Source organism: Microtus oregoni, unplaced genomic scaffold (assembly GCF_018167655.1).
Source record: "Microtus oregoni isolate MIOR12 unplaced genomic scaffold, Mior012 000012F_ref0000307, whole genome shotgun sequence".
In the NCBI taxonomy this organism is placed as follows: domain Eukaryota; kingdom Metazoa; phylum Chordata; class Mammalia; order Rodentia; family Cricetidae; genus Microtus; species Microtus oregoni.
This window is the reverse complement of record NW_024543071.1, coordinates 26,157,704-26,301,882: the sequence shown is the minus strand read 5'-3', so window position 1 is coordinate 26,301,882 and position 144,179 is coordinate 26,157,704. Positions and strand designations below refer to the sequence as shown.

Genomic DNA, 144,179 nt, shown 5'->3' with positions numbered 1-144,179 from the left:
ATAAAGAGACCAGCTACCCCAGGATGTGACCAGCACCCAGCTTTCTCAGGTTCCCCTCAAGATGATGCCCACAAATAAGCAGAAAGCAGTCTTGAGAATCTGCTGTCCCAACACCTTTAACCTGTTGTGCCTAACTTCCCTTCTTTTTATTATAAGAAAGAGATGTGAATGTTATTATCTACTGACCTGTCCTGCCACCTGGGTACTTGTCCCTTTAAGAGACAAGCCCCACCCACTTCCAATCCCCCCTTCTGCCTAGACAAGGGGATCTCCTGCCTCCTTCAGCCTGTACTCTCTTTCTCTCCCCATCTTCTCTTTTAAAGGGATAAGTTCTGTCTTTCTTATCCCCCTTCTCTCTTCTCCTCCCTTTCTCTCCTCTCTCTCTTTTCCCTCTCTCTCTTTTCTTCTCTCTTTCCCTCCCTCTCTCCCTTCCCTTCTGTAACCCACTAAATAAACTCTGTACCCAAACTCTCTCTGCATGTCATATCTATCTGTCTCTCACCCACTGTGTTCTGCTACTAGCCACTGCCCTGCCGAGGTATCCCGCTGAGACCTGGGATGACCTGCTGTGGCCCTTCATGGCCCGCTGCTGCCCCTTAGAAGACCATCACCCTTCATGGGACCAGCCTTTCAAAAAGAATAACAGCTACTGAAATCTGACAGAGTCAACAGATTCTTGAGCCCTAACAAGAATCAAAAGGATGGGCAACAGAGTCAGAGGAGAGGGAGATGGTCATTGCTGGAACAGAGTTTCATCGAGTTTCTTTCTCTTAGAATACTCACAGATGCAAAACAATTTTATTGATTGACAGCTGTTGCTATTATTCGAGGACAATGCTGGCATTAATTCTTCTTTGTCATTCCAGAAATAAAGACTGTAGTGTATTCCTCAATGTTTGTTTTACAGTGAAGACATTCTACCTCAGAAGGCGCTGCCAAAGGCTCACATGGCAATGCCTATGCTAGGACAGAATCGGGGCTTTGTAATGTGTCAATCTGATTAGTCTGAATGGTTCCCCAGAATTTCCTTCTCAGTCAGGGTGAATCAGCAGACACTTTTACATTCTATTTGGAGAATGAAGAAGCAGCAGCCATATTTACCTTTACACTTGGTAGCAGAAAACAGGTATTTTTGCAGTTCCTAATACAATGCATTCATCTCTTGACTCAACTGCATGATGCACCAGACCTACAACTGCCTCTCATTCCTCTGGGTCCTTTTAACAATTCTACACTCTGGGCTAGGTTTGTGCTTAGTTCCATGGCAGAGGTTCAGATTTGCAGAAGTGAGAACTGACCTAGATTCTGGTTTAGAGAGACATTGATCTGTCCTTGCTCACCCTTACTGCCTACTTTGTGGACTTCAATGTTGTTGACATAGAGACCAAAGCAAGAGCCTCACAAAGACTCCTACAAACACAGAACACAAGAACTCCCTTTCAGTTCTGTTTCTCTTTCCAAACTGTGGCTCATACAGAGAAGTGCTGGAGAAAGTTGGGAAATAGAAAGTTAGCAATCTAGTTTCATTTCTGCCGATTCTGACTACTACTTTATGGGAATTATTTCTGTAACTCTTGAGGTCTTTAAAGTAGAGGAGTTTTCCCAAATGTTTCTTTTCTTTTTTCTTTCAGCTCCAAGGCTACTGTTGACTTGATTTTATGCTAGGTATATCAGATGCTTCATAAAGACCACCACAGTTCAAAGTATGAGCTTTTGATTCCATCCTGTTATCCTGTATGAAGGTTGTACTGAGGTGGCTTAAACTAAAAAGAATTTTTAAATATGGAGGTCCGGGACAGCCTAAAATTACCCCATAATAATTGTAAGGAAGGAAAGGTGCTTTCAGTACATTTTTAAAAATTATCTTATATGATGAGTGCTTTATCTTAACATATATCTATGTCTGCTGCCCTCAGGGGGCAGAAAAATATCAGTCCCAGATCCCCTGGGATTGGAGTTATAGACAGTTGTAAACTGCCATATAGGGTCTAAGAATTGAACCTGGATCCTTTGGAGGAGCGGTCAGTGCTTCAGTCATGAAGCCATTACTCCAACCCCTTCAGGTACATTTAAGGAGGTTCTTATTCTTGGACTGGTATAAGTTTGGGGTCAGCATTTGTGCCACTCTGCAAATATGTATCCCTAAATGTATCAGGGTTTCTGCTTTGCTTTTTTTTTTTTTTTTTTTTTTTGTAACTTGATCATGTAGTTCTGGGGTATGAGCTTTGTAGACGACAAGTCATGTTGACAATTGGACCCACCTGTTTGCCCTCACTCTGATCTACCAGAAGCAGACGACCAGAAGCAAAGGTCCTCGACTTACAATGGTACAGCCTTATACAAGACCCTTATCCCTTTGTAATCTATTCCTGGGCATCTAAAGAAGTGGTAACGACTACATACATCAGAGATTAAACATAACAGATGTAAGATGCAAAATAGTTCTAGGCTCATAGGTAGGGAATAATTTTAAAAGATTGTCAAGGAGTTTAAAAGAGGTAAAAAAAAAAACAGCTGTAGCTCAGAAGCACTGAGTCAAAGAACACTGGATAATATCCTACAAGGCCAGGTCATGGAAGGGATATATCTATATCTATACAGATATAAATATCCAATATTTATGTTTTTTTGGGGGGATAATTTACTGTCTGGGAAGAAATTCTAAATTACCAACCTATTATCACTGGTTAGCATTTTAGGCAAAAGCAAGCAAGCAAACAGTGAGGAAAAATACCTAAATGGAGAAAGGATTTTTTTTAAAAGATTTATTTATTTATTATGTATATAACATTCTGCCTTCATGTATGCCCACACGCCAGAGGAGGACGCCAGATCTCAGTACAGATGGTTGTGAGCCACCATGTGGTTGCTGGGAATTGAACTCAGGACCTTTGGAAGAGCAGTCAGTGCTCCCAACCTCTAAGCCATCTCTCCAGCCCGAGAAAGGATTTTTTTAAAATTTTTTTTAAAAAAATGCTTCAAGATCCCTGGTGGCAGTAGGCAGCAGAAACGCTGTAGGTCCCAAATGGTGGTAGCGGGCCATGTGGTGGCAGACAGCAGGCTCTGGGAGCAGCCAGTCCCAGGCAGAGATGGCGCCAGTCCCCGAGCAGTGGCTGGTCCCCAAGTAGTAGCTGGTCCCAGGCAGGGAGACACATGGCAGGCGGGCAGAAGATGAGACATCAATAGACACAACTTGCAGAGTGAGGTTGAATATTTATTTAGAGGGTTATGAAGGGTGAAGGGAGAATGGGGGGGAGAGAGAGAGAGAGAGAGAGAGAGAGAAGGTGAAAGAGATGGGGGAGTGGAGAAGTGGGGAGAGAGGCAGAAGCAAAGCTGCCTCTCTGAGAGGAAGATGGGAAGAGAGCAAGCTCAGGCCAGATGGGGGAGGTAGTGGCTGTGGCTTGTCTCTTAAAGGGATCAGGGACCAAAACCATAACAGGATTCACTTTGTTCATGACTGCAGAGATTCTAATCCATTGTTGCCTGGTATCATTGCATTTAAGTTTGTGACAAGAAAGAAATGTCACAGAAGAAAGGCATGACAAGGGAAAACTGCTCATGTGGTGGCCTTCAGGAAACAGAAAAAGGAAAAGAAGGGGACAGGAACAAGATTCCATCTCCAGAAACCCATTTCCTCTAAGGATGCCCCTAGTTTCCACCCATTGAAATAATTCTATTAAGTTATAAGTCCATCAGTGGATTAATCTATTACTTAGGCAAGAGCCCTCATGACTTCAATTACTTTTTTATTTTGTTCAAAGAAAAACCCCAAGCACCCCTATAAGGGCAGGCTCATTGACAGCCTGGGCTCAGCTCAAGCTAGACCAGTGGTTTTCAACCTCATGGTCACAATATATCTGATATGTCAAATATCTTGCATATCAAATATTTACATTAAGATTCATAATATTAGCAAAATTACATGAAGCAGCAACAAATATAATTTTATGGCTTTGGGGGGATCACCACACATGAGAAAGTCCCAGCAGAAGAAGGTTTGAAAACCACTGAGGCTAATTGAAAAGTTTTTGTGTCCCAATAAATCTCTCCACAGACACAATAATTCAAACCAGACCAAATCAAATCCAATTAGAAAACGCTCAGGTTTAAAGGTTCCTAATGCTCCCGGGTGGCTGAAAAAGAAAGACCAGGAAAATACATGTTTATTCTCTGGAGGGCAGTTTAAATACTGGAGGGAGTGGTCTTGAGCTTCTCTGGGGAGGGGTCATTGTTAAATATTTTCTTAAATGAACTTTCTCTGCTGATGCAAATAATCCCAATCAGTCCGAATTAAAGATGCCCATGTTTAATGTAATGCTCCTGGGAAGCCACAGGAAAGCATGGAGAGGGAAAGAGAGGAAAGGGGAGATCACATGTTCATTCTCTGTGGGGCAGTTTAAATAGCCTGTGGGAGGGATCTTGAACTTCCCTGGGGAGGGGTCACCGTTTGGCGGGCTTTCTCGGAGGCGGAGCTTAGACTGAGACAACTCCCAAGGGAGAGGACTTATGCCAGGAGCTGTGGTGAAGCCCCCAGGCAACAATCCAGAATTTTTTGTATAAAGGGCTTTTGTGGAGCTGAGGTGATGCTTTAGATCAAACAGTCCTAGTTTGGAGGGCTTTCCCAGAGGTGAAGTCTGGACTGAGGCAACTCCCAGGGGAGGGGGCTTGGAATGGAACTTTCTACCCAAACATTCCATACTCTTTGGGTCTATGGATACCAGGGGCTGGGGTGAACCCAAACACTACCCTCTGGCAGGGAGAGAAGGAAACAAGGACTGCTGATGGCTAGATTAGAGTTGCTCACAGAGACCCATGAAGAGTGTTTCTTTCTGCCAGGAAGATCCACTTCCCTGTTTCCCTTTGCCTCAGGCTGATGAGGCATCTGGATTCCCATTGACATACGTGTGATGGACACCAAAAACAGGGTTCTTCTAGTCCCCTTCCCCACTATTGCAATTTTTCGGCTGTTCCAGGCCAGCGGGCTTCCCAGCCCTCCCCAGACCCATCCCCCTTATCGGTTTCTCTTTATAACCAACATTTGTGGTTTTGTTGTAGTTGTTGTTTGCCTGCTCTTGATTCTCCTGCTACCCCTCACATGCGACCCCTGAGATCGCTTTGGCAGTTTGAATTCACTGTTCTTTCTCACTGAAGAGAGTTCAGTTTGATGTTATCACTGCGCCCTCGCTTACACTTTTAAGGATTAGCTTCCCCAGTTGGAAGTCAAACTTCAATACCAAGGCTTTGGAGGACAATGTACACCCTACACCAATCAGTTATGATGCTATTCCTGGGTGAAAGATATGGAAGGCCTGAGAACACTGACTTTCTTTGTTTACACACATCTGTTGGTTTGTGGTCTGACCTTTCGTGGGTAAAAGTTCATCTTGTCCTTATCTCCCAACTGCCCCCTAGAAATATTTGGCCTTAATTACATCATTTTCTTTCACAAGATTAGTAAGTGCTTCCTGTTTTTATTTGTACTTCAGTTTGCGGTGGTTCTCAAACCTTCCGCCCCATCCTCAGTAGGGGATGAGTGTGGAGGGTGTGTTTCCCTTGTCTGTGTCCTGGAGATTTTCAGCCTCACAGCTAAACTAGGGAGGTGATTTGGAAGCATTGTGTATGAGGCCTGGGGGGGGGGGGGGGGAGAAGTATGAAGTGCAAGAGATGCTATGTTGCCATGCTAAGTAAGACCCTTTTTCACAATCCTGGCTGTTAAGTTTCCTTTTCCTTTGTGGGTGAAAATGATACTTAAAGTGGAGGAAGGGCCACAGTGAGAGCAGCCAGGGGTCATGTTAGAGCCTGAGAGAAGGATTCTTGCCTGAAATGACTTTCCTTCAGGAAATATTCACAAGGTTGGTTTCGGTTTCTCGGTTCTGACTGACAGTCTTAAACTGAAAAAGAAGTCACAAGATTTGTCTTTTGCATAGCTGACCTGCCCTGATGGTAAGTTTAGCTGTCTCCCTGAAGATTTGTAAACAAGCTTGCAGATCAGGTCTAGGCCTCAGGGACCACTGAGGGACACCCTACTCACAAGCTTGCAATTTGCCAGTCACTACCCTCTGCTTTCTCCTTTGAATCTGAAGTCATCCATACAATAAGAGTGACAGGAAGCAGAGGCAGAGAGAACAAGGACACACAGAAGTAGGTCTATTTTACTTCTGAGCTTGAAGACTTGATAATAGCCCAAAGTGCACAATTACAGAGTAGTAATCCTTTCAAGTAATTCTTTATGCTTTGGAAAACCAAGAAATCTCATAAAATATGAGGAACTTTCAAAAATAATACTTTTAATCTAGAATAAAAACATAACAGAAGTATATGAAATATATACTATATGCACATATGAAATGTCTAATATATTATTTAACATATGATGATCGTATTTTATATATAAAATGTATACTTATAATATTTAACTTCTGTATACTAACATAAATATTCATACTTAAATTTTTCAATGATATTTAAATGAGTCACAATAAGTTTACATTTCTATAAATATTTATTTTACAAACAAAATAATTATATATGAAATTAAAATACAAAATATATAAAATATGTTATAAAATATAAAATGGGAGATTGCTTTTTAAATCTTTATTTTATTTAAAAAATATCTTTTTTCATTTTACATACTAGTCTCTGTTCCTACTCCCTCCTCTCCTCCCATTCCCTTTACCTTTCACCCCAACTCCACCTTTCATCCACTTCTCAGAGAGGGTAAGACACATCATTTTGAGGAAGAACAAAGGCCCTCCCTACTATATCTAGGCTGAGCAAGGTATCCCTCCAAATAGAATGGGTTGCAAAAAAACCAGTACAAGTGGTATGGATAAATCTTAGTGCCACTGCCAGTGGCCCCACAATCTACCCCAGCCATACAACTGTCATCCACATTCCAAGGGCCTAGTTTGGTACTATGCTGGTTCCTTCCCTGTTGGACCAGAGTTGGTGAACTCCCATTAGCTTAGGTAAGCTGCTTCAGTGGCTATCCCCATCATGGTCTTTGTTAAGTAAAAAAATAATAAGAAAGACAGCTCTGCCAGTGCAAGAAATCCAATTAGGTCAAATCAAACCAAATCAAAATGCCCATCATTTTGTTAAGCCAGAAGGTCTCTCGAGTGGCCAGGTACATGGCCGGGAGACAGGACAACAGGGAGCCCATGCAGACTCCAAAAACACGTGTTTCTCCTCTGGGAGCACACTTAAATACCCTGTGAAAATGGTCCTAGCCTCCTCCAGGGAGGAGTCAGGACCTGGCATTCTGGGATTTGGAGTCCAAACCAAAACAACTCCCAGGTTAGGGAGGGTGGGATGGATGCCAGGGGCTGGGGTCTAAGCTCCCAACTTAACAGTCCTGACCTCTTTGCTTGTTGTAATAGGAGCAGCTAGGCTGTGTCCCCGGCACCCAGACACCCGCATGGCTAGCTTATGCCCCAAAATAATTACACGGAAACTGTATTCTTTTAAACACTGGCTGGCCCATTAGTTCCAGCCTCTTATTGGCTAGCTCTTACATATCGATCTAACCCATTTCTAATATCCCTGTAACACCACGAGGTGTCTTACCAGGGAAGATCTTAACCTGCGTCTGCGTCCAGTATTTTCAAAATAAAATAAAATAAAATAAAAATAAAAGGGGGGGATTAACTGGTTTGATGGGATGATTGGTATTTGTGATTTACTGTTTTTAGAAAATTATATTGGTACTGTTTCTTGTATATTAATATATTGAATATTGAATGTTGAGTGTTCCTACCTCTATTTTTGTATAAGAGTATGCTTATATTGTATTGATACATCTACCATATCACAATGTACATTTCTACCTCTGATGCATTTGATATGTAATGACATTGTTTACAGGTGAAGATCATTGTCTTCATATATTGCACAGTTGTTTATTCTCTTTGTCTTCAAGTTAGATAGGTATTGAGAATTATATGTTTGTCATATTTATTTTTAGGTTAATCAGGTCTTTTAGATACATAGAGATTATATTTAGTATAGATAGTATAATCTTCGGCCTCTTCGAAGAGCTGTAGAAAATGGCCTTTAATCTAATCTAGAATTCTGTGCCAATGAGACACAATTACTCCTGGCAATGCCACTCTACTCCCGAGAGAACGTTGAACACCAAAGACACTCCACTGGGAGCTTTTCTTCTTGGCAGAACTGGCCTTTGGGTTAAGAAAAGCCCATACCTCAACTACTGACAAAGATATGAAACAGGATTGTCTTATCTTGTCAAGACAGGGTAGGATAATTCTAAGAAAGTTCCTTGCATTTATTAATGGTATGTCAGTTATGTTAGGCCTTAGCCAAAGTTGGTTGACTCAACATTGCAAACGAGACTTTGGGTGATTGCCCAGGTAGTCAGTTGTCTCTGTCATTTGTTGCACATTTTGGATAGCTCTCATTTGTTAAGTAATATTTATTCCCTTCTCAGATCTTTGACGGAGTTGAAGATTGTATAATTGTAGTTACTCTCTACATTATTTAGACTCCTTGAGAGAGAATGTCTAGCAAAACTTTTGTTCTCAATATTGTTTGTTATATTTATTATTTGTTATTATTGTTTATAGTTGTATTTGGTTTAGTTCTGTCTTATTTAAACAAAAGGGGGAGATGTAGGGTTAAGCCAGCCCCTTAGGGGGCAGGCTTGCCTTGGGCGAATGTTTACTTATAAACCGGGCATGTGGGAGCCGCACGCCCCTTCTGCTTCCTGTTCTCCGCAGGAACCGTGGTACTGTAAGTCTATTTCTTCATTAAAGCTGTATATATTCTTTACAATCTGCCTGCATTCATTTACGCAGCTACATTTGCTCATATTCTCACTCCTCTCACTCTTCAACTGGACATTGGGGGCTCAACCCAGTGCTCTGCTGTGACTCTCTGTCTCTGTTTCCATCAGTTGTTGGATGAAGGTTCTATGGTGATATTTAAGATACTCATCAATCTTGCTACAGGGCAAAGCCAGTTCGGATACCCTCTCCACTGTTGTTTAGGGTCTTAGCTGGTATCATCCTTATGGATTCCTGGGAATTTCTCTAGTGCCAAGTTTTTTTTGACTAGCCCCATAATGGCTCCCATACTCCACATCCTCTCCAGCATAAGCTACCATTGGTGCTTTTCATCTTAGCCATTCTGACAAGTGTAAGATGATATCAAATAATAGTTTTGATTTGCATATCCCTGATGGCTAAGGATGTTGAACATTTCCTTTCAGTCATTTGGGATTCCTCTGTTGAGAATTCTCTGTTTAGATCTATATCCCTTTTTCCCCCTTTGGATTATTAGGTATTTTGATGTCTAATCTCTTGAGTTCTTTATATATTTTGGAGATCAATCCTCTGTCTGATGTGGGGTTGATGAAGATCTTTTCCTATTCACTAGGCTGCCTTTTTGCCTTATTGACGATGTCATTTGCTTTACAGAAGTTTTTCAGTTTCAGTTTCATTTATTTATTTTTGCTCTCAGTGTTGTACAACTGGTCTTATATTTAGGAAGTAGTCTCCTGTGCCCATGCATTGACTTCTACTTCCCACTTTCTCTTCTATCAGGTTCATTATGGTCGGATTTAAATTGAGGTCTTTAATCCATTTGGATTTGAGTTTTGTGCATGGAGATAGATATGAATCTATTTGCAATCATCTACATGTTGATATCCAGTTATGCCAGCACCATTTGTTGAAGATGCTTTTCTTCCCCAATTTTAGCTTTTTTTTTTTTTTTTTTATCAAAAATCAGGTATTCATAGGTGTATGGATTAATATGTGGGTCTTCGACTTGATTCTATTGGTCAACGTGTCTGTTTTATGCCAATACCAGGCTGTTTTCATTACTGTAGCTATATAATGGACCTTGATGTCAGAGATGGTGATCAGCCTCCAGAAGTTTCTTTATTGTACGCAACTGTTTTGGCTATCCTTGCTTGTTTGTTTTTCCATATGAAGTTGAGTATTGTTCTTTTAAGGTCTGTGAAGAATTGTGTTGGGATTTTGATGGGGACTGCATTGAATCTACAGATTGCCATGTTTATTATGCTAATCCTACCTATCCAAGAGCTTCAAAGATCTTTCCATTTCTGATATCTTCTTCAATTTCTTTCTTCAAAGACTTAAAATTCTTGTTGAACAGGTCTTTCACTTCTTTGGTTAGTGTCAACCCAAGATACTTTGTGTTATTTGTGGCTATTGTGAAGGGTGGTGCTTCTCTAATTTCTTTCTCAGCTTTTTTATCATTTATATACAGAAAGGCTACTGACTTTTTTGAGTTGATCTTGTATTCTGCCACATTACTGAAGGATTTATCACTGTAGGAGTTCCCTGGTAGAGTTTTTGGGGTCACTTATTTATACTATCATATCATCTTCAAATAGCTGAAGTTTAACCTTGTCCTTTCCAATTTGATTCCTCTTGATCTCCTTTTCTTATCTTATTGCTCTATCCAGAACTTCAAGAACTACGTTGAAATGAGCTGTGATCTGGATCAGCTGGGGAACTAGCAGAGTGGAAGGGGTGAGAAGGGCCAGGGTGCTTGAGGCTTTGATAGTTAACAACAGGGACATGCTACTAGGGACCAGAGGAGCCTGGAGGTTGATACTTGCTTTGATGTATAACCACAGCTATATGGCAACAGAGTCAGATGTTCATTTTCCAGAGTAAAAGGGAATGAAATAAGCCAATAATGAAAGTGGGTCCTTTTGGTAACAGAAAACCCTATTCAGAGGTTTCAGTGGAATGCTGCCTGTGAGCTTTTATCTCTCAGCCAGCAATAGTCTAGCTCCAGCTGAGTCAAGACTGTCATCTTGGACCAGGTCAGGGAGCCTGCCCTGTTGGGGTGCTTGGGGATTTTCTCTTTGGACCTGACAGTTGTTGTATCTGAACATACCACGGTTTGTCTCTTTCCATTTGCTTTGCCCATTTTTCCCTTTTTTTCCATCCACCTCCTGTCTTCTTTTCTCCTCTTTTTTCTTCTTCCTTTATTTCTTACTTCTTTTCTCCTTTTCCAGCCCATATTTATTTTGTAGCTAATTCAATTTTTGCATTATTTAATTACTAAAAATACTCAGCTTCAGAGTAGCTGGGATAACAGACCTACCTGCTCCATCTGACCCTGTTCTCTACTCTCCAGTCTCCATTCAGTGAAAAACTCACTCAGTGACTCTTCTGTTCCTTATGCCATTACATAATGTGAGCATATTAGTGACCCCTATTTGATGGAGGAAGGTCATTGGCTAATAAAGGCACTGCCCTGGCCCATTTTATTGGTTAGAGGATAGGTGGGAGGAGTAAACAGAACAGAACGCTGGGAGGAAGAGGAAGTGAGCTCAGAGACTCCACAGCTCTGCTCCTCTAGGGAGCAGACGCCCGAGAGAGACGCCATGCCCCGCTCCCGGCATGAAGCTCCGACCCAGGATGGACTAGGCTAGAATCTTCCCGGTAAGACCGGTTCTCACAGATTATTAGAGATGGGTTGATCGGGATGTGAGAATTAGCCTGTAAGTGCTAGAGCTAAAGGGCCAAGCAGTGCTTAAAAGAATACAGTGTCTGTGTAATTATTTTGGGGCATAAGCTAGCTGGGCAGGCGGCTGGGGTGTTGGGGACGCAGCCCCGCCACCGCCCTTATTACTTCACCTATTCTTTTAAATTTTAGCTATTATATATTGATTTCCTAACACAGAGCTTTTCCCAACATACACATATGTACATATATGCATAGATGCACACACATGCATGCACTCACACAAGCACATACACATGTACACACATACTAGATTACTCCAAGATTAATGTTTTCTTGAATAACTGGAAACCATTTTCTAGTCATGTTGAGACAACAGAAAACCAGTACAAGCTGGTCATGATGGTGCATGCTTGTGATCCCAGATCTCCAGGTATTAAGGAAAGGATCATGAGTTCAAAGGAACTCAGGACCATGAGGGGTGCACCCACACACTGAGACAATGGGGATGTTCTACTGGGAACTCACCAAGACCAGCTGGCCTGGGTCTGGAAAAGCCTGGGATAAAACCGGACTCTCTGAACATAACGGACAATGAGGACTACCGAGAACTCAAGAACAATGGCACTGGGTTTCTGATCCTACTGCACGTACTGGCTTTGTGGGAGCCTAGGCAGTTTGGATGCTCAACTTACTAGACCTGGATGGAGGTGGGGGGTTCCTTGGACTTCCCACAGGACAGGGAACCCTGATTGCTTTTCGGGCTGAGGGGGGGGGGGACTTAATTAGGGGAGGGGGAGGGAAATGGGAGGCGGTGGCTGGGAAGAGACAGAAATCTTTAATAAATAAATAAAAAAAAACCAATTTAACTTGCATTACATAGGGAGTTCCTAAAAAAAAGGATCATGTCACATTAAACACAAGCCACACATACACACACACACACACACACACACAGAGAGAGAGAGAGAGAGAGAGAGAGAGAGAGAGAGAGAAAACCTTTGACTGAATATTTGATCTACACATTCCTAAGATTCCATTTTCATGCTAAAAGCCCCTACCCTGTATCACCACAAGGTCTATATCACAAATCCTTCAGACACAGTCTTGTGAAAGTCCCTCATTTGCTACATCCTTGATATCACTGAGTTTTTAGAAAACGTGTCACTACACAGTTTTAAGTAGCACTAAAATATTGTTCACACAATGGGCATTTCCTTGATTATTATGTGTTGTTAGATTTTAAATTTCTTATTCACATTATAATTTTCTTAACCAGTACAGCTTTTTAACTATACAAATGGTTCTTGTCGTGTTTGTTGTGATGACTTTTCTGATTACAGTTTTCCCTTTCAGGTCACTACCTCATCTAATCTCAGTCACTTATAATTAAAAGTCTGTTTCAAACTTAGGTACATTGGTGTTAGGTCCAAAGGAAGCTCCAATTCCCTAAGATTCAAGAGGAACATCATCTATCAAGAAATGAGCTTAACCTAGATTATAGGAGGATTTCTGGTAGCTAGATAAAAGAAATTCCTCAGGAACTTGTGAAACCAGTTCCTATCTGCCAAAAGCAGTCATTTCCCTCACCTGGCAGAAGGGACATATGGCTATCAATGGCACCATCAGCGTATCAAAGCTCATGCTGGTCTCTAAGCTCCATCACTATCACAGTCCCTGATATATATATATTTCAGAGTCCATGTGCTCATCCTAGCCCTTTTCTTCTCTTCTTCTCTTGCCCCTTCCAGCTGACAGGCTTTCCTCCTGACGCTACTCATCCTTCTTAACCTGGCTGTTGACATTATTTTCTGCTCTTCTAATCTCACTATCCTCAGCTATCTGTTTTCAAGAGTAGTAAAGGGTTTATACTATGGGATGTATTAGATGGCCATGCATATTCAGAGCTCGTATAGTCCCAGAGTATCTTTCTGTAGAGAGCCCAGAAAGCCAATGGCTGCTCAGGCCAAGTTGCTGAATGCCTGAGAAAAAAAGGGACCAATGATGACACCCCATTCAAGGACTGAGGCCTGGAAGGCACTTGGATCATTCCTGGTGGAAGTCAGTGTTCAAAGTTTCAAAAACAAAAGTCTTCATGTGAGTCTTCGTGGAATGTTCTTGGGAGAGGGTACGTTACAAACATTCAAGTGGCCAAGTAGGGTTCATCATGGGTGCTCATGCCAGCTTCTCCTCTTCTGCCGTGTTTACTGACATTCAGGTTAGGCCTTCTCCGTCTTGTTTGCTTTCTCATTTGCCAGTGTCTCTGGAAACACTTCCACGGACAGAGGCAGACCTGTGCTTTACCAAGACTAGCAGATGGCCAAGATTAACGAACACAAGCATAAATAAGGAAAAGGCAAGGCCAGCACATTTCTCTTTCATCACAGATGAGAGCTGCTGAACACCTGGGTTTGCACATGCTGCCCCAGAAGGCGGGTCCCAAGGGAGACAGGGGTACATAGAGTGCCCTAAACATGATTTGCCTCCATATTGTTAGTGATCATGACAGATCAAGGAATCTCAAACCATTTTAGTCTCTGGAAAAGCAAATATTCAAAGTTTGCCCCTTTTGGATTCTGGTTAATGATTTTGGTTACTAATTACACTAGTTACTAGGTGCCAAACATGATTCTGGAACATTTCACTCATTCACCCACTTCATCCTCCCATCACCATGGTGATCTGGTAGCAGTATTGTTTCCAGTTCAGAAGAGGAGAAACTAAAGCCTCTAGAGGCAGGGGGTCTCTTCCCTCAGGGAGCCACAACCTAGAAATGCAGGTAGGTGGCTATCAGAATGTGCGTCCATTCATCCAACATCTGCATTTCAAGTCTCCGCCAGGCCACGGAGTGTGCTCTTATCCTTGAAGGAAAGGAGCTTAGTGAATGAAGCAGAGAAAAATCCTTGCTCCTGGGGAACAGAAACTGCTCCCTACAGTGGCCTGTGGGTCATAGGGGTGAGGAGAATGAGGCAATAATGAGGCTGGATGCTGTGTTAAAGGTTTCCTTCTCCAGGTTGATTACCCTCTCTGTTGCAAATCTAAGACATCAATACTTTCTGACTCACAGCACAAAGCTGGTCCCTGAAAGGCTTGGCTTTTTCTTTCTCTCTTTTTTTCTCTTTCTTTCTTTCTCTTTCTTTTCTTTCTTCTTTGTTTTTTTTTGGGTTTTTTTTTTTTCTCTCTTTCAACTCATTTGTGGATTAAAAGTGACATTTGTTTTACTTTCTGGTTTCGATTTCTCTTCTGTGGGGCCAGCTGCAGAGAAACAAGAAAAGAAACCAGCTGCTGGTGATATATAAGGGTCTGTAGCTCTTCTTTAGGAGTCAGAGGACGAGATTGTCTGCAGCTGCCTGCAGCCGCTCTGAGCCCTTCAACACAATTGAGAGGCACAGCAACTATGAGGTATGCCTTCCCTTTCTCTGCTGGTGAGGAGAATGCATTTCTGCATCTCCTTGATGACAGATGCAAATCCTAAGCAGCCAAGGTCCCAAGAGAGGCCAGTCCTGTTTTTACTTTTCACATCTCTGTCTCTACAGCTATCATTATGTCATAGAGATGCCCCGTGGGTTCCTCCAGATCTGCTTATCTGGCAGCTGAGAGCTGACATCACAGAGTTGTTTGATCTAGCAGGGACTTCTTAGAAAGATAGATCTGGGAGAATTGTTCTTGTGAATTTCTCTCTCTCTCTCTCTCTCTCTCTCTCTCTCTCTCTCTCTCTCTCTCTTCCTCTCCCTGTCGCCCAGTTGCAAAATTAAATTGAGAATAAAAATATTATTCAACAGTGGTCTTTTATGATTTCTTTACTTTTAAAAATGTACTTTGATTACTAATGCTGCTTCTCCCTCATCTGAATTTTACTTGCAATTGCTCGATTAATCTCAGAATTGCAGGAGCATTGCTAACTAAAGAGAGCACTGGAAGGAAGGAACTTTTCCCACACACTGCCTCTCAGCTTTGTCTTCTATCTGGTAACTCTATCTCTGGCCCAACAAAAACATGTTTGGTTGCAAGGTGTAAGGCTGAAAAGCCCAAGAGAGGGGCTGAGTACGGTTAGTACGGTTTAGACATGATCTTTGTCACTTTATGTGGCTTTCCAGCTATCAATTGTTCAAGTCAGAAACTGCAATATTACAATACATCGCAGATTTATAAACAGCACGGAAAAACTAAGTGAGAATACACAATATTCCAGAGGCTTCTGTGCTGGGTTAGTTTGTTTCCTGCTTATCTCTTTTTCTGTCTGTGGGTCTAAAGGGAATTTTAAAGGATGAAAAAAATCTTTAAGAGTCACAGTGGTACCCTGAGGGGGAAAAGAAGAGTTCTCTGCTACAGAAAAGGCACTAAATGCCTATAAGCCTCTCCGGCAGCCACACTTCCTATCCCTGACATAAAATTTATAAACCTGAGAGAATAAAATTCGAAGGGAAATTAAAATAATAATGTGAAAGCATGAGTAAGCTATCAAAATGAGACATCACCAATGTAAGAAGTAGAAATGGGGTAGGGGTATGGAGCCTGCATTTTATTGTAAAATAAAGGTTTGAGGCATTGCTAGAATATATAATACAATTAATAAATGAGATATCCCAAAGTTGGTAGAATGGGTAAAAATCAAGAATGATTAAAAATAAGACGTAAGCAGTTAAAATGAGCAGATACCCAAAGTACTTTAATCTTATTACAAATCATCCATGTTTGCTGCGAACAAACATGTTTTTTCTTCACAAGAACAAGGAAATAGACTCCACCTAGATGTCCAACAATGATGAATGAATAATGAGGATGTGGTACATACAATGAATTTTATTCAGTCATTAAAAGAAAAAATTAAAGGACAAGCCTGTCCTAAGGATGAGCTACCTAAGTGGTTACTTAGTGTTCATCCCAAATCCACATACACACAAACAGCAAAGGATGGACTCAGTGGATTGTATTTGTAGATTTGTGACTATATATCCAAAAATATGTAAAAAAAAAAAATCTCAAAGAAAAAGAGGCTGTTAATTTGAGAGATGGGGAGCATGGGAGAAGTTGGAGGAAGGAGACACATGATTTGCTGGAGGGGAAAACAGGGAAAGAGGGAAGTGATGCAGTTATATTTTAATTAATATTGTTATGCCCAGATCACATGTCCCCCCCCAAACCAACTAGGACCCTGAGTCCTGTATGTAAAAGCAAAGAGCTTTTATTCTTACACAAGTTTGCAAATTCCAACTCTCCAAGTGTCCAATATATTGGAGTGATCAGAGAGCCCCGAATTTAGTTGGGGTTGGGTTTTTATAGTAGCAAAGGTAGAGAAGGATTTCTAAGGCTCAGGACCCCTGATTGGCTGACATTTGTCCAGGTGTGTCCTGGCGAAACACAATCCATCTACAATGGTTGGAGTGTTACGAATTTTTTTTGGATGCTCTGCTCCTGGGTGGTGTCATGTTATGGCTTTTCCTGGAACCAGGTACTACCTGCCATGGCAGCTATGCGGCCTGGGCCCCATGTGTGGACAGGCTTCCCTGGGTTCGACAGGGCCTGGGCCCCATAATGTTGTGCCCAGGCTGCCATGCACCCAACAAAAAAAATGCCTTATTAAAGAACAAAATGATATTATGCAATTTGCAGGGAAATGGATGGAACTAGAAAATATTAAGTAAGAAAATCCAGGTTCAGAATGGCAAACATTGCATGTTCTCTCCCGTTTCTCATTTGTAAATCTTAGCTTTACAAATGTGTAATTATATGAATGTGTGTAGATGTCAGGGAACTAGAAATAGAGTCAGGATCAGGAAAAGACAGAAAAGAGGCATTAAAAGAGAGTAGGGAGAGCGAGTGTTCCAGAACACATATGATATAAAAGAGAGGGGAAGGGAGGTACCAGAGCACATGTGATATAAAAGAGAGGGGCAGGGATGTACCAGAGCACATGCGACATAAAGTGAAAGTGGGAACACATCACATGGAGGCTTTGAGACAGGAATGAGGGCAATGAAACAGAGAGAAGAAGGCAGGGGAAGGGCATCCAATGCAAAGTACAAGATGTAAAATAAAAGAATTTAAAACAAAGGTAGTAACTATCTTTTAACAATAAATGGTTAGCAGAGTAATCCAACAGCAGAAGAGAGTAAAAATATTTAAATGAAAGACACAACTAATGTGATAAAATTTCAAGAAGCTAGACTAAATAAAGAAAGCGCATTAAAGGTATATTAAAAATTGGAGTGGGGATGGAGAGACAGATTGGCAATTACAAACAAATACTGCCCTTCTAGAGGAATAGAGATCTGTTCTCTGATCCCATATCAGATGACTGACAACTAACTGTAGTTCCAATTCCAGGGAATACAGTGCCCTCTGCTGGCCTCTGTGGACACCACACTGGCATGCTCATACCCCTACATAGACATAAATACTTTTTAAAAATCTTGTAGATAAAGAAAAGAAACAGATGAGTCCCACAATCCCTACTCTTTGCTTCCTGATTCCCTGGGAAGTGAGGAGGTCCAGTCACATGCTTCTGCTGTCATAGAATCCACCAATCCTTCTCTGTCAAGATGGACAGAACCCTTTTATATCACAAATCAAAATAAATCATTCTTCATTAAATTTTTTTAAAATTTAGAATAATGGGAAATAGAAAACAATTGGCTTTTTTTTTTTTTTTTTTTGGTTTTTCGAGACAGGGTTTCTCTGTGGTTTTGGAGCCTGTCCTGGAACTAGCTCTTGTAGACCAGGCTGGTCTCGAACTCACAGAGATCCGCCTGCCTCTGCCTCCCGAGTGCTGGGATTAAAGGCGTGCGCCACCACCGCCCGGCCAACAATTGGCTTTTAAAAGAGAACTGAAAGAAATAAAGTGGATTTGAGTTTCTAAGATAACAGAGAATTTAAACTCATCTCTGTGAATGTCAATAGAATACAAGCATGTATTTAAGATTTTCAAATTTCAATGGTGGATAAGAAGTTAAGAGTAAAGAAGTGATTTTTTTTAATTTATTTTTTAAATTTCAGTTTACATTCAACCATAGTTTTCTGTTGCACCCCTCCTTCCACCCCTCACCACTCCCCAGCATTCCTCCCAATGGGTAAGGGCTCCCAATGGGAGTCAACGGAGTCTGCTATATTGAGTTGGGGCAAGACCAAGCCCCTCCCCTCTGCATTAAGGCTGAGCATGGCATCCCACCATAGAGAATGGGCTCCAAGAAGCTAGCTCACTCACCAGGGACTGATCCTGGTCCTCCTACTGCCAGGGGCCCCTCTAAGTTTCACCACTGTCTCCCACAATGGAGAGCCTAGTTTGGTCCCAGGGAGGTTCCACAGCTGTCAGTCTAGAGTTCTTGAGTATCCACAAGCTTGGTTCTGCTGTCTCTTTAGATTTCTCCATTATGATCTTGACCTCCCTTGTTCATATATTCCCTCCTTTTTCTCTTTGATTAGATTCCTGGAGCTTGGCTTGGTGCTTGGTTGTAGAAGCCTGGGTCTAGTTCCTACTGGATGAAGGCTCTATGATGATAGTTGACATATTCACCAATCTGATTAGAGAGGAAGACCAGTTTGGGCATTCTCTTGAATGGTATTAGCTGGAAGTATTAGCTAAGGTCATTTTTGTGGATTCTTGGGAATTTCTCTAGCACCAACTTTCTCCCTTACCCCATAGTAGCTCTGTCTATCAAGATCTCTCTTTCATTGCTCTCTCATTCCAACCCTCTCCCCCCTCAACCATCCCTTTCTCTCACGTTCTCATCACCCATCCTTTCCCTGTTACCATATACCCTTGCCTGTAGTTTACCCAGGATTTACTTGTCTACTTCCCCTTCCCAGGGAAATCCATGTGTACCTATTAGGGTCTTTCTTGTTACCTAACCGCTGGAACTGAGGATTGTACTCTGTTATCCTTTGCTTTATGTCACAAATCCACTTACGAGTGAGTACATTGTTTCTCTATCTGAATCTGGGTTACCTCACTAAGAATGTTTTTTTCTAGTTCCATCCTTTTGCCTGTCTAGTTCCATTTCATGATGTCATAGTATTTTACACCTAAGTAATACTCCATTGTGCAAATATACCACATTTTCTTTATCCATTTTTAGGAAGGAGGGGCCCACTTGTTTGTCCCAGCAGCTCAGCTAGCTTACACCTGAAATAACCACATAGAAACTGTATTAAATAAAACACTGCTTGGCCATTAGCTGTAACTTCTTATTGGCTAACTCTTACATATTAATTTAACCGATCTCCATTAATCTGTGTATCGCCACATGGCAGTGGCTTACCAGAGATTCTACCCAGTGTCTATCTTAGGTGGAGGATCCATCGTTTCTCTGACTCTGCCCTTATCCTCCCAGCATTCAGTTCTGTTTTCCCTGTTTACCTAAGTTCTGCCCCATCAAAAGGCCAAGGTAGTTTCTTTATTCATTAACCAATCAAAGCAACGCATGTACAGAAGTATCTCCTATACCCATCCATGCTTCAGTTGAGGGGCATCTAGGTTGTTTCCAGTTTCTGACTATTTTAAATATTGCTACTATGAACATTGTTGAGCAAAAGTCCTTACAGTATGATTGAGTATCCTTTGGGTATATATGCCCAGGAGTGGTATTGCCAGGTGTTGAGGTAGATTGATTCCCAATTTTGTGAAAAACTGCCATACTGATTTCCAAAGTGGCTGTGCAAGTTTGCATTCCCAGTGAAGGAGTGTTCTCCTGACTTCATATCCTCTCCAGCATAAGAAGTCCTCAGTATTTTTGATCTTAGTCATTCTGACAGGTATAAGATTGTATCTCAGAGTCATTTTGATTTGCATTTCCCTGATGATTAAGAATGTTGACCAATTCCTCAAATGTTTTTCGGGCATTTGAGATTCTTCTAATGAGAATTCTGTTTAGCTCTGTACACGATTTTTCAATTGGATTATTTTCTATTTTGATATCTAGTTCTTTCTGATATTCTTTTTTTTAATATTTATTTATTTATTATGTATACAATATTCTGTCTGTGTGTATGCCTGCTGGCCAGAAGAGGGCACCAGACCTCATTACAGATGGTTGTGAGCCACCATGTGGTTGCTGGGAATTGAACTCAGTACCTTTGGAAGAGCAGGCACTGCTCTTAAACTCTGAGCCATCTCTCCAGCCCCCATTTTCTGATATTCTTTATATATTTTAGAGATCAGCCCTCTGTCAGGTGTAGGGTTCCTGAAGATCTTTACCCATTCTGTAAGCTGTCGTACTGTCTTATTTACCATGTTCTTTGCGTTACAGAAGATTTTCCATTTCAGAAAGTCCCATTTATTGACTGTTGTTCTCTGTGTCTGTGATACTGGTGTTTTATTTAGGGAGTAGTCTCCTGTGCCAGTGAGTTCAAGGCTATTCTCCACTTTCTCTTCTATCAGGTTCAGTTTAACTGGATTTATGTAGAGGTTGTTGATCCATTTGGACTTGAGTTTTGCACATGGCGATAGTTATGCATCTATTTGTAATCTAATACATGTTGACATCCAGTTATGCAAGCTCCATTTGTTAAAGATGCTTTCTTTTTTCCACTGTACTATGTTGGTGTCTTTATAAAAAACAAACAAACAAACAAACAAGTGTTTATAGGTGTGTGGATTAATGTCAGGGTCTTTGATTCAATTCCATTGGTCCATGTATGTGTTTTTATATCAATAGAAAGCTATTTTTGTAACTATAGCTCTATAGTAGAGTTTGAAGTCAGGTATGGTGATGCCTCTGGACGACCCATTCTTGTACAGGATTGTCGAAACTACTCTGGGTTTTCTGTTTTCCATATGAAGTTGAGTTTTGTTCTTTCAAGGTCTGTGAAGAATTGTGGTGGAATTTTGTAAGAAGAAATTCAGTTACTATCTCTAAACACAAAGCTCCAGGAATAATACTGAAGCTGTACTGCGGTTCACAGACCCTCCAACACAAAGGCGGGAGCTAGCTAACAGAAACAGTTTTTCTAGGAAACCCAAACACCATCTAGGACTAATTCACTTCCTTCTGTCAGTTTTTCTGCCTAAAATGAGCAAACTCTTGTATCATTATAAGTAATTCAGACATATGACTGTCAGGAGCCAATTTCCTCCTAAAATCATTGCAGGAACCGTCACCCTGGGGAGTCTGCAGAGAACCCCACACCCATAATTGTGTTAGGAATCTTTCTATTGACAGAGCCTACCCCACACCCAAATTGGCTGTTAATGAGAGCTATCTGTTAGTGGAACCCACCCCACATTCCAAACTATCTAAAGAACTAGGTGTGTCATCTCCTAGTTGTGACTTCTTGGCCTAGGTGACCTGACCTAAGGTAACCTCCTGCCTACGTGACCAACTTGGACCACGTGACCAACGTGAACCACACAGCAAGTGCCCAGGCCCCTGTGCCCATCCCCCAACTCTTTTATTTTTCATTTTTTTATTGAGAAAAGGAGAAAAAAAAACAAGTTTCCAGCTCCTCCCAGCCTCCCATTTCCCTCCCCCTCCTCCCACCCTTCTCCCCCTCCTCCCACCCTTCTCCCCCTCCCCCCACTCCTCTCCCCCTCCCTCTCAAGTCCAAAGAGCAGTCAGGATTCCCTGCCCTGTGGTAAGTCCTAGGTCCTCCCCTCTCCGTCCATTTCTAGGAAGGTGAATATCCAAACTGGCTAGGCTCCCACAAAGTCAGCACATTACGTAGGTTCAAAACCCCGTGCCATTGTCCTTGGCTTCTCATCAGCCCTCATTGTTCGCCATGCTCAGAGAGTCCAGTTTTATCCCACGCTTTTTCAGTCACAGTCCAGCTGGCCTTGGTGAGCTCCCAATAGATCAGCTCCACTGTCTCAGTGGGTGGGTGCACCCCTCCTGGTCCCGACTTCTTTGGATGGAAATAGAAAACACTATCCTGAGTGAGGTAACCCAGACCCAAAAAGATGAATATGGGATGTACTCACTCATAATTGGTTTCTAGCCATAAACAAGGGTCACGGAGTCTATAATTGGTGATCCCAAAGAAGCTAAGTAAGAAGGTGAACCCAAGGAAAAACATATAGTTGTCCTCTTGGCTATGGGAAGTAGACAAAATGGCCGGGGAGAAAATTGAGATCTTGGGGGTGGGGTGGGATGGGGGTAAGGGGAGATGGGGAGAGAAAAGGGAGAAGGGGAGAATGGGGGGAACTTGGGGAAAAAGGAGGATTGGGATAAAGGAAGGTTGGATAGGGGAGCACGGAAGCACAATTCTTAGTTAAGGGAGCCACCTTAGAGTTGGCAAGAGACTTGAACCTAGAGTGGCTCCCAGGTGCCCAAGCCAAGGTCCCCAGTTAGTTCCTTGGGCAGCTGAGGATAGGGAACCCCAACTCTTTACTCTATATAAGTTGTCCCCCATCTCTAATAAACGGAGGCTTTGACAAAAAACCCCGCTTAGCCTCCCTCCTGTCTCCTAGCTCATATCTTCCAGGTAGTGCCTCTCTGGGACCCTGGAATAACTGATTGCAGGGTGGGCTACAACCCCTAGACTGAGTAGCCCACCCAAAAGGCAATCAACATATGACAAATACTGAAATAAAAGAAAGGGAAGCGTGTGCCTTGGTTATGTTTGGGTGAACTGTCCTTAGAAGGAAAGGAATATTTGCTGTGATCCCACTCCTTGACAGATGAACGCGTGTTGTCTCCCAAATGACTGTTTCTTTTTTTTTTTTTTTGTCCCATAGCACAACCATACGGAAATCCTTGGAGAGCAGGCTCCAGCAGCTAAAATGCCATTTCACCTGGAACTTGAAAGAGAGAGAGGAGACCGTGGATGAGTTTGAGAACAGGGTGCTTAACAAGGTTGAATTTCAGAACAGTGAGTGTAAAGCCACGATGTGCAACATCCAGGCCTACATCAACCACCTCAGAGGCCAAAACGAGGCAGCGCTGAAGTGTTTAGAGGATGCTGAACGTTTCATCAAGAAACAGTATCCTGACCAAGTAGAAATCAGAAGTCTGGTCACCTGGGGAAACTATGCTTGGGTTTATTATCACATGGGCCAACTCTCAAAAGCACAGGCTTATCTTGACAAGGTGAGAGGGGTCTGTGAGAAGTTTTCCAGTCCCTATAGGATCGAGAGTCCTGAGCTTGACTGTGAGGAAGGATGGGCCCGATTAAAGTGCACCCAGAACCAAAATGAGAGAGTGAAGGTGTGTTTTGAGAAGGCTCTGGAAAAGGACCCGAATAACCCAGAATTCACCTCTGGATGGGCCATGGCATGCTACCGTCTGGACTACTGGCCAGCACGGCAGGACTCTATTGGTTCCTTGAAACAAGCTATTAGATTATCTCCTGACCACCCTTATCTTAAGGTCCTCAGGGCACTGAAGCTTGAGGGAGTGCCTAAAACCCAAGGACAGAAACTAGTTGAAGAAGCCTTAAGGAAAGCTTCAGGTGCAACAGATGTGCTGCTCAGTGCAGCCAAGTTTTATTACAAGACAAATGACAGGGTCAGAGCTATGCAGCTGCTTACAAAGGCTTTAGAATACCTGCCAAACAATGCCTATGTGAATTACTATATTGGGTGCTGCTACAGGTCAAAAGTCCTTGAAATATTTCATAGAAGAGAAACTGCATTTAATGAGAATCAAAAGTTTCAGGAACTAACAAAACAGGCGATTAAATATTTAAGGAAAGCAGAGGAGACCAAGGAGATGCTGAAAAGTTCCTGTAGCTACCTAGCTAGGCTTTATGCCATGGCAAACCAGTATGAAGAAGCCAATTATTACTTCCAGAAGGAATTCAAGAAGGATCTCAGTCCAGGCCTTAAACAGTTGCTCCACCTACAGTATGGCAATTTCCAGTTGTTTCAAATGAAGTGTGAAGAAAAGGCCATCCATCATTTTATGGAGGGTGTAAAAATAAGGCAGAAGACGGAGCCTAAAGGAAAGATGATAAACAAACTTCAAGAAATTGCCCTAAGGCGACTTTCTGAAAATGAATTTGATTCTGAGGCCTTGTACATCTTGGAGTTTCTTCAGGAGTTGAATGAAAAAGGCAAGCAAGCTGCTAAAGAAGCTGAGAGGGTGCTGGATGCTGAGAAGGCTGCTCCTTCAGCATCTTTGCATGAGAATGGGGACGAGTAGGGGTGACAGGGTGCCTGCAGTGCTACTGCTGGCAGGAAACTGAAACCCTTACCAAGTTGCCATTCAACGTAATTAACAACTTCGTGAACAGGAACCCTTCTGAATTGCTGGATCAGAGAGAGCTTTGAGAGAGGAACCAGTTGGAGCCATAGACACAAGAGCCTGGCAAACAGCCTAGATTGCTTTTTATTTCTTAGAAATAGTTCCCATGGTAGCAATTCTTTCATCACCTTCTTTGGATGCTTCCCTTGGGTCTGTTTCTGTATTTATGCAAAGCAGCCAAATTCCTCAAATGGGTGAGTTTTCCATCCTTGAGTTATTTCACCAATTGTACAGTCTTGTTCTATATAGATAACAGTGCCCATCAAAAAACTCAGGAGCTAGGGGCAGTTGCTCAAGACAATAATTCCAGCACTTGGGAGCTGAGACAGGAGGATTACCATGAGTTTGAAGTTAGTCTGAGCATGACCTGGAATGGGTGGTGGAGGGTGGTGAGAATTATCCATGTAAATATTTAATGATTATGTACATTATCTTGTTAGTTTGGATTGTATATGCCTATATAGCCACTATCAGCACACATTTCTAAAGCATGGAAGCTAGGGATTTTGTTTTACTGTATAATTTCAAAGCTCACAAAATAGTGCTCAATATTAGTTGAGCTCAAAATAGAAACTGAATGGTGAGTTCCAGATCTAAAAACAAACAAAAACAACAGAAGCTGATGAACAAAATCCTTCCTCCAATTTACCAGCCAGTCATCAATTAACAGTGTCCTATAAACATGAGTTTGATTGCAACATTAACTCAGATGGCAACCTAATTTGAAAACTGAGGACAGAGAAAGTAAGAAGGGCCGTATCTGTGCAAACCAATAGAGTCAGATGATTACATTGCCAGGCTTGCGGAAGGCACATGGGGAGACTTCTCAACTCTGCTCTCCCTACGAGGGTGGAGCTGCTTGAAAATAAGGGGGGGGTCTGTCTACCATAGTGACAGTTGAAATAAATATTTATTTCAAACTTAAGTGGAAACTTAAGAAGGACACTAGGTGGAAGAATAACTTGGTCACTGAGGCCTGGTGGTAGGAAATGGCATGGGGACTGGAGGGAAAATTCTTTCCTCCATTAGAAATGTTGCAAACCAAGGAATAGAAAAACTTCTTTGAACTCTGAAAAAATACTCAGGAACATCAGGAAATTGATGACTGGCGTTTCCTTGGTAGATCTGCAATGGCCAAAACATTAAAGTTGATGTGCTGCAGCAGAGAGGCGATTGGCCCAACGTGAGGCTGACAACCGCCTCTGGGGTAGAAATGATTCTCTATTGGCATTAGTTTGCTTATAAGTATATATGAACATCTTTCAGCAATCAAAATGTATTTCTTAAAACAATGTTCTAACAGCTGTAACAATGTTCCCTGTTATTTTAAATATTAAAGGGTTTTGTATGCACTTAAGTCCACAAGTAGACAGCATTTGAAATTATTTGTTAATAAATAACACATGATAGAACTTTGAGCAGTGTTCTGGTTGATTAAAAATTTTACTCTACTCTCACTGTCTTAGACTTAAGCACTAATAATAAAGAGTGGCATTAATTATTTTGCAGCCTGAAGTGTCTGTTCTTTTTATATTTGATGTCTGATATCTGCATAGGAACACACTTGATCTTGACTTTTATCCTTTTTCCCTTTCTGTTGCAGGGATAAAACAACTTGAGGGTCTATATAGCTAACAAGTTACAGTCTTTTGCTGAGGGAAGCCCAGATAGGAATTCAAGGGAAGAACCCCGTTAAAGACCCTGGATAGATTATAGGACATAGCTGGACCACATCTTCAGGGAATGGCATTCCTCTCCCTAAGGCTATACGAGGATGTGACAATTTATGAATCAGACATAAAAACCTGTGATGCTGATATTTCTTAAGAGGGGAATGTGGGAAGGAACCCAGAAATACCTGCACTCTTCCTCCATTTCTAGAGAGGAGATAGGTCACATGACATTCCTAGGCCTCAGATACTTCTCCGAAGGAAAATAGCAGCATTGTGCCTTATACAACCTTGAACAGGCTGGACTGTGAGTAAGGCTTCTGTGATGAAATGCAAACTCGTGTCTGTTAGCAAAGAAGCTGTAACGGTGATGTGACTCTAGTAGTGCGGTTGGCACACGTGTGCCCTCCTGCCTTGGTCCCTTGGCTTCCCGTTTCACTCCTTCAGCATCAGTCAAGAGAGGTGATTTGGTCACTTTCTCACATCTTTTCTCATATATTCACCAAGGTAAGTGATAATCCCCAACAAAGCTGCCCTAAGTGCTAACAAGCAAACCTGTAAAATGCTGGCACTCGACCTGCTGTTCATCTTGCTCCAACCCTACATACGAACATTGTTTGACCACAAGCCTGCTTATGTATGTCTCTGATCCCTGCTTGGGTTGTCACTCTGAGTGTCTTGGGTGTGTTTGTGTGAGTGAAGGAGCGAGAAAACGACTGTCATCTCTAGCTTGCTTTCAAGTAATGACTTCCCGTGGTGAAAAGCCCCCTCTCAGCTTCTTCTTCTTGTCCTTTTTCTCTGTCAGGGTCAGAGCCACTGGACTGAGTCGTGACTGCTTTCATTCCCCCCATCCCACCCCAACTCCCTGACACTTCTCCCTGGCTGTGGCAGACACCTGAGAGAAATCATGAAGGAGGGAGGGTGGATTTTGACTGATGGGCTCAGGTTGCAGCTGTGATTTGTTGGCTGTGTATTTTCTGGGATTGTAGCGGCAGAGGGACATGCTCAAGGGAACACTCATGCCGTGGAGTCCAGGAAGGCAGGAGTGAGGCCAAGGATGGCCTGAGACAAGGTCGCATCCCCAAGTACGTGCGTCCAGTGATCTACTTCATCCACAAGTTTCCACCACTCTCCGGTGAGGCCATCATGTTAGGAAACTCAGTGGTTGGAACTCTTGGGAGCCTCCAGACCCGTCGAAGTGGGAGCCTTTCTGGAACATTCCATGTCCAAACCACATCAGTCCATGCCGTTAGACTCACACTATCTTCATCCAGTGAGAGCAGAAACCACAGGAGTGTTTCAGTTCCATTGAGCCTTGTTTTAGTTAGCATGGGTACCATCAGCTCGACACTAACCGGAGAATGGGGGTTCCAACTAAAGACTACATAACCTCTGCCCTCCTTTCTCACAACATTACCCCATCACCTATCTCAGAGAAGAATCTTAGGCTTAGCAAGTAAGAAAATGTTCTCTGATTTACAATGTGGCTGTCTCTTTGCTGGTAATTGCACTTTTGTATGGGGTGGGGCTTCAGAGGAAACTTGACTGAGATTCTTAGATGTACCGAAGTACAGCAGGCATCAGGCATTCTCATTGGTTCACCGCCCCTCCCTTTATATACCTAGTGCAAGGACTTAAGACTGGAAATCAGGATGGGATTTATTAAAGGTTTGTAAAACTAAGTGCCACTTCCGCCTTTCCTCTTCAGGAACTATTGGGCCAGTTTTGCAAAGCAGAGTATGGAGCACGCAAATGCAACACCACCCCAAGGCCGGCATTCCGGCCTCATCTGTTGAAAAAACTAGAGCGTGCCACAGTTTGCATCATTTCTGAACTGGATGAATTTTTTAAGCAGAAATTCTATCCCATCCTGAATCCAGAAGTTCTTGAGATACATGTAGGCTGCTGCATGTTGCGCTCAACTATTTGCACAGATCATAATTTAATCAGGATCTCCTAGAAAGCTTCTCTGATTCCCTTGCAGCAGCCTCTGTCTTTACATTAAATTTAATGGGCTGCAGGAATGATTCGGAAATAAGTGTTTGGTGCCCTTTCAGAGGACCCAGATTGTTTTCAGCACCCATACAGGTGACTCACAACTGCTTGCAATTCCACCTCCAGGGAATCTGATGCCCTTTCTGGCCTCTGGATATTTATACCCATGCACTTGTGGAAACACACACATATAATTAAAAATTAATAAAAGCAAAACTTTAAAAATACAATTCATTTAAATAAAAAAGAGTAAAAACTTAAGTTATGTATCCTTAGACACATAACCCCTCAGTCCCTCACTCCATTGCAACCTGGGTATAACCCTTCAGGTCTTTGATTCCTGAGTTCATTTTTAGGTTCTCCAAATACATGAAATCCTATGATATTTTCTCTGTGTCCAGGCTGTTTTGCTTTCTATTAGAACCTTCAGACATATTCATGTTGCTGGAAATATCAGAATCTTCTTCTTTTAAAGACTGGATAATATTCTAGTGTGTGTGTGTGTGTGTGTGTGTGTGTGTACTTATGCATTCTACTAGTGTGTACATGTTTATGTGCTTGTGCATTTCGTTGTGCGTAAATGTGTGTGCTTCTGCATACCACAGTGTATGTACATGTGTGTATGTGCTTATATATATAACATTACATAAACACTGTATTTTCTTTATTCATATATTGATGGACATTAAGTTGCTTTCAGTCTTTCAGTTAGGACTTTTATTGCTGTGAAAAGACACTGAGATCATGGCAACTGCTATAAAGTAAAACATTTAATTGGGGGTGGATCACTTACAGTTTCAGAGGTTCAGTCATTATCATCACGACAGGGAGTATGACAGTGTGCAGCCAGATGTGGTACTGGAGCCAGGAATGCTACATCTTGCAGACAACAGGAAATTGCAGAATCCTAAGCATAGGAAACCTCAAAGCCTGTCCCCACAGTGACACACTGCCTCCAACAAGGCCATACCCACTTCAACAAAGCCTCACCTCCTAATAGTGTCGCTCCCTAGGAGATTATTGGGGGGGGGACTTCCATTCAAAGTACTACATTTCCATATCCTGACTGTTTTAAATACTGTCACAGTGAACGTGAGAGTACAGAAAGCTCACTCTCCAACATGCCAGTATAACCTCCTTGGCTAGAATGAGTTCCTCCACGCTGGGAAGCCGTGGCTTTGTGCCTACAATCATGAAGATTATCTGAAGGTTATCTTTGGCTCTTGACTTTGTGCTGTGACTCTGTGCATAGAGTGGCAAGGGCCGTAAATGTTGTTTTCCTTCATTAGTATTTAGCTCAGAGAACAGTAGCAAAGACTCATGTTCCTCGGGTGCTTGATTGAGCAAGGTAAGTCTTTATTACACCATGTTACATTATTTATCTGCATAAGATAGGTAATTTGTTGTCTTCTTCAATTGACCAAAGTTATTCTGAAATCAATGCCAGGTGCTTGAAATTGCATTTGCAGATTAACGTTGAAGAAATGAGCCTTCTGTATCAAGACTGAAGAGGTCATGAAAATGCCTAACATATGACGGTGTGTCCTGTGACTCATCTTCTCTTAAACAAACAGATGTGGGTGTAAAATGTGAAGCAACAAGCAAGAACAGCTGCCCGAGGGCTGAGAAGATGCCTAAACTGAGGCACCATTCTCAGAAAGACAGAGTTCTCAGATACCTTTGACTTTAAAGGTTTTGATGAGTTTGAAGACAATCTTTTACTTTTACACACTTCTTAAAGAGGAGGCTCTTATTTTAGTACAAAAAAAGTCAATGTTTTTTTCCACTAATGGGAAAAATGGTTAATGTCAAACAATGTTGTCTAGTTACCACATGCAATTGTTACTAATACATGGCAAAATCCAGTGTACTTCTTGAGCCAGGTACTAGAGTAAAACAAGAACCAAGACTATGAAGAATTCATTCTACAATGGTAGGAAATACTTGTTACGGAAGGTTCTCCGGAAGGCTGGGGAGATGTCTCAGTAGCCAAGAGGACTTAGTGCTCTTACAGAGGATCTGACTTTGATGCTCAGCATCCAAGCTAAGTAGCTCAGACACCTATAACACTGGATCCAGGAGATATAATATCCTCTTTTGGCCTCTGTGCTTGCAAGAGAGAAAGGGGGGGAGAGAGAGAAAAATCAGTCAGTCGATCAACCAACCAACCAACTGATCAATTAGTTAATCAGAACCTCTTATATTCTGAGAAGAGGAAACAACTGAGTCCATGTGCACTTTGCCTGACTTAACCCCTTCTGTTGCTCAGACCTAAACAACATCTCTAAAATTGATATGCTTACAACTTGTAAATATTCTACACATAGTATCCTATTAATCAGAGCAAAGAAAGAAAAGGATATGGGCACTGTTAGAAATATTTCCTAACGCGAGCTCCCTGCTGACACAAAATTCCCAATCAAGCCAAATTAAGAAATATCCAGGTTTAATGGGAGTTCTGCGCTCTCGGGTGGCCCCGAGGGGGAACCGGGAAGCTGTGCAAAAGCACCCACCGGGAGGAAGGAAAAAAGACCACCTGTTCCTCTTTTGGGAACTCATTTAAATACACTGGGGAGGGGTCCTGACCCCATCCCCAGGGAGGGGTCAGGAGCTGGCCTGCTGGGATTTAGAGTCCAGACCAGGCCTGGGATCTATGCTCCCAACTTGACAAGCACATCCTCTTTGGCCTGGTGTTTAAGGTTTCAAGTCCCAGTAGGTCAAAATCAGGCACTGAGTTCTGAATAACAGAATCACATGAGATCTTTGAAAAGGCTATACTTTTAGTGCCTGTGCTAATTGAAGTCTTCCGAAGTACAGACTAAAGGCAAACACAGTGGGTTTAAGAGAAGTGCACTTAACCTCTTATGCCATTAGCAGTAGCAAGTTGCTAAGCAAAACAACCAACCAGAATCCCACAGCCATCTAAGTTCATGTCTGCTTCCTGGAACATAGCAGCACTGTCAGAATTTGAAGTCTGTTACTATTCCCGTATCTGTACTGGCCTGCCCTTGGGGTCCTCACAGGAAACCTCCTCAGCTGTAGCCACTAAGAGCACCTCCTGAGCACATTCACTGTGCTCCCCTTTAAAAGGTGGGCCTTCCCCACTCCCATCCCTTTCTGTCTCTCCTTGTCTCTCTCTCTCTTTCTCTTCCTCTCTTTTCTCTCTGCTTCTCTGCCTGTCTCTGTCGTCCCTCTGTCTCTCTCTCTTTGCCTCTCTCTTCTGCTGTTCCTGTCTCCAGAGATCAGTCATCCCTCTCCCTCCTTTCTCCTATTCCTTTTTCCCCTATAAAAAAAACCTCTTCACGTGAGCCCTGTTGCATGGTGTCTTACTCTCTCAGCGGCTTTTTAAACTGCAACAATAACTATCTCGCGGGACTCTGCTTTCATAAACACCATGTGTCAGCCTAGCTTTACTCTGTGTTGCTTCAGGCTGGGAAACTGGCTGGCTCCCGAAAGTCTCAGGATTCAGTTTCTTTTTCCTCTTCTGGCTGATTTTAAGTCAGTTTCACTTTCCAGTTTCGTCTTCTCTTACACAAACACAAACCCCTAGAAACAGGAGAGCGTCCGTTGGTGAGTTCCTCCCTCCACCAGCCCTTTATATAGTCCTCTCAGTGTCCCCCTGAGGGAGACTGAGATTTCTGAACCTCTCAGCCCACACCCAGCTTTTCCTCAGCAGCAGAGAAGCAGGTCGTCATCATGAGGTCAGTGCAATCTCTGGTTTTCCACAGTAGATGATGCACGGGGCTGCTCTCTGCATGGGAGTTTCTGAAATTGTCTGGTTGCTGATAGATTCAACACACCTGAATTAGCATGGTTTTTGGAGGGCATGTGCAAGACCCTGCCAGTTCTAAAGCTGCTCACTGGATGGCACTAATTCCTGAGCTAGGAGAGGGGCTTTAAAGTATGGTTAGATTCACCCAGTGACAAAATATGACTCAGTGATAGTACTAATGCAATTGTTCTTACTGGACTTTCCTCTTGATGTTATTGAAAGGGATTACGTCACTGAAAGCTCAGTGTATGTGTGTGTGTGTGTGTGTGTGTGTGTGTGTGTGTGTGTGTTTGTGTGTGTGTGTGTGTATGTGTGTATGTGGTCAAAGGAAAACTTCCTTTTCCAGAAAATAGTATGGAGAGTTGGAATTAGTACTGCAAATTCAACTCAAGGTGCTGAAATGTTTGATCACTTCAGGATTGAGGTAGAATAAATGATTCTTAGAGATGAGCAAGGTATTTTAGTATTGTGGGTTCTTTAAAAAATAATTTTTATATGAAACCAAGCCTCAATATTTAGTTATTTTTATGACTATGAAATGCTGAAGGCGATGAAAGGAGACAGAGACAGAGACCCACACGGGAGCACCGGACAGAAATCTCAAGGTCCAAATCAGGAGCAGAAGGAGACGGAGCACGAGCAAGGAACTCAGGACCACGAGGGGTGCACCCACACACTAAGACAATGGGGATGTTCTATTGGGATCTCACCAAGGCCAGCTGGCCTAGGTCTGAAAAAGCATGGGATAAATCCGGACTAGCTGAACATAGCAGACAATGAGGAATACTGAGAATTCAAGAACAATTGCAGTGGGTTTTTGACCCTACTGCACGTACTGGCTTTGTGGGAGCCTAGGCAGTTTGAATGCTCACCTTACGAGACCGGGATAGAGGTGGGCAGTCCTTGGGCTTCCCACAGGTCAGGGAACCCTGATTGCTCTTCGAGCAGATGAGGGAGGGGGACTTGATCGGGGGAGGGGGAGGGAAATGGGAAGCGGTTGTGGGGACGAGGCAGAAATCCTTAATAAATAAATAAATTAAAAAATAAATAAATAAAATAAAATTAGACCCATTCTTTTAGAACCTCTCCTAAAAAAAAAAAAAGAAAGAAATGCTGAAGGACAGGAAAAAATAATTCCCCCTCAAAAATATAAACTCTGCTGAATTTCTAGTTACAGGAAGCAGAACAGTGGTACCTATAGGTGATCGTGATAGAGTATGAAGTCCACACGGGCATCCTATGGGACCTATAAGGGGTCTAGGTGGGTACAAAGATATACACATTTGTTGAGACTCAGCAAATTATCCCCCTAAAGTAAGTGCATTAGATTGTAAGAAAAAAAATCATAGCAAATGTGATTTTCTTAAATGTAACTACACCTGCTGAATTTCTGTCATTGGTAGAGCCTTAGAAAGAATAAAAGAAATGATACCTTTCCCACCAAATACCTATCAGGGAAGGATTGTGGCAATTATGGCCCAGGGAAGGCAGATGCTACTTTGAGGGAAAGAAAAAAGACAGTTATCTCTGCCCTCAGCCCCAAGGATTACAAATATTTAACAAAGTCAGAGTTGTAATTACAATTACAACTACTCTGGGTTACTTCTTCCTATATAATTGGCCTGGGAGAAGACTGGGGTTAGTGGTGAGTATGACTGACCAGAAAGCCAAGATCTCTCCAGAACCTTAGTGGCTAGCCTGTACAAGGGGTCTTACTGTGGTTTGTGTTTGGGAATGTCTAGAGGCACCAATCTAAGCAGGTCTGAGAACTTTAGACTACACTGATCAGAAGTCTGCGTCGTTGAATTCTGTGAGGACAGAGGCAGCTTGAGCTGCTCTTCCCAGCCACGTTTAAAATCACAAAACAGGGTAAATAAATACTTGGAAAAGCACCTGGTACCTTCGTGGTAGGCTTTGCAGGAGGCAAAGTCTCACGAAAAGCTCTTGTTGTATGTTCAGCTTTCCTAGCTGTGGTCTTTCAGTGTCTAGAGATTAAATGTGCATTTGTCCAACTTTCTCATAACCTGTCTCACAATGTGTGCATTATGTCTGTGCCTCTGTATTAGTTACTTGGCTTGGTCCACTGTGACAAAATATCTGATGAAAGCAACTTAAGGGAGAAAGGTTTACTTTTGCTCACAGTGTCAGGGTGCAGGCTTGGCAGAGAAGTCATGGTAGCAACAGCATAAGCTGGTCATACTCTGTTCAATCAGGAAGCAGAGATATGTGAATGCTGGACCCCAGCCTGCTCTTCCTGTGTTTAGGGAGGTGCCTCCCACACATAGGATGAGTTTTCACTGCCCAGTTCAATCTTTCAGGAAAAACCTTCCTAGAGATGCCCAAAGGTGTGTTTCTGTGACAATTATAAATCTCATCCGATTGACAAGGAAAATTAACCATTACAGCATCTTTCTCCTTTATAGTTAGTTCGAGGAAGAACAAGCAGGTGATAGCTGCAGGCAGGGAAGGCCTTGAAGAAGCATAGGTCAAGCCCCTTCAAAAACAATCTGGCCCATGAAATCTGAGACCGAGGAGGCATCTCCTGGGGTTTTTGTTCCACTATATTTTCTTATAGTTAAAAAGAGTAAATCAGAATTGGGGATTGCTGTTTTGTGGTTATCTCCTTATCAGCATCCTGAATCTTCATCAAGTGTGTTCATTATTAATTCTGTAATCTAAAACTCTGGTATGTGATTAGGTCACGTAAAGCTGAATTTACTTTTTTATTTTACTTTATCTTGGAAAAAATTTTTTGAGACAGGGTCTAATTTTGTCACCCTGGCTGGCCTCAGACTCCCAGAGATCAGCCTACTTCTTCCTCCCGAGTGCTGGGATTGAAGATGCGCACGAACACACTCAGCTTGAAAAATCGTTTCATCAAAACAGAGCAACACGTTCTCAGGACCGACCTCTGAGTGACCTGCTAGGCTCCCTCTACCCTGTAAACTTGGAGTAGAGTCAGAGTACTACAACCTCTCAAATTGTACCATGGGCCCTAACAATAATAATTGACTTCTGTAAAATGAAAAGGCAGATTTCCAGGATTTCTAAACTATTGATTGAGCAGATCTGAGATAGTGCTAAGGGGAGAGGGCCAAGAGATGAGGCAATTTAATACAGACCACAGGTTGTGAAAAACGCCTCGTGCATCAGATGTGTGGAACTCTGCACGGGGACAACAGAAAGGAGTGGCAGGCAGGTGGGAAGAGTGGAAAGGGTGCGAACGTGAACAAATCTTGAATGTTTAATGGATGTTTGAGAAACTTGCAACTGCAAAGTATAGCCAGAATGCAAATACAGCCTAGAGCCCATGGTTCACCCTGTACGCTCAGTCCAACAGCCACAAGAAGCTAGTTATTTTTTCAGTCTCCTGGAGGCTCAGTCAAGCTAACAAGTAAAACTAACCATCAAGGGATACATAAGATGTGTGAGTGCCCATCATAGTACCCATGTCTGTTTTCTCCACAGTGAGGACACCAGGAACTCTCTGGAAAAAATCCTTCCACAGCTGAAGTGCCATTTCACCTGGAACTTATTCAGGGAAGGAAGTATCTCAACTCATATGGAAGATAGAGTGCATAACCAGATTGAATTTTTAAACTCTGAGCACAAAGCAACAATGTACAACTTGCTGGCATATATAAAACATCTAGATGGTGAAAATGAGGCAGCCCTGGAGTGCTTAGGGCAGGCTGAAGACTTACTGAAGCCAAACCAGGATGATCAAGCAGAAATGAGATGTCTGGTCACCTGGGGAAACTATGCTTGGGTCTACTATCACATGGGCCGGCTCTCAGAAGCCCAGGCTTATGTTGACAAGGTGAAACATGTGTGCAAGAAGTTTGCAAATCCTTACAGCATGGAATGTCCGGAACTCGAGTGTGAGGAAGGATGGACACGCCTAAAGTGTGGAAGGAATGAAAGAGCCAAAATGTGTTTCGAAAAGGCTCTGGAAGAGAAGCCTAGTGATCCAGAGTGCTCCTCTGGACTTGCAATTGCCATGTACCATCTAGAAGAAAACCCAGAGAAGCAGTTCACTGTTGATGCTCTGAAGAAGGCCATGGAGCTGAATTCTAAGAACCAGTATGTCAAAGCTCTCTTGGCCCTGAAACTGCAGAGGATGGGAGAAGAAGCTGAAGGGGAGCAATTGATTGAAGATGCCCTGAGAAAAGTTCCTAATCAAACAGATGTCCTGCAAAAGGCAGTCCAGTTTTTCAGGAAAAAGGGTAACCTAGACAGAGCTATCAAACTCCTTGTAACAGCATTAAGATCCACTAAACACAACAGTCCCCTCTACTGCTCGGTCATGGCCCATTACAGGATGAAACTGGAGAAATTGAAGAACAGAGGGGATGCTGAAACCAGTGAGAGCAAGGAGATAATGGAGGAACTGAGAAGACTGACGATGGAGTACATGCATCAGGCTCTTCGGAGAAGGCGAAGTCCTCTGAACTCCTACTCAGATCTCATTGATTTCCCGGAAGTAGAACGATACTATCAGTTTGTCTTCCGCAAGGAGAGTCCTCCTGCTGAGGAAGAGCAGCTTTACCAGCGCTATTGCGACCTCCAGGAGGATCACCGGAAGTCTGCAGACCTCGCTGCTCTGAAAGATTTCCTGCAGTCTCAGAGAAATGAAAAATCCATTGAGAAGCAAGAGGTGAAGGAGCAAGCAGAGGCCGCAAATGAAAACTTGCAACAGCAAAACGTACTGGATCTTGGCCTCTCCAGGGAATAAGTCAGAACCCGGGGGTGGGGGGGTGGGGTGGGGACACTCTTTGAGCCACAGACAACCTTTTCTTGACAGCATCTGAGCCCGAGGACAACAGGAAGTGTACCAGAGTGCAGGCGCTCAACTCTGCGCTGTGAGAGAAGTTTGCTGTGGAGTCATTGCTATAAGGTTTGGACATGGAGAAGCCTTTCTGTCAAGTGTTGCTGAGCAGGCTGCTCTGACTTAATTGCTTTAAGGAACACTTTTAAAGAACTGCTTTCTCTTCCTGACTCCCCTGTCCATCCTAGCCATGTAATTTTCCAGGCAACGGGTCTTATCACTAATGGCCCAGAGAAACAGCATTCCAGGCTCACATAACACTTTTGTTTAACACTAGAATATTCTTTGCTCCCTTTTCTTTTGTTCTACCATGCATTTACATGTGTTTCTGATGATGATCCTATGGAAAATATGTATGACAAACTAAAATTCTATAATAAATCTCAAAGTTTCAACTCAGAATACAGATGATTGTGTGCATGGTGGAATAGCAAACTAAGACAGTAATAGTAATTCTCAAAGTTTCTTCTGCGAGGACTGGAGGTGACTTCTGAGTTCTACACCCCTTTCTGAGGAGCAAATGGCAGTTATTTATGAAAAAAAGAGAACAAGAAGTTGGAAGGGAAACATGTTGGGGAGGACTAAAAGTACAGAGAGAAAGGCGGTAGGGATGGGTATGACCAAAATACATTATATACGTATGTGAAATTTTAAAGACATTTTAAAGGGTTCTTTTAATGGAAAATTATGAACACGTAACACACGGTCCAAAACATGGAATATCTTTCTGATCACTGTGCCAATCCAGCTATGATCAGTGGCTCTAGGAACTGACACTCTCCTTCCAGTCCCCAAGATACAGCTGAGGTCTGGGCACAGTTAGCAGCTGATTCTTTGGCCACGTTTTTTGGGGACCCAGAGACAGCTGAGTGCATCCCCTCCCATTGTTGTGTGAGGACACTGGGACTAGTCTTGCTAAAGGACAAGGTCCATCCAGGGTGGCCATGGGTCACTCAAACTTGTCAGCATCTGTCACTGAGGGCTTCATTTCACTCAGCTATCAGAAGAATCTCCTAACTTTTCATCCTCTTCCTTTGCAGACTGGATTGTTGCTGTCGTTTTCAGGTAGGTCTTCCTTTGTAGCACAGGTTGGCCTGAAATTCTTTGTGTCTCAAATTTACAGTTCTCTGGAATCAGCCTCCCTAATTCTGGGATTTCAGGTTTATGGCTCCATGCTCAGTTCTTGAATCTCTTTATCATTCATTTGTAAGTAATTATCTTAAATTGTAACAATATACAAGATATCTTAAGTAGAGGTAGAAACATTCATGCTTTAAATATGACAAAATAACTTTGATTGGGGGAACAATTATTGTAAACAGAAATAGGAGCATATTCAATATAACAAATATAATTTGGATTTGTATCACTATACAAGAATCTCTACCAATGTAAATTGTCTATAAATAATAGCTCACAAGTAGACACACCATCCCACCCATTCTCTGTTTTTTCCCAAAAGAGATCCCTGTGCTTACTGCATTTCTACCCCCAATCCTATATCACTTATAACCAACCCCTAGCAGATGTTCTTAACCTGAGGACAAAGTTTTTTGGGAGAGGGGACGTCGCTTTCTAGAATTACTTCCACCTGTCATGGGGGCGATGTTTCTTCTATAGAATACTATAAAAACTAAAATGTTGGTTAATTTTCAAGATTATTGTCTGGTACAATTGCAGATAGTCTCTGAGTATTTGGTAAGGTTTTTTCTGAAGTTCTTAGCAGACGTTCTGGCCAGAACATTGTAAGAAGGTGCACCATCTCAGCTAGCCAAGTTGGAATCATCTTGAATAGTTTATAACCCAAAACTGATCTTAAAGTGGTGCTATCAGCATAATGGCATCATGCCAACCAGGTGGAATTGTTGTGTGGCCCCATTTTCTTCCTGGAGACTTCAAAGATTACTGGAGGAAATTTAATTGTTCATTGTGGAAAACTTAAACATCATTCATAGTAAAACAGGAAGTTTGAATTTCTGTAGACATATATTCAATGAAAGTTACCATAGAGAAAAAAAATTGATATGGGGAGAAGTAAAATTTTTGAAAGTAGATCTTTTGATAGTCCCTAGATTTTATCTTACTTCTCTCCCATACCAAGTGGCTCCTGATATGAGACAGAAACCCAGGATTTTTTTTTAACAGCATGCTTGAATTTAGAGAAGGAGAGCCACTGTCTAACCTCAAAGCCTGCTTTGACTTTTAATAGTCCACAACTACTATTATATATATACACACACATTTAGGTAGTGAGATCTTACCCTGTGGAAAATATTGGTATCATAAGTCAGATTCTCTTTGCTTGTGATTCTTTCTGGGTAGATATCTTTTCTTCTTTAAGCATCTAGATATCCAAGGTCTCTTGACTTTTTAAAGATGGGTATTTTCCTGCAAAGACAAAGACAGAACCCTGCTCAAAGCCTTAGAAGGTTTCCTTACAACCTGTGGATTTCCTCTCTGTGGATGAACTGTCATTTCTCTTTATCATGAGGTTTCTCTTTTTCAAACCAAATCTTGATTAATTTTGACGGTGTTCAGAGCTTTTCTTCTCCTGGGGAAACAAGAGCAAAACCCCTTCGCCAATGTAGCATATCTCCTGGTTTCTGTTCTAAGGTCAACACATCCTTGAAATATACTGGCATATTTAATTCAGAAAAATTTTTAATTATCCAGTGTCTCTCTGCAGCTGTTGTTCCTTTCTCATTAGCATTCAGAAAATTCATGGTTAATAAAGTATTATGCAATCATTTCTGGGGGTAGTTTTCATCCCTTTCTGTTTCTTTAACTTAGCCTTTATAGTTCAATTTGAGCTTTCTATAACTGCCGACCTGTAGGATTGTGTGGCATACCTGTAATATGTTTTGTAAAATAATAAGTAAAAAACTCTTTCCTTTTCTCAGAAACATATGCTGGGGCATGCCTGTTTTTGTTTGTGCAGGTATACCCATAATGGCCATAACTTCTAGTAAATATGTGATTACTAAATCAGCTTTCTCTAAACTCAAAGCAGTTTCCAATTGAAAACGTAAATAGATATCAATGATGTGATGTACATATTTTTACAGATTTTACAAATTCTACAAAATGGAACATCCATTTGACAGATTCCATTCCTTTGAGAACTCTTTGGGTTACTTACTGCAGGCAATAGTCTTTGGTTGTATAAAGGACAAGTAGGACATTTCCTTACAATTTCCTTATAATGTTGCCATGTAATAGAAAAGTCCTGTTTTTGAACCTTTGATAGTGACATAATATTTTTTATGAAATTCTGAGGTCTTCAGCACATTTCCAATCAATAATTGATCAATTTCTGCATTAACTTGTGCTAGAGGACCTGGCAGACCCTTATGGAATAAGGTGTGTGTTAAGTATTTAAGATGAAGCCTATTCTTGATTATATCTTGAACCTGAATAAATAACAAAGTCATGTAATTTCTAATGGTTTTATTTCTGTTAATTGATGAAGTCTCAAAATTCCTTTTATAATTAATTCAGAGACATTTTTTCACGTAGGATTTTAATTTTTTACTCAGTTTATGCAACAAAAAGATTCATTCTAAGATAATATCTTCCCTATACATCAAAATTCCTGTCGGGAAATAGTTGGTGGGTAATATTACCAGAATGCAGTTAAGATTCAGATCCTCATGATCCACATGTGCCTCTTGTAATTTCTCTTCAATCAAAGTCAATTCTATCTGAACTTCAGCTGATAATTCCCTGGGATTATTTAAATTTTGTTTAAATTAATCATGTCACTAGGTCCTATCCCAATAGTGGGCTGGAGATGGGAAATGTCTCATAGCAATTGTTGGAAATGAACTAATCTCTCCTAATTTTCACTTTTCATGTTCTACTTTTTCAGTAAACTTATTGTATAACCTAGAAAATTGATAGGATGTCCTCTTTGTGTTTTTTTTTCCAGGAGCAATTTGTAATCCCCAGTGAGGCAAAATTTACTTTACTTCTTCAAACATCCTTTCTAAAGTATCTCCATTTGAATCAGATAGCAAAATGTCATCCATGTAATGGTAAACTATAGATTCAGGAAATTGCTTACATATAATTTCCAAGGGCTGACTTACAAAATATTGGCACAAGGTGGGAATATTTAACATTCCTTGTCGAAGAATCTTCCTTTGATATCTTTTGGCTGGCTGAGAATTATTATAAGTAGGCACTGTGCAGACAAATTTTTCTCTTGTTTTTTTCTTGCAAAGTTATAGTGAAGAAACAATCTTTTAACTATAAGAGGCTTTCCTTTAAGCAATAGGGAAGGCCAATTCAGATGTCAAGATTCTGGAGCAATAATAGTCACATCCACAATCATGTCCAATAATTTGTCAATGATAATGTTATTTATTCATACTCTCAGTTTTGGTCTTTGGACATTTATAAAATTCTGTCAAAGAATACATCTCCTATTTTCTACTAGAATTTTTGATTCATCCTCCATGATTATTCTTTCATCCAGAGCAGTATGTTTGTTTGTTTTTTTACAGCAGCCCCTGGATTTTCCAATTTTCCTAGAGAGGTATGTCCTTTATATATAAATGACTGAACCACATTTGACTTGGGGGCCTGTGATAGGGTCCCCCAAATTTTACAGTGGTAACTAGTTGTCTTGTTTGTCTCTTGTTGATCTACATTCATTGTTCCAGTGTCGGGCCATTGCTGTATACTCTACATACTTCAGAAGTTTAAAACCTTTTATTTTGTCATTCCCAGAAGAAACATTATGGCCTATTATATCACAATTAAAACATTTGGTATTTTAATGTCTCTTTATACCATTGGAAATTGCTTCTCCTACCCAAGTCTCAGTATTAGAGCGAAATGACTCAACACTGGCTGTGTGTAGGATCTATTCATCCATTGGTGCTAACCTGACCTTTAAAGGACCAAATATCCTTCACATTCTCAGTTGGCATTTTCAAAAAGCCAGGGATTCAAAAAGTACTCATCTAGCTTTTGGCTCTTTTGCCCTTGTTTGTATATCTACAGTTAATCTTTGTAAAAAGTCACTAAAGGGTTCACTTGGGCCTTGTATGACTTTAATATCAGATTCAGTTCTTCTTTCTGATTCTGTAATCTTGTCCCAAGGCTGCTGTATGACAAAGGAATAAGATGTGTTTATTGTATGTTGCTTGACTATCTGGATCAGCATAATGGCCCTCTCCAAGAATTTGATCTTAAGAAGCCTTAAATCCTCTGACTCTTTCTTACCTTGATGTTTCAGGATTTTAGCGTTGTCTCTCCAATAGCACTTCCGATGCAACTGTAGACCATCTTCTAGGACAGCTGAGACTATTTGAAGTCAATCATGTGGAGTAGCCTTATTTCTTGAAGCCCAGATCTTTACCAACTCCCTAACATATGGTGAATGCATGTCATAAGATACTACTGCTTGCCTAATATCTTTTAGATCTTTCATACATATAGGTTTTTATTTACATTCTGTATATCCTTTTGGGTATTGAGTATTTATTAGCTTTTCATAAATAGTAACAGGATAGGTAGCTAAATCTTTTGATAAGTCATCTCTGACTCTCAGAGTACTGGTGATGGTAAATCTTTACTATTTTCCTTTGCTTGTACCCCCCCCCCCCCCTTGCTTAACAGTTCTGGCAAGTTCCTTCATCAGTATAAATCTTCTTATCACTATCTTTTCTAAGGTTTGAATGTCTTGACCCTTAAATATTTCTAATGATTTCATCAAATCAATTAATTTCTGGTTCTCATTCTGTGCATGTGAGTCCTAAGGTTTTAAATTTTTCTGTTAATCTCGAAAAACCACAAAAAAAAAATTTCTGTTAATGATACCTTCTGATCCTTAGAGATTATATAAGAAATGTTCTATCTGCTATCTTATCATAACTTTTTAACAGATTTTTATTGTCAATTTCAGCAGTATGAATCCTTTCAGATAACCTCTCATTCCCAGTCTGTAATTCATGTATTATTTCTAAAAGTTTCTCATTTTTGATTCTGTTATCAAACCCAAACCCTGTCTCGAAAAAAAAAAGAATATAATATAAAGAACAAAACTAACAACCACTATGGCCACAAAAATATATATACCAGGTAGGTCACATAGTTCTTGCAGAAATCCATCCGTAGTCGAAACAAAAACATTCTTGAGTTTCTGAATGGTAATATTGTTTGCCATTATATTGGGGTTTGTTTCAAATTTTCAAATTTATTTATTTATTTATCAGCCAATCAATCTATTATTTAGTTATCATATTAACTCACAACCATTATAATTTTCAGAAAATTGTTTTAGGTATAATAATCTTGACTGGCCAGCAGGTGTCGCAGTTGTGGCAGTAAGGCAAGTCCTAGATCAAGACCTGAATTTTCTGAGACTTAGCAGAATTGTTAACAATTGGTTAAATTATTAAAAGCAGCACACCCGCACATGGAGAAGTTTGAGTTGGGCAGAAGTTCAAGGGACCCAGAGCTTGTAGGCACTCATGAGCCATGATGTAACTAGCTGATCGTGGGCCAGTGGCACTTGTGGATCCAAGCTGGGAATGCAAACCTGTGTTCCAGGTGCAGGGTTAAGAGTTCCCCGGGGTCAGAGCTTGGTCTGATCAGAGCAAGTCTGGGTGCAGTTGGAACTCAGAAGCAAATCCTCGCTTGGGGCAGTGGGCCACATGGGCCAAGGGCTAGAGAAGCCCCAGAGGAATTGTGGCAGGAATCTGCAGGCAGGTAACTCAGCTGCGCAGTAGGCCCGCACGGTAAGCAGGTATTCAAACCAAGTCATGAAGACATAAGCTGACAGGAAACTGCCAAATCGCATGGCAAGCCAGCCAATCCAAGCTGTGTGCAGCTGCACCAGAGGGGTAGTTCAGCTGCATAGGGTGGGAGAAGGCCATGGCAGGTCTGGGCAGGGCCAGGCAATGGTGTGGACTCAGGCCATGTGAGTGCCAAACTGTAGTATTAACAAAGAGTTCCACAATAGCCCGGAATGGAGTATAACAAAGGTTTAATCATTTGGGGATAAACTCATAGTAAGGGTAGTGATCTGCAGGCTCCTGCATGCACTGGGAACTGGAACCAAATCTGGCAGAAAAAACGGGGCCACACACGCTTTTCATCTGCACTTATACATGACACCTCACTGAAAGTGGACTGGTATCTTAAAGGCTATTGGCTGAAAGAACCACAACACCTTGGCTCTTCTGGGCCCTATGTCCAAAGTGCGTGTTGTATTCAGCAATAAAAATTTATCTCTCACCTTCTGGGGGCAACCAACAGCAGCAGAAATAGCCCTTTAATGTTATCAGAGTCTCTTAGACAACTCCAACAACTTGAAAGGGGGCTTCTCATGTCTGGTATTGGGATTTTTGTTTGTCTATGGCTCTTGGAGGGGAACATTTTGAGCCAAAATGGGAAGTTTTCATTTCAACTCTGTATATATTGACATACAAGTACCATGGACCCTTTAGGTAGATAGCCAATACTATGATTCCTTATGAGTTTTTCAGACATCCTTCTGATACCTTACCTAATCTTTTCCCCCTGTATTCTTTAAGATTCAGTAGAGTCTATATTCCCAGGGTTTTATTGCTTTGTCCCTCCTAACCCTATGTTGGTTGGTTCTGCTGTGTTCTGATTCTATAAAACATAGAATTTGGGTCTTAATGTCACAAACAAAATACTCTCAAAAGTCTGTGATATCAGCAGATTTTATTGAGTGTGGTAGGATTAGAAAAATAACAAGATGTATCACACAACCCTCAAAAATCTAAGCCGTGTCATGAAGCTGTTTATGCCAATTTTAGTGTGCCCATTCCAAAGGGGCCACCCTTTATTCTATATTCCCTGAATACTTTGAAAGTTTCCCTAGTTCTAAATAAATGTCAGTGTATTTGGATCACAAACATCCACCGCAATTGCATGAGATCAGAAACTTCATATAAAAAGTTGTATATAGCCGGGCGGTGGTGGTGCACGCCTTTAATCCCAGCACTCGGGAGGCAGAGGCAGGCGGATCTCTGTGAGTTCGAGACCAGCCTGGTCTACAAGAGCTAGTTCCAGGACAGGCTCCAAAAACCACAGAGAAACCCTGTCTCGAAAAACCAAAAAAAAAAAAAAAAGTTGTATATAAGGTTGAGCTTCTCAACCAGCAGGTTATGACTATCATAGGGCCTGTAGGAATGGAAATATGGACTGGAATACTGTAGGGGAATACTGAATTTCTTCTCTTTTTAATGCTCATCCATGTTCATTTAATTTGCTCTCACATATTGCTGAATGTCTGAGATTCCTGAAGCATGAAAAATAAGCCTTCTTTGGTGAAGTGGCCTCTGTTCAGGGTACTCGAAGGCTGAGGGTGTAGGTCATGGACTCCAAAGGCACACTCATAGTGAAAGTGGTTCTTTGGTCCAGCAGCTCACAGGTGTCTAGAAGAGCAGGAATCAACCATGGTCAGGGAGTGCAGCCAAGTGGGATAGGAAGATGGAAGCGCCTATCACAGACATGGCTCCAAGAAGAAAACAAACCCTACCAACTAAATAAATAAAAACAAACAAAAACAGGCCTGCAGAAAGGCAGAATACAGAGAAGGAATCATCTCCAACTTGCTTCATCTGGTTCTGCGTATTTAAGGCAACAGCTACAAAGAAGAGGAGAATAATGAGCCGTGAGAACACTTAATATGTCACTTCGTGAGCTGTGCTTCAAACCCCGAGTTCAATGCTTCAGTGAGTCTCAGGGCCTTCTCATAGCATCTTTAAAAGACATTAAAATGGGAAACAATGGAAAGGAAACCCATACTGATGAGGTGGGGCAGCATTCATGCGACTCATTAAAGGCACATGAAGGGAAAGCTGTTCCCTCCTAGCCCATGGTAGAAGATCTACCACTAGGTGGAGACCAACCCTGTACCCTCCATTGAGAGCTGTTGTAGTTGAGGAGGTCACAGATGAAGCCAATGATCCATGCTGGAAAGGCATGTTAACTTCCGTCTTGCTGAAGAGATAGGAGGAATATTTATCCCTTTCGTGAGGTGACAAACTTTCTTTCCCAGAATTTCTTCTCCCTGTGGTACAATTCCTAGCAGTTGCCGTGAGTTCAGGCTGGACCAGGAAACCTGTAACTACTCCTGCCATACCTTTGTTTTCTTAATTATCTAAAGCTCCCCTCCCAGCCACAGGGCTGCCTGTATACCACGTGACTGTCCTTCATGAAGATTCAAGGCAATGTGCCCGCATATCCCATCCTCCTTTCTTTCCCATTCTCCTTTTCTCAGCAACTACTGAGATTGACAGCTTCCCTACCCCGAGGCTTTCCAATTAAATTGCAATAAATTATCCTGGAGTTCTGTTTTCAGTCCATTCCTAAATTGGTTAAAATGGGACTAAGTACCCTCAAAGTCCCTTGTTTTCAACTTCTCAGTAAGATGATACAACTACCTAAAGAACCACAGATCCAATGCAATCCCTGTCTGTAGGCACAAGACAGATTTGAAATGAAGGTTATAACCTCCAAACTCTGTGATATCCCTAAGACCTTCCAATAATAAAACAAATTTGAAAACATAGAATTGGACTCAGTATAACCTAAATAATCAACACATTGTGGTTCTAGCATAAGTAGTCTTGTAAGCAAAAAAAAAAAAGGTATATATAACATGGGGGGTAGGGTTACAAAAAGACCCAATAGAAAACACAGATTGCATGACTGAGTCCTGTCTAGGCTGCAAGAGGAAAATCTTATGGGCCCAGTGGCTTACACAACAGAACTTTGTTTTTTGTAACCTAGAAAATTATAAATCTCAGATTAATAATTAATAATTGCCTGCTTATATAGCACCTCACCTTGTAGGTGTTTCTTCCTGACTTGCAGAGGCCATATTTCTGCTCCATCATCAGGTAGTCTTTCCTGTTTGTGCCATGAACTTTGTGTGTGTGTGTGTGGTGTGTATGTGTGTGTGTACACAATTGTAATGATTATGAATGAAGAAGGAAGACATGGATTTTAAACAGAACAGGGAGGTAATAAGTGAGTATTTCAAGGAGGAAAAAGAAAAAGGGGGAGGGAATGGAAAAATGATTTAAATCATAATATCAAAAATCAAAATATTTTGAAGAACATATTAAAGAATAGCAAGGAAAAACAAACAGAAAAGGAAGTCATGTTTATCAATAGTAATTATGTAAAACAGACCTCTTCTAAACTCTCAGTCCTCCTTTTCATGTGGTGCTTAAATTGTGTGTGCATGTGTGCATGAAAGCATAGGTGTGTGTGTGCCTGTGTGTGTGTTTGTGTGTGTGTGTGTGATGCTAATGCCAAAGCATGCATATGAAGGTCAGAGGACAGCATTAGGCATGGTCTTCACCTGCTTGTTTTCTGAGAAGGAGAGACAGTGGTCTGCAACTCTTCTCTCAGTATTAGCACTGAGACTGCCATTCTCACGCTTCCTTGCAAGCCCTTTACCCCCTCAACCATTTCTCCAGCAGCAGTCTCAGTACTCCGAGGGAAACAACTGTGATGCTTCCTCCTCCTGTCACGTGATATTTCAGAGCTTATGGAGAGTGGCATGAAATTGGGGGTCCCAGAGAGAGCAGCATCAGTGACCATAGTTGTTCTTTCTTTTCCTGAGCACTTAGGAATGAAGGAGAGATTTCTGGAGGAAAATTAGTCATGGCCCGGGGACATCAGATTGAATCCTGCTTGAATTTGCTTTCCCTGCCTACAGCAACCCACAGCAGGAATTAGAGATTGTGTCCTCACATTATGGGAAATAAAAACATTGGCAGGGCAGCTAAGAACACTCTGAGAACTGGACACCAGCTATCCAGGGAGGTCTGCTCTGACCGGGAGGCTCACAAGGATCCTTGTGGGGAACTGTGCCACAAGGGGGAGGCATATGCACTTGTACATAAGCACTTGCAGCAGAAAAGCTGAGCAGCACAGAGGCAGCCGCCATTTGTGTGGGCAATGGGGACAATTAGCATCCTTGTTCCCTTCTCAGAGTAGAAAGAGAAGCCAGAGGACAGAGCAAAGAAATACAAGCAGACGCAGGCAAACTTGGCCACAAGCAAATATCTGTGCCCTGGGTTCACTCAAACTGCAGAGCAGGCAAATCCTTACCCATGGCTGCTGTGAAGGTGACTGCAGTTCTTTGGGTTTTCACCAGGACAGGACTCCTTAGAATCCTGTCTTGTCTCTCTGTTGTCTTGTGGACTTTCTTACCAAACAGAATCTCAGATTGTTGGGTCCACAGGGGTCACAGAAAGATGGGGGACAGACCACCAAAGCCTAGTAAACCAGAAGCAAACTTCATTCCAGGAAAAAAAAATAAACATTAAAAAAATAAATCTCCATGTGGCATAAAAATCTTATCAGCTAGCTGAGACCACAGCCAGAGATGAACTTGTAGGGTTGCGGAAAAGGACAGTTTCTGAACTTCCCCTTTTCATAGCAAAAAGCAACAAGCATTAGGCAGTAACAAAGGAATTTTTACAATTTTGAGATAAAACTCAGATACGAATGGCTTTTTTTTTTTTTTACAATTTCCATTAACAGAGTTTTGTAGTTAACTATCCTTTGTATTTAGCCCATTGTCTTCTTCTGGAACTTTCTGATGGTGTTTACCAAAGCTCTACACTCCCCTGATACTGTAGCAGGGAAGAGTATGGGAAAATGCATAATCAAAAATTCAGATACATCCCATCATTAAAAAAAGTTAACTCAGTTCGCATTAATTGCTGGTCATGAGTAGCCAGGTGGTGGTGGGGGGGTGGTTATCTATAAAATGAAACTCAGTTTGCAGACAGAGCTGTGGGTTGTAAAGTCAAATAATCCTGTGTTAATAGTTAATCCTTAAACTGCTGACAGCTGTCTCTCATTCTAGGCTTACAACTTTCTTTCTTTATTTCTCTATTCTTGTTTCTGGAATCCACATTTCTAACTTCTTATTCTTGGACTCTTCAGAACAGGGACTGGGAAATAGCTCTGGAGATTGAAGTGCCTCTTTGGAGCCGGCAGCAGGAAAACGAAACTAAAGCCTGCATTTATTTTCCATGGGGAAACTCAAAGCAAACCCTCTGAACCAATGGGGAGAAGGCTCTGAAACAGACTGACTTGTCAGTCCCAAGGTTCTGTCCAGAGAGAGACATCCCTGGCACCAGGAGATGCTGTCAGACAGGCATTGATGGAAGTGCTGTGGCCATAAACTGCTAAGACGGGACTACTAAGACAGCACAATTGCTTCTTAGTTAAAAGAACTGAAGTCCTGCACTGTCTCCTTGGCAGTGAGCCCATAGTTGTGTGGATTTGATGGGATGGCAAAAGGGAAGTTTAGGGATAGCAGAGTCCATCAGCACGTCGGTTCCCCTGCAGTCTGGAAGTGGTCCATACCATTTGGTTTGCTGTGTGCCTTTCCTTATGAACTTCTACAGATGCCATCATTCATGTCCACCTTGCTCTGCAGAGCTTCTCAGTATACCTGGGGCTTTAGGAGTTAACTCTTCATTAACCAGGCCAATGTTCCAGAGCCTAGAGCCATGGAGCCTTGCTATGTGTTAACTTGTCCTGAGGTGTCTGTTTATAAAGGGTTCTTCCCACTAGTCACAGCCCCATAAAAATGACGCCAAATAGTGCTGTTTTCGCAGCCTTGATGCTATCCCATCCTAAAGGCTAAGAAGAGCAGTCTTGGAAACTGCAGAAGGTGGGGCTCAGACTGGTTCAGGTCTAGGTCAAGTATGTTAGTCTATCATCTTGGTTTCCTTGGTTAATCTGCTTTCTCAGCCTTATTGATGTCTACTTCCTTAGCATGGCCATAGATCCCTGTCTCCTCAAACACAATTGATCCTACCCACCTCCAAACATAAAAAAAAATGACTGAAAAGGACTTAAGTATCTACCTTTCTCTCCCTTTGACATAATTGTATCCTCTCCTGAAAGTTTTTCCTGAACAGGGAGGTTCAGCCTTGAACTTCAATCAGCTGACGCCAATAGGAGAAAGAACTCTTTGGATATTTTCCCAATCAAGTTTAATTATGAAGAACCTAGAGGTGTGAGTCAGCTATATATATGTCACAGAGTTAAAATGCTTGCTATCAATCCTGCCTCCTTCTGGGATCAGTCGCCATAATCCATGGTGGAGGAGAGAATTAAATCCAGAATGTGGTATTGTGATGTTCACACATATGTCATGACTCATTGGTAACCACACACATACACATACAAACACTCACACGTGTCTTATATATGACATTAACTGATACCAATAATATGTTTAGAAAAGGCAGCGTTGAAAGTACCAAGAATTATAAAGCTCTGAGCTCAAATTGGCTTCTTCCTTGCAATGTCAGCTCTCTTTGCACCTTAGCTAAGCCAAACACTGCTATGGTCATCCTGTGACAACTGTCTGCCCAGCCAGGTTTGGGACAATTGAGAGAAACCCAGAGAGCCCACACAGAACACCTCGGAACCAGCACCATCACTGCCTGGCATGTGGTTCCTTGAGACTGACCTTCAATACCCTGGGGTAACATGGGAGTCCATCCAGCCTCTGCCTAGCAGGCAGCATGTGGAGCTCAGATCTTGCTCTACTTACTCTAAGCTACTCCATGTTGTAGGTTTTTCAGACTGTTCATTGCTGAAAGAGACTCCATTTCATAAGCAATTCTAGAGTCCATTTTGAGGGAGACATCACACACACGTTAGCCACTGGATAGAGCCAGAAAGAACACCAACTGAGCTCAGCCCTCATCCAGCCCAGACTGACAAATGGTGTACACCTGGGAGAGGAAGGGAGGCTTCCCTACAAGATCATTGTGGAGAAGTCTGTGCCATACCCCTGTCAGGGCCTATGTCTAAGTCCCAAGCCCTGCTGCACCAGTGATCTGTGTTGCTTGTCTAAGGGCTGAATTATTACCAAAGGCTATGAAGTCTGTGCTGTCACCTGAGGCCATAGTGTCATTTGTGGTCTGGGTGACCTGCAAGGGCCTTGTCTGGGTCCATGGTGCTAAGGCAGTTTGTGCTCTAGCTCAATCTGTGCCCTCAGCATCTATCAAAGGACATGGGGATGTCCTTGGTCTCTGCCAATGCATGAAGCCGTCAATATCTGTAGGCTGTGCTGCTGTAGGGTTCCAGATTGTTGTGGGTGGGCATCTTGATGTCCTTTGACAGGTCAGCCTATGAGAACTGGATCTTGGTTAGTGTTCTTACTGAAGCATAGGCCTGTGTTTGTGATCTATAGTGTCCCCAGAATTAGAGTGGGGCATCACGACCCATGTCCCCACTGAATGGAAAGAGCACAGAGACAACTTTTGGGGTGAAAGTGATATCGATGGCATCACAGGTAGAGTTGAGAGGGGAAGACATGGAAGGCTTTTGTGACAGACATTGGACCTTTCAACCTGTCTTCCTTTAAAACACATAACAGCCCTGGACGGGGAGCCACCAAAGAGAACTCTTAAAAAGTGTCACAAAGTGTGATAGAAGTGTCAATCATTGTAATGTCAGGTACCCTACATCAACTCCCCCCCCCCAATCTTTAAAACCAGAACTCCAGAGACAGAGGCTGGTGGATATCTGAGTCCAAGAACAACCTGGCCTATAGAGTGAGTACCAGAACAGGGAGAGCCACACATAGAATTCAGTCTCAAAAAACCAAAATGTAGGAATGATTAAATAAATATCAAAAAAATTGTGAAAGAGCTGAAGACTAGCGCTCCACAATTCACAGGTCCTGTGCTTCTGGAGAATGTGTAGGAGAGGAAGGACTCAGTTGTATTTCAGGGGCGGGCCGCTATGAATTTGACCATGCCCCAAATACTATATAGATAATACAAAGTGGACTTTGTGTTTTTCTTGTTTGTTTGTTTATTTTACTGCTTTTGTGAGTAAGTTTACAAGGGGAAGTGGACATGGAATGACTGTGAAGATTTGTGTGCTTGATGTTAAAATCCCAGATAATCAAAGAAGAGGGTATGTGGGGAAAAAGATTATTATACAGATTAAAAATGAGGTGAATTAAGGGGCATTTCAAGGAGACTAGGGGCAAGGACTTACCTGGCAAATCAGATATAAGAAGAGGTGTGGCTTCCACACTTGGATATCATCCATAGAGTGACAGTTAGCTGACACTGGGATGTCACAGCCCACACTAACCTACCATCTGATACCTGATGTCTGGGTCAAGGGCTGAGAACCAAGTGCCCAACCTTAGTCCCCTCCTTTGGTGCAGTCTGCTCTACTGAAGGCCCTTTCCCCTGATCACCCACCTAGACCTGGACCTGACTTGCAGCTCTTGCCCTTGACTTGGTTAGGCCTTTTGACACCTAGCTTCATTCTTTATTATTATTATTATTATTTTATTTTTTAAATTTATTTATTTATTAAGGATTTCTGCCTCGTCCCCACAGCCGCTTCCCATTTCCCTCCCCCTCCCCCGATCAAGTCCCCCTCCCTCATCTGCTCGAAGAGCAATCAGGGTTCCCTGACCTGTGGGAAGCCCAAGGACTGCCCACCTCTATCCAGGTCTCGTAAGGTGAGCATTCAAACTGCCTAGGCTCCCACAAAGCCAGTACGTGCAGTAGGATCAAAAACCCACTGCAATTGTTCTTGAATTCTCAGTATTCCTCATTGTCCGCTATGTTCAGCTAGTCCGGGTTTATCCCATGCTTTTTCAGACCTAGGCCAGCTGGCCTTGGTGAGATCCCAATAGAACATCCCCATTGTCTTAGTGTGTGGGTGCACCCCTCGTGGTTCTGAGTTCCTTGCTCATGCTCCGTCTCCTTCTGCTCCTGATTTGGACCTTGAGATTTCTGTCCGGTGCTCCCATGTGGGTCTCTGTCTCTGTCTCCTTTCATCGCCTGATGAAGGTTAATATTCCTGAGGATGCCTATGTGTTTGTCTTTGGATTCACCTTCTTATTTAGCTTCTCTAGGAACATGAATTATAAGCTCAATGTCCTTTATTTATGGCTAGAAACCAAATATGAGTGAGTACATCCCATATTCCTCTTTTTGGGTCTGGCTTACCTCACTCAGGATAGTGTTTTCTATTTCCATCCATTTGTATGCAAAATTCAAGAAGTCCTTGTTTTTTACTGCTGAGTAATACTCTAATATGTATATATTCCATACTTTCTTCATCCATTCTTCCGTTGAAGGGCATCTAGGTTGTTTCCAGGTTCTGGCTATTACAAACAATGCTGCCATGAACATAGTTGAGCGTATACTTTTGTTGTATGATAGGGCCTCTCTTGGGTATATTCCCAAGAGTGGTATTGCTGCAGAGAAGAAGGTATATTCTTTCCTATTTGGGTGGAATGTTCTATAGATGTCTGTTAAGTCCATTTGCTTCATTACCTCCAATAATTCTCTTAATTCTCTATTAGGTTTCTGTCTGATTGACCTGTCCATTGGTGAGAGAGGAGTGTTGAAGTCTCCTACTACTAGTGTGTGTGGTTTGATGTCTGCCTTGAGTTCTAGTAATATTTCTTTTACATAAGTAGGTGCTTTTATATTGGGGGCGTATATATTCAGGATTGAGACGTCCTCCTGATGAATTGTTCCTGTTATGAGTATAAAGTGACTGTCTCGGTCTCTTCTGATTGATTTTAGTTTGAAGTCAGTTTTGTTAGAAATTAGTATGGCCACACCTGCTTTTTTCTTAGGACCATTTGCTTGAAACACCTTTTCCCAACCCTTTACTCTGAGTAGGTGCCTGTCATTGTGGTTGAGATGTGTTTCTTGCAAACAGCAGAATGTTGGATCCTGTTTTCGTATCCAATCTTTTAGCCTGTGCCTTTTTATAGGTGAATTGAGCCCATTAATATTAAGTGATATTAATGACCAGTGGTAGTTTACTCCGGTTATTCTTATTGCTTTTGGTAGTAGAGATTGTGTGTCTCCCTTCTTTGAGATGTGCTCGTGAAGGGTCATTAGATGCCTGGGTTATTGTAGGCAGTGTTGGCAGTGTTGGATTCCTTGGGTTGCGATTTTCCTTCTATTACTTTCTGTAGGGCTGGATTTGTGGCTACGTATTGTTTAAATTTGTTCTTATCCTGGAATGTCTTGTTTTCTCCGTTGATAGTGAACGATAGCTTGGCTGGGTATAGTAGTTTGGGTTTGCATCCATGGTCTCTTAGCTTCTGCAGAACCTCTATCCAGGACCTTCTGGCTTTCATAGTTTCCATCGAGAAGTCAGGTGTAAGTCTGATCGGTTTACCTTTATAAGTTACTTGCCCTTTTTCTTTTGCAGCTCTTAATATTCTTTCTTTAACCTGTATATTTTGTGTTTTGATTATTATATGGCGAGGAGATGTTTTTCTTTGATCCAGTCTGTTTGGTGTTCTGTATGCTTCTTGAATATTTAAGTGAATATCTTTCTTTAAGTTGGGAAAGTTTTCTTCCATAATTTTGTTGAAAATATTTTCTGGGCCTTTGAGCTGTGACTCTTCTCTTTCTTCTATTCCTATTATTCTTAGGTTTGGTTTTTTTATTGTGTCCCATAGTTCCTGAATGTTTTGTGTTGAGAATTTGTTGGCTTTGCTGTTTTCTTTGATCTGTTCGTTTATTTTCTCTATGGTGTCCTCAGCATCTGAGAGTCTTTCTTCTAGCTCTTGTATTCTATTGATTATGCTTGTTTCTGTAGACTCTGCTCGTTGGCCTAGATTTTCCATATCCAGCTGGTCCTCAGTTTGTATTTTCTTCTTTGCCTTCATTTCAGTTTTCAATTCTTGAACTGTTTCCATTACCTGTTTGATGGTTTTTTCTTGGTTTCCCAGGGTATCATGTACGTATTTACACATTTCTTCAAACTTTTTGTTATACTTCTCATCCATTTCTATAAGGGCATTTTTTACATGTTGTTTAAGGGACTCTATTATCTTCATAAAGTCGATTTTTTCCACTTCTTCTGTGTTAGGTTGTTCAAATACTTCTGTTGTAAGATCATTGGGTTCTGATGTCTTCATGTTGTTTTTCGGATTATTGGGTGAATTCTTGCCTTGGCGCCTGCCCATCTCCTCCTATTGATCCTATCCAATGGGTCCTTTAAAAACCGGATCAGGTTTCCCTGCTGGCCAAGGGCTCCGCTTACAAAATGCCCTCACTCTCTTTCGTGGTTCCTGCTGCAGGCCAAGAACCCTCTCACCCCTCCGAAGGATCTTCAGGACAGGACCAGGCTCCCCTTGTGCCAGTGACCTGGCCAACCAAAGGCCTACCTCTTTGATTCAATTGTAGTAGGGCGATCTGCTCTCCTTATTGCACGCCTGTCCCCGCTGCTTGGGTCTGCCGCTGCGCCGGTCCCCGAAAGCCTCTTCCTGTATGCGGTGTTGCTCTGCTGCGTCTGGCCACCGCCGCTCCGCCTCTGTGCGTCTGGCCGCGCCGCCGCTCCGCCTCTGTGCCACCTAGCTTCATTCTTCAGCATCATTCTTGGCCTGATGCTGACAACAACACCAGCAATCAGTACCAGGAGCCCCCTCTTGGCCTTCTACTCATCTATGGCTCTTTCTCATTGGGATCATTCTCACTTCTCTTTTGAACTTCAGTTCATCAAGGAACACTGAGAACAGAACTGGTCACTAAGTACACATAATCTATATTTAGTAAAATATAGTGATGTTATTAGCTACAGCCTGATGCTCTAACCATAAAGCACAGTTGTTTTTCTTATCATTATTAATTTAAATACTTTTCACATTTATTCAGTGTTGTGCGTGTGTGTGTGTGTGTGTGTGTGTGTGTGTGTGTGCCTGCTTGCCTTCACATGAAATTACCCATGATTGTCCCTTGCATAGCTGTGCGGAACAGGCCACAACTTGTTGAAGTTTCATCCTTGCAGTTGTGTCGATGAGAAAAGTCAAAACAGTTATAGAGAGACTACACTATGGGGGAAAAAGAAAGACAAAGAAAACCCAAAGGAGCTGACAGGACAGTTAAACAGCAGGGACAGAGGGAGAGGAGGAGCAGAGGGCAGAGAAGAGCTCCTGAGCATTGGCAGTGTGAATCTGCAGACATAGAGCACAAGGTGCATCCTGGCCCAGTGAGTCGGGGATCTGGGAACTGAAGGCACGTTAATCAATGCAAGAAACTTAAGCATTTCAGTTCTCTACTTTTGACCTATAACTCTCATGAAGTTAAGGGCAGGATACAGGGCTTAGTGATAATAGGACATGCCAGATAGCTGAAGCATCCAGTATCTGACACACATATCATCCCCTGAAATATTTTGTAAATATGTCTCCCCTCAGGCAAAGGTGGAAATGGTTTCCTGGAAGAGACGTGTCTGCCAAATAACCAGATCCTAGCTTGTCAATCAAACTGCATGTCTTCCTGCTGCTGCCCAATCTTTCTTTCTTCCATTCCCTTTTCTTCTCCCATCTCAGTTACTCTTCCTCTCCATTGATGTGGGCTACCAAGGAGCATCTTTATGAATCCTGAGAGCTGACACTATAGTTTTCCATTGCTTGAATTTAATAAACATGTTAATGGTCTTAACATGGAAAAACCTGTAGAAAGTATCAGTTGTACTTTCCCAAGAATCAGGCAAATGAAGTCTAAGCCCATCCCAAGCATCACCTTCCTACTGAGAAATAGCAGCGCTCAGGTACCAGGGTAGCATCAGTCACCCTTACTCTCCGGTATTGTGTAGAATGAAATAACCTTTTTCGTGTTTTCACTTCCCACGTGCTCCTTTCATGTGCACAGCTTTCTCCCCTGCTTGCCCAAGAGACTCCTGGGAGTTGATTCTGCTATCCCATGCCTTCCTAGGGACCGTGAAAGAAGAAGCTTTGGAATACTATCAACAAATTACACTGAAAGAGCTTGTGATTCCAGTAAATTTTAATGGATTTATTTTAATGCAGAGAAAAACATCACACATAACACACTATCAATAGGACAGAAAAAAAATCAGGCAAACTTTTTATGTCATCTTCAGTCTGTAAGGTTCAGCAAGGTTTCCTTGCATTACTGTCCCCACACTCAAGTCTTTCATTAGCTGTGAATGGGTGTCCAGGACTGTGAGAGCGTTCCTGCTTTAAAACTCTCTCCTTTGTTCATCTCTTTTGCTCTGAGGTTGTACTATAGTAAGAGATCCTGATGACCTGAAAGAATCCTAATTGGAGAAGAATTCTTTGTCGGGGACACTGGCAGGCAGACAATGAAGACTTTCTTTCTCATAGCACAGGCGTAAAGGATAAGGTTTGTCACAGGGCTCGAAGGGTCCAGCACAGCAGGAATCAGTCCTGACCATTAAGTGAGCAGGTGTTGTGGGGACAGAAGTTCCTTCTAGATAGGACAATGAGGGTGAGAAAGAGGTGGCAGGAGCCATTGCATTTAGGTACTTGGATTCCAGCAAGAATGCAGTTCTGGGGAAAGCAGTCAGTTAGGAGGGATGGAACCTCAGTGATGAGTACATTATCTTCGTAGAGCTGAGCTGCATTCAGAACTCAGGGTTCATCTCCCCAGTGAGCCTCAGAGCCTGCTCATAGTACATCAGGGACTCTTGCATGTTCCCTCTCAGCTTGTGGACTAACCCAAGGAGGCTGATGCTCTCCACAAGTCGAACATCCTTTTCAATTCTTTTGTCAGCCACTTTCTCCAAAGCTATGAGTAGTTTCCTCCAGGCATAGGACGGTTCTTCTATTTGTAGACCTTTTAAGTAGTGGGTGATCGCCATGTCCTCTGATTTTTGATGAAATAACTGGTAACGGCCATAGCGGAAATGAATATCCTGCTTTATGTGCCCCCTAAGGTTCTGCATGTTCAGCGCTATCTGGAAATTTGCCTCAGCTTCTTCATATTGGCGAATGTCTGCCTGTACTTCAGCCATGCAAACATAAGCCATCTCAAACGTGGGCCTCAGATCCACAGTCTTCTGAAATTCACAGATGGCCAGTTGTGCCTTTTCCTCCATGCTGTCCCGCTCACCAGGCTCAGTCTTCAGTTGGATCATTTGTTGCTTGTAACAGAGCCCTATTTGGAAATGCAGGTAGCCAGAGTCACCTGATGATTCCAAGGCCTGCTTTAGTAGTTGGAGAGCTTGGTCTATGCAGCCTTTATTGCGGTAATACTTGGCTGCATGACGAAAGACATAGGTTCGACAGGACTCGCTACTGAGGGCTTCTTCAATGTGTCTTTCTGCTTCGTCATTTTCTCCTACACTCTGAAGTTTCAGGGCAAGATAAACTTTAATATATGGATCTGCTGGATTTAACCTAACAGCCTTCCTTAGTGGTTCCAGAGATACATTATTGTCATCATTGTCTTCACGATAGGCGGCGACAGCATAGCCAATGCTGTATTCGGGGTTTTCAGGCTCAGTTTTCAGAGCTTTTGCAAAGCAGGCCAGGGCTCGTCTACAATTCCGTCCTCCACACTTCAGCAAGGCCCAGCCTTCCTCACAGTGCATCTCGGCACACTCCATCCTGTAGCGGAAGGGATTTGCAACGTCCTTGCACGCATTCTCCACCTTGTCCAGGTAGCTCTGGGCTTCTGCCAAGCTGCCTATGTGGTAATGCACCCAGGCACAGTTGCCCCAGGTCACCAGCATTTTCTTGCCCAACTGCTCTCTCCTAGCCAAGGCTTCTGCTTCTCTCAGGCTCTGCAGGGCTTCCTCATGCTGGCCTTTCCGGTGTCTCACGTAGGCCAGGAGGTTGTGCATCCTCACTGGGCTCATGATGTCTAGGAACTCGACCTCCTCCGAGATTCTCATTTCCAAATCAGGTATGTCAGCATCTTCAAACAGCAAGCTCCACGTGAAGTGACAGCTCAGCTGAAGGAGATTCTCCTTGACCTGATCAGTACCCGCATTCTCTCTGCAAGAAGGAAGCAGGAAGATTTTTCATGGACAACCTGGCCAGAATCTGACACCATGCAAAGCACATTTTACAACATTCTTGCTTATTTCCAGGAAATCTAACATTTTGCCCATTTAGAATTTCTTGATATCTGTTTTTTACATCAAATCCTCACTTACTAGAACTGTCAGAGTCTCTTTGCACATGCACGTCCATGTACGTGTACTTACCATCTTAGCTTTTGAGTTCATCCATTTCTTCACAAAAAGAAATGGTTACAGAAATACAGGCCCAGCCGCAACCTTGTCAGACTCCTGCCCTGAGATGTGAAACTCGATAAAACTATTACCCCTTCCCCACTGTGTACAAGTAACTGCCACCTCAGCTGACCTAAGTAGGAATTATTTGTCCTTGCAGGTCCTTCCTTTTTTTTCTCAGACACAAACAGCTGGTGTCCTGTCAGAAGTAGCCTGAGTTAGAACAAATGAACATGCTTTCTGCCTTGGGACTGCTTTGTGACACTAGGGATATGATTTTCTCTGGATCTTTTTTCATTGGGCAACATGGGGGGGGGGTGACTCAACTTAGCTGTCCTCTCTAGGATTGCAAAGAATCTCTGCATTTGAAACATGCATCTACACTTCATGTGCTTTCTTGTCTCCCCATGGAGCAGGACAAGCTCTTTTCTAGAGTGTATCACCCATGCCTCGGGATCACAGTGTACACATCTGTGTATTGGGAATATCAGTGTTTCCTGTTTCTGGACTTTGGGGGATTGGTGAGGCTAAACATATAAATATTTTATAAACTCCACAGGAGTTTCCTACTTTTCTATCAGTGTTGAGAGCAAGAGATAGAATTGTGTGACTCGGGTTTGTAGACACCCACAGTAGCACCTTTGAGTATTCCATGGCTAGATGGCAATAGGCCCTTGGTCCTATTGGTAGTTGTCTGCCAGAGGTCAGAGATGCCATAGTGCTTAAATCAGCTGTCTTTTTCCTTGATCTGATCAGATGTCAAGAATAACAGCAGGAGGTGCCATACCTGTTAGGTCTGTCCCATAAAGGAACACTCTAGCTTGGAGTTCTTAAGTGTTGACAAATAGAACATGACAGCCATTTAGAAACCTCATGAATCAGCCAGCTGGACTCAGCAGCCTACCCATCCCCTATGCCTCTACCCTGATAATGTTTTGATCAAATTTCTGATGACTCTGGATACCCCCCCTTTCTGTGTTCAACGTCTACTGTAGGAACTTCATCTTATTTCTTTCAGTAAAGTTCTCATATGTCTGAATTGTGATAACCCCAGTTAAAATCCATGAGCTCCAGTTTTAAATACTACAAGACCAGAATACAGCACCATTGCCTCAAAGGAAGCTTTGTGTGACAGGCCAAAATGCTAGAAAATCTCCAAGATACTCCTGTAATAAAAGTCAGTTTTCATACAATGAATTAAAGTAACTACAAACCTAAAACAATCAAAACACTACGCACTAGCATGAGTATTCATATGAGAGAAAAAGGCATATATATTACGGAGGATGGCATTGCAGAAAGACATGGGTCAGAGCACTGAGTGCATGGTAAAGCCCTTCTACCTACAGGGGGCCTTAGAAAAATTCCATGGGCCCAGTGACTTGCAAAACAGAACTTTGGGGGCTCTATATACCTAAATAATATTTTTTCTTACATAAAAACCTCAGTTCTCCATTCTTCCTTTCCTCCTGCCCCCAACATCCCCTTCTTTTCACCCTCCATCCATTCCTCAGAAGGTAAGGTGTTCTTTGGGGACTCAACAAAGTATGGCAAACCAAGTTGAGTCAGGACCAAGACCATTCCCTCTGTTTCAAGGTTGAGTAAGGTAATCCACCATAAGGAATGTGCTCCAAAACATCAGTTCATTACCTGAAATAGGTCCTGATCCCACTATCAGGGAGCCCCACAATAGATCAAGATACATGACTGTCACCCCACATTCAGAGAATCTATTTCAACACAACTATCAATCCATAGTCTTTGAGTTTCAACTAGCTCTGGTCAGCTGTCTTTATGATTTTCCCACCATGCCCTTCACCCCTCCCCCAGTCTTGTTCATATGATCCCTTCTCCCTCTCTTCAACTGAATGCCAGGAGCTAAGCCCAGTGCTTGGATGTGGGTCACTGCATCTGCTTCCATCAATTACTAGATGTAATTCTGTGATGACAAGTAGTGTAGTCAGCACTAAAAAGCAGTGACTTCTTGAAATTTGCAGACAAACGGATGGAACTAGAAAAAGCTTCCTGACTGAAATAACCCAGTCCCAGAAATACAAACACAGTATGTACTCACTCATAGTGGATATTAGGCATTCTGGCAGCGTTCTGAAAAATTGAGATAGAAGAAAGAGAAGAACACAACACTTCCCTAGCAAATGTAGACTCTTAGAAGTGACAATCTGGAAGCAACTACTCTGAGACAGGTACCTTTGATTTAGAGAAGCACACATCTCAGTAAGGGACTCCATGGATAGATGTCCCTTCCATTTTGGAAATCTTAGAATCTTTTGATTAGTTTTGAATGCCATTTCTCTATGTAAGACCAGAGAAAGAATTCACCTCTAAAATTTTTGAAAATTTCATTGGCTTGAATGACCAAAGATGAGCTGCTCAAAGATGATAACAATGGACAGGAAACATACAGATCAGATAGAAAGAGCCAGTGAGGCCTCATGATACTCAAAGAGCAATGAACAACCAGTACACTGGGGATGGGAGAGCTGGTATCCCCCCGGCTAGGCTGTACAGCACCAGATATCCAATCCTGATACCATACCTAACAAGAAACAGTATAAGGACTGGACAGGTACACACACATATCTATGTTTATATATGTGCATACATTAACAATCAATGAAAACAGGAGGCAACGATTCTGGAGCAGAGTTGGAAGGGTAAATGTGAGGGCCTTGAAATAGGAAAGGAAAAAAAGTAGAAATGTAATTATATATTAATCACAAATATAAACAAAAACCTTGTTTACTTTACATTAAAGTAAATGAAGAACAAGCAAAAACAATTTTTTTAAAGCAGTCATAACTATCAGGAAATGACGTTTTAGGGGCTTCTTCTAAGCCTTGTTCTCTCCATGTTTCTCCTTATCTCACGGAATTTCAATTGTGTTTGTGGAGGGGCTGCAAATGCCAAGGCCCACCTATGAAGGCCGGTGGACAGCATTAGGCGCTGGTCTTCACCTGCTTGTTTTCTGAGAAGGAAAGACAGTGGTCTGCAGCTCTGCTCTCAGTAATTGCACTGAGACTGCCATTCTCCCACTTCCTTGGCAAGCCCTTTACCACTGAGCCATCTCTCCAGCACCAGTCTAGGTCTCCAAGGGAAACAACTGTGAAGCTTCTTCCTCCTGTCACATGATATTTCAGATCTTACAGGGACTTGCATGAGATTGAGGTCCCAGAGAGAGCAGCATCAGTGACCATGATCGAAGCTTGTTGAGTAAAAACACTGACAGCCCTTCCTTCCCTTGGCTTCAAGCAATGGACAGAGGATGCTTAAAATGTCCTTGATGTACCAACCAGCAGAGGTATCACAGCTCTTTGTTCATGCCTTATAAAGGGTCATGAGCTTCATGGACCAGTTCTCTTTGGGCTTATCCCTCATCTCACTTGTCCATTCTAATTTCCACAGCACTGTTTCATAATAAAATATTTCTATTTCTCTTTCTAATTATATACCCCTGGTAGAGTTCTATTGATGATGGGCACAATTATTTGAATATTTGAATAGTGCCTCTGGAAATGGTTGGCAGTTGTCCCTGTACTCAAGTCTTTACTGATAACATTTGGTAAGCCAGGTTAGAAAGAGTTAAATGCAGAAGTTTTTTTTTTATAGTCTCTGTGTCTTCCTGTCTGTCAGTCTCTCTGTCCCCCTCTGTCTCACTCTGTTTCTCTCCTCTTGTTCTGTCTCTGTCTGTTGAGCAGCACAAAGTCCTTGTCCCCTTAGATGAGCACGAATGAAACCAGCAATGATAGACACATAGGATTGTTTCTTCAATAAGAAATATGATAATAATACTGACGAATATCTTGCATATCACCATAGAACCTTCATCTGGTGATGGATGGAGATAGAAACAGAGACCCTTACTGGAGCACTGGACTGAGCTTCCAAGGTCCCAATGAGGAACAGAAGGAGGGAGAACATGAGCAAGGAAGTCAGAACCACGAGGGGTGCACCCACCCACTGAGACAGTGGGGCTGATCTATTGGGAGCTCACCAAGGCCAGCTGGACTGTGACAGAAAAAGCATGGGATAACACCGGAATCTCTGAACATGGCGAACAATGAGGGCTGATGAGAAGCCAAGGACGATGGCACGGGGTTTTGATCCTACTTAATGTTCTGGCTTTGTGGGAGCCTAGCCAGTTTGGATGTTCACTTTCCTAGATATGGATGGAGGGGGGAGGACCTTGGACTTTCCACAGGGCAGGGAACCCTGACTGCTCTTTGGACTGGAGAGGGAGGGGGAGAGGAGTGGGGGGAGGGGGAGAAGGGTGGGAAGAGGGGGAGGGGATTAGGAGGCTGGGAAAAGGCGGAAACTTTTTTTTCCTTTTTTTCAATAAAATAAAATTAAAAATAAAAAAAAGAAATATGGATAAATTGTTTTTCCACCCTGAAGGCTGGGAATAGAGATCATTAAAAGCCTGGTGAATGTGCTCTCTGTAGAGCCAGATATGCAATGTTCTCACATCAGGATCAGAGGTGGTCAATAGCTAGGTGACCTTTGCTTTATCTGTATAGCCAAAGTCTCCTCAAGCTCCCAAATCAGGGAGGGATGTATCTAATGCCCAAAAATAACCTCTATGCTATCTGTATGACTGACACCTCACAGAATCCTTCCCTGAGCCCTTAAGGCAACACATAAAAGCTACCTCTACAACCCATCTTATTAAAAGTACTTGGAATTGAGATCCAGTGCAATTATGCCTCCTTTTGGACAGTGCATTGTATTACACCAAAGAACTTTTTTTTTTTTTTTCAAATTCAATTGGGCTTAATTTAATATTCTCACAACAAACTGTGTGGGGTTCAGACTCCAGTGAAGAGTTCAAGAATAAGAATATTAAAATGTAGATTCCAGAAATATAAATTTAGAAATAAAAAAAAGATTGTAAGTCTAGTAAAATGAGAACAGACTGTCAGCAGCTCTCTCAAGAGTTTGAGGATGAGCTATTAACAAGGGGTTATTTTGCTTTACAACCCATAGCTCTATGTACAAGGCCAAAGCATCTCTCTGCAAACTGAGAGCTAGCCTAAGGAGTCAACTGTTAGGAAGTAGATATACAACCGGTGGGTTAAGCCTTATACCGCTATATGAAATTGACAACATCAAAGGGGACAACACAGGGCTTCAGTAAACACCTCCTGAACATTCCAAGGAAGACAATTGAGATTAAGTATAAACATTGGTTATGGAGTCTGTAAAATAAGGCAATCTGTATCTAAGTTTACTGTAGGAGGTACTTCTGTTTATGTGTTGCTTTCTTTGGTTAATGAATAAAGAAACTGCCTTGGCCTTTGATAGGGCAGAACTTAGGTAGGCAGGAAAAACAGAACTCAACGCTACGAGGAAGACAGCAGAGTCAGAGAGCCACCATGGAGCCGCCAGAGTCAGACATGCTGAATCTTTCCTGGTAAGCCACTGCCACGTGGCAATATACAGATTAATAGAAATGGGTTAAATCAAGATGTTAGAGTTAGCCAAGAAGAAGCTAGAGCAAATGGGCCAAGCAGTGTTTTAATTAATACAATTTCTGTGTGGTTATTTCAGGGCTCAGCTAATAGGGACAAACAAGCCACCTCTCCCTAAAACAACTGCCACTTCAACGTGATCACTAAATCTACATAAAACCTGAGAGGGCTTGAAAAAGGAATTCTAGAAAGAAAAATATACGGGTACATAAAGTTTAACACAGCTTTTTGCTGTTTGCTGGTAGTGTTTAATGGCTCCTTTGAGAGAGATTTTCCTGACTCAGCAGTTGCAGCAGGAAAAAAAAACGGCCTTTTACCTCAGCCTAAATTAATCCATCTCTGCCTGAGGTCTCAGCTAGCTGATAAGCTTTGTGTGCCCAATGGAGATTTTTTACTTTATTTTTTACTGGATTCTTGTTTCTGAAATAAAGATTGTTTCTGGTTTATTAGACTTTGGTTGTCTATCCCTACCTTTGCATGACCCCGCTGGACCCAACATCTAGAAGTGTAAACAACACTGGATGACTAAGGTGTGTTCAACTACATTTCTTTCTTGCCTCATGCAGGGCATTACTCTGCTGGCCATGGCATTTGCAGAGAGTACAGCATCTCTTCTTCTCTGATTCTCTGTCTCTATCTATGAAAGCACTAAATGCATGTTTATTCCTTCTGTTTTTGGGTATGTAAAAATGGTGATCATTTTTCTATAGAAACATTAACATAGTTTAGGGCGATCAAATTCAATCCTGCTTTTCTTTGATTTCCCTGCCTACAGCAACCCACAGCAGGAATTAGAGACTGTGTCCTCACTTTATGAGAAATAAAGACATTGGCATGGTAGCTAAGAACACTTTGAAATCTGGACGCCATCTGTCTATGGAGATCTGCCTTGACTGGGAGGCCCCCAAGGATCCTTGTGGGGAGCTGTGCCCCAAGGGAGAGGCACATGCTCTTGTGGATAAGCACTTGCAGCAGGAAAGCTGAGCTGCACAGAGGCAGCCGCCATTTGTGTGGGCAACGGGGACAGAGAGCAACCTGGATCCCACTGCACACGTGCAATTGGAGTTCTCAGCATCCAGCCTCCCCTGTACACTTGGAGATCTCAGCATCCAGCCTCCCCTGTGCACTTGGAGATCTCCAGCCTTTCACAAACTGCAGGCACTCAATTGCAAAACACAGTCCTAGCAACCTGCTAGAGTCATGGGAAATGTAGCCCCAGGCACAGCTTAATCACTAGACCTATGACCATGACTGTCACCTGACAGCTCTTAATGTCTTCTGCCCCCTTGTTTATTTTATTTCACAATTTTATACCTCTGTGTTTTCTATATTTTTCTTTTCATACAACCGAAGCTCTCAGCCTCCTCCATACTCTCGTTCTGTACATGTTTCTATGTGCAAGAATATAAAATAGTTGCCTTTGAAAGAGATGATCTCTATAGCCCTAGATTTTAAAGAAAACAACTCTACAGACTGACATTTTCAACTCAAAAAGCAGTATCAACATAAAACAAGAGACATTTACATAAAAAGACTTAACATGGAAGCAGTTAGTGGTGTACATGCCTTTAATCCCAGCACTCAGAGGCAGAGTTTACAGATCTCTGTGAGTTTACAATGAGCCTAATCTACAAGAGCTAGATCCATGATAGGCTCCAAAACTACAGAGAAACTCTGACTTGAAAAACAAAACCAAAAATACCCAGAAACCAAAAAAATAAAAAAGACTACACGGTGACTAGTACTTCTTTATATTTTATATATGTGTATGGATATAAAATTACATACATATATGCATAAACTCCTGGTGGTATTTAGTTTCTTGCAGGAAAATAATTAAATATTTCATATCAAATATAATAAAATTTCCTCATTTTGTCTCTTACTAAGGGACAGAAAAAAATGTGTCCTCTCTTGGGTTAACCCAGTCAGGGATGGGCCAAAGGACTTGATCCAGTAACCTTGAACAGCATCTCCAAAGATTCACTGGGTGTCTCTAGGTCCATCCCAAGAGCAATGAAGGTGTGGGGTTAGGAGATTGGATGGAAGATACTCTAAGCAGCTGCTCTCTTTTAGGACTCTAAGTACATAGAGTGGTAACTTATTGTGTTGTAGGAGTTCGCATGTTTATCTCGACTACCCAGAACCAAACTGACCACACAGACACTGTATTAATTAATCACTGCTTAGCCCATTAGCTTTAACTTCTTATTGGCCAACTCTTACATCTTAATTTAACCCATTTCCAGTAATCTGTGTATCACAATATGGCTGTGACTTACTGACAAGATTCTGAACAGAGTCTGTCTCTGGTGGAGTTACATGAGTTCTCTCTGACTCTGCTTTCTTTCTCCCAGCATAAAGTTTGGTTTTCCTCACCTAGCTCTGATCTACCCTATCACAGGCCCAAAGCAGCTTTAACCAATGGTATTCACAGCATATAGAAGGAAATCCCACATAATTATTCCACTCCTGAAGTTCTCGTTGGTAATTGTCTCTCTCCATGGGATGAGCATGCTAATGTGTCAACCAGGGATTTGAACTACATGTCTGAGACAGTCTTAAAAACTCTAGCAAGTATTCTTTCACTCATCCAGCCCCATACCCACATTATAATCATTGAACAAATTCTCTGGTCCATCAGTACAATTAGTATCCTTGTTCCCTTTTCAGTAGTAAAAAGAGAACCCATAAGACATAACAAATGATTGCAAGCAGACTCATCAGACCTGGTCACAAGCAAATGTCTGTGTCCTGGGTTCACTCAACCTGCAGAGCAGGGAAATCCTTACCCCATAGTGGCTGTGAAGGTGGCTGCAGTTGTCTGAGTTTTCACCAAAACAGGACTCCTCAGGATCCTTCCTTGATGCTCTGCTCTCTTCTGACCTTCGCACCAACTGGGCTTCTCATATATAAGCTGGGAAGAGTGCTATAAAATGAGGTGTGGTGTGGCATACACCAGTGGGAAAATGAAACTGGAAACTGAAACAAAAGCCTTCAGGTTTCTCGTCAGCGAAACTGTGGACAACCAGGTATTGGCCTTCCTGTTCTCTACTCTGAACTGATAAGGAGAAAACTCTGGAAGAGACTGACATGTCAATTCCCCTCTCTGTCCAGAGAGAGACATCCGTGTACCAGGAGATGCTGTTACAAAGGGGTTGATGGAGGCAATGTGAACATAAAGGACCAGACTTGCATCTTCACAATTTTTTCATCAAAAGTCCTGATATTCTGCACTTACTCTTTGGAAGTGAGACTATAGTCATGTTGATTTGATGGGATGGCAAATGGAAGTTTAGGGATACAAGAGTCCATCTGCAAGTTGGTTCCTCTACAGTCTGGAAGTAGTCCATACCACTTGGCTTGCTGTGTGGCTTTCCTTATCAACTTCTGCAGATTCTATCCATGCATGTGCACTTCCCTCTGCAGATCTTCTCAGTGTACCTGAGGCTTTACTAGTTAAATAGTAGGCCTCGGGCAAATAACGAACTCTTTAATATAAGCAGAAGGGTTAGTAGAAAAGGAACCTGGCCTCTTTTCTATCTGAGAGAGATCTGAAAGAGAAAAGGGAACATGAACTTTTATAATGCTATTGATTCCTGCTACCTCCCGGAGAGGGCAGAAGAGGACAAGCTATGTTGGTATTTGGCACAGGAGGAGACTGGGGAGGATTGGGAGGTGGTAGCCCAGTGTGCAGAGGGAGTTTATTGGTGGAAAGTTGGGGTAGGATGGGGAGGGTGAGGAAGAGAGGAAGGTGGGTAAGGTGGAAGTTGACCTTGAACTTCCAGATTGGCAAGGAAGGGGGTAGACAGTGAAGGAGAGAAATATAAAAAATGTTGATTCATAGGAGGGGGTTGGATAGTGTGGGCTTGAGGGAGTAGTGGAGTGGCCAGTGCCTCTGGCTGCATGGTCCAGCTAAAATTATTGGGGTCACAATTCCCAGATGACTGGAAATTTGGAGGCGTTGTGCTCCAAGACCAGTGCCGTGAGACACAGGCTACTAATAAAAGGGAAAGAGCACAGAGCCGAAAAACCATGGACATATGTAAGCTCGCCCATTTTTCCTGAAGGCGACAAAAATTTTCTAGGTTCCAGAGGACGGTAAGCCCAAGGCTTCCTTCTGGTATCCCATTGTCAAGATAGTATTGAGGCCAAATCTTAGATGCATAGGGAAAGTAGCCATTCGGGACAGATTGTATTGGACAGCCACAATTTATAAAGATTTTGTAAGAGGCATCTCAGGGGTGACAGCGGATCTGGCTTTGAACTGCAAATGCCCACGTTAAAGTCTGTGCCCAACTGCGTGTCCTAACTCTATTACAGTGTGTCCCCTAAAATAGCTCTTCGGTGTAAGTGGGCCAAGGAAATTGAATGCTAGGTGTCCCTAAAGCAAACAGAGTCCATCTCAGCTAGACCCGGTCTTGCTGGTCTAGCTGCTGAGGTCAGACCTCAAGGTGCAGGCCCGCAGCTTCCACAATAGTCCAATAATCGAAAAAAGCAAGTACAAATGGGTCCCTCCAAACTCCTATAGCACAGACAACCAAAAGGGACCCACCAAGACGCAGCTCTGTAGCCTGGGAGCAAATTTTAGAGGGGCATGGAGAGCTCAGATTGTAGACTAGGGGGCTTTTGACATGTAGCCTACGGCCATGCAGAATGGCCACCCTTCCCAGTGGGACCTCCAAGATGTTAGGAATTTTGCTAACGGGAGTGCTCTGCTGATGCAAAAAACCCAATCAAGCCAAATTACAAGTCAAATTTACAAATATCCAAATTTAATGGGACTCCTGTGCTCTTGGGTGGCTGCAAAGGGAAACCAGGATACCGGGAATGTAGTTATGGGCTGGAGGGGGGTAGTGGACGAAAGAGACCACGAGGGAACTTTCAGTGGAAGCAGTTTAAATAGACTGGGGCAGTGGTCAAAATTTTGGCAGGCTGTCTTGACCCTGATCCAGGGAATGGTCAGGGCTTGGCAGGCACAGAGACGGGGCCTCCAAAAATGGAGACCAAAGAATAGGGCTTACAGTCACAAACACTTTAGCCAATGGATAGAGCCAGAAAATACACCAACATCGCTCAGCCCTCATGCCACCCAGGCTGAAAAATGGTTTTCAACTGGGAGAGGAAGGGAGGCTTCCCTACAAGATCGTTGTGGAGAAGTCTGTGCCATACCCAAGTCAGGGCCTATGATTAAGTCCCAAGCCCTGCTATAGCAGTGATCTGTGTTGTTGTCCACGGCCTAGTTATAACCAAAGACCATGTGGATATCTGGTGTCTGTGCTGTCACCTGAGGCCATAGTGACATTTGTGGTCAGGGTGGCCTGCAAGGGCCTTGTCTGGGTCCATGGTGCTAATGCATTCTTTGTTCTAGCTCAATCTGTGCCCTCAGCATCCATCAAAGGCCATGGGGATATCCTTGGTCTCTGCCGATGCATGAAGCCATCAGTATCTGTAGGATGTGCTGCTGTAGGGTACCAGATTGTTGTGGGTTGCCATCTTGATGTCCTCTGACAGGTAGCCTATGACAATTGGTTCTCGGTTAGTGGTCTAATTGAAGCATAGGGCTGTGTTTGTGATCTATAGTGTCCCCAGAATTAGAGTGGGGCATCACGACCCATGTCCCCACTGAATGGAAAGAGCACAGAGACAACTTTTGTGGTGAAAGTGATATCGATGTCTGCAGAGGCAGGGTTGAGAGGGGAAGATATGGAAGGCGTTTGTGGCAGACAATGGACCTCCCAAACTGTCTTCCCCTAAAACACATAACAGCCTAGACAGAGAGCCACCAAAGAAAACTCATAAAAAGTGTGACAAAGTGTGATGTCAATCATCTGTCATGTCAGCTACCCTACATCAACTCTTTTTTTCCCACCTTTAAAACCAGAACTCCACAGGCAGAAACTGGAGGATATCTGAGTTCAAGACCAACCTGGTCTACAGAGGGAGTTCTAGAACAGTCAGAGCCACACATTGAAATTCAGTCTCAAAAAACCAAAATGAATGAAGCAGTGAGTAAATAAATATAAGAAAACTTGTGAAAGAGCTGAAGACTAGCTGTTATGATTGTTCGTTACTTTAAGAAACAAACCACGGCCACTCCATGTATCCCGCCTTCCATAGCCATCTTGGCTTCTTTCCTTGCTCCCTTTTCTGCTGTCCCTTTATCTCTCTCCCTCTGTCCTCTTTTCCTTCTTTTTTTCTCTTTCTCCCTCTGTCTGTCTGTCTCTCTCTCTCTTTCTCACCCCCTTTTCCAATTTTTCCTTTTCCTCCATAATTTAACTAATAAATGTCTAATTCTATTCTGTATGATGTATCTGTCCTTGTTCTGTCTGTCCATGTGCCTACACTGCTTGCCACCGGGAGCTTGTATCTTCGCCAGGAACTTGCACTTTCCAGGGGACTCACAGTCTGCAGGACCAGCCCGCTGCTGCATGGCTGGGGCCAGCCACCTTGGTTTGTGGACTCGCCAAAAGCTGCCTTGTACCCGCAACATAAATCATACACTATCTCTCCTCAATCCATAGCTTCTGAGCTTCTGGTGAATGTGTGGGAGAGGAAGGATTCAGTGTATTTCTGGGATTGGGCACTAAGAATTTGGCGATGCTCCAAATACGATATAGATAACACAAAGTGAAATTTGTGTTTTTCTTGTTTGTTTACTTCTGGTGTAAGTTTACAAGGCAGAGTGGACATGAAAGGACTGTCAAGATCAGAGTGTATGATATAAACCTCCCAGATAATCAATAAAAGATGGTATGTGGTGAATAAAGATTACCATATGTATTAAAAATGTTGTGAATTAAGGGGCATTTCAAGGAAACCAGGCTTAAGGATTTACCTGAAAAATCAGATTGAAGAAGTGTAGTCCCATATTTCTACATGATGTGACATCTAAGTTCTCAGGCCATGGTTAGGATCCATCAGGCACCCTTCCAGACAGGCTGTCACTGCCCTAACAAAAGCTCAGCCTATGCTGCTCCTTTTCTTTTGTAATTATGTAGATCGCCTGAAAAGAGGTATTATTTCCAAACTAGTGACCAAGCTGTGGACATGACTATAGTCCTGCTACTTGGGAAACAGAATGTTAATGAACTTCCACCTTAGTTTACCTTGGGGGATAAAAGATGTTTGGTTAGTAAACACTGGTGATCTTGAGGGTTGGAATAAAGCCTGAGACTCCCTTCCCATATTGCTGTGTGAACTGTGTCTCATTTATTCCTGTGCCTCCTGCAGGTCCAAGAGAGAAAAATAGTTAATATTGGGGCATTGGACCCTGATAAAGAAGGGGTGTTGCTTCCACCCTTGGATATCATCCATAGAGTGACAGTTAGTTGATACTGGGATGTCACAGCCCACACTAACCTATCATCTGATACCTGTTGTTTGTGTCAAGGGACAATTTGACCAACCTTAGTCCCCTCCCTTGATGCAGTCTGCTCTACTGAAGGCCCTTTCCCCAGATCACCCATCTAGACCTTGACTTGACTTGCAGCTCTTGTCCTTGACTTGGGTAGGCCTTTTGAATCCTGGCTGGATTCCTCAGCATCTTTTTTGGCCTGCCACTGGCAACAACACCAGCAATCAGTACCAGCAGCCCCCTCCTGGACTCCTACTCATCTATGGCTCTTTCTCGTGTGGGATCATTCTCACTCCTCTTTTGAACTACAGTTCATCATGGAATATTGGGAACTGTACTCGTAACTAAGTACACATAATCAACATTTAGTAAACAATAATGACGCTATTAGCTACAGCCTGATGCTCAAACCATAAAGCACAGTGGTTTTACGTATTATTAATTTAAATATTTTTCATATATATTTAGTGGTGTGTACTTGTTATGTGCTTGTGCACATGCACAGTGTATCACCCATGATTGTCCCTTGCATAGCTGTGCACATGCACAGTGTATCACCCATGATTGTTCCTTGCATAGCTGTGGAGGGCAGGCAATAACTCATTGAAGTTTCATCCATGCAGTTGTGTCAATGAGAAGAGTCAGGACAATGGGAGAGACAACACTATGAGGGGAGAAAGAAGAGCAAAGTGGGCCGGGAGGTGGTGGCGCATGCCTTTAATCTTAGCACTTGGGAGGCAGAGGCAGGCAGATATTTGTGAGTTCAAGGCCAGCCTGGTCTATAAGTGCTAGTTCCAGGTCAAGCTCCAAAACTACAGAGAAACCTTGTCACAAAACAACAAAACAACAAAAACAAAAAAGAAGAAGAGGAACAAAGAAAACCCAAAAGAACTGACAGGACAGTTAAACAACAGGAAGGGAGGGAGAGGAGGAGCAGAGGGCAGAGAAGAGCTCCTGAGCATTGGCAGTGTGGGTCAGCAGACATAGAGCACAAAGGTACATCATGGGCCATTGAGTCTGGGATCTAGGAACTCAAGGCACGTCAATCAATGCAAGAACCTTAAGCATTTCAGTTTTCTAGTTTTGACCTATAACTCTCATGGACTGAAGTAAAGGAGACAGGGCTTAATGATAAAAGGAACACGCCAGATAGCTGAAGCATCCAGTATCTGACACACATACCATTCTCTACAAAGTCTTGGAAAAGTGTCTCCCTTGAGGCAAAGGTGGAAATGGTTTCCTGGAAGAGAAGAGTCTGCCAAATAACCAAATCCCAGCTTTTCAAACAAACTGCATATCCTCTTGCTGCTTCCCAATCTTTCTTTCTCCCATTCCCTTTTCTTCTCCTGTCTCAGTTACCCTTCCTCTGTGTTGATGTGGGCTACCAGGGAGCATCTTTACGAATCCTGAGAGCTGACACTACTGTTTTCTTTTGCTTGAATTTAATAAACATGTTATTGGCTTAACATGGATAAATCTGTAGAACAGTATCACTGGTAATTTCCCAAGGGTCAGGAAAATGAAGTGTAAGCCCATCCCAAGCATCATCTTCCTACTGAGAAATATCAGCGCTCAGGTACCAGGGTAGCATCAGTCACCCTTACTATCCGGTGTTGTGTAGAATGAAATAACCTTTTTCGTGTTTTCACATCCCACGTGCTGCTTTCATGTGCACAGCTTTCTCTCCTGCTTGCCCACTTGACTCCTGGGAGTTGGTTCTACTATTCCATGCCTTCCCGAGTACCATGAAAGATGAACCTTTGGAGTACTATCAACAAATTACACTTAAAGAGCTTGTGATTCCAGCAAATTTTAATGGATTTATTTTAGTGGAGGGAAAAGTGATGGAGGAAGTTTATTGGTTAAAAAATAAAGAAACTGCTTGGCTGGCCCTCATAGGTTAAAACATAGGTAGGCGGAGTAAACAGAACAGGATGCTGGGAGAAAGAAGCTGAGTCAAGGAGTCACCATGATTTTCCCACTCCAGACAGACGCAGGTTAAGGTCTTTCCTGGTAAGCCAGCTCGTGGGCTACACAGATTAATAGAAATGGGTTAGATCGAAATGTAAGAGCTAGCCAATAAGAGGCTGAAACTAATGGGCCAAGCAGTGTTTAAAAGAATACAATTTCCGTGTAATTATTTCGGGGCATAAGCTAGCCATGCGGGTGGCTGGGTGCTGGGGATGCAGCCCAGCCGCTCCTATTTCAACAGAAAAGCATCACCCATAACACACAATCAACAGCACAGAAAAAAATGGGCAAACTTCTTATGTCATCTTCAGTCTGTAAGGTTTCAGAAAGTTTTCTTTGCATTACTGTCCCCACAATTAAGTCTCTCATTAGCTGTGAATGGGTGTCCAGGAATGTGAGACCTCTCCTGCTTTCAAACTTTCTCCTTTGCTCATTTCTTTTGCTCTGAGGTTGTACTAGAGTAAGAATTTCTGATGACCTAAAATGAATCGTAATTAAATTAGACTTCTTTGTCCAGGACACTGGCAGGCAGAGGATGAAGACTTTCTTTGTCACAGCACAGACATAAGGAATAAGTTTTGTGTCAGAGTTCCAAGGGTCGAGCACAGCAGGTGTCAGTCCTGGTCATTAGGTGAGCAGGTGTAGTGGGGACAGAAATTCCTTCTAGACAGAACAATAAGGGCGAGAAAGACGTGGCAGGAGCCAACGCATTTAGGTACTTGGATTCCAGCAAGTACGCAGTTCTTGGGAAAGCAGTCAAAGAGGAGGGATGGAATCTCAGTGATGACTACATTATCTTTGCAGAGGTGAGCTGCAGTCAGAACTCAGGGTTCATCAATACAGTGAGCCTCAGAGCCCTCTCTTAGCACAGCACGACCTTGTTCTTTCAGCTTGTGGACTAACCCAAGGAGGTTGGTGCTCTCCACAGGTCGATAATTCCGCTGAACCCATCTTTCAGCCACTTTCTCCAAAGCATTGAGTAGTTTCCTTTGGGCATAGGACTTTTCTTCTATTTGTAGACCTTTTAAGTAGTGGGTGATCGCCATGTCCTCTGATTTTTGATGAAATAACTGGTAACGGCCATAGCGGAAATGAATATCCTGCTTTATGTGCCCCCTAAGGTTCTGCATGTTCAGCGCTATCTGGAAATTTGCCTCAGCTTCTTCATATTGGCGAATGTCTGCCTGTACTTCAGCCATGCAAACATAAGCCATCTCAAACGTGGGCCTCAGATCCACAGTCTTCTGAAATTCAGAGATGGCCAGTTGTGCCTTTTCCTCCATGCTGTCCCGCTCACCAGGCTCAGTCTTCAGTTGGATCATTTGTTGCTTGTAACAGAGCCCTATTTGGAAATGCAGGTAGCCAGAGTCACCTGATGATTCCAAGGCCTGCTTTAGTAGTTGGAGAGCTTGGTCTATGCAGCCTTTATTGCGGTAATACTTGGCTGCATGACGAAAGACATAGGTTCGACAGGACTCGCTACTGAGGGCTTCTTCAATGTGTCTTTCTGCTTCGTCATTTTCTCCTACACTCTGAAGTTTCAGGGCAAGATAAACTTTAATATATGGATCTGCTGGATTTAACCTAACAGCCTTCCTTAGTGGTTCCAGAGATACATTATTGTCATCATTGTCTTCACGATAGGCGGCGACAGCATAGCCAATGCTGTATTCGCGGTTTTCAGGCTCAGTTTTCAGAGCTTTTGCAAAGCAGGCCAGGGCTCGTCTACAATTCCGTCCTCCACACTTCAGCAAGGCCCAGCCTTCCTCACAGTGCATCTCGGCACACTCCATCCTGTAGCGGAAGGGATTTGCAACGTCCTTGCACGCATTCTCCACCTTGTCCAGGTAGCTCTGGGCTTCTGCCAAGCTGCCCATGTGGTAATGCACCCAGGCACAGTTGCCCCAGGTCACCAGCATTTTCTTGCCCAACTGCTCTCTCCTAGCCAAGGCTTCTGCTTCTCTCAGGCTCTGCAGGGCTTCCTCATGCTGGCCTTTCCGGTGTCTCACGTAGGCCAGGAGGTTGTGCATCCTCACTGGGCTCATGATGTCTAGGAACTCGACCTCCTCCGAGATTCTCATTTCCAAATCAGGTATGTCAGCATCTTCAAACAGCAAGCTCCACGTGAAGTGACAGCTCAGCTGAAGGAGATTCTCCTTGACCTGATCAGCACCAGCATTCTCTCTGCAAGAAGGAAGCAGGAAGATTTTTCATGGACCACCTGCCCAGAATCTGACACCATGCAAAGCACATTTTACAACATTCTTGCTTATTTCCAGGAAATCTAACATTTTGCCCATTTAGAATTTCTTGATATCTGTTTTTTACATCAAATCCTCACTTACTAGAACTGTCAGAGTCTCTTTGCACATGCACGTCCATGTACGTGTACTTACCATCTTAGCTTTTGAGTTCATCCATTTATTCACGAATGGACATGGTCACAGAGATATAGGCCGGCTCACATACTTGTCAGACTCCTGCCCTGAGATGTGGAACTCTACAAAACTATTACCCCTTTCCCACTGTCTGTGAGGACAATGTGTACAAGTGCTGGCCACCTGAGCTGACCTAAATAGGAACTATTTGTCATTGAAGGTCCTTCCCTATCATCTTAGACACAAACAGCTGTTGTCCTGTCAGAAGTAGGCTAAGTCAGAACAAATGGACATGCTGTCTGCACTGTGACAGCCTTGTGACACTAGGGATATGATTTTCTCTGGATCTTTTTTCACTGGGCAACATAAATGGAGGGGGGAGGTGACTCAACTTAGCTGTCCTCTCCTAGGGTTACAAAGAATCTCTGCATTTGAAACATGCATCTACACTTCATGTGCTTTCTTGTCTCCCCATGGAGCAGGACAAGTTCTTTTCTAGAGTGTATCACCCATGCCTTGGGATCACACTGTACCCATCTGTGTATAGGGAATATCAGTGTTTCCCGTTTCTGGACTTTGGGGAGATTGGTGAGGATAAACACATGGATATGTTATAAACTCCACAGGAGTTTCCTGCTTTTCTATCTGTGTTGAGAGCAAGAAATAGAATTGTGTGACTTGGGTTTGTAGGCACCCACAGCAGCACCTTTGAGTCTTCCATGGCTAGACGGGAATAGGCCCTTGGTCCTGTTGGTAATTGTCTGCCAGAGGACAGAGATGTCAAAGTGCTTAAATCAGCTGTCTTTGACTTTGATCTGATCAGATGCCAAGAATAGCAGCAAGAGGTGCCATACCCTGTTAGGTCTGTCCCATAACGGAAAACTCTAGGTTGGAGCCCTTAAGTGTTGATAAATAGAACATGACAGCTATTTAGAAACCTCATGAATTATCCAGATGGACTCACCAGCCAACCGATTTCTTATGCTTCTATCCTGACAATGTTATAATCAAAATCCTTAGGACTCTGGATAGCACCCCCCACTTTTGGGTTCAACTTTTACTGTGAAAGACCCCCACTCACTAAGCAGCAGTAATGCCATTTTGCAAGGCTTAAACTTTGGAGCAACGCAAGTAATTAGAGCAGGGAAGTTCGACTTAAAAACAAGGGCGGAGAAGCCAGGCGAGATATCTGCGGTCAGCCGGTCAGCCACCTGGCCCCAAGCGATAAGGAACCCGCAGCTGGCCTGCTCTAATGAGAACCTCCCGTTTGCATAGTCAGCACATGTGCCCAACTTAGAATGTCAGTAATTCACAGAAGAAGACAACTCCCCCTATGAAAGATCCCAGCTTATCTGCTGTAACGTCATTTCACAAAGCTTTTGACGAACGACTGTAAGTGCAGAGTAAGGTCAGGGTCCCTGGCTGCAAAACAGGATCTTTATATCCATAGATTAGGACAGGACATCAATTAACAGGATATCTGTTCCCATACATCTGTGCTGGGAGAGGAAAAACCACCTGTGCCCCTTGCCCCATTCCAACTGACCACTAACGATGCATTTGCTTCTGTAATCTGCTTCTGCTGCCCTCTTTCCTATAAAAAGACCTTCCCCCAGTCTGCAGGCGCGCTTGTCTTCCGAAAGACTAAGTCGCCCCAGGTACCTGTGTACTTAAGTACTTAATAAAGCCTCTTGCTATTTGCATCCAAAGAGTGACTCGCTGCTCCTTGGGAGGGTCTCCTCAGCCTGAAAGACTGCCCAGCACTGGGGTCTTTCATTTGGAGGTTCCACCGAGATCTGGAGACCCCTGCCCAGGGATCACCGACCCACCACCGGGAGGTAAGCTGGCCAGCGATTGTTTTCCGTGAATGTCTGTGCTTCGGTGTTTCTGTGTTTGTGCCTGCGACCGAATCTGTACTAGTTGGCTGACTAGATCTGTATCGGGCGGACCCGCGGAGGAGCCGACGGGCTCTCACTCCCGACCGCAGCCCTGGGAGACGTCTCAGAGGCATCTGGGGGCCGGATGTGGTGCCTGGCCCATCGGTAACTCTGTGAATCCTTACCGAATAGGATTGTTCGGGGCACCCCCACAGTCCGAAGGGTACGTGATTCTTCTGGGAGACGAGGAATCCGGATCCTCAGAGTCTCCGTCTGAAATTTTGCTTTCGGCATTATGCCGAAACCGCGCCAGCGCATCTGTATTGTCTGTGTATTTTTGTGCTTAATATGTTCTTTGTTTTGTATATCTGTTTGTACTCGAGTCTAAATCTGGTACCATGGGGCAGTAAATAACCATCTCTTTGACCCTAACTCTAGGAAAATCCAAAAGAAATGCAGACAGTCTGCCCTTCCTTTACTTCTCTAGGCTCTGCTGCTGAACTGCCCTGCTTGCTGTCGCGAGGGGGGAGGCAACAGGACTGTGATCTCCTGAGGCACAGCCTGGAGCCAGGCCTAGGCGGGGCAATTGGCTCCAGCTCTGAGCAAACCTCTCAGCAGGACGCAGGGCGGGGCATGGCAGCAACCCTGGCCCGAGTCAGAGAAGGGGGCAGCCGTGGCCCCCCTGAAATCCCTGTGCTGAAAATGACGTCCTCCCTTGCTGACCTGAAGTCCACCAGCACCGCACGGGAGGACTGGGGGAGGAGGGCTGCCTTAGACAGTCCAAGGTGTTCCCTCCCCCTACAGCCAATGCAAAGGCCTTCCCAGCTGCTACTGGCAGTGTGAGGGCTAAGAGGAACTGAGTGGACCAATCCTGACCTCACAAGTTCCCTGGAGGGAATGCCTCCTGGGGCCTCTGGAATCCCATTCAGAGAAAAGCTGCTAGATTGCTGTGAGTATAGAGATGGGATGTGGGAAGCTTGTGCTATACAACTAGGAGCTCACTGTGGACAGAGCTGAGGCTGAAGCCAGGTCCTGGGAGGATCCCCAGTGGGGTTCCCTGTGGAGAAGGCTTGTTTTCCTTAGAAAATAAGGTGCTAGAGACTGAATGGCAGCCCCCATCTGCAAATGCCATGTAAAACCTTGTACTAAAGATCTGTGGCCCTTGCCCAGGGGAAATAGCTGGTGCTAGCGCCAGGGTCACAGAACTAAGCCTGGGAACCTGCAGTAGGCTATTTCTCTGGGGTCGGATACCCTATTAAAAAGCAAAGGTCCCCTAAAGAACCTGGACCTTTCCATTTTGGCAGTAGGGCAAGAGATTGCAAGTAAATTTCCTTGTGGCTGTTGATAAATGATAAGTGTGGATTCAGGAGTAGTAGCTAATGGAATAAGCTGACATTAAAAGGGCCTACCAGCCCTAATAACATCTGTCTTCTGGGGATGCTCTATACCAGTCATCATGTGCTGCATCCAGGTAAAAGCCTCTGGTTTAAAAATTGGGAAAATTAAATTAAGTCACTTTAAAATAATATGCTTGTGATAAAAAAAAAAAAACATGGCGAAGATTCTCATTTATTATTAATATAAAAAAGGTGCATTTTGAGTTGTTTTCAGATTCTGTCAATGATAATATAAAGGATGTCGCTAAGTTTTTAAGGTAATATGTTATCTAATTTTGAAAGTCCACCATGCTAATGTTCAAAGTAGCTGTAAGCATAAATTGTCAAATGATATTTTTAATCTTGGTCAGTTTTACAAGAATAAGATAAAATCTCAAAATTGTTTAATTTGCATTTCCCTGATGATTAAGGATGTTATATTTAAACAAATTTTAAATATCTTTCAGTCACTTCAAGTTCATTTGTTGAGAATTTACAGTTTTGGTCTGTGACGTAATTGTACTAATGAGGATTAAGTTCCTAAGTTCCTTATGTCTCATGATACCTCCCCATTCTACAGGTTGATATTACGTTCTGTTGATTATATCCTTTGCTAAAATAAATTTTAAACTTTTTTCCTTCTATAAAAGGTTCAATATTGTTGGTTTTATGTTAAGGTCTTTAATTTGTTTGGATTTCAGTTTTGTGCATAGAGAAAAATATGGATCTATTTTCATTCTTCTAAAGGGAGAAACTGACAGTCAAAATGCTGGGCTCATGGCAAATCTCAGGCGGGGGCTGCAAGGCACCCCACTAATTCGGCCGAGATAAGAGAGGTTCTCCAGGGGCCAGTTAAAATCTGTGTTCCTTAAATGATTAATGAAAGTTTACAGGCATTTTACCCAACCTCTGAAGGTCAGCAGACAGCAGTAGCCACAAGAGAGAGAGAGAGAGAGAGAGAGAGAGAGAGGCGGGAAGCAAAAGAAAGATAGGACTCAGACAGATTAGGAGCCTGGGCAACAGAAGATCAAAGACAGATAAAGAGGGACACTGGAACTGAGTAAAGAATACAAACTGGACACCTTACGAACTATAAATTTGGGAAAAAGACAAATAAATGACTCGTTCCTCCCTGGTCACTTCTGAATGTATGACCAAAGCCTTTTGTTGACCAAACGAGGGACTTTTGCTTTCGCTGCTGTTTTCAGTTCTGCAGGAGACACAGGCTGCTTGTCTGCCTCTGTCTCTACCACGCCCTCCTCACCAGGACGACCACCTCTCCTGCCTTCACCGCTGAAGAAATCCTCACCTCCTAGCAACTGCCTTGATGCTGTGCTTGCTCTAAAGCCTGCATGAGCCCTGACTGCTCACTCTACAGTCTTGCTCCCCTCACCCATGTCAGACTGCGATACAGCAGTCACCATGCTACCACAGGTGCCCTCCTGTGCCAGACTACTGCTCCTGTGCTGGGCTGACGTCGATGGACTATGGATCCTACCAGCATCTGCCTAAAGGACAGGCGAATGGCAAAATGGCAGGCTAAGCTGTGCCAGGCAGAGCCGAAAATGAGGGTGAAGCTTGCCAGGGGTACAAGGCTGGCGGTCCGAGCTAAGCAGGTACAGAAGACCGAAGGTAAGCGGAAGGCGGGGGCAACATTGGTGGACAGGAAGCAAATGATCTGGGCCAGTAGCCTCCCTTCAGGGATGGTGGCCCGACCAGAACGCTGAACTTGTGGCTTTGATACAAGCTCTACAGATGGCAGAGGAAACGTCTATACTAACAGCAGGTATGCTTTTGCCCTCACATATATATATATATATATATATATATATATATATATATATATAGCAATATACAGACAAAAAGGACTGTTGACATCTGCAGAAATTTTGAGCCTCCAGGAGGCCACGCATTTGCCAAAGAAGATAGCCATCATACATTGACCAAGATTGAGACACCCAATGTAATGGCTAAGAAGATCAGAAAAAAAAATCATCCTAAGGTTTGGGATGGCCAAGATAATCATGTCCCATAATAGGCCTGCCTTTGTTGCCCAGGCAAGTTAGGGTGTGGCCAAGACATTGGGGATCAATTGGAACTTAAGCTTACCAACCTCAAAGCTCAGGTCAGATAGATAGGATAAGTAAGATTCTAAAAAAACAAATTGATATAATTGGCCCTGGAGACCAGCAAAAATGACTGGACAGACCTCCCTCCCTCCTGTCCTGTTCTGGGTTCAAAACACCCCGGCATCGTTGCCACTAGCTCTGTTGCCTGGCTAGTTAGCTGCTGCTCATGTATCTGCTGACAATGGTTGGCCTTGATGATGGAATCCTGAGCTCAAGGCTTGCACAGGGCAGGCACATCTGCTGTAAGATGGGCTTACATCACCTTTAAGGCTCTTCTTTCCTAAAGTCGGAAACCCACAGGGCTCTGCTCATTTTTAATGTCTTTTGAAGCATAATATCAGACAGCAGAAGCAAAAGACAATTCTGTTCTGTTCCTCCTTTGTGTGTCTGGGACCTATTGACAGGAATTATTTAGTACAGTTTGAGACTTTTCCAGATCAGACCGTTTTGTGCAGATAACTGCAGAGAGAAGCAAACACACCTAAAGCCTCCTTACCTCTTGACAGGTTTTGTTTTTCTACAGAAAAATCTTGTTTTAATGATAAAATAGATATCAATGGGATGTTAAAACTTTTTAATGCTGTACTTATGTGTTGGAAATTTGACTACAAATGTGAAGCCTGGGTAAAGTTTTCGTGTTGTGTGGAAAGCAGGAGAAGGCAGGAGACTGGAATAGTAAAGAGAAGGGAAGGGAAAGAGGAGTCGTCTAAAGTAAATGTCTGGCTGGGCCAGAGGAGCAGAGGGTGACAGGAAAAGTCTGACCTGAGGGTGTGTAGGAAGTTGTAGAAGGCCAGAGGGGGTGCGAACTGTATTTGCTTTGGTTTCTCATACCTGCAAATACTGAAAGATATTTATGTCCTCATTGGCTGTCCTCTGGCTTTAGGGCTTTCTGTTTTGTTTTAAACATTTGTCATCCTGTATTGCATTTTCTCTCATTGTTTGTTAAAGTTCTCACAATGGACACAACCCTGTACATTTGGATAAAGCTGATGCTACGGGATGCAATGGAAACTCGTAAATGCCATGTGGTGCCAGCTGGACCGAAACTGACTTCTCCGGCACATTCTCTGGAGCTGAGGAACAACACTCCCGGTGTCTACAGCAAAAGAGATTTGTCTTCATAATACTAAACTTGCCTCTTAGGAGAAGGCATCCATGTGTTTCTTAGGGCTGAGTTAAGCTCTTTGTAGTCAATAGACTATTATTGCCACAATGTTGGGTGCTATTCTCGGGTCTACAGTGGTTCACAATGTCTACCATGTAGTTACTTTCAAGCCTCATTCAGATAGTTTTGCTAAGAGCTATTCTGCAAACCCTAGAGATGTTCTACTATCTTCTCAACAAGGATATTTTAAAGGATGGTTTAATAAATCACCATGGTTAAAAGCCTTAATTTCCATTATAGCTGGGCCCCTACTTATTTTACTTCTTATCTTTACAATCGGCCCTTACATTTTAAATCGCCTGGTGCAATTTATAAAAGACAGACTTTCAGTTATCCAAACCATGGTACTCTCCCAGCAATATCAGATATTAAAGCAGAATGACGTAGAGGTCTTTAAACACATGAATTTATGATTAAATCCATGATAAAAAAAAAGGGGGGGGAATGAAAGACCCCCACTCACTAAGCAGCAGTAATGCCATTTTGCAAGGCTTAAACTTTGGAGCAACGCAAGTAATTAGAGCAGGGAAGTTCGACTTAAAAACAAGGGCGGAGAAGCCAGGCGAGATATCTGCGGTCAGCCGGTCAGCCACCTGGCCCCAAGCGATAAGGAACCCGCAGCTGGCCTGCTCTAATGAGAACCTCCCGTTTGCATAGTCAGCACATGTGCCCAACTTAGAATGTCAGTAATTCACAGAAGAAGACAACTCCCCCTATGAAAGATCCCAGCTTATCTGCTGTAACGTCATTTCACAAAGCTTTTGACGAACGACTGTAAGTGCAGAGTAAGGTCAGGGTCCCTGGCTGCAAAACAGGATCTTTATATCCATAGATTAGGACAGGACATCAATTAACAGGATATCTGTTCCCATACATCTGTGCTGGGAGAGGAAAAACCACCTGTGCCCCTTGCCCCATTCCAACTGACCACTAACGATGCATTTGCTTCTGTAATCTGCTTCTGCTGCCCTCTTTCCTATAAAAAGACCTTCCCCCAGTCTGCAGGCGCGCTTGTCTTCCGAAAGACTAAGTCGCCCCAGGTACCTGTGTACTTAAGTACTTAATAAAGCCTCTTGCTATTTGCATCCAAAGAGTGACTCGCTGCTCCTTGGGAGGGTCTCCTCAGCCTGAAAGACTGCCCAGCACTGGGGTCTTTCAACTGTAGGAACTTCGTCTTCTTTCTTTCAGTTAAGTCTGAAAACAAGTCTGTTTTCTGAAAACCCCAGCTATAGTCCCTGAACACCAGTTTTAAATACTACAAGACCAGAATACAGCACCATCACCTCAAAGGAAGCTTCGTGTGACAGGTCAAAATGCTAGAAAACCTCCAAGATGCTCCTGTAATAAAAATGAGTTTGAAAACAAAGAATTGACTTTTTTCCATCTTCCTCTCAGAGAGGCAGCTTCGCTTCTGCCTCTCTCCCCACTTCTCTGCTTCCCCCTTCTCTGTCTCTTTCTCCTCTTCTACTCTCTCTCTCTCTCTCTCTCTCTCCCTCTCTTTCTGTCCCCCCCCCCTTCACCCTTCCTCCTCCATAACCCCCTGAATAAACATTCAACCTCACCCTGCAAAAAAAAAAAAAAAAAAACAAAAATAAAGAATTGAAATCACTATAAAGCTAAAATAATCAAGATTTTATGGCACTAGCATGAGTATCCCTATAAGAGAAAAAGGCATATATAGCACACTGCTCTTACTACAGAGTGGCAACACCGCTCCACACTACAGAGTGGCACCCAACATGGTAATGAACTCCACGTAAAACCTGAGAGAGAGCTTAATTTTAAACACACACAAAGAGTTTAACACAGCCTTTTGCTATTTGCTAGGGCGTGCTGTAGAGAGATTTTCTGTTTCAGCAATAGCGGCAGAAAAAAGCCATGTCATTTTAAAGCACGGTTTCCTGGGGCTGTGCCACCAGCGCAAACTCTGGCTTTTAAAGCATTTCAATGGCTCTTATGGGACTGGATGTTTGTGTTCTTGCTTGGGATTGGAAGGAGAGTGCTCTGAGACCGTGCCCATGGCTCAGCACTCCCCGCCTGCACCTGGGCAGAAGGCAGAATCAGGCTTAGGCAGGCAGAAGAGCATGGCGGATTCCTGCCAACATCCAGAGACATGTTTTCAGACTGTGCAGTGCTCTGCTTGTCAGATTTGGCTGTAACTTGGATGAAAAGAGTTTCTGTGCCACACACTCAGTCTCAGAGTTAAACTGCTGAGTACGGCACCAATGTGGGCTTGCTGTGTGCCTGGAACTGTGTGCAGCTCAGGGGCAACAAATGGATCTAAGGCAGGAGCGGCAGCTCCTGTGAACTGTGCTGACCTCAAGCAGGAATGATCGTAATTACCATAATAACAGCGCAATTAAGGTTTAGACTGGCAGTAAACAGGCAGTACCATATTACCCCTACATGGTGCAACTTAAGTTTTTAAGAAGTGCTTAACATTTTAAGAAATGGTCCTGGATAGTAAAAAAATTACAGATTCACAATAAAACAGATTTCAGACACAGAAGACCTATAAATGGATCACAGTGTTGGATGAATGTACGTAGGCTTGAGAGAGAGAAGAAGAAAAATATAGAGAATAAAGTTAATGGTTTAAAAAAAAGGGTAAAGTCTTTAAAGAGAGAAAATAGAATGATAGAGTAAAAAGAAGCCACGTAAAAATGGAAAATTCACAGAGAGTCTGGATTCTTTGTATTATTGTGTTTTCTTTAAAGTTTTTGACTATAAGGGAGCTAAGTACAGAGAGACATTTCATTATATGGGCTGCCAAGCGGAACCAGAATGGATATCATAAGGGTATTATGATTTCAGAATTTGGGCCTAAGGATATGATGCTTTGGAGAGGGTCTTCTTTTGTTTTCACAGAGGATGAGACCCTGTGGATTGCTTCTATCCCAATATGGTATGATAGACCATGCCCTCCTGAAAGGTTGCTGTAAAAACCCTCAAAAAATTACTTCGCTCAACTGCCAACTGAGATGAACCTGGCACACAGGTTACACCATGAAAGACCTAAATAACAGCGTCCCTGTACAGGAGGAAGAAGTTTGGAGAGAAATAACTGAGCCCATATTCCCAAATATTGTTTATAAATGTTCTTTTACATTTAAAGGGGGATATGATATAGATACGAATAATTTGCATTGGTATGGATTTGACTTTATTGATATAAATTTAAGGTCAATCTTGTTATATGTATGTGTATTTCTAATCTTGATTAAGGTATTGTGATTGTGTAGTTTATGTAAAAATGTATCTAGGTTGTTAATGGATAATCATTAATAATAATCAAGCTTGTAGTCATGTTAGTTAAATTTTCTAGAAGTGCCTAGATATATTTTAGATAGGCATTCTTCATATATTTCAAAGACTACAGAATATGACATTAAATGTTTTAATAACTTAGGGCTTTTCATGACAATGAGACATGTCTGCTCCTGGCAGCACCATCTACTTCAAAAGGAAGATGAGCATCGAAGAGGCTCCTTATGGAGTTGGTTAGCCATTTGGGCAAGAAACTGCTCTTGCCTGGACTGATGCATGATCTGGACACAAAGAACCTGCAGAGAGAGGACTGCTGAACTTGCCTAAAGGTGAGATGTTCTTTCAGGGTTCCTGATTCATGAAAGAGTCTGTGAGACATTCTGCAGGACATAGCAGAAAGTGATTGAACTGTCTTTGAAATTTCCTGCTTCATGGAAAAGTCTGCTGGATACTATGGGCCTATAGGCTGAAGATGGATGCCCCAATGGTACAGAGGAACTTTGGGTGACTGTCCAGGCACCAAGTTGTCTCTGCCATTTTTAGAGTTTTGAACTTCTTGTTTGCTTAGGTAATGTTATATCCTTCTGGAGTCTTTGATGGAGTTGAAGAATGGTTAGTTATAGTTATAGCTTTCCTTAGTTATGATAAAAGATAAAATAGATATAAATATTGTAACAGTAATTCTTGCTTTATAATGTTTTGCTATATGTAATTGTACTATGTTAAAATGAAAGCCTTCTTTTTTGTTTAAACAGAAAAGGGGGAAATGATGGAGGTGGGTCATTTGTCTATCAGTTGCTTTCATTGGTTAATTAATAAAGAAACTGCTTGTCCTTTGATAGGACAGAAAATCAGGTAGGCAGAGTAAACAGAACAGAATGCTGGGAGAAAGAAGCAGATTCAGGCAGACACCATGCCTCTCCTCTCTGAGAAGGAAGCAGGTTAAGAATCTCCCTGGTAAGCCACCAGCTCTTGGCACTACACAGATTATTAGAAATGGGTTAATCAAGATGTGAGAATTAGCCAATAAGAGGCTAGAAATAATGGGCCAAGCAGTGTTCAAAAGAATACAGTTTAAGTGTAATTATTATGGGTGTAAAGCTAGCCGGGTGGCAGGACGCAGCACGCTGCTCCTACTACAGAGTGGTGACACTGCTCCACACTACACAAAAGGGGGACCCTAAGAGACACACACATCAGAGTCCCAGGAAGGGAAAATAATTAAATCTTCTGTGTAAACTTGTGCCAGGATCGAGTCAGGGATAGGACAGAGGGGAAGAGTAATGTAAGAGGTACCGTGATAGAGGGGCTCAATATCGGGTTGGGGAGAATCCCGATGCTGGAGAAATTGTCAGGAATCTTCAAGGATGATCCCAGCTACAAGTCCTAGCAATAGTGGAGAGGGAATCTGAATGGGCTTTCCACATTCTAAGACATTAATTGCCATGACATCAAAGAGCCTGCCTGTATGGCACCTCACCTGGTAGGTGTTTCTTCCTAACGTGCAGAGGACCACATTCCTGCTAGATCCGCATGTAGTGTTTCTTGTCTGTGCTATGAACTCTGAGAACTCTTTTCTGTTTTCTTGTTTTGTTGTTGTAGGAAATCCTCCCAGTCCTGTAGCAGAAGAGCCCACCCTTGCATCGTCAGCTAACTTTAATCACCTTCCCCTAACTTTATCCATAGATAAGTAGTCTTCTTGAGGCTGATTTGGACAGGGACACAATTTGGACATTAGTATAGCCAAATGATTTTTGACTTCTTGATTTAGCATCTCTAAGTTGTTGATTTGAAGAAAGAGGTTCTTTTGGGCAGATTTTAAAGTCTCTCATACAACTGAATGCAAAAATAGCGTAGGAAGGATATACTAAAATAATTTATTCACCATTTAGGATGGAAAAAGCACCCACGAGAAAATGTTGCAAGAATGGTTTAAATCATGGCATATGTCTAGATCCCAGGGGTGGGTACAGAGCTCCAGGGTGTATTCCTCAGTTTTCTCCCTGCGTTTCCACCTTCCTATAGTTTGTGGTCTGTGGTCTGTCTGGTGTGTGTGTTTGAGCTGTCTGTCCTTGTTATCTGAGTGATTGTGTAAAAAATTGTATGTGCTCAGGCCCAATTTTTAACTTGGTTTCAAGTCAGGCAAAAGTTCAGTCTCTTTGAAGGTTAGAGATGCGTTCAGAAAAAATAGATTTTAACCTTGTCTCAGAGCATTCTGGCAGGGTTACAAAATAAGGAGACAGAAAAAGGAAAATAAAATCAATACTTTCCCACAAATTAGAGGGTTAGAAGTGACAATCTGGAAGCAATTAATCTGAGACAGGGGCTTTTGATTTAGAGAAGCATTCATCTCAGTAAGGGACTTGATGGATAGATGCCCCTCCCATTTTGGGAATCTGACAGTCTTTTATTGGTTTCGAATACCATTTCTCTACATAAGAGCAGAGATAGAATTCACCTCCAAACTTTTTGAAAATTTCACTAGTATGAATGGCCAAAGATGAACTGAGCAAGGATAACAACAATGGACAGGAAACATACAGATCAGATAGGAAGAGTCAGTGAAGCCTCAATGATACACAAAGAACAATGAACAACCAGTACAGTGGGGATTGGAGAGGTGGTATCACTCAGGCTAGGCTGTGCAGCACCAGATGTTCAACCCTGATAGCATACATAACAAGAAACAGTATAAATGCTGGACAGGAACACACACATATCTATGTTTATATACACGCTTACAAAACAATGAATAAACTAAAGAGGCAATGAATTTGGAGGAGAGCAGGGAGAGTAAATGTGAGGGGCTTGAAAGAGGAAAGGAAAAGAAAGGGAGAAATGTTATTGGATTCTAACAGCAAAAATAAACAAAAACTATGTGGAAGAATACATTAAAGTAGATTAAGGAAAAGTAAAAACATATTTTTAAAGCAGTCATAACGATCAGGAATTAACTTTTCTTAGGGGCTTCTTCTAAGCCTTGTTCTCTCCATCCTCCTCCTTTTCCCATGGCATTTAAATTGTGTTTGTGGAGGGGCTGCAAATGCCAAGGCCCACCTATGAAGGCTGGTGGACAGCATTAGGCACTTGGCTTCACCTGCTTGTTTTCTGAGAAGGAAAGACAGTGGTTGGCAGCTCTGCTCTCAGTATTAGCACTGAGACTGCCATTCTCACGCTTGCTTGGCAAGCCCTTTACCACTGAGCCATCTCTCCAGCACCAGTTTAAATCTCCATGGGAAACAATGTGATGCTTCCTCCTCTTGTCAAGTGGTATTTCAGATTTTACAGAGAGTTGTGTGAGATTGGGGTCCCAAGAGAGAGCGGCATCAGTGAATATGGAAAAAAAAAAGGCCTATTGAATAGAAACACTGACAGCCCTTTCTTCCCTAGGCTTCATGTAATGGACAGAGGATGCTCAAAATGTCCTTGATGTACCAAGCAACAGAGGAGCCACGGCTCTTTGATATGCTGTATCTCCATAGCCCAATGATTTTTGGGCTTATACCTTGTCTAACTCGTTCATTCTAATTTCCAGAACACTGTTTCATAATAAAATACTTCTATTTCTGTTTCCAATCATGAGCGTCTGGCAGAGTTCAATTGATGTTGGACACAATTATTTGGATATTTGTTAAGTTTCTCTAGGAGTGGATGGTCATTGTTCCTATACTCAGGTCTTTAACTATAACATTTGATAAGCAAAGCTAGAAAGAGATGAAAGCGTAAGAAGTTTTTTTAGCTGTATGCTTGTCTCTCTGTCTGTCTGTCTGTCTTCTCTCTCTCTCTCTCTCTCTCTCTCTCTGTCACAAGTTTTTTCATAGTCAACTGGTCTTAAATAAACTCACAACAAACTTCTCAGGGTCAGACTTTAGTGAAGAGTCCAAGACTATGAATATAAAAATGTAGATTCCAGAAACAGGAATGTAGAAATAAAAATATATAAAGTTGTACATCTAGGAAAATGAGAACAGACTGTCAGCAGCTCTCTCAGCAGCTTGAGGATAAACTATGAAAAATGGGTTATTTCACTTTACAACCCATAGCTCTATTTACAAGGACAAAGCATCTCTCTGCAAACTGAGTGCTACCCTACAGATATGAGCTGAGTCAACTTTTAGGAAATAGATATATGACCTCTGCATTATTCTTTATTCCTGCTATGTGAAACTGGCAGCATCAAAGGGGAGATCCCAGGGCTTCAGTAAACACTTCCTGGAAGTATCAAGGAAGACAAGAGATTAATTACAAACCCTGGTTTAACTAAAAAACTCTGTTAATGCAGATTGTAAAATAAGGCAATCTGTATCTGAGTTTTACCTTGAGATTTAAAAAATTCCTTTGTTCAAACCTAATGCTTGGTGCCCCTACTATAAAAAGGTGGATTCAGAAACTGGCCTTTTACCACAGCCTAACAAAATCCATCTCTGGCTGTGGTCTCAGCTAGCTGATAAGCGTTTTGTGCTCCATAGAGATTTTTTATTTTATTTTTGACAGGATTCTTGTTTCTGGGATAAAGTTTGCTTCTAGTTTATTAGACTTTGGTACTCTATCTCCACCTTTGCACAACCCCCTGGAGCCAGCATCTAGAGGTGTGAACAACACTGGCTGACTAAGGAGTGTTCCACCACATTTCCTTCTTGCCTCGTGCAGACCATTACTCTGCTGGCCACGGTTTTTGCAGAGAGCCCTGAATTTCTTCTTCTCTGATTCTTTCTGTCTCTGTCTCTGAAAGCACTAAATGCATGTTTACTCCTTCTTTTCCCAAGCACGTAGAAAGGATGGGCTTTTTCTATAGGAACATTAATCATGGTCCATGGACATCATGTTCAATCCTGCTTTTTTGATTTCCCTGCCTACAGCAACCCACAGCAGGAATTAGAGATGGTGTACTTGCATTATGGGAAATAAAGACATTTGAATGGTTGCTAAGAACACTCTGAAATCGAGACACCATTTGTCTATGGAGATCTCCTTGACTGGGAGGCCCCCAAGGATCCTTTTGGGGAACTGTGCCCCAAGAGGGAGGCACATGCACTTGTGCATAAGCTCTTGAGGCAGGAAAGCTGACCAGCACAGAGGCAGCCGCCATTTGTGTGGGCAACTGGGACAGAGAGCAATTTGGATCCCACTGCGCACGTGCACTTGGAGATCTCAGCATCCAACCTCCCCTGTGCACTTGGAAATCTCCAGCCTTTCTCACACTGCAGGCACTCAATTGCAAAACACAGTCCTAGCCACCTGCTAGAGTCATGGGTACTGTAGCTCCAGGCACAGCTTAGCCATTGGCCCTATGACCGTGACTGTCACCTGACAGCCCTTAGTGTCTTCTGCCCTCTTGTTTAATTTATTTCACAATTTTATACCTCTGTGGTTTTTGTAATCTCTCTCATCATACAACAGAAACTCTCAGCCTCCTCCATCCTCACGTTCTGTAGATGCTTCTATGTGCAAGAACATACAATAGTTGCCTATGAAAGAGAGAATCTGTAGCCCTAGATTCAAGAGAAAACACTCTACTGACTGACACTTTATAGCCAGAGGGCAATTTCAAACATAAAAGTCAGAGACATTTACATAAAAGGACTTCACACAGAGCTGAAGCCCAGTGGTGGTATCTCACTCCTTTAATCCCAGCCCTTGGTAGGCACAGGCAGGGGGATCTCTATGAATTCACGAGGAGCCTGGTCTATAAGAGCTAGTTCCAGGACAGTCTCTAAAACCACAGAGAAACCCTGTCTCGAAAACCAAAAACAACGAAAAAACAAAAAGACTCCAGGTGCCTAGCATTTCTTTATGCTATATATATGAATGGATGGATGTGAATATACATATGTATATGTTTATATACACACATACATGCTTATATTCCTCGGCATATTTAGTTTCTTGCAGGGAAATATTTAAATAGCTCTCATCAAATATATTAGAATTTCTACATTTTTGTCTCTTACTGAGGGACAGAAAAAAATGTGTTCTCTCTTAGTTTAACCCAGCCAGGGTGAGCAAAAAGCACTTGGACCAGCAACCTTGAGCAGCATCTCAAAAGATCCTCTGGGGGTCTGTTGGGTACATTTCAAGGGGAGTGAACGTGTGGGGTCAGGATACGGCAAGCAGAACACTCTCAGCAGCTGCTCTCCTTTAGGGCTCTAATTACATAGAGTGCTACCTTGTTCCATTCCTGAAGCTCTCATTGGTAACCGTCTCTCTGTATGGGATGAGCATGCTTATGTATCACCCAGGGATTTTGAACTACATGTGTGAGACAGGCTTACAAACTGAAGCAAGCATCTGTTCACCCATTCAGTCCCATGCAAATATTAACAATCATTAAACAAATTTCCTGGATCCTCAGTACAATGAGCCTCCTTATTCCTTTCTGAGTAGTAGAAAGAGAAGCCACAAGAGAGAACAAAAGAATGTAAGCAGACTTAGTCAGAACTGGCCACAAGCAAATGTCTGTGTCCTGGGTTCACTCAAACTGCAGAGCAGGGGAATCCCTACCCCATGGTGGCTGTGAAGGTGGCTGAAGTTCTCTGGACTTTCACCGGGACAGGACTCCTCAGGATCCCTCCTTGATGCTCTGCTCTGCTGTGGACTTTCACCCCCACTGGACTCTCAGATATAAGCTGGGAAACAGCTCCATAAAGGGAAGTGAGGAGTGGCACACACCAGTAGGAAATTGAAACTGGAAAGTGAAAAACTAAAGCCTTCAGGTTCTCCTCAGTGAAACTGTGGACAACCAGGGATTTTCCTTCTTGCTTTCTCATCTGAACTGATGGGCAGAAGGCTCTGGAACTGACAGACATGTCAGTTACACTGTCTGTCCAGAGAGAGACATTCATGGCACCAGGAGATGCTGTTACAAAGAGGTTGATGGAGGCAGTGTGAACATAAAGGACCAGACTGGCATCTTCCCAATACAACTGTTTCTCAGTCAAAAGAACTGAAGTTCTGCACATTGTTCTTGGCAGTGAGGCCATTATCGTGTGGATTTTATGGGATGGCAAAAGGGAAGTTTAGGGATAGCAGAGTCCATCTGCAGGCCAGTTCCCCTGCAGTCCAGAAGTGGTCCATACCACTTGGTTTGCTGTCCATCTTTCCTTATGAACTTCTGTAGGTGCCATTATTTATATGTATCTGTATATATTCTAGTCTGCTTATAATCTGCCCTGTCATAGACTAAAGAAACTTCTTTATTAACGAATGGTAATAAAACATATTCACCACATACAGAGGGTATTCCCATATCATTTGCCCATGACTCATGGATTTTACCCCTCTTCCTGTATGACCTGTTCCATCTGCTTCCAGCTGGTGACTCTTTGGTCCATCTCAGCCAGTTGAATGTGGACTCTGCTCTCAGAACCAAGGTCAGACTCTACTCATGGTCTTGGGACAATCAATACAAACAGATTTCTCCAAACAGGCCCCTCATTTTGTCTAAATAAAAAGAGTTTTAACTGTAATATAGTAAAACTATGTACAATAAGAAAAGTTATCAGGTATTGTCTAAATAGAAAGGAAAGGTATTAACTTTAACAAATGAAACTTTGTACAATAGGAGCAATTATCAAGTAAGAATTGCATTCACATTGTCCAGTCCATTTGTTTTTGGCAAATTCAGAGAAAATATTACCTATCCTCTCTCGATAAACCCAAAGCTTTGTACCTAAATTACTTTCAATCATGGCTAAGAAAAACTAACCATAACCATCTGTATTCAACACCATCAAAGAACTGAGAAGGATATACTATTACCTGAGTATATAGGAAGTGCACAGCAAGCATCTTCCGAAACTCAGAGTAATGACAGAAACAGCTGACATCCAAGTAATGTTGGAGCATCCATCTTTGGCCAACAGGCCTAGAATATCTGGTAGACTTTTCTGTGAAGAAGAAAATTTAAGACTGTCCTACCTTGTCTTGGCAAATTTTAGTAGTTGCCTTTTTGAGTGTCTTTGTTGAGAGGACAAAAATTCCAATTGAGACAGCATACCTTCAGCAGTTGAGGCAAGGGCAGTCTCTTTGCCAAGTGACTAACTTTACCAAAAATGAAAGAAAACTCCATGCAGAGGTTTTCTATGCCCACCATCTTCTTTGCAGCAAATCAGTGCTGCTAGGAGCAGACGTGTCTCACTGTCACGAAAAGTCCTATGTTATTTGGTATTGGGACTTAGCTTTGTTTTTCATATTATATCCCTGAGAAAATGGTCAATAACAGAGCCAAGAATTATTATGCCTGCAACAATTTTCTGAAAATTATAATGGAGAATAGTTAATTTGCTAGCTAAATATTAAATTGATTGGTAAATAAATAAATAAATTTGGATATTGTAAACCAACCCCAAGATAATTGCAGACAACATCACCATTCAAAATTTAACAACCTTCTTGTTTCTACAATGGATGCATTTCTGCAAGAGCTATATTACCTACCTGGTACATATATTTCTGTGGCCACAGTGGTAATTAATTTTGTTCTTCTTTTTTATGTCCTTAAAGAAATGGTTTGATAACACAGTCAAGAATGGGAAATTGAGAAATGATACAGTCTTTATACACAAGTTTTGAAGGCATGAAGAGGTCATAGAGAGCAGCTGAGGTTTGGTACTATGAGAGGCCAAGAAAGGCCATTTGGTGAAGATGCAACTTCAGTGGCAGTTGACGGCTCAAGACAGAAGGGGTCATGCAAAGAAGCTGAAGCTTGCAACTTTGAAAATAGCATGAGAGGCTGTTTGTGAAAGTAGAACCCAGTTGCAGAAAAGGACCCCATCATTTTGAAGATTCCAGTACCACAGGATGGCCACCAAGAACAGCAGCAGCTGGGGAATGGAGCCAGCCAGAGCCTAGAAGACAAGCTGTGTGTGCTGCAGAGGGCAAAGGGATAAAAGTGACCTAAGCCCTTTGCAGGAGTCCAGAAAATTGTGAGTGGATCCCAGATAATTGGATGGTTGGAATTTTATTTTGCTTTGACTGGATTGTGCCTGTTCCCTGATATTTCTCTCTTTATGTAAAAAGGATTTTACTGGAGCCCACAGTTGAGAGACTTGGCTTTTAAAAAACTGTATTTGCAAAGAAATTGGCTATTTTAAAAGAACTGATATTTTAATGTGTTGGAATTTGTAAAGACTGTGGAACTTTTAAAGTGTTTAAGATCTTGAGGATGAATAAGAAAGGAAGCATTGTGGTTTAACAGAAGTTGGCAAGGGGTCAATTGTACTGACTGGTTTTGTGTGTCAACTTGATACAAGCTGGAGTCAACAAGGGAAATCAGCTAAGGAAAGGTCTCCTTGAGATTCAGCTGTAAGTCATTTTTCTCATTTAGTGATCAGTGGAGGAGGGCCCAGCCCATTGTGAGTGCTGCCATCCCTGGGATGCTGGTCCTAGGTTTTATCGATCTTGTTGATTTTCTCCAAGAACCAGCTTTTTGTTTCATTGATTCTTTGGACTGTTTTCTGCGTTTCTATTTTGTTGATTTCAGCCCTCAGTTTTATTATTTCCAGTCTTCTACTTCTCCTGGGCGCGTCTGCTTCTTTTTTTTCTAGAGCTTTCAGGTGTGTTTTTAAGTCCCCAATGTATGCATTCTCCGTTTTCTTTAAGTGGGCACTTAGTGCTATGAACTTTCCTCTTAGCACTGCTTTCATTGTGTCCCATAGGTTTGAGTATGTTGTCCTTTTATTTTCATTAAATTCAAGGAAGACTTTAATTTCTTTCTTGATTTCTTCCTTGACCCAGGTGTGGTTCAGTAGTTGACTGTTCAGTTTCCATGAGTTTGTCGGTTTTTTGGGGGTGGTCCTAGGTTTTATAAGCAGTTGGGTTGAGCAAGCCTTGGGAAGCAAGTCAGTAAGTAACTGCCTCCATGGCTTCTACATCAGCTCCCTCTCTGGGAACCTGTTCTATTTGAGTTCTTGTCCTAACTTCTTTCAAGGGTAAACAGCAATGCTGAAGTGTAAGCCAAATAAACTCTTTCCTCCCCAACATGATTTTGATCATGGTGTTTCATTGCAGCAAGGGAAACCCTAAGACAGCCCTCTTGTATAAGAGCCATCATAGCCACTGCCATTCCTGTAAAAAGAAACTGACAAGCTCTCTTTGGGATGGGCTCTAATGGTCACAGTTCCATGCTATGGAAGCCCAGCTGAGCGATACCTCCAGCCAGTGCGTGTCTAATGCCAGTATTGAGGCCTTTCTTTTACATAAGCACAGACTGACTTTTGATTAATCCTTGGTCATTAATTCCTGTCAATAACCCTGAGGACTCCAAACATGACTGCCTGGGATGCTGAATGTCATCCAAGGTAGGCAACCTGACCTGACACATACCCCCTGACGACCAGAGATGCAGATTTCTACATGACTGGAAGCAATTTTATTCAAGATGTAACCAGGTATGTGAAGGCAGGATTGGTCAAGAGCAGAAAGGTCCCGAGAAAAGACATAATTGTCCTGAAATAGGCTTTAAGATGGACTGAAGGGCCAGGCACTGGTGGTATAAGCCTTTAATCCCAGTACTTGGGAGGCAGAGGCAGGTGGATCTCTGTGAGTACCAGGCCAGCCTGGTCTACAAGAGCTAGTTTCAGGATAGGCACCAAAGCTACAGAGAAACTCTGTTTCAAAAAACAAGAAAAAAAAATGGACTAAAGGAAAACAGTGAACATTGACACAGACAGCCAATATGCTTTTGCCATGGTTCATGTCCATAGACAGATATATAAACAGAGGGACTTAGTCACCTCAGAGGGAAAGATTATTAAAAATAAGTATAAAATTGTCCAGTTGCTAGAGGCCATGTAGTGCCAAGTGAATTGCCTATCATTCACTGGCCAGGACACCAAAATACAAAGCCCCCAAACTCAGGGTAACCACCAGGCAAATTAACTTGCTAAAGAGGATGATCCCCAAGAATTCAAACCCCAGACTATCTGTTGTCCCTGAGACCCAACTGTGCTTTGATAAAGATCTTCCTGAATCAGTTCAGGAGATATCAAGTCATATTCTTGTAACAGGATGGCCACTTGTTTATTCCGGATGCCCAGAACCCAAGTAATCACACAGAAACCATGTTCATTAAAGAACTGATTGGTCCATTAGCTCTAACTTATTACTAGCTAACTCTTACATCTTAATTTAACCCATCTCCACTAATCTGTGTATCGCCATGTGGCTGTGGCTTACCAGCAAGATTCTAACTGGCATCTGTCTCAGGTGAAGAATCCATGGCTTCTCTTTCTGCCTCTTCTTCCCAGCATTCCATTTAGTTTTCCCTGCCTAGCTCTGTTCTCCTATGGCTCTGCTATAGGCCCAAAGCAGTTCCTTTATTAACCAATGAAAGCAACACATAGACAGAAGGACCTCCTACATCATATTCTGACTTGGGGGCTCAGGAGAGCCACAACAGATGATGGATCTAACCTGGCAGAACAATCTGCATGCCAAAGGTACCGGGCCAAAACTTGCCAACTGCCTTGTATCGCTCCATGCACTTGTCACCTAAGAAGATCTCAGATGCCTTTCTAAAGCTTTAGATTATCTTCTTGGGTTTTTCATCTCAAAGCTATTTGACAAAAACATCTTAGTCTAAATTTAAGTACTTTTCAATATTCTGTTTCACCTGTGGGGCACTCTGAAACCCATGACCACATATCCCAAAATTGAGCTTAAAAGAAATTAAGCTCACTGGACTAACTGGGACTCAAAAATTAAAATTTTTTCTTAATCATTAACCTTTTCTTAATCATTAAGTCACAATCTGTATGGCTCCTCAATAGAAACTTATGTGTTGCAACAGTGTGACACTTCCTTGTTTATATTTTTAACCATGAAAACTCTATCTAAACTGACATTATCATTATTATCATTTAGGTAGTATAGCTTAGGAAGAAACCATCTTCATAATAATAATGCCCAGTGGAATGGGATGTTTCCATGAGAGAAAGATGCTGCATTACAGGCAGTGGGAAAGTGTGCACACACAATCACACCATGCCAGATACCAGAAAATGATAGCAGCAGCAATCATGTGATGGCGTAGCAGAAGCCAAAGACGTTCCAGGGATTGTGATCTCTGGGTCTGATGTGTTAGAGATTGACCTATCAGAGAGTTTCCTCCTGGTGGGTTGATACTTTGAACTTCAACTGCCATCTTTTGCTCTTCTGACATGGCCACCAGCAAAGACACCCCCATCAAAGATTTGACAGGAAAGCATAAGTCAAGGAGGAAATGAGGAATATGCCTGCCTGATTATGAAAACAGAACTCATTATGCTGTATTGCTAAACATCAGTTTCCATTTCCTGTAAGAGCTGAGTCACTGCTTTTAAGTCTCTTTTCTGGATCCTGACCTGCCTCAACCTGTAGGCCCGTATTTCTGTATGGTGTGGCAGCCAGGCTCTGAAGCCATAGGCCCCACCTGAGGTTGTCACATAGCCCTGCAGACAGGCTGTCGCTGCCCCAACAAAACGTCAAGATGTTGTTGTTCCTTTCTTTGTAATTTAGAAGATGCCTTATAGTGATGCTGATTCAAGCTTACATGACAGCTAGCATACACAGCAGACTGGTAGTTTGGGACGTGACAAAATGTCATTCACCTGAATACCTAGGAAACACAATGTTGGTGTATTTCCCCCTCAGTTTGTGTGTTGGTATGAAAGCTGTTTGGAGAATAAACGAGAGGAGGTCTTTAGGATGTGAACTCAGGACTTCATGAGGGACCACTGAGAATCTCCCTACCAATTAAGCCTTGTGAGTTGTGTCTTTATTTCTGTCTCCTCCACGCCAGTCAAGAGACAGAGTTTATGTTGGGGTCTGGTCTAGAGAAATAATTTATGATCTGGGCTAGAACTGGGCCCTAACATCAACCCATGATCTTGACTTGTTTTTGAGAATCCTTCTTACCCTCCCTAGTCATCTTCTCTAATTGCATGGTGACCACAATGATGTTTCTTGAGATATTTCTGCATTTCCTTATCGTCCTGTTGTCTCTCTTCTGTAAATCTGCTTTGCAAGCTACTTGTGATTTTACTCCTTAAAAAGGGCCTAAAAATGGGTTCAGGGCTGCTCTCTTTAACACAATTCAGGAGGCAGCCATTACCCAGCTCTTGGGTACGCCCCAATGAAATCAAGCTTACTAAAATTTGGCTCACATTGTGGTAGTGGTCTTATTCTCACCTGGTGCAATGAACACTATAAATGCATTTTCTAAAGTGTGATTGAAAGGAACCCATTTAACTCAAAACTGGCTTTTCCTTTGCTTTAAGGCTGCCCCTCTTTGAGCTGTGGGCTGGGCTTTTTTGGTGATGCAGCTGCCCCAGTTCACTTGCATTTCTGTGAGTAGCTCCAATAAATTGATTGACTCACCATGCTGTACTTACATGGAATTTCTCCTGTCTGTCAGTGTCTTCCACGTGGGGTAAATAGATAAGTCTTTCTATGAACACAGAAAAGTTGTGGAACAGTAGGCCAGCACTGAAAATGAGTGACAGTCAGTGTAGATTCTTCCCATTACTTCACACGGAACTGCTTCCTTTTGTTTCTGTAAGCTCCTATCTTATTTAGGTTTTTTATTGCTGTGAAAATACACCATGACCACAGCAATTCTTATAAAGGAAATCAGTTATTATGGGCTGGCTTACAGTTTTAGAGGTTTAGTCCGTTATCATCATGGCAGCAACCTTGACAGTGTAAAGGCAAAGATAGTGTTGGAGGAACTGGGAATTCTACATCTGTCAAGATGTAGGCAACAGAAGAGACATGTGTCCCACACTGTGTGTCTCTTGAGCATGTGGGAACTTAAAACCTTCATCCACAGTGACACACTTCCTCTGCCAAGGCCATACTTCTTCCATCAAGGCCGCACCTCCTAATAGTGCCATTCCCTATAGGCTAAGCATTTAAGCACTTGAGTTTATCGGGGTCATACCTATTCAAACCTCCACAGGCTCTGTGTTCAAGCCAGTCCCTGTGGTGGTTTGAATAAAAATAGCCACCAGAGATCCCTTAGGGAAGGGTGCTACTAGGAGGAATGACCTTGTTGGAGGAGGTGTGTCACTACGGGCCAGCTTTGAGCTCTTCGATGCTCAAGCCAGGGCCAGGGTGTCCTTCTCTTCCTGCTTCCCACTAATCCAGATACAGTTTTCCCAGTTCCTTCCCCAGAACTGTGTCTGTCTGTATACCACCATACTTCCTGCCATCACTATAATGGGCACAAGCATGTCCCAGTCAACAAAGCTGAAAGGAGCTGGAGATCTGAAGAGCATTTTGACATCAAACATGGAGAGGTAAAGTTTGTATATTGCCCAGCTGGTTTTTGGTCTTGCTTTGGTTCAGTATTTCCTCACTATGTTCCCTTTTCTGCTTTTTGGAATGACAATCTATATCCTGAACATGATGTTGGAAGATTGCATGAGACTTTGAAATTTTAAGAAGGTTCGAGATTGCTATAAATAGACTGTTGGGACATTCGAAGTTGGACAAAGTACATTGTGATATGACTACAAGGCTATGAGGGCCTCGTAGTGTGGTAGTGTGGTGGTTTGAATCAAAATGGCCTCCATAGGTCCATAGGCTGTGCCGCTATTAGGAGGTGTGGCCTTGCTGGAGGAAGTGTCTCACTATAGGTAGGCTTGGAGTTCTCAGATGATGAAGATAGGCCTGTTGGGTCCATGAGGATAGCACAAAGATGGGCACAGATCACCAAAGACTAGTAAACCAGAAGCAAACTTTATTCTGGGAAAAAAATTTAAAAATGAAAATAAATAAATAAATAAATAAATCTCCATGGGCCCAAAAATCTTATCAGCTATGTGAGACCACAGCTAGAGTTTGGACTTGTAAGGCTGTGGCAAAGGTCAGTTTCCAAACTCCTCCTTTTATAGCAAGCATTAGGCAATAACAAAGGAATTTTTAGTGTCTTGAGGTGAAACTTAGACACAAATTGCCCTTCTTTGCAACTTTCAGTTACAGAAGTTTTCAGTTAAACTAGTGTTTATATTTAGTCCATTGTTTTTCCATGCTGTCCCCTGATAGTATTTACCAAGGCTCTGCACCTCCCCTGACACTGCCAGTTTCCCATAGCAGGGAGGGGTAGGGGAAAATGCACAACTGAAATGTCACATACACCCCACCACTTAAAGGTTAACTCAGCTCATATTCAGTTGTTGATATTGAGTGGTCAGTTTACAGAGCTGACCCTCAGTTTGCAGAGGGCTTCTTCAGTCTTGCAGAGAGAGCTGTTTACAAAACAGAGCAACTAATCCTTAAGCTGCTGAGAAAGCTACTGACAGCCTGCTCTCACTCTTCTAGGCTTACAACTTTATATTTCTTTATTTCTACATTCTTATGTCTGGAATCTACATTTCCATATTCTTATTCTTGGACTCTTCTGTTCTACTGTGGCGTTTTTTTCCTGCTGCCTGTTGATCTGATGTAGAACTCCAAGTCCTTCTTCAGCACATGTCTGACTGCACACTGCCATGCCTCCTGCCATAACAATAATGTAATGCACGTCTGAACTGTAATCCATCCCCAATTAAATGTTTTCCTTTATAGGCATTGCCATGGGCATTGTATCTCTTCACACCAACAGAAACCCTAAGAGTTCCTATCCACCAAAATATTATTGATCACTCGCTGACAGTCATGCTGTTTAATACAAAAAACACTGACATGGATATTCATACCTTCCATGCAGTACCTGAAATGCAGCTAACTAGAGATGGCCCTGTTCCCTTTCTTACTATAGCCACCGCTGTAATTGGTTTTTTATTCTTTGTTCTTTGAGAGGTCTGCCACCCAGTTCCCAAATAAATCCCACAGAGACATTCTTTCTTATGAATGCTCAGCCTTGGCTTAGTTTGTTTCTAGGACACTTTTCTTAACTTAAATTAACCCGTCTACCTTCTGCCTCTGGGCTTTTACTTTTCTATAGTCTATATTCCTTTCTTTCCTTCTTACTCCACAGCTGGCTATGTGGTTGGGTGCCTGACCCCTGGCATCTACCTTTCCTTCTTTTTTTGTTACTCCCTCTTCTGTTATTTATTCTCTCTGCCTGTCAGTCTACTTATCCCTCTCTCTTGTATAGTTATTGGTTGTTCAGCTCTTTATTATACCACTCAGGCATTTTAGACAGGCCTAGTAACACAGCCTCACAGAGTTAAACAAATGCAATATAAAAGAATGCAACACTTCTTTGCATCATTAGAAAAATATTCCATGGCATAAACAAATGTAACATATCTTCAACTAATATTGAATACAACACACCCCCATTGTAGTTTTTCAGAACATAATTCATAAATCCAGTCCATTATCAGTGGGACTGCCAGTACAAATGTCTGATAAACATGCAAACTTTAAATATATTATTTGGTTAGTCTTTTAAATTTATATGTATATGCGTGTGCCTGCATAAGTCTATGTGTACAACATGCATGGAGGAGTCTATGGAGGCAAACAGTAGGTTGACATGGACCAGCCTCAACAAAAACACATCTTGTCAGGGTAGAGGCAAAGGGATTTAGAAATAGAGATAAGAATATGAAAATGAAAATAATAACATGGAGAAAACGCCTTTAATATCAGCACATGGGAGGCAGAGGCATGTGGATCTCACACATATCATCCCCTGAAATACTTTGTAAATATGTCTCCACTTAGGCAAAGGTGGAAATGGATTACTGGAAAAGAAGAGCCTACCAAATAACCAGATACTAGCTTGTCAATCAAACTGCATGTCTTCCTGCTGCTGCCCAATCTTTCTCTCTCTCCAGTTCCCTTTTCTTCTTCCATCTCAGTTACTCTTCCTTTCCATTGATGTGGGCTATCAGGGATCATCTTTATGAATCCTGAGAGCGGACACTACAGTTTTCCATTGCTTGAACTTAATAAATATGTTATTGGCTTAACATGGATAAATCTGTAGAACAGTATCAGTTGTAATTTCCCAAAAGTCAAGCAAATGAAGTCTAAGCTCATCCCAAGCATCATCTTCCTACGGAGAAAAGCAGCGCTCAGGTACCTGGGTTGCATCAGGCATGCTGACTAACATGAGTTGTGTAGAATGAAATAACCTTCTTTATGTTTTCACATCCCACGTGCTGCTCTCATGTGCACAGCTTTCTCCCCTGTTGCCCACTAGATTCCTGGGAGTTGGTTCAGCTATTCCATGCAATCTGGAGTACCGTGAAAGATGAACCTTTACAGTACTGTCAACAAATTTCACAGAAAGAGCTTGTGATTCCAGTGAATTTTAATGAACGGGTTTTAGTGGAGGGAAAAGCATCACACATAACACACTATATCAATAGCACAGAAAAAAGTGGGCAAACTTCTTATGTCATCTTCAGTCTGTAAGGTCCCATCAAGCTTTCCTTGCATTACTGTCCCCACACTTAAGTCTCTCATTAGCTGTGAATGGGTGTCCAGGAATATGAGACCTCTCCTGCTTTCAAACTCTCTCCTTTGCTCATTTCTTTTGCTCTGAGGTTGTACTATAGTAAGCGTTTATGATGATCAAAATTGAATTCTAATTGCAAAAGACTTTTTTGTCCAGGACACTGGCAGGCAGAGGATGAGGACTTTCTTTATTACAGCACAGATATAATGAATAGAGTTTGTGACAGGACTCAAAGCACTGAGAACAGCAGGAGTCAGTCCTGGCCATTAAGTGAGCAGGTGTTGTGGGGACAGAACTTCCTTCTAGGCAGGACAATAAGGGTGAGAAAAGGGAACATGAGCCAATGCATTTAGGTACTTGGATTACAGCAAGAATTCAGTTCTGGGGAAAGCAGTCAGTTAGGAGGGATGGAATCTCAGTGATGAGTACATTATCTTCACAAGGTGAGCTGCATTCAGAACTCAAGGTTCATCTCCCCAGTGAGCCTCAGAGCCTTCTCATAGTACAGCAGGGCCTCAGGCATGTTCCCTTTCAGCTTGTGGACTAACCCAAGGAGGGTGGTGCTCTCCACAGGTTGAACATTCTGCTTAACCCGTCTTTCAGCCACTTTCTCCAAAGCTATGAGTAGTTGCCTCCACACATAGGATGTTTCTTCTATTTTTAGACCTTTTAAGTAGTGGGTAATCGCCTTGTCTTCTGATTTTTGATGATATTGCTGATAACGGCCATAGTATAGATGAATGTATTGTTTTTTGTGACCTGCAAGCTTCTGCATATTCAGCACCATCTGGAAATTTGCTTCCGCTTCTTCATATTGGTGAATTCCTGCTTGTACTTCAGCCATGCAAACGTAAGCTGCATCAAATGTGGGCCTCAGTTCCACAGTCTTCTGAAATTTAGAAATGGCCCGTTGTGCCAATTCCTTAATGCTGCCCTGCCTTTTGGACAGTGTGTTTCTGGATGTCTTTAGTTGGAGCATTTGTTTCTTGTAGCAGAGCCCAATTTGGTAATGTAGGTAGCCAGAGTTAGGTGATGTCTGCAAGGCCTTGTGTAGGAGTTGGAGAGCTTTGTCTATGCAGCCTTTTCTTCGGTAATACTTGGCTGCATAACGAAAGACATAGGTTTGACAGGATGTGCTGCTGAGGGCTTCTTCAATGTGTCTTTCTGCTTCATGTGTTTCTCCTATGTCCTGAAGTTTCAGGGCAAGATAAACTTTAATATATGGATCTGCTGGATTTAACATGACAGCCTTCCTTAGGGGTCCCAGAGACATTTTATTGTCATCAAAGTATTCACGATAGGCGGCTATTGCATAGCCAGTGTTGTATTCGGGGTTTTCAGGCTCAGCTTCCACAGCTTTTGCAAAGCAGGCCATGGCGCGTCTATAATTCTGTCCTCCACACTTCAGCAAGGCCCAGCCTTCCTCACAGTGCATCTCGGCACACTCCATCCTGTAGCGGAAGGGACTTGCAAAGTCCTTGCAAGTATTCTTTACCTTGTCCAGGTAGCTCTGGGCTTCTGCCAAGCTGCCCATGTGGTAATGCACCCAGGCACAGTTGCCCCAGGTCACCACGCTTCTCTTGCCCAACTGCTCTCTCCTGGCCAAGGCTTCTGCTTCTCTCAGGCTCTGCAGGGCTTCCTCATGCTGGCCTTTCAGGTGTCTCACGTAGGCCAGGAGGTTGTGCATCCTCACTGGGCTCATGATGTCTAGGAACTCGACCTCCTCCGAGATTCTCATTTCCAAATCAGGTATGTCAGCGTCTTCAAACAGCAAGCTCCACGTGAAGTGACAGCTCAGCTGAAGGAGATTCTCCTTGACCTGATCAACACCCGCATTCTCTCTGCCAGAAAGAAGCAGAAAGATTTTTCATGTACAACTTGACCAGAATCTGAAACATTATTGCTTATTTTCTGGAAATCTAACATTTTGCCCATTTAGAATATCTTTTTTTATTCTTTTTTTATTACTTTATTTTTTTATTAAAGATTTCTATCTCTTCCCCTCCACCGCTTCCCATTTCCCTCCCCTTCCCCAATCAAGTCCCCCTCCCTCATCAGCCCAAAGAGCAAGCAGGGTTCCCTGCCCTGTGGGAAGTCCAAGGACCACCCACCTCCATCCAGGTCAAGTAAGGTGAGCATCCAAACTGCCTAGGCTCCCACAAAGCCAGTATGTGCAGTAGGATCAAAAACCCATTGCCATTGATCTTGAGTTCTCAGTAGTCCTCATTGTCTGCTATGTTCAGCAAGTCCGGTTTTATCTCATGCTTTTTCAGACCCGGGCCAGCTGTCCTTGGTGAGTTCCCTATAGAACATCCCCATTGTCTCAGTGTGTGGGTGCACCCCTCGCGGTCCTGAGTTCCTTGCTCGTGCTCTCTGTCCGTCTGCTCCTGATTTGGACCTTGAGATTTCTGTCCGGTGCTTCAATGTGGGTCTCTGTCTCTGTCTCCTTTCATCGCCTGATGAAGGTTAATATTCAGGAGGATACCCATATGTTTTTCTTTGGGTTCTCCTTATTTAGCTTCTCTAGGATCACTAATTATAGGCTAAATGTCCTTTGTTTATGGCTAGAAACCACATATGAGTGAGTACATCCCATGTTCCTCTTTTTTGGAATATATACATATTAGAGTACTACTCAGCCATAAAAAAACAAGGACTTTGTGAATTTTGCACGCAAATGGATGGAAATAGAAAGCACTATCCTGAATGAGGTAAGCCAGACCCAAAAAGAGGAACATGAGATGTACTCATTTAGAATATCTTGATATCTGCTTTTTGCATCAATCCCTCAGCTCCACTTACTAGAACTGCCTGAGTCTCCTTGAACATGCATGTCCATGTGCAAGTACTTAAAATCTTAGCTTTTGAGTTAATCCATTCATTGAAGACTGACACGGTCACAGAGATACAGGCCCATCCGCAATCTTGTCGGACTCCTGCCCTGAGATGTGGAACTGGGTAAAGCTATGACCCCTTCCCCACTGTTTTTGAGGACAAAGTGTACAAGTGCATGCCACCTGAGCTGACCTAAATAGGAACTGTCCGTGGGTTCAACACCAACTATTGGTCATCGCAGGTCCTTCCCATTTCATCTCAGACACCAACAGCTGGAACCATGTCAGAAGAAGCTGACTCAGAACAAATAAATGGTCAAGCTCTCTGCCTTGTGACACTAGCGATATGATTTTCTCTGGATCTTTTTTCTCTTGGCAACATAGGTGTGGGGGGAATCACCTTAGCTGTCCTCTCCTAGGGTTACAAAGAATCCCTACATTCAAAACATGCATCTACAATTCATGTGCTTTCTTGTCTCCCAGTGGAGCAGGACAAGCTCTTTTCTAGAGTGTATCACCATGCCTCGGGATCACACTGTACCCATCTGTGTATAGGGAATATCAGTGTTTCCTGTTTCTGGACTTTAGGGAGATTGGTGAGGCTAAACACATGGATATGTTATAAACTCCACAGGAGTTTCCTGCTTTTCTATCAGTGTTGAGAGCAAGAGATAGAATTGTGTGACTCGGGTTTTGTAGGCACCCACAGCAGCACCTTTGAGTCTTCCATGGCTAGATGGCAAAAGGCCCTTAGTCCTGTTGGTAGTTGTCTGCCAGAGGCCAGAGATGCCATAGTGCTTAAATCAGCTGTCTTTGGCTTTGATCTGATCAGATGCCAAGAATAGCAGAAGGAGGTCGCATACCCTGTTAGGTCTGTCCCGTAAAGGAACACTCTAGCATGGAGTCCTTACGTGTTGACAAATAGAACATGACAGCCATTTAGAAACCTCATGAATCAGCCAGTTGGATTCACCAGCCAACCAATTTCTTATGCTACTATCCTGAAAATGTTGTGATCAAAATCCTGATGATTCTGGATACCCCCACTTCTGGGTCAACATCTACTGTAGAAACTTCATCTTGTTTCTTTCAGTTAAGTTCTTATAAGACGTCTGCTTTCTGATAACCCCCAACTAAGGTCCATGAACTCCAGTTTTAAATACTACAAGACCAGAATACAGCAGCATCGCCTCAAAGGAAGCTTTGTGTGACAGGCAAAAATGATAGAAAATCTCCAAGATGTTGCTGTAATAAAAATGGTTTTGCATACAAAGATTTAAAATAACTACAAACCTAAAATAATCAATACATTACGGCACTAGAGAAATATTCATATGAGAGAAAAGGGCATATATACTACAGCGGATTGCATTACAGAAAGACATGGGGCAGAACAATGAGTGCATGGTAAAGCCCTTCTGCCTACAGGTGACCATAGGAAAACTCTATGGGCCTAGTGGCTTGCACAACAGAACTTTGGGGGCTCTTTATATTTGAATAATATTTTTTCTTACATAACAACCTCAGTTCTCTCTTTTTTCTTTCCTCCTGCCCCCAACATCCCCTTCTTTTCACCCTCCATCCACTCCTCAGAAGGAAAGGCCTTCCTTGGGGACTCAACAAAGTATGGCATACCAAGTTGAGGCAGGACCAAGACTATTCCCCCTGTATCAAGGTTGAGTAAGGTAGTCCACCATAGGAAATGTGCTCCAAAAAAAGTCAGTTCATTACCTGAAATAGGTCTTGATCACACAGCCAGGGAGCCCCACAATAGATCAAGATACAAGACTGTCATCCCCCCACTCAGAGAACTTATTGCAACACAATGCAGATTCCACAACTATCAGTCCATAGTCTGTGAGTTTCAACTAGCTCTGGTCAGCTGTCTTTATGATTTTCCCACCATGCCCTTCACCCCTCCCCCAGTCTTGTTCATATGATCCCTTCTCCCTCTCTTCAATTGAATGCCAGGAGCTCAGCCCAGTGCTTGGATGTGGGTCACTGCATCTGCTTCCATCAGTTACTAGATGGAATTCTGTGATGACAAGTAGTGTAGTCAGCACTAAAAAGCAGTGACTTCTTGAAATTTGCAGACAAAAGGATGGAACTAGAAAAAGCTTCCTGACTGAAATAACCCAGTCCCAGAAATACAAACACAGTATGTACTCACTCATAGTGGATATTAGGCATTCTGGCAGGGTTCTGAAAAATTGAGATAGAAGAAAGAGAAGAACACAACACTTCCCTAGCAAATGTAGACTCTTAGAAGTGACAATCTGGAAGCATCTACTCTGAGACAGGTACCTTTGATTTAGAGAAGCACACATCTCAGTAAGGGACTCGATGGATAGATGTCCCTTCCATTTTGGAAATCTTAGAATCTTTTGATTAGTTTTGAATGCCAGTTCTCTATGTAAGAACAGAGATAGAATTCACCTCCAAACTTTTTGAAAATTTTACTAGTATGAATGACCAAAGATGAGCTGCACAAAGATGATAACAATGGACAGGAAACATACAGATCAGATAGGAATAGTCAGTGAAGTCTCAATGATACACAAAGAACAATGAACAACCAGTACAGTGGGGATGGGAGAGGAGATATCTCCCTGGCTAGGCTGTACAGCACTAGATGTCGAACCCTGATGCCATACATAACAAGAAACAGTATAAATGCTGGACAGGACCATAAACATATCTATGTTTATATACGTGCATACATTAACAATCAATGAAAAAAGGAGGCAGTGATTTAGGAGCAGATTAGGAAGGGTAAATGTGAGGGCCTTGAAATAGGAAAGGAAAAAAAGTAGAAATGTAATTATATATTAATCACAAATATAAACAAAAACCTTGTTTACTTTACATTAAAGTAAATGAAGAACAAGCAAAAACAATATTTTAAAGCAGTCATAACTATCAGGAAATGACATTTTAGGGGCTTCTTCTAAGCCTTGTTCTCTCCATGTTTCTCCTTATCTCACGGAATTTCAATTGTGTTTGTGGAGGGGCTGCAAATGCCAAGGCCCACCTATGAAGGCCGGTGGACAGCATTAGGCGCTGGTCTTCACCTGCTTGTTTTCTGAGAAGGAAAGACAGTGGTCTGCAGCTCTGCTCTCAGTAATTGCACTGAGACTGCCATTCTCCCGCTTCCTTGGCAAGCCCTTTACCACTGAGCCATCTCTTCAGCACCTGTCTAGGTCTCCAAGGGAAACAACTGTGAAGCTTCTTCCTCCTGTCACATGATATTTCAGATCTTACAGGGACTTGCATGAGATTGAGGTCCCAGAGAGAGCAGCATCAGTGACCATGTTTGAAGCTTGTTGAGTAAAAACACTGACAGCCCTTCCTTCCCTTGGCTTCAAGCAATGAACAGAGAATGCTTAAAATGTCCTTGATGTACCAACCAGCAGAGGTGCCACAGCTCTTTGTTCATGCCGTATAAAGGGTCATGAGCTTCATGGACCAGTTCTCTTTGGGCTTATCCCTCATCTCACTTGTCCATTCTAATTTCCACAGCACTGTTTCATAATAAAATATTTCTATTTCTCTTTCTAATCTTATACCCCTGGTAGAGTTCTATTGATGCTGGACACAATTATTTGGATATTTGAAAAGTGCCTCTGGAAATGGTTGGCAGTTGTCGCTGTACTCAAGTCTTTACTGATAACATTTGGTAAGCCAGGTTAGAAAGAGTTAAATGCAGAAGTTTTTTTTTTTAATAGTCTCTGTGTCTGCCTGTCTGTCAGTCTCTCTGTCCCCCTCTGTCTCATTCTGTTTCTCTCCTCTTGTTCTGTCTCTGTCTGTTGAGCAGCACAAAGTCCTTGTCCCCTCAGATGAGCATGAATGAAACCAGCAATGATAGACACATAGGATTATTTCTTCAATAAGAAATATGGATAACTTGTTTTTCCACCCTGAAGGCTGGGAATAGAGATCATTCATAGCCTGGTGATTGTGCTCTCTGTAGAGCCAGATCTACAATGCTCCCAAAGCAGGACCAGAGGTGGCCAATAGCTAGGTGACCTTTGCTTTATCTGTATAGCCAAAGTCTCCTCAAGCTCCCAAATCAGGGAGGGATGTATCTAATGCCCAAAAATAACCTCTATGCTATCTGTATGACTGACACCTCACAGAATCCTTCCGTGGGCCCTTAAGGCAACACATAAAAGCTACCTTTACAACCCATCTTATTAGAAGTACTTGGAATTGAGATCTAGTGCAATTATGCCTCCTTTTGGTCAGATCATTGTATTACACCAAAGAACTTTTTTTTTTCAAATTTAATTGGGCTTAATTTAATATTCTCACAACATACTGTGTGGGGGTCAGACTCTAGTGAAGAGTTCAAGAATAAGAATATTAAAATGTAGAATCCAGAAATATAAATTTAGAAATCAAAAAAAAATGTAAGTCTAGTAAAATGAGAACCAACTGTGAGCAGCTCTCTCAGCAGTTTGAGGATGAGCTATTAACAAGGGGTTATTTTGCTTTACAACCCATAGCTCTATGTACAAGGCCAAAGCATCTCTCTGCAAACTGAGAGCTACCCTACGGATATAAGCTGAGTCAACATTTAGGTTATAGATATACGACCTCTGGGTTAAGCCTTATTCCCGCTATGTGAAACTGGCAACATCAAAGGGGACAACACAGGGCTTCAGTAAACACCTCCTGAACATCCCAAGGAAAACAATTAAGATTAAGTATAAACATTGGTTTAACTAAAAAGCCTTTGTTAATGGAGACTGTAAAATAAGGCAATCTGTATCTAAGTTTTCTATAGGAGGTACTTCTCTTTATGTGTTGCTTTCTTTGGTTAATGAATAAAGAAATTGCCTTGGCCTTTGATAGGGCAGAACTTAGGTAGGCAGGAAAAACAGAACTCAACGCTAGGAGGAAGACAGCAGAGTTGGAGTGCCACCATGGAGCCGCCAGAGTCAGACAAGCTGAATCTTTCCTGGTAAGCCACTGCCACGTGGCAATATACAGATTAATAGAAATGGGTTAAATCCAGATGTTAGAGTTAGTCAATAAGAACCTAGAGCAGGTAAGAGGCGGGTGTGAGAAGGTCCGGTCACGTGGATGACTGGGCGGGGCTTCCAGTTCATATCCCAGTGTCCCTTGTAATTACTTCCTTTTTGACTCTTTCCGGGCATTCAAGATGTCGAAGCGAGGAGGTGGTGGGTCCTCCGGAGCGAAATTCCGGATATACCTGGGTCTTCCGGTAGGAGCTGTGATCAACTGTGCTGACAATACAGGAGCCAAAAATTTGTATATCATCTCTGTGAAAGGAATCAAGGGACAGCTGAACAGACTTCCTGCTGCTGGTGTGGGCGACATGGTGATGGCCACGGTTAAAAAGGGTTTTTGATCCTACTGCACATACTGGCTTTGTGGGAGCCTAGGCAGTTTGGATGCTCACCTTACGAGACCTGGATAGAGGTGGGCAGTCCTTGGGCTTCCCACAGGTCAGGGAACCCTGATTGCTCTTCGAGCAGATGAGGGAGGGGGACTTGATCGGGGGAGGGGGAGGGAAATGGGAAGCGGTTGCGGGGATGAGGCAGAAATCCTTAATAAATAAATAAATTTAAATAAAAAAAAAAGAAACTATCACACATGCCAAAAAAAAAAAAAAGAAAGGCAAACCAGAGCTGAGAAAAAGGTCCATCCAGCCGTTGTAATTCGACAACAAAAGTCATATCGAAGAAAAGATGGGGTGTTTCTCTATTTTGAAGACAACGCAGGGGTCATAGTAAACAATAAAGGCGAGATGAAAGGTTCTGCTATCACGGGTCCAGTTGCAAAGGAGTGTGCAGACTTGTGGCCCAGGATTGGATCGAATGCAGGCAGCATTGCGTGACTCTCCGGTGCATTTGTAAAATAGATTCATTAAAAGGCTTTCTTGACTCCTTCATCAATGCCAGCTTTGAGATGGAAACTGCTGAATGCCAACTCTGTGTGTGGCCTTCACTTTTTTTTGGTTTTTCGAGACAGGGTTTCTCTGTACTTTATTATTTTTTTTTATTTGTTTTGTTTTTCAAGGCAGGGTTTCTCTGTAGCTTTGGAGCCTGTCCTTGAACTAGCTCTTGTAGCCCAGGCTGGCCTCGAACTCACAAAGATCCGCCTGCCTCTGCTTTCTGAGTGCTGGGATTAAAGGCTTGTGCCACCAAAAAAAAAAAAAAAAAAAAAAAAAAAAGAACCTAGAGCAAAGGGGCTGGAGAGATGGCTCAGTGGGTAAGAGCATTGCCTTTTCTTCCAAAGGTCCTGAGTTCAATTCCCAGCAACCACATGGTCGTTCACAACCACCTGTAATGAGATCTGGTGGCCTCTTCAGGCATACATATAAACAGAATATTGTATACATAATAAATTAAATTTTAAAAATAAAAAAATAAGCTAGAGCAAATGGGCCAAGCAGTGTTTTAATTAATACAATTTCTGTGTTGGTATTTCAGGACTAAGCTAGCCAGGTAGCTGGGATGAACAAGCAGCCTCTCCCTAAAACAGCTGGCACTCCAACGTGGTCACTAAATCTACATGAAACCATAGAGGGCTTGAAAAAGGAATTATAGAAGAAAACAATATATTTACATAAAGTTTAACACAGCTTTTTGCTGTTGGCTGGTGGTGTTTTATAGCTCCTTTAAGAGAGATTTTCCTGACTCAGAAGTCGCAACAGAAAACAACAACAACAACAACAACAACAATAACAAAAACAAACGGCCTTTTACATCAGCCTAAAATAATCCATCTCTGGCTGTGGTCTCAGCTAGCTGATAAGCTCTTCGTTTCCCATGGAGATTTTTTTTTTTTTACTGGATTCTTGTTTCTGAAATAAAGATTGTTTCTGGTTTATTAGACTTTGGTTGTCTATCCCTACCTTTGCATGACCCCGCGAGACCCTACATCTAGTGGTGTGAACACCACTGGCTGACTAAGGTGTGTTCAACCACATTTCTTTCTTGCCCATGTAGGCCATTACTCCTCTGGCCAAGGCATTTGCAGAGAGCCCAGCATTTCTTCTTCTCTGACTCTCTTTGTCTCTGTCTATGAAAGCACTAAATGCATGTTTATTCCTTCTGTTTTTGGGCATGTAAAAATGGTGATCATTTTTCTATAGAAACATTAACATAGTTTAGGGCTATCAAATTCAATCCTGCTTTTCTTTGATTTCCCTGCCTACAGCAACCAACAGCAGGAATTAGAGACTGTGTCCTCACATAATGAGAAATAAAGACATTGGCATGGTAGCTAAGAACACTTTGAAATCTGGACGCCATCTGTCTATGGAGATCTGCCTTGACTGGGAGGCCCCCAAGGATCCTTGTGGGGAGCTGTGCCCCAAGGGGGAGGCACATGCACTTGTGCATAAGCACTTGCAGCAGGAAAGCTGAGCGGCACAGAGGCAGCCGCCATTTTTGTGGGCAACGGGGACAGAGAGCAACCTGGATCCCACTGCCCAAGTGCACTTGGAGTTCTCAGCATCCAGCCTCCCTTGTGCACTTGGAGATCTCAGCATCCAGCCTCCCCTGTGCACTTGGAGATCTCCAGCCTTTCACAAACTGCAGGCACTCAATTGCAAAACACAGTCCTAGCAACCTGCTAGAGTCATGGGAAATGTAGCCCCAGGCACAGCTTAATCACTAGACCTATGACCATGACGGTCACCTGGCAGCCCTTAATGTCTTATGCCCCCTTGTTTATTTTATTACACAATTTTATACCTCTGTGTTTTCTATATTTTTCTTATCATACAACTGAAGCTCTCAGCCTCCTCCATACTCTCGTTTTGTAGATGTTTCTATGTGCAAGAATATAAAATAGTTGCATTTGAAAGAGATGATCACTATAGCCCTATATTTTAAAGAAAACAACCCTACTGACTGACATTATCAACTCAAAAGGCAGTATCAAACATAAAACAAGAGACATTTATAAGAAGACTTAACATGGATCCAGTTAGTGGTGTGCATGCCTTTAATCCCAGCACTCAGAGGCAGAGTTTACAGATTTCTGTGAGTTTACAATGAGCCTGGTCTACAAGAGCTAGATCCACAATAGGCTCCAAAACTACAGAGAAACTCTGACTTGAAAAACAAAACCAAAAATACCAAGAAACCAAAAAAATAAAAAAGACTCCACGGTGCCTAGTACTTCTTTATGTTTTATATATGTGTATGGATGTGAATATACATACATATATGTATAAATTCCTGGAGGTATTTAGTTTCTTGCAGGAAAAGATTTAAATATATCAAATATAATAAAATTTCCACATTTTGTCCTTACTAAGGGACAGAAAATATGTGTCCTCTCTTGGGTTAACCCAGCCAGGGATGGGCAAAGCACCTGAACCAGTAACCTTGAACAGCATCTCAAAAGATCCTCTGGGTGTCTTTGAGGTCCATCCCAAAAGCAATGAAGGTGTGGGGTTAGGAGATGGGATGGAAGATACTCTAAGCAGCTGCTCTCTTTTAGGAATTTAAGTACATAGAGTGGTAACTTATTGTGTTGTAGGAGGTCGCATGTTTGTCTCAACTGCCCAGAACAAAACTGACCACACAGACACTGTATTAATGAAATCACTGCTTGGCCCATTAGCTTTAACTTCTTATTGGCCAACTCTTACATCTTAATTTAACCCATTTCTAGTAATCTGTGTATCACAATATGGCTGTGGCTTATTGACAAGATTCTGAACTTTCTGTCTCTGGTGGAGTTACATGAGTTCTCTCTGACTCTGCTTTCTTTCTCCCTGCATAAAATTTGGTTTTCCTCACCTAGCTCTGATCTACCCTATCACAGGCACAAAAAATTTTAACCAATGGTATTCACAGCATATAGAAGTGAAGCCCACATCATTATTCCACTCCTGAAGTTCTCATTGGTAATTGTCTCTCCCTATGGGATGAACATGCTAATATATCACCCAGGAATTTGAACTACATGTCTGAGACAGTCTTGAAAACTCTAGCAAGTATTCTTTCACTCATCTAGCCCCATGCCCACATTATAATCATTGAACAAATTCTCTGGTCCATCAGTACAATTAGCATCCCTGTTCCCTTTTAAGTAGTAAAAAGAGAACCCACAAGACATAACAAATGAATGTAAGCAGACTCATCAGACCTAGTCACAAGCAAATGTCTGTGTCCTGGGTTCACTCAACCTGCAGAGCAGGGAAATCCTTACCCCATGGTGGCTGTGAAGGTGGCCTCACCTTCACCAGGAGAGGACTCCTCAGGATCCTTCCTTGATGCACTGCTCTCTTCTGACCTTCGCACGAACTGGACTTCTCATATATAAGCTGGGAAGAGTGCTATAAAATGAGGTGTGGTGTGGCATACACCAGTGGGAAAATGAAACTGGAAACTTAAATAAAAGCCTTCAGGTTTCTCGTCAGCGAAACTGTGGACAACCAGGTATTGGCCTTCCTGTTCTCTACTCTGAACTGATAAGGAGAAAACTCTGGAATAGACTGACATGTCAATTCCCCTCTCTGTCCAGAGAGAGACATCCCTGCACCAGGAGATGCTGTTACAAAAAGGTTGATGGAGGCAATGTGAACATAAAGGACCAGACTTGCATCTTCACAATAATTTTTTATCAAAAGTACTGATATTCTGCATTTACTCTTTGGAAGTGAGACTATAATCATGTTGATTTGATGGGATGGCAAAAGGGAAGTTAGGGATACAAGAGTCCATCTGCAAGTTGGTTCCTCTACAGTCTGGAAGTGGTCTAAACCACTTTGCTTGCTCTGTGGCTTTCCTTATCAGCTTCTGCAGATTCTATCCATGCATGTCCTCTTCCCTTTGCAGAACTTCCCAGTGTACCTGAGGCTTTAGTAGTTAGATCGTAGGTCTTGGACAAATAACCAACCTCTTTAATATAAGCAGAAGGGTTAGTAGAAAAGGAACCTAACCTTTTTTCTCTCTGAGAGAGATCTGAAAGAGAACAGGGAACATGAAATTTTATAATGCCATTGATTCCCTCTACCTCCCAGAGAGGGCGAAATAGTGCAGTGCTATGTTGGTATTTAGCATGGGAGGAGACTGGGGAGGATTTGGAGGTGCTAGCCCAGTGTGCAGAGGGGGTTTATTGGTGGAAAGTTGGGGTAGGACGGGGAGGGTGAGAAGGAGAGGAAGGTGGGTAAGAAGGAAGTTGACCTTGTACTTCCAGATAGGCAAGGAAGGGGGTAGACAGGGAAGGAGAGAAATGTAAAAAATGTTGCTTCATAGGAGGGGGTTGGGTAGTGTGGGCTTGAGGGAGTAGGGGAGGGGCTAGTGCCCCTGGCTTCATGGTCCAGCTGGAATTATTGGGGTCACAATTCTCAGATGACTGGAAATTTGGAGGCGTTGTGGCCTTTGCTTCCAAGACCAGTGCCACAAGACATTGGCTACTAAGGGAAGAGAGAGACCACGGAACTGAAAAACCATGGACATATGTAAGCTCTGCCCATTTGTCCTTAAGGCAACAAAAATTTTCTAGGTTCCAGAGGACGGTAAGCCCAAGGCTTCCTTCTGGTATCCCATTGTCAAGATAGTATTGAGGCCAAATCTTAGTTGCATAGGGAAATTAGACATTCGAGACTAATTGTATTGGACCGCCCCAATTTATAAAGATTTTGTAAGATGCATCCCAGAGGTGACAGCAGATCTGGCTTTGATCTGCAAGTGCCCATTTTAAAGTCTATGCCCAAGTGCGTGGCCTAAGTCTATTACAGTGTGTCCATTAAAATAGCTCTTCAGTCTAAGTGGGTCAAGGAAATTGAATGCTAGGTGTCCCTAAAGCAAACAGAGTCCATCTCAGCGAGACCCAGTCTTGCCCATCTAGCCGCTGAAGTCAGACCTCAAGATGCAGGCCCACAGCTTCCACAAGAGTCCAATAATCGATAAAAGTAAGTACAAATGGGTTCCCCCAAACCCCTATAGCATAGTCAACAAAAAGAACACACCAAAACGCAGCTCTGTAGCCTGGGAGCTGATTTTAGAGGGGCATGGAGAGCTCAGATTGTGGACTAGGGGGCTGTCCATATGTGGCTTATGGCCACGTAGAAAGGCCACCCTACCCAGTGGGACCTCCAAGATGTTAGGAATTCTGCTAACACGAGTTCTTTGCTGACGCAAAAAAAACTCAGTCAAGCCAAATTACAAGTCAAATTTACAAATATCCAAATTTAATGGGACTCCTGTGCTCTTAGGTGGCCATGAGGGAGAAGTGGGATGCCAGGAACGTAATTATAAGCTCTGTGGTGGGGAAGTTGAGGAAAGAGACCATGAGGGAACTTTAAGGGGAAGCAGTTTAAATAGACTGGGGCAGTGGTCAAAATTTTGGCAAGCTTTCTTGACCCTGATTTACGAAATGGTCAGGGCTTGGCAGGCACAGAGACTGGGCCTACAAAAATGGAGACCAAAGAATGGGGCTTACATCACAAACACTTTAGCCACTGGATAGAGCCAGAAAATACACCAACTGTCCTCAGCCCTCATCCAACCCATGCTGAAAAATGGTCTACACCTGGGAGAGGAATGAGGCTTCCCTACAAGACCATTGTGGAGAAGTCTGTGCCATAACCCAGTCAGGGCCTATGTCCAAGTCCCAAGCCCTGCTGCACCAGTGATCTGTGTTGTTGTCCAAGGACTGAGTTATTACCAAAGGCCATGTGAATGTCTGGGGTCTGGGCTGTCACCTGAGGCCATAGTGACATTTGTGGTCAGGGGGGTTACAAGGGGCTTGTCTGGGTCCATGGTGCTAATGTAGTCTGTGTTCTAGCTCAATCTGTACCCTCAGCATCCATCAAAGGTCATGGGGATATCCTTGGTGTCTGGCAATGCATTAAGGGATTAATATCTGTAGGATGTGCTGCTGTGGTGTACCAGATTGTTGTGGTTGGGCATCTTGATGTCTGCTGACAGGTCAGCCTATGAGAGCTGGGTCTCAGTTAGTGTTCTTACTGAAGCATAGGCCTGTGTTTGTGGTCTACAGTATGCCCAGAATTTGAGTGTGTCATCATGACCCATGTTCCCACTGAATGGAAAGAGCATGGAGATGACTTTTGTGGTGAAAGTGATATCGATGTCTGCAGAGGCAGGGTTGAGAGGGGAAGATATGGAAGGCATTTGTGGCAGACATTGGACCTCCCAAACTGCCTTTGCCTAAAACACATAACAGCCTAGACAGAGAGCCACCAAAGAAAACTCTTAAAAAGTGTGACAAAGTGTGATGTCAATCATCTGTGATGTCAGCTACCCTACATCAACTCTTTTTTTCCACCTTTAAAACCAGAAATCCACAGGCAGAAACTGGTTGATATCTGAGTTCAAAACCAACCTGGTCTACAGAGTGAGTTCTAGAACAGTCAGAGCCACACATAGAAATTCAGTCTCAAAAAACCAAAATGAATGAAGCAGTGACTGAATAAATATAAGAAAACGTGTGAACTAGCTGAAGACTAGCTGTGATGATTTGATGGAGGAAGGTCATTGGCTAATAAAGGCACTGCCCTGGCCCATTTTATTGGTTAGAGGATAGGTGGGAGGAGTAAACAGAACAAAATGCTGGGAGGAAGAGGAAGTGAGCTCAGAGACTCCACAGCTCTCTCGGGAGCAGACGCCTCAGAGAGAGACGCCATGCCCCGCTCCCGGGATGAAGCTCCGACCCAGGATGGACTAGGCTAGAATCTCCCCGGTAAGCGCACCTTGGGGTGCTACACACAGATGATTAGAAATGGGCTAAATTATTATGTGAGAATTAGCCTAGAAGAGAATGGGCCAAGCAGTGATTAAAAGAATACAGTGTCCGTGTAATTATTTCGGGGCATAAGCTAGCCAGGCAGGCAGCTGGGGTGTTGGGGACGCAGCCCCGCCGCCGCCCTTACTACTTCAATGATTGTTCACCATTTAAGAGACAAGTCACACAAACTCCTTGCAGCCCCTCCCTCCCTCCCCTTCTTGTTTTCTCTCTCTGTTTCCTTTTCTGCTGCCCCCTTCTCTCTCTTGCTCTGTCCTCTTTTCCTTCTTTTCTCTCTCCCTCTATCTCTCTCTGTCTCTCACACCCTTTTTCCTTTTTCTTACCCTCCATAATTCAACTAATAAATATCTAATTCTATTCTGTACAATGTGTCTGTCCATGATGTGCTGATCATATGCCAACACTGCTAGCTGGCAGGAACTTGCACCTTCACGGGGAACTTATACTTTCCAGGGGACTCACAGTCTGTAGGACCAACTTTTCTCTGCATGGCTGGGGCCAGCCACCTTGGTTTGTGGACCCACCACAAGCTGCCCGGGGCCCACTGAAAAATCCTACACTAGTTCTCCTCAATCCATAGCTTCTGAGCTTCCGGTGAGTGTGTGGGAGAGGAAGGATTCAGTGTATTTCTGGGGCTGGGCACTAAGAATTTGGCGATGCTCCAAATACGATATATAAAACACAAAGTGAAACTTGTATTTTTCTTTTTGCTTACTTCTGTTGTGAGTAAGTTTACAAGAGGCAGTGAACATGAAAGGACTTTCAAGATCAGAGTGTATGATGTAAAGCTCCCAGATAATCAATAAAAGATGGTATGTGTTGAAAAAAGATTACCAAATGTATTAAAAATGTTGTGAATTAAGGGGCATTTCAAGGAAACCAGGCTCAAGGACTTGCCTGACAAATCAGATTGAAGAAGTGTAGGCCCATATTTCTACATGATGTGACATCTAAGTTCTCAGGCCATTGGTGATCTTCAGGATTTGAAAAAAGCCTGAGACTCCCTTCCAATATTGCTGTGTGAACTGTGTCTCAATTATTCCTGCATTTCCCTTCACGTCCAAGAGAGAAAAACACTTAATGTTGGGACATTGGACTGTGACAAAGAAGAGGTGTTGCTTCCACCCTTGGATATAATCCATAGAGTGACAGTTAGCTGACACTGGGATGTCACAGCCCACACTAACCTATCATCTGATACTTGATGTTTGTGTCAAGGGCTGAGAACCATGTGACCAACATTAGTCCCCTCCCTTGGTGCAGTCTGCTCTACTGAAGGCCCTTTCCCCTGATCACCCATCTAGACCTGGACCTGACTTGCAGTTCTTGTCCTTCACTTGGTTAGGCCTTTTGACTCCTGGCTTGATTCCTCAGCATCTTTTTTGGCCTGCCACTGACAACAACACCAGCAATCAGTACCAGCAGCCCCCGCTGGCCTCCTACTCATCTATGGCTCTTTCTTGTGTGGGATCATTCTCACTCCTCTTTTGAACTTCAGTTCATCAAGGAACACTGAGAACAGAACTGGTCACTAAGTACACATAATCTATATTTAGTAAACAATAGTGACGCTATTAGCTACAGCCTGATGTTCTAACCATAAAGCACAGTTATTTTTCTTATCCTTATTAATTAACTATTTTTCACATTTATTCAGTGGTGTGTGTGTGTGTGTGTGTGTGTGTGTGTGTGTGTGCCTGCTCGCCTTCACATGAAATTACCCATGATTGTCCCTTGCATAGCTGTGCGGAACAGGCCACAACCTGTTGAAGTTTAATCCTTGCAGTTGTGTGGATGAGAAAAGTCAAGACAGTTATAGAGAGACTACACTACGGGGGAAAAAGAAGAACAAAGAAAACCCAAAGGAGCTGACAGGACAGTTAAACAGCAGGAACAGAGGGAGAGGAGGAGCAGAGGGCAGAGAAGAGCTCCTGAGCATTGGCAGTGTGAATCTGCAGACATAGAGCACAAGGTGCATCCTGGCCCAGTGAGTCGGGGATCTGGGAACTGTAGGCACGTTAATCAATGCAAGAAACTTAAGCATTTCAGTTCTCTACTTTTGACCTACAACTCTCATGAAGTTAAGGGCAGGATACAGGGCTTAGTGATAATAGGACATGCCAGATAGCTGAAGCATCCAGTATCTGACACACATATCATCCCCTGAAATATCTTGTAGATATGTCTCCCCTCAGGCAAAGGTGGAAATGGTTTCCTGGAAGAGAAGAGCCTGCTAAATAACCAGATCCTAGATTGTCAATCAAACTGCTTATTCCAATCTTTCTCTCTTCCCAATCTTTCTCTCTTGCTGCTTCCCAATCTTTCTCTCTCTCATTCCCTTTTCTTCTCCCATCTCAGTTACTCTTCCTCTCTATTGATGTGGACTACCAGGGAGCATCTTTATGAATCCTGTGAGCTGATACTACAGTTTTCCATTGCTTGAATTTAATAAACATGTTATTGGCTTCACATGGATAAATCTGTAGAAAGTATCAGTTGTACTTTCCCAAGGGTCAGGCAAATGAAGTCTAAGCCCATCCCAAGCATCATCTTCCTACTGAAAAATAGCAGCGCTCAGGTACCTGGGTAGCATCAGTCACCCTTACTATCTGGTGTTGTGTAGAATGAAATAACCTTCTTCATGTTTTCACATCCCACGTGCTGCTCTCTTGTGCGCAGCTTCTCCCATGCTTGCCCTCTAAACTCCTGGGAGTTGGTGTAGCAACCCCATACCCTCCTCAGTACCGTGGAAGACTAACCTTTGGAATACTATCAACAAATTACACTGAAAGAGCTTGTGATTCCAGTAAATTTTAAAGGGTTTATTTTAATGGAGGGAAAAGCATCACACACAACACACTATCAATAGCACAGAAAAATTCAGACGAACTTCTTATGTCCTCTTCAGTCTGTAAGCTCCGAACAAGCTTTCCTTGCATTACTGTCCCGACACTTAAGTCTCTCATTAGCTGTGAATGGGTGTCCAGGAATGTGAGACCTCTCCTGCTTTCAAACTCTCTCCTTTGCTCAAATCTTTTGCTCTGAGGTTGTACTATAGTAAGAGTTCCTCATGATCAAAATTGAATTCTGATTAGAAAAGACTTTTGGTCCAGGACACTGGCAGTGAGAGGATGAAGACTTTCTTCCAACATTACAGATATAAGGAAAAAGGTTTGTGCCAGGACTCAAAGCATTGAGAACAGCAGGAGTCAGTCCTGGTCATTAAGCGAGCAGGTGTAATGGGGACAGAAGTTCCTTCTAGACATGATCATGAGGGTGAGAAAGAGGTGGCAAGAGCCAATGCATTTAGGTACTTGGATTCCAGCAAGATTGCAGTTCTGAGGAAAGCAGTCAGTTAGGAAGAATGGAAGGAATCTCAGTGACGAGTACATTATCTTCGCAGAGGTGAGCTGCATTCAGAACTCAGGGTTCATCTCCCCAGTGAGCCTCAGAGCCTTCTCATAGTACATCAGGGCCTCAGGCATGTTCCCTCTCAGCTTGTGGACTAACCCAAGGAGGCTGATGCTCTCCACAAGTCGAACTTCATTTTTAATTCTTTTGTCAGCCACTTTCTCCAAAGCTATGAGTAGTTTCCTCCAGGCATAGGACGTTTCTTCTATTTTTAGACCTTTTAAGTAGTGGGTGATCGCCTTGTCTTCTGATTTTTGATGAAATTGCTGATAACGGCCATAGCGTAGATGGATGTCTTGTTTTCTGTGACCTGTAAGGTTCTGCATGTTTAGCACCATCTGGAAATTTGCCTCAGCTTCTTCATACTGGCGAATGTCTGCCTGTACTTCAGCCATGCAAATGTAAGCTACATCAAACGTGGGCCTCAGTTCCACAGTCTTCTGAAATTCACAAATGGCCAGTTGGGCCATTTCCTGCGTGCTGCCCTGCCTTCTGGACAGTGTGTTTCTGGATTTCTTCATTTGGATCATTTGTTCTCTGTAACAGAGCCCTATTTGGTAATGCAGGTAGCCAGAGTTAGGTGATGTCTGCAAGGCCTTGTGTAGGAGTTGGAGAGCTTTGTCTACGCAGCCTTCCCTTCGGTAATACTTGGCTGCATAACGAAAGACATAGGTTTGACAGGATGTGCTGCTGAGGGCTTCTTCAATGTGTCTTTCTGCTTCATGTGTTTCTCCTATGTCCTGAAGTTTCAGGGCAAGATAAACTTTAATATATGGATCTGCTGGATTTAACATGACAGCCTTCCTTAGGGGTCCCAGAGAAATATTATTGTCATCGAAGTCTTGACGATAGGTGGCTACAGCATAGCCAGTGTTGTATTCGGGGTTTTCAGGCTCAGCTTCCACAGCTTTTGCAAAGCAGGCCATGGCTCGTCTATAATTCTGTCCTCCACACTTCAGCAAGGCCCAGCCTTCCTCACAGTGCATCTCGGCACACTCCATCCTGTAGCGGAAGGGACTTGCAAAGTCCTTGCAAGTATTCTCCACCTTGTCCAGGTAGCTCTGGGCTTCTGCCAAGCTGCCCATGTGGTAATGCACCCAGGCACAGTTGCCCCAGGTCACCACGTTTCTCTTACCCAAAGGCTCTTCCTGGATCAAGTCTTCTGCTTCTCTCAGGCTCTGCAGGGCTCCCTCATGCTGGCCTTTCAGGTGTCTCACGTAGGCCAGGAGGTTGTGCATCCCCACTGGCCCCTTGATGTCTAGAAACTCTACCTGCTCTGAGATTCTCATTTCCAAATCAGGTATGTCAGAGTCTTCAAACAGCAAGTTCCACGTGAAGTGACAGCTCAGCTGAAGGAGATTCTCCTTGACCTGATCAGTACCAGCATTCTCTCTGTGAGAAGGAAGCAAGAAGATTTGTTATGTGAGACCTGGCCAGAATCTGACACCATGCAAAGCACATTTTACAACATTCTTGCTTATTTCCTAGAAATCTAACATTTTGCCCATTTAGAATTTCTTGATATCTGTTTTTACATCGATCCCTCAGCTCCACTTACTAGAACTGTCAGAGTCTCCTTGACCATGCATGTCCATGTACGTGTACTTACCATCTTAGCTTTTGAGTTCATTTATTTATTCAAGACTGGACACGATCACAGAGATACAGGCCCACCCGCATTCTTGTCAGACTCCTGCCCTGAGATGTGGAACTCAATTAAACTATTACCCCTTCCCCACTTTGTACATGTGCCTGCCATCTGAGCTGACCTAAATAGAAACTCTCCACGGGTTCAAGAGCAAGTATTGGTCATTGCATGTCCTTTCCTTTTCATCTCAGACACAAACAGCTGGTGTCCTGTCAGAAGTGGCTGACTCAGAACAAATGGTCATGCCCCTGCCTTGTGACACTAGCAATATGATTTTCTCTGGATCTTTTCTCTCTGGGCAACATAGATGGGGGGGGTGACTCAACAATGGTATATGGGGTCCTTCTGTATTTGTGTTGCTTTCATTGGTAATTAAAGAAACTGTCTTGGCCTAGTTGATAGGGCAGAACTCAGGTAGGTGGGGAAGACAGAACAGAATGCTGGGAAGAAGAACAGATTCAGGCAGACTACATGAATCTCCAGGCTGAGACGGACGTAGGTTAGAATCTTGCTGATAAGCCACAGTCACATGGTGATACACTGATTAATAGAAATGGGTTAACTAAGATGTGAGAGTTGGCCAAGAAGAGGCTAGATGTAATGGGCCAGGCAGTAATTTAATTAATACAATTTCTCTATGGTTATTTCAGGTATATGTTAGCTGGGTGGTGGGATGCCGCCTGCTCCTCCTACTTGGGTGGGGCCACAGGCCCCCACCTTTTACAGAGTGGCACCTAATATGTCCTCTTCTATGGTTACAAAGAATCCCTGCATTCTAAACATGCATCTACTCTCATGTTCTTTTTTGTTTTGCTATGGAGCAGGACAATCACTTCCCTAGAATGTATCACTAATAATTCAATATCACACTGTACCAATCTGTGTAATGGGAATGATATCAGTGTATCCTATTTCTGGTCTTTGGGGAAATTTGTGAACCTAAACACATGGCTATGTTATAAACTCCACAGGACTTTCCTGCTTTTCTATCAGTATTGAGAGCAAGAGATAGAATTGTGTGACTCGGGTTTTGTAGGCACCCACAGCAGCACCTTTAAGTCTTCCATAGCTAGACGGCAATAGGCCCTTGGTCCTGTTGGTAGTTGTCTGCCAGAAGCCAGAAATGCCATCGTGCTTAAATCAGCTGTCTTTGGCTTTGATCTGATCAGATGCCAAGAATAGCAGCAGGAGGTGCCATACCTGTTAAATCTGTCCCATAAAGGACACTCTAGCTTGGAGCCATTAAGTGTTGACAAATAGAACATGACAGCCATTTAGAAACCTCATGAATCAGGCATTGGACTCACCAGCCCACCCATCCCTTATGCTTCTGTCCTGAAAATGTTATGATCAAAATCCTGATGACTCTGGATAGCCCTCCACTTCTGGGTTCAATGTCTACTGTAGGAACTTTGTCTTCATTCTTTCAGTTAATCCCAGCTAATGTCAATGAGCACCAGTTTTAAATACTACAAGACCAGAATACAGCACCATCGCCTCAAAAAAAGCTTTGCATGACAGACCAAAATCCCAGCTAATGTCAATGAGCACCAGTTTTAAATACTACAAGACCAGAATACAGCACCATCGCCTCAAAAAAAGCTTTGCATGACAGACCAAAATGCTAGAAAATATCCAAGAAGCTCCTGTAATAAAAATGATTTTGAAAACAAAGAATTGAAATCACTAAAAAGCTAAAATAATCAAGACATTATGGCACCAGCATAAGTATCCCTATAAGAGAAAAAGGCATATACAGCACCGGGGATGGCGTTTTAGAAATACCTGAGACAGAATACTGATTGCATAGTTGAGGCCTCTGCATACAGGCGGCCTTAGGAAAACTACTGAGCATAGTGGCTTGCCAACAGAACTTGGGGGATTTATATTTTTAAAAAATACTTTTTTTACATACCAATCTCAGTTCTCCCTCCCTACTTCCATCCTGCCCCCTACATCCCCTTCTTTTCACCCTCCATCCACTCCTCAGACAGGTGAAGGCCTTCCTTAGGGACTCAACAACGTACGGCATACCAAGTTGAGGCAGGACCAAGACCATTCCTTCTGTATCAAGGTTGAGTAAGGTAGTCCACCACACGGAATGAGATCCAAAAAGTGAGTTCATGCACATGGAATAGGTCCTGATCCCATTGCCAGGAAGCCCCACAATAGATCAAGATACATGACTGTCACCCCACATTCAGAGAATCTATTTCAACACAATGCAGGTTCCCCAACTATCAGTCCATAGTCTGTCTGTGAGCTCCAACTTGCTTGGGTCAGCTGTCTCTGTGGTTTTTTTTCCCACCATGCTCTTCACCTCCCAGTCTTGTTCATATGACCCTTCCTCCCGCTCTTCAACTGAATGCCAGGAGTTCGGCCTAGTGCTTGGATGTGGGTCACTGCATCTGCTTCCATCAATTACTAGATGTAGTTTTGTGATGACAAGTAGGGTAGTCACTAATTGCTCAGCACTAAAAAGCAATGACATCATGAAATTTGCAGGCAGAAGGATGGAACTAGAAAAAGCATCCTGACTGAAGTAACCCAGACCCAGAAAGACAAACATAGTATGTACTCACTCATAGTCCATATTATATGTAAACAAAGAATAACCAGGCTGTAATCCTCCAACACAGAGAGACTAGGTCAAAAGGGGGACCCGAAGAGACACACACATCAGGGTCCCAGGAAGGGAAAATAATTAAAAGCTTCTGGGTAAACTGCACCAGGATCGAGTAAAGGATAGGACAGAAGGGGAGAGCAATATAAAAGGTACCTTGATAGAGGGGGCCAATATGGGGTTGGGGAGAATCCTGATGCTGGAAAAATTGTCAGGAATCTTCAAGGATGATCCCAGCTACGAGTCCTAGCAATAGTGGAGAGGGAATCTGAACAGGCCTTCCCCTTTCTAAGATTACTACACTAATTGCCATGACATCAAAGAGCCTGCCTACATGGCACCTCACCTGGTAGGTGTTTCTTCCTAACGTGCAGAGGACCACATTCCTGCTAGATCCTCATGTAGTCTTTTTGTCTGGAAATGAACTCTGAGAACTCTTTTCTGTTTTCTTGTTTTGTTGTTGTAGGAAAACCTCCAGGTCCTCTAGCAGAAGAGCCCACCCTTGCATCTTCAGCTAACTTTAATCACCTTCCTCTAACTTTATCCATAGATAAGTACTTTTCTTGAGGCTAATTTGGACAGGGACACAGTTCAGACATTAGTATAGCCAAATGATTTTTGACTTCTTGATTTAGCCTCTTGAAGGATTTGATTTGAAGAAAGAGGTTCTTTGGGGCAGATTTTAAAGTCTCTCATACAACTGAATGCAAAAATGGAGTAGGAAGGATATACTAAAATAGTTTATTCACCATTAAGCATGGAAAAAGCACCCATGAGAAAATGTTGCAAGAATGGTTTAAATCATGGCATTTGTCTAGAGCCCAGGGGTGGGTACAGAGCTCCAGGGTGTATTCCTCAGTTTTCTCCCTGGGTTTCCACCTTCCTATAGTTTGTGATCTGTGGTCTGTCTGGTATGTGTGTTAGAGCTGTCTGTCTCATTTATCTGTGTGATTGTGTAAAAAACTGTATGTGCTCAGGCCCAATTTTTAACTTGGTTTCAAGTCTGGCAAAAGTTCAGTCTCTTGGAAGGTTAGAGATACTTTCAGAAAAATAGACTTTAACCTTGTCTCAAGGCATTCTGGCAGGGTTATGAGAAAGGGAGATAGAAAAAGGAAAAGAAAAGCAATACTTTCCCACAAATTAGAGGGTTAGAAGTGACAATCTGGAAGCAACTACTCTGAGACACGGGCTTTTGGTTTAGAGACGCACACATCGCAGTAAGGGATTAGATAGAATGATGCTCCTTCCAACTTGGAAATCTTAGAGTCTTTTATTAGTTTTGAATGCCATTTCTCTATGTAAGACCAGAGACAGAATTCACCTCCAAACTTTTAGAGAATTTTACTAGTGTGAATGGCCAAAGATGAACTGAGCAAGGATAACAACAATGGACAGGAAACATACAGATCAGATAGGAAGAGTCAGTGAAGCCTCAATGATACACAAAAAACAATGAACAACCAGTACAGTGGGGATGGGAGAGCTGGTATCCCCCGGCTAGGCTGTACAGCACCAGATGTTCAACCCTGATATTATCCATAGCAACAAACATTATAAGGACTGGACAGGTACACACACATATATATGTTTATATACACACATACAAAATCAATGAATGCACTAAAGAGGCAATGAATTTGAAGCAGAGCAGGGAGGGTAAATGTGAGGGGCTTAAAAGAGGAAAAGAAAAGAAAGGGAGAAATGTTATTGGATTCTAACAGCAAAAATAAACAAAAACCATGGGGAAGAATACATTAAAGTAAATTAAGGAAAAGTAAAAACATATTTTTAAAGCAGTCATAACTATCAGGAATTAACTTTTCTTAGGGGCTTCTTCTAAGCCTTGTTTTCTCCATCCTCCTCCTTTTCCCATGGCATTTAAATTGTGTTTGTGGAGGGGCTGCAAATGCCAAGGCCCACCTATGAAGGCTGGTGGACAGCATTAGGCACTTGGCTTCACCTGCTTGTTTTCTGAGAAGGAAAGACAGTGGTTGGCAGCTCTGCTCTCAGTATTAGCACTGAGACTGCCATTCTCACGCTTGCTTGGCAAGCCCTTTACCACTGAGCCATCTCTCCAGCACCAGTCTTAGTCTCCAAGGGAAACAACTGTGATGCTTCCTTCTCCTATCACGTGGTATTTCAGATATTACAGAGAGTTACGTAAGATTGATCCCCAGAGACAGTGGCATCAGTGAACATGAAAAAAAGGCCTATTGAGTAGAAACACTGACAGCCCTTTCTTCCCTAGGCTTCATGTATGCTCAAAATGTTCTTGATGTACCAACCAACAGGGGAGCCACGGCTCTTTGATATGCCGTATCTCCATGGCCTTGTGCTCTTTGGGCTTATCCCTCATCTCACTTGTCTATTCTAATTTCCAGAGCACTGTTTTATAATAAAATATCTCTAGTTATGTTTCTAATCATGAGCCCCTTGCAGAGTTCAATTGATGTTGGACACAATTATTTGGATATTTGAAAATTGTTTCTGGGAATGGTTCGTTATTGTTCCTATACTCAGGTCTTTAACTATAACATTTGATAAGCAAAGCTAGAAAGAAATAAAAGTGTAAGAAGCTTTTTTGTTGTATCCTTGTCTGTCTGTCTGTCTGTCTCTCTCTCTCTCTCTTTCTCTCTCACTTTGTTTCTCTCTTCTTGCTCTGTCTCTGTCTGTTCAGCAGCACAAACTCCTTGTCCTCTCAGATGAGCACGAAGGAAACCTGCCATGATAGACACATAGGATTGTTTCTTCAATAGGAGAAATGTATAGCTTGTTTTTTCACCCTGAAGGCTGGAAATAGAGATCATTAATAGCCTGGTGACTGTGCTCTCTGTAGATCCAGATATACAATGCTCCCACAGAGGGACCAGAAATGGCCAATAACTAGATGGCCTTTGCTTTATCTGTATGGACAAAGTCTCCCCAAGCTCCCAAATCAAGAAGAGAGTTGGCTAATGCTCCAAATGTCCTCTACACTATCTGTATGACTGACACCACATAAGATCCTTCCCTGGGTCCTTAAGGCAATACATAAAACCTACCTCTACAACCCTTCTTCTTAGAAGGAGTACTTGGAGTTGAGTTCCAATGCAATTATGCCTCTTTGTGGACAGGGCATTGTATTCACCGAAGAAGTTTTTTCATAATCAACTGGTCTTAAATAAACTCACAACAAACTGCTCAGGGTCAGACTCTAGTGAAGAGTCCAAGACTATGAATATAAAAATGTAGATTCCAGAAACAGGAATGTAGAAATAAAAAAATTATAAAGTCATGCCTAGGAAAATGAGAACAGACTGTCAGCAGCTCTCTCAGAAGCTTCAGAATGACCTATTAAAAATGGATTATTTTGCTTTCTAGCCCATCGCTCTATGTACAAGGCCATAGCATCTCTCTGCAAATTGAGAGCTACCCTAAGGATATGAGCTGAGTCTACTGTTAGGAAATAGATATATGACCTCTGGGTTATGCATTATCCCTGCTATATGAAACTGGCAGCATCAAAGGGGAGACCACAGGGCTTCAGCGAACACCACCTGGAAGTACCAAGGAAGACAACAGATTAATGACAAACACTGGTTTAACAAAAAACCCTGTTAATGGAGATTGTAAAATAAGGCAATCTTTATCTGAGTTTTACCTTGAGATTTTAAAAATTCCTTTGTTCAGACCTAATGCTTGGTGCCCCTACTATATAAAGGTGGATTCAGAAACTGGCCTTTTACCACAGCCTAACAAAATCCATCTCTGGCTGTGGTCTCAGCTAGCTCATAAACATTTTGTGCTCCATAGAGACTTTTTAATTTTATTTCTTATAGGATTCTTGTTTCTGGGATAAAGTTTGCTTCTAGTTTATTAGACTTGGGTGGTCTGTCCCCACCTTTGCACAACCCCCTGGAGCCAGCATCTGGAGGTGTGAACAACACTGGCTGACTAAGGAGTGTTCCACCACATTTCTTTCTTGCCTCGTGCAGACCATTACACAGCTGGCCATGGCCTTTGCAAAGAGCACAGCATTTGTCCTTCCCTGATTCTCTCTGTCTCTGTCTCTGAAAGCACTAAATACATGTACTTCTTTTCCCGGGCATGTAGAAACGATGTACATTTTTCTATAGGAACATTAATCATGGTCTAGGGATATCAGATTCAATCCTGCTTTTCTTTGATTTCCCTGCCTACAGCAACCCACAGCAGGAATTAGAGATGCTGTCCTCACTTTATGAGAAATAAAGACATTGGCATGGTAGCTAAGAACACTTTGAAATCTGGACGCCATCTGTCTATGGAGATCTGCCTTGACTGGGAGGCCCCCAGGGATCCTTGTGGGGAGCTGTGCCCCAAGGGTAGGCACGTGCTCTTGTGGATAAGCACTTGCAGCAGGAAAGCTGAGCAGCACAGAGGCAGCCGCCATTTGTGTGGGCAACAGGGACAGAGAGCAACCTGGATCCCAATGCCCACATGCACTTGGAGATCTCAGCATCCAGCCTCCCCTGTGCACTTGGAGATCTCAGCATCCAGCCTCCCCTGTGCACTTGGAGATCTCAGCATCCAGCCTCCTCGCTGCACTTGGAGATGTCAGCATCCAGCCTCCTCACTGCACTTGGAGATCTCAGCATCCAGCCTCCTTGCTGCACTTGGAGATCTCAGCATCCAGCCTCCCCTGTGCACTTGGAGATCTCAGCATCCAGCCTCCTCGCTGCACTTGGAGATGTCAGCATCCAGCCTCCCCTGTGCACTTGGAGATCTTCAGCCTTTTTCACACTGCAGGCACTCATTTGCAAACCACAGTTCTAGCCACCTGCTAGAGTCATGGGAACTCTGGACCCAGGCACAGCTTAGTCATTGGCCCTATGATCATGACTGTCACCTGACAGCCCTTAGTGTCTTCTGCACTCTTGTTGATTTCATTTCACAATTTTATGCCTCTGTGGTTTCTGTAATCTCTCTCATCATACAACAGAAGCTCCCAGCCTCCTGCATACTCACGTACTATACATGGTTCTATGTGCAAGAGCATACAATAGTTGCCTAGGAAAGAGATGATCATTGTAGCTCTAGGTTCGAGAGAAAACACTCTAGTGACTGACACTTTAGACCCAGAAGGCAATTTCACACATAGAAGTCAGAGACATTTACATAAAAAGAGCTCATAGGGAGCTGGAGCCTAGTGGTAATGTCTCACTCCGTTAATACCAGCACTTGGGAGGCACAGGTAGGGGGATCTCTGTGAGTTCATGACGAGCCTTGGTCTACAAGAGCTAGATCCAGAACAGTCTCTAAAACTACACAGAAACCCTGTCTCGAAAAACCAAAGCCAAACAAAAAACAAAAAGACTCCAGGTGCCTAGCATTTCTTACGTTATATATATGTATATATATATATATATATATATATATATATATATATATATATATAGTACAATTAGCCTCCTTATTCCTTTCTGAGTAGTAGAAAGAGAAGCCACAAGAGAGAACAAAAGAATGTAAGCAGACTTAGTCAGAACTGGCCACAAGCAAATGTCTGTGTCCTGGGTTCACTCAAACTGCAGAGCAGGGAAATCCTTACCCCATGGTGGCTGTGAAGGTGGCTGAAGTTCTCTGGACTTTCACCGGGACAGGACTCCTCAGGATCCCTCCTTGATGCTCTGCTCTGCTGTGGACTTTCACCCCCACTGGACTCTCGGATATAAGCTGGGAAACAGCTCTCTAAAGGGAAGTGAGGAGTGACACACACCAGTAGGAAATTGAAACTGGAAAGTGAAACTAAAGCCTTCAGGTTCTCCTCAGTGAAACTGTGGACAACCAGGGATTTTCCTTCTTGCTTTCTCATCTGAACTGATGGGGAGAAGGCTCTGGAACTGACAGACATGTCAGTTACACTGTCTGTCTAGAGAGAGACATTCATGGCACCAGGAGATGCTGTTACAAAGAAGTTGATGGAGGCGGTGTGAACATAAAGGACCAGACTGGCATCTTCCCAATACAACTGTTTCTCAGTCAAAAGAACTGAAGTTTTGCACTTTGTTCTTCCAAGTGAGCCCATAGTCGTGTGGATTTGATGGGATGGCAAAAGGGAAGTTTAGGGATAGCAGAGTCCATCAGCACGTCGGTTCCCCTGCAGTCCGGAAGTGGTCCATACCACTTGGTTTGCTGTCCATCTTTCCTTATGAACTTCTGTAGGTGCCATCATTTATGTCCACTTCCCTCTGCAGAACTTCTCAGTTCACCTAAGGCTTTAGGAGTTAACCCTTCATTAACCAGGTCAATATTCCAAAGCCTAGAGCCATGGAGTCTTGCTATGTGTTAATTGTTCTGAGATGTTTTTTAGTAAAGGGCTCTTGCCACTAGTCACTGCCCCATAAACAAAAATAAATACTCTTTAGAGTGTTGTATTCACAGCCTTGATGATACCCTGTCCTAAAGGCTAAGAAGAACAGTCTAAAAAACTGTAGAAAGTGGGGCTCAGACTGGTTCAGGTCTAGGTCAAGTATGTTAGTCTATCATCTTGGTTTCCTTGGTTAATCTGCTTTCTCAACCCTACTGGGGTCTATCTACTTCCTTAGCCTGGCCATTGATTCCTGTCTTCTCAAATACAGCTCATCCTTCACACCTGCAAACATAATAAAATCATTGAAAGAAACTTAAATAGCTACCCCCCTCTCCCTTTGATAACATTTATCCTCTCCTGAAAGTTTTCCCTGACCAGAGAGTTTCATTCCTAAACTTCAGTCAGCAGATAACAGGAGGGGAAGAGGCTCTTTGGACATTTTCCCCAATGAAGTTTAATTATGAAGAACCTGGAGGTGTGAGTCAGTGAGCTGGCTAGGTATATGTCACAGAGTTAAAATGCTTGCTATCAATCCTGCCTCCGCCTGGTTTTAGTCCCCAGAATCCATCATCAAAGTAGAACTAAATCCGGGGCGGGTGGAGGTTATACTGTGACCTTCATACAAATGCCTTGACATGTTTGTTTGCCAAAACAAACACTTATCCACAGAGCTAATGAGGAACTTGCCTAACTCCATTTTGAAGACTGTACCCATTATGCTCTATTGTTATGGAATATAATAAGTTTCCAGTTATTGCAAGTGATTTATTTTAAGATATTTCAATTTTTAGGTGATATTTAACAATTCCATTCATTTCTGAATTTGCATTTAATATGGTATATATAACATGAGCTGACATGAAAGTAACATTTAGCGAAATGTGTTTGAAAAACTTACAGTCTCTGCACACATGAGGCTGGAGACAAGTAATGCCAGGAATTTGAGGCAACTGTAGCTTCACAATGAATTTGAGGCCAATATGGACTACAAGGCACGATTTTGTCTTAGCAAAACAATAGCAACAATAACAATACCAACAATTCCCACAAAACTAAAACAATAACAAAAAATGATGAATTAAATAGTAGCCTCTAAAAAGTAATGAGTCAAAAAATAAATGAGATTATGTGTATAAGAAAAAATATGAAGAAAAGATACATTAAATATGATAGCCATCATGACTAAGAAAACAATCGCATAATTTACAGTAAGCATATTTCTAATATAGTAACACATATTAATGAAAATATTTTTCCATGAAAACTTACATGTAAAGAATTAGCCCTAACGTAAAGTTGTGTGACATTAGTGCTTACATTTATAAAAACTTTAACATAGTTTATTCTCTTGTTATTTTATTTTGTAAAATGTTTATATAAATGATTATCTACAAAATGCTGAATTAAAAACTGATGTTTAGTTAACAGAAAAATAGCTTGAAGTACTATACTGTACGTGTTGAGTCACTTGTTTGTCCTGGCTGCCCAGAACCGAAATAATCACACAGAAACCATGTTCATTAAAACACTGCTTGGCCCATTAGCCCTAACTTAATATTGGCTACCTCTGATATCCTAATTTAACTCATCTCCATTTATCTGCATATTGCCATGTGGCTGTGACTTACCGGCAAGATTCTAACTGCTGTCTGTGTCAGGTGAAGGATCCATGGCTTTTCTTTCTGCCTCTTCTTCCCAGCATTCCATTTAGTTTTCCCCACTTAGCTCTGTTCTCCTATGGCTCTGCTATAGGCCCAAAGCAGTTCCTTTATTAACCAATGAAAGCAACACATAGACAGAGGACCTCCTACACCATATTCTGACTTGGGGGCTCAGGAAAGCCACAACAGATGGTGGATCTAACCTGGCAGAAGAATCTGCATGCTAAAGGTACTGGGCCAAAACTTGCCAACTGCCTTGCATCGCTCCATGCACTTGTCACCTAAGAAGATCTCAGAACTCATCTCCCTTCATGTCTGGAAACCTGGACACTGAGAAACACTTCAGAGCATTTCTGATTGCTGTCTGACCTGTGCCCAGGTAGATGGAAAGAAGGATATGCTTCTCCCAGGCCAATGGAGTCAAAGTACAATACTGGTGAATTTTGGGAAATGGACTTCACTGAAGTCAAGCTAGATTGCATGGCTACAAATGTTTCCTGGTCTTTGTTGATACCATCACAGTCTGGGTAGAGGCCATTCAATCCCAAGTGGAAATAGCCCAAGTGGTAGCTAAGAAATTAATAATGGAAATTATTCCCAGATTTGGCGTTCCTATGTCTCTGGGTTCTAACTATGGCCCAGCTTTCATGGCCAACTTGTCCCAGTTGCTCTTTAAGGTTCTTGCCTTGACATAGATTAGAAACTTCATTGTATGTATCATCCTCAGAGCTCAGGAAAGATAGAGAGGATGAATAGAAGTGTAAAAGAGATTTCAACTAAATATACTCTTGAAATTGGTGTTAACAGGGCCAATTTTAATTTATTATTTATCTTGAAAGGTAAGCATATAAGGAATCGTAAAGGAATCACATATCTAAAGTTTTACATATGAAAAAGAATCACCAGCTCTACTTTAAATCTTTAGAGTACATATCCACTCATCAATAGTTTTTTACATCAGGAGACAGAGGGCCAAATTGGATACAATCATCACTTTTTGTCATCAAACACTCCTAGCAAGAAAAATGCCTCAGCTAGTAAAAACTGGGCTGCTTTGTTCTTATTCCCGGACCTCAAAGAGTTTCTCATTCAACTACATGCCTTTCTAAAACTTTAGATTGTCTTCTTGGGTTTTTCATCTCAAAGCTATTTGACAAAAACATCTTAGTCTAACTTTAAGTTCTTTTCAATGTTCTGTTTCAGCTGCAGGGCACTCTGAAACCTATGACCACATATCCCAATATTGAGCTTAAAAGAAATTGAGCTCATTGGACTAACTGGGACTCAAAAATTAAAACTTTTTCTTAATCATTAACCCTTTCTTAATCATTAAGTCACAGTTTGTATGGCTCCTCAATAGAAACCTAGGTGTTTTAACAGTGTGACACTTCCTTGTTTATATTTTTAACCACAAAAACTCTATCTAAACTGGAGATTTCAAAAACATACACACACAGAGACAGACAAAGACACGGAGACACAGGTCATCCTTGATACAAGAGTGCCAAGTTTATTGTGCTCCAGGGAAGCTTATATAGGGATCCTTAACTGATAGCCACATTTCAGCTGCAGACCTCATCAGAACCCACTCCCCTGCCACCAAGGTTTCATGCTCAGAGCAGCTTCAGGTATAAGTGCTCTGCTCAGTTCACTTCATCAGGCAAAGGGTCTAAAGCAGACAAAGAAAGTCAAGGGGCCAAGGGTCTATAGCCCCCAATAGATGACTAACTACTAACCTGCATTTTTAAATTATACATTATATTTTTAAATGAGTTATATGAGCATAATATTCCAAACAAAAGTAAAAACATGCATACAGCATAGCTGAAATAACATTAAATTTGTACCAAAAAACTAAAATTTATACCCATGTAAAATATTTAAGATTAATGTTGTTTTTTGGATTAAAGTAGATTTAATAATCTACCCTTTTATTCTATCATTTCTATATCCCCCTTTTTGATGGAGGAGGGTCATCTTTCTATCTGTTGTTTCATTGGTTAAGTAATAAAGAAACTGCTTGGCCTCTGATAGGAAAAAAAATTAGGTAGGCGGAGTAGACAGAACAGAATGCTGGGAGAAAGAAGCTGAGTCAGGTCGGTCGCCATGATTCTCCCACTCCAGACAGACGCAGGTTAAGACCTTCCCTGGTAAGCCACCTCGTGGGCTACACAGATTATTAGAAATGGGTTAGATCAATATGTAAGAGCTAGCCAATAAGAGGCTGGAACTAATGGGCTAGGCAGTGTTTAAAAGAATACAGTTTCCGTGTAATTATTTCGGGTATAAAGCTAGCCGTGCAGGCGGCCGGGTGCCAGGAATGCAGCCCGCAACTCCTACAACACCTTTTTCTTTTTAGAAAGAGATCCTTGAATCTAATCTCCCTTTTTAGAATGTTTCCTGACCATTACTAATAACAACTTGCACCCAACCTTCCATTACATGATAATAAGCATCCCTAACCCATTTGGGGGAATATGGGTGAAATTCTCTAGACTACTTCCTGTTAATTGGGGGCACTGATAATCTTTGGGGGATCCTGAGAAAATTTAGGATTATGGTCATGTCCTGACTGGAGTATTCTGTGAGACTGGCTCATTTCAGCGAGTTGCTTTGAAGCTGTTCTGGATGTAGAACTCAGAGGAACTCTGAGATGTTTGATCATCTGGCCCATCTACTCCCATCAGAGATTTTTCAGTGGGAGGGTGGGGGGGTGGTCTTCCGTGATCAAACCTGATTTTTCTTAACCTGGAATGAATCCATGGCCTCTCATTTCCTATGGAAACAAAAGCATAACTTCTATCCCAAAGTAACACATCGTTCAACTTAAATTTTGAGGTCAAGACACATTTAAAATATGTAGGTTCATTGAATCTATCAGTTTTCATAAACCAGTGTCGTTTATCAGTTATAATTTGTTCATTATCAGTCAAAAATCTAAAGACAATATAGCATATAGGATTCAAAGTCTCCGTATATTTCTTATCTTCATATATATTTTCATATTTTTATTACTCTATTTTAAAGACTTTATTCTAAAACTATATTTTTAATTTAAGACTGTGTATGTTCTTTTTCCTATCTCAGTGTTTGAGGTGTTACAGTCACTTGGATTCACCTTGGGTCACTTTGTAGTACCAGTAAATGTGATATAAATTATCTCCCAAATGTGACCTTGAATCAACTTGAGGTATGGCTCTAATGACGTACTGAGATTCTTAGATAATTTATTTCTTCCATTTGAGTTTCAATACATTTGTGAAGAATCTGTATTATAATTTATGCATGTATAGAAAATAACTAAATATACTATGTCTTGATGGTCCTTAAGAAAAATACTAGATGATTAGTTTTTCTTTTATGATCTAAGAGCACATTGATTAAATTTAACTGTTTGTGTTTATGACAATTGAGTTAATGAAGGCATAAATTTTGGTGACTGAGTTCCATTAAAGGTCAGTCTATATGAGACTCCCATGGACTCCAATGAGATAGTTATTGCTTACCAACCCTGTACATTTATCAGGAGAAGACTTGTGAGCACCAAGGACAATGAGTCTTGCATTCTTTCTGGGCAAGCAGTTCATGTGATGTGTCAATCACTTTCCCCACTTCTGTGATAAAATATCTGATAAAGCCAGCTTAAGGGACAAGGGTCTTGATTCAGCTGAACATCATAGTAGACTTCCCAGGTACAGTTAGCACAAAAGCTTGGAGATTTCGTCTCACAATAATGAACAAAATAATATATATTCTTTCATTAGAGGCAGAATTAATACACGTTGTATTTAAAAAGGATACACATTTTTCTTCCACGCTTTGTTCTAAGCCAATAAATTTCAAAAAAAATAGTTTCTTCTTCAGAGTATAAAAGCCTTTAAAGAAATGCCTTCACTCTTCTGTTTGATGTAGTACTGTTTACCAAAGGCAAGATATGAATAGAGCGAGCCCATGTTCTAACAAAAGAAAAAATGGTGTTTTGTTCCAATAGCTTGGTTGCACCAATGCCCCTTTCTTTCTATTAGATTTTACTTGTAGATGGTACCCTTGGCTGAACTATGATAAAACCACTCGGAGCTTCTTAACTACCATTCAGTCCACTGTGCTATTTGTTGCACTATTCAAACAGAATGAAATGCCAAGACACTTAACTTGACCAGACTTTTCTTTTCCCACAAAATTCCTGAAATGTTAATTGACATTAGGGGGAACAAACATTGGACTGTCAAACACTTCCTCTTAAAGTCGACCAAAGAAAGGTATTGCGTATTCCTCTGTTAGCTCTCCCCATGCTTACTCTACTTTTCAGCTCTGTGCTTTCATCCAAATGAAATAATATTCCTTTGCTGACTAACCTGAGGTACTTTCGAGCCGTATGGCCAAAGCAGCAAGAATCCTAACTGCAGCAGGGTTTTGCCTCATTGTTTCACCACTCTTTCTCCCTGTTGCAATAGTTTGATTCTCAATAAACTTTGTTTTCAAGAACAAATTTTAGGTTTACAGAACAAATACATAGAGACTAAGGAGTTTTCATGTCTCTCCCTGATTTTCCCATGATTTTTCTCTAACGTTTCTCTGGGGGTATATATTCATGTGTGTGGAGGCCACTGACAAATGTCAGGTGACTTCCTCAAGAACTTCCTCCTCAGATGCTTGAACTCATTGGCACAAATGACCACTTTCTAAATATAACCCCAGCAGCACAGACACTGAGAAAAACAATTAATAAATAGAACTTCCTGAAACTCAAAAGCTTCTGTAAAAGCAAAGGACACAGTCAACAAGACAAAATGACAGCCTACAGAATGGGAAAAAATCTTCACCAACCACACATCAGACAGAAGTCTGATCTCCAAAATACATAAAGAACTCAAAAAATTGGTCATCAAAAGAACAAATAATCCAATTTAAAAATGGAGTACAGACCTAAACAAAGAACTCTCAACAGAGGAATCTAAAATGGCTGAAAGCATCTTCCGGAAATGTTCAGCATCCTTAGTCATTCGAGAAATGCAATCAAAACAACTCTGAGATTCCATCTTACACCTGTAAGAATGGCCAAGATCAAAAACACTGATGACAACTTATGCTGGAGAGATTGTGGGGTTAAGGGAACACTCTGCATTGCTGGTGGGAATGCACACTGATGCAGCCCCTTTGGATATCAGTGTGGCATCAGAAAATTAGGAAACAACCTTCCTCAAGACCCAGCAATACCACTTTTGGGTATATACCCAAAGAATGCTCAATTGTGCCAAAAGGATATATGCTCAACTATGTTCATAGCAACACTGTTTGTCATAGCCAGAACCTGAAAACAACCTAAATGCCCCTCAACTGAAGAATGAATAAGAAAAATGTGTTGCATTTTCCCAATGAAGTACTACACAGCAGAAAAAATAATGACATCTTGAAATTTGCAGGCAAATGAATGGAGCTAGAAAACATGTTGAGTGAGGTAACCCAGACCGTGAAAGACAATTATCATATGTACTCACTCATAAGTGGTTTTTAAACATAAAGCAAAGAAAACAGTCTAGAAATACAATCTCAGAGAACCTAGACAATAATGATGACCCTAAGAGAGACATATATGGATCTAGTCTACATGGGAAGTAGAAAAAGACAAGATCTCCTGAGTAAATTGGGAGCATGGGGACCATGGGAGAGGGTTGAAGGAGAGGAGAGGAGAGGAGAGGAGAGGAGAGGAGAGGAGAGGAGAGGAGAGGAGAGGAGAGGAGAGGAGAGGAGAGAGGCAGGGAGGGAGCAGAGAAAAATGAAGAGCTCAATAAAATAAAATAAAAAGAAAGTAAAAAAAATTTCCTCCTCCTCCTCATCATCACCATCACCATCATGTGTGTTTGTGTGTGTGTGTTTGTGTGTGTGTGTGTGTGTGTGTGTGTGTGTGTGTGTTGTATGCACATTGTGTATGCTGTGGGCAGAACTATAGTGCCTTTCAGAATATGGGAGAGCAACTTTGTATAGTTTGTTTTCTCCTTGCTTGGCAGGCCGTTTTACCCACTAATCCATCCTACTGGCTGTCCACCTTATTATTATTATAAGACAAAGTCTCTCACTGAACTGTCAAGGTCACTTGTTCAGCTAGATTGCTGAGTCAACAGCTGCCAGGATCTGCCTATCTTTGCCTCTCCAGTGTTGGGGTTACTGGCAGTGCATAGCATGACATGGTGAGGTGGTGTACCTGGCTTTTGTAATGGGCTCATTTTCCTGATAAATAGCCCATTCCTTTTATAACTCACAATCCATTAATCCATGAGTGGATGAAACCGTTCATGAGGGCTCTGCCAATTACATTACAGATGCTCAACTGCTATATCTTAGGGACACCTGAACTTGGCAGGGGCAGGGATCTAAATCACAGCAGTTCTTTAGTGCACTGCAGAACAACAACAACGAAGAGACATCATACATAATGGATCAGATGAGTCACATTCTCCCATATAAATTGGAGACTCAGTTGTCTCCTTTGAAAAGAAGTCGCTAGTCTGAGAAAACCAGACCACAAGCCAAATCTTCTCTCTGTAAACCTCTAGATTTAGTACCTGTTAGACTGTGACTATTCTACCTGATGATGGTTAGATCACCTGTAGGGTCTTTTCATTCTAGGTAACCAGGAGAAGATGACAGAGGGCAACCACCCATAAGAATGAAGCCAATGATATGAGTTCAGAAAACCCCTTGTTAAAGATTACCTTTGATACGAAACTTCAAAATGCTGAGCATGGTCGCACATGCCTTTAATTCCAGCCCTCAGGAGGCAGAGGTAGAAAGATCTCTGACTTTGAGGTGAACGTGGTCTACAAAGCAAATTCCAAGACATCCAGGGCTATGATATTTCCCATAGAAAAAAATGAAATGAGATCTACATCTTTCATCTTGCACAAAAATAATTTGCAACGGATCTAAGACCTTAATTTAAGCACAAAATACTGAAACTCCTGGGGGAATCACGGGTGATCCTTATCAAGACTTCAGGTTAGGCAAGAACTTCCTGAACAGAGCTCCAGTAGCACAGGACTCAGTCCCAAGCGTCAACAGATGGAACTTCACAGATTGTTAAAGCTTCTGCACAGCAAAGGAAGCCATTAGCAGATCACACAAACAGCTCACACAATGGAAGAAATATTTTACTGCTATACTTCAGACCTGGGTCCAGTATCCAGAATTTGCAAAGAATTACAAAGATCAAATACAAAGGAAACAAAACCACCCCATGAGCAACTGGGCTAATGAAGTGAACGGGTGGTTTACAGAAGAAGATGTACAAAAAACTAGTTTTAAAATTGTACAACATCCCTAGTCCTCAAAATATGCATGTAAAACCTGCTTTGAGGTAGTACCTCACACCAGTCAGAATGGTGAGATAGAGAAATCTGGCAACAAATGCTGGAGAGGGTGAGAGAGGAACACTTCTTCACTACTGGTGGGCATGCAAACTAAAACAGCTATTCAGAAAATCAGTCGCTGCGTGCCTCAAAAAGAATTCAAAACAGAACTACCCGATAGACATGGGAATATACCCAGAGGACTCCATATCCTACCTCATAGCCATGGGAATAACCAGACTACTCCATATCCTACCTGATAGCCATGGGAGTGTAGCAAGAGAACTCCATATCCTACCTGATAGCCACGGGAATATACCCAGAGAACTCCATATCCTACCTGATAGCCATGGGAGTGTACCAAGAGAACTCCATATCCTACCTGATAGCCATGGGAATATACCCAGAGAACTCCATATCCTACCTGATAGCCATGGGAGTGTACCAAGAGAACTCCATATCCTACCTGATAGCCATGGGAGTATACCCAGAGGACTCCGTATCCTACCTTAGAGATATTTGCACATTCATGTTTATTGCTTCTGTATTTACAAGAGCAAGGCAATGGAAACAACCTAGATGTCCATGAGCAGATGAATGGGTAATGAAAATGCAGTACCTATACAAAACAGAATATTGTAGAGCTGCAAAAAAATGAAATCATGAATTTTGTAGAAAAAAATAAATGGACTTAGAAAGTGTGTGTGTGTATACACACACACTTAAGTAACAATGATTATTGAATAAAGAGGCCATGTATTTGACAAAGAGCAAGGAGGGGTATATGGGAAGATTTGGAGGAAGGAACTGGAAGGGAGAAATGGTGTATTTATAGCATAATATCAATAATATAAAAATAAAAAAGCTGTTAAAGATTATTTTTTTCATATTCAGATACAACCTGGTGTGTGTGTTTGTGTGTAAGCAGCTGTAAAGAGACTAAGGAAGCATAATGGGTGGTGAGGAAGGACAGAATGCAGGCAGAAGGGCACGAGTCATGAAAGAGATTACAAAGCTTATTGGTTTTCATTTTCACTCTTTCAAAGCTTTTGCTTCCTTTCTTTTTTTTGTGGTAGATAAATGTATAACAGCATAACTGACAGCGAAAGTGTAAAACCCGAAGTGAAGCTTCCTGGCCTCAGAATGGCCATCCTAACTGCATAGATGTTCCCTGGGAGGCAGAGGCCGAGACTGGACAAGCGTCTGAGTGGCTTCTTTACTCCAGCTGTATAGTGGTCTTATTTGTGAATTCATTAAAATAAAGTTATGTTTTTTATAGTTGAAAAAAGAAGAAACAGTTGAAGGAGGCAGGCCTGTTGTGGCGAATAGGAGGTTTTCCAAGAAATTTTGTGAAGGGTTCCCCGAGTAGAAGACCTATGCTCTTAGCTGCCATCTGTTACTTTCGGACATATTCTCCACTAAATAAAACTCCCTAAAAATGCACAAGCGCACAGAGCTTTCCTTTAAAAAGAGACTCGTCAGGATATGTGGATGGATGGATAGAACGGCAGGGAGAAAGGCAAAGCTGCAATCAAAGTTCCCAATCTTCAAAAGTAAGCCTCTCTCTAGTGTTTGTTGTTTTTTGTTTTTTTCTTCCTAAGAGCAAACACAAATGCACATCTGTTTGCACCACACACGCATGTATTCATCATATGCTCTGTAGGTTTTTTCTTCCAAATATTTATCTCCCCACGGTCTGCTTTGTGATTCTGTTTACTCCAAAGACACACTGGCCAAGATTCTGAAGACCTAATCTGCTGACCCAGAGTCTCACAGGACCTGGACCATTGCCAAATTCATGCTAACCAAATGATGCACTTGTTCTGTTTCCCTGGAAGTTACTAAGCAATCATTTTGTGCACAAAAATTTTGTAGTCATTCTGATCTCCGTGTCAGCCACCTTCCTAGTGTTCACGTTAGTCTTTGCTCGTGTTTCTATCTCTTATTTCTCAAGCTGGGCTAAGGCTACCTTGAAGAAAATATTTGCACCTCAAAGCCCATTTATCTTTTTAGATGAATCCTTTTAAATAAAGAGCTAGAAGAAGAAAGTAGCCCCCCTTTCAGAAGTTTCTTGTCACTCCGGCTCTGCCACTACTGGGATCAGCCGAGTACCCGTGCTATGGAGGCATTATAAATTCTGTGTTCAACTGTCTCCAGGGCTTTTAAACCTGAGCCAGAAAGTGAAACAATCTACACTGCCTCAGTTTAAAGCTCAGAACTGAAGTTTAGCATCTGC

The 144,179-nt window shown here is 42.5% G+C and overlaps 6 protein-coding genes across 6 annotated transcripts; 2 read left to right on the top strand and 4 right to left on the bottom strand.

Annotated features, from left to right (window-relative positions):
- Window positions 1-23,270: 23,270 nt before the first annotated feature.
- LOC121453763 (interferon-induced protein with tetratricopeptide repeats 2-like) lies at window positions 23,271-24,663 on the top strand. The gene has a single exon (XM_041660672.1). The coding sequence runs from the start codon at window positions 23,286-23,288 to the stop codon at window positions 24,537-24,539; it is 1,254 nt and encodes a 417-aa protein (XP_041516606.1). The 5' UTR covers window positions 23,271-23,285; the 3' UTR covers window positions 24,540-24,663.
- Window positions 24,664-31,851: 7,188 nt separating this feature from the next.
- On the top strand, window positions 31,852-36,819 carry Ifit3 (interferon induced protein with tetratricopeptide repeats 3). The gene is made up of 2 exons (XM_041661765.1): window positions 31,852-32,007; window positions 35,547-36,819. The coding sequence occupies exons 1-2, from the start codon at window positions 32,003-32,005 to the stop codon at window positions 36,811-36,813; spliced, it is 1,272 nt and encodes a 423-aa protein (XP_041517699.1). The 5' UTR covers window positions 31,852-32,002; the 3' UTR covers window positions 36,814-36,819.
- Window positions 36,820-56,724: 19,905 nt separating this feature from the next.
- LOC121454125 (interferon-induced protein with tetratricopeptide repeats 1-like) lies at window positions 56,725-69,770 on the bottom strand. The gene is made up of 2 exons (XM_041661330.1): window positions 69,712-69,770; window positions 56,725-58,699 (listed from the first exon to the last, which is right to left on the bottom strand). Exons 1-2 carry the CDS (start codon window positions 69,768-69,770, stop codon window positions 57,325-57,327), a joined length of 1,434 nt encoding a protein of 477 aa, XP_041517264.1. The 3' UTR covers window positions 56,725-57,324.
- A 4,670-nt stretch (window positions 69,771-74,440) lies between these two features.
- LOC121454123 (interferon-induced protein with tetratricopeptide repeats 1-like) lies at window positions 74,441-92,924 on the bottom strand. The gene is made up of 2 exons (XM_041661329.1): window positions 92,446-92,924; window positions 74,441-75,936 (listed from the first exon to the last, which is right to left on the bottom strand). The coding sequence occupies exons 1-2, from the start codon at window positions 92,922-92,924 to the stop codon at window positions 74,577-74,579; spliced, it is 1,839 nt and encodes a 612-aa protein (XP_041517263.1). The 3' UTR covers window positions 74,441-74,576.
- A 10,866-nt stretch (window positions 92,925-103,790) lies between these two features.
- LOC121454558 (interferon-induced protein with tetratricopeptide repeats 1-like) lies at window positions 103,791-115,416 on the bottom strand. Its single transcript, XM_041661961.1, has 2 exons — window positions 115,366-115,416; window positions 103,791-105,177 (listed from the first exon to the last, which is right to left on the bottom strand). Exons 1-2 carry the CDS (start codon window positions 115,368-115,370, stop codon window positions 103,791-103,793), a joined length of 1,392 nt encoding a protein of 463 aa, XP_041517895.1. The 5' UTR covers window positions 115,371-115,416.
- A 6,322-nt stretch (window positions 115,417-121,738) lies between these two features.
- On the bottom strand, window positions 121,739-132,271 carry LOC121454402 (interferon-induced protein with tetratricopeptide repeats 1-like). The gene is made up of 2 exons (XM_041661722.1): window positions 132,175-132,271; window positions 121,739-123,729 (listed from the first exon to the last, which is right to left on the bottom strand). Exons 1-2 carry the CDS (start codon window positions 132,177-132,179, stop codon window positions 122,343-122,345), a joined length of 1,392 nt encoding a protein of 463 aa, XP_041517656.1. The 5' UTR covers window positions 132,180-132,271; the 3' UTR covers window positions 121,739-122,342.
- Between the last annotated feature and the right edge of the window lie 11,908 nt (window positions 132,272-144,179).

What these genes read in the sequence shown, in the direction of transcription:
- LOC121454125 (XM_041661330.1), bottom strand. Translation starts at nt 69,770, where the DNA reads ATGGACCCAGACAAGGCCCTTGCAGGCCACCCTGACCACAAATGTCAC. An exon ending in AAATGTCACTATGGCCTCAG is followed by an intron (nt 58,700 to 69,711) that starts GTGACAGCACAG and finishes TCCTTCTTGCAG; the next exon opens with AGAGAATGCGGGTACTGATC.
- LOC121454123 (XM_041661329.1), bottom strand. Translation starts at nt 92,924, where the DNA reads ATGGCCTCACTGCCAAGAACAATGTGCAGAACTTCAGTTCTTTTGACT. An exon ending in ACCTTCACAGCCACCATGGG is followed by an intron (nt 75,937 to 92,445) that starts GTAGGGATTCCC and finishes TCCTTCTTGCAG; the next exon opens with AGAGAATGCTGGTGCTGATC.
- LOC121453763 (XM_041660672.1), top strand. Translation starts at nt 23,286, where the DNA reads ATGTGCAACATCCAGGCCTACATCAACCACCTCAGAGGCCAAAACGAG.